The sequence below is a fragment of the Cibotium barometz genome, chromosome 50, assembly GCF_041138505.1.
Source record: "Cibotium barometz isolate CiBa-2024 chromosome 50, ASM4113850v1, whole genome shotgun sequence".
In the NCBI taxonomy this organism is placed as follows: Eukaryota; Viridiplantae; Streptophyta; class Polypodiopsida; order Cyatheales; family Cibotiaceae; genus Cibotium; species Cibotium barometz.
The window spans coordinates 1,776,478-1,920,656 of NC_141095.1; the positions used below are offsets into that span (position 1 = coordinate 1,776,478).

Consider the following 144,179-nt stretch of genomic DNA (forward strand, 5'->3'; position numbering starts at 1 on the left):
CCTCTTTTCTTTCATCATCGCTACGTTTTCCTGATCCCATTTTGAATGATTCTTTAGAGCCATAAATTTTTTTGGGTGGTCCCATTAAGTTATCATTGTAACCAATGACATCATGCACGCTCATTGAAGGTTCTTTGCCTTCGTGCATACAGCATATCATGCAATCTTTCATTTTGTAAACCTCTCATCAGGTTCACACCTATTATAAAGATACTTAGCTCTATTGATATATTCTTGAATAGTCTCTTCTTGTTTTTGTTTAAGAGTATTGAGTTGGTTCACTGAGACCCACTTGGCACTAGTCTTGGTATAAGCAATAAAAAAGGATTGCTTCAAATCTTCATAAGTTACTTTTATCTCTGGTTCCAAATTTTTGAACCATTTGGTAGCCTCATGCTCTAGGGTGAATGCTTTGATCTTTGTGGGATGGTCATTAACATCCAGAGCTTCACATACTTGCTCAAAGGTTTCTAAATGACCATGGTCATCTCCTGTCCCATTGAATTTGTGCATAGCCTTGGATAAACTCTAGAGTTTCGTCTATCACGTTCCCTTTCTCGAGGTCCATGTGGCAAAGCTGTCATAGGAGCTGGAGGTTCTCTGGCCCCAATGGCTCTCGCAATAGCTTCTACCATCCTTATGACATCCTTAGCCGATACCATTCTTGCTAGTGGTGCAGGATTAACATGAGGTTCTACTGGAATTGGTCTATCTAGTGGTGGAGGAACATGAGTCCTCACACCACTCCTAGCTGGCATTGTGTGCACTCATGTGGGTGAGTGTGTGGGAACATGATGACATAATCCTATAGTTAGATCTAGACCTACTATTGCATTATTGGTCCGATTGAGGTAGTAGCCGTAGTTGAAAGCATAGGCATACCTCTTACCCAATGAATGAGCAAACGAGTGTTCACCCAAAGAAACAGGTGGAACCATAGTATTGATATAGTCATAAGGCATAGAGCCAATAGGTTCCACCCCATAAGTTTCTACTAAAAATTTGGAATTACAAAGTCATAGGGTGTCGGAGGAGTAGTGAGCAGGATTCTTTCATCATGGGTGCTATGGAAAGTGAACTTTAGGAATCCACTTGAAGCTCCAATTTCCCAAGCTCCTCTTGAGAGTACTTCATCTTCCCTTATCTTTGCATTTGCCTCATTGAAAGTTGAGTCAACATCTGATGGGTGTGTCTCATGTGAGGAACGAGAGAAGGTTCCCTCTCCCCTTGCCTAAGCTCTTCCAGGAGTAATTCTGCCTCTCTGGCTCATTTTACAAGGAATGTACTTACCCCATATATCCTTATAGAAGTAGAATCCTCAGTTAGGTCTATTATTTTTCAAAATGTATTAGGGTTCTTGGGTCATGGACTAGAACTTGTTCTCTCAATAAGAATGATATTGAAAACTCTATTTTTAGAGTCTATGTATACATACTTTGCCAGAGATCATACAAAGAATCTTCTTAGATTTGAATCTTGATGATATCTTCTCCCAATCTCTAGAAGATGGTTCACTTAGCGTTTTTTTGACATGCTCTTCACCTAAGGATGCTCTAAGAAAAGGATTAGTATGGCTACTTGGACATGGCTCTTTCCTTTTCTCCTTCAAGAGGAATTTCTTGAAACCAAGAGTCTCTGCATGGTCTGACTCACTACTTGATTCCACTAGTAATATTGTTCTCAACCCAATTTCCTTAGATCTAAATGGTTTCAGTTCCACTACCTATTGTGGGCGCGTGAGAGAGAGCTGTTTAAGACTCTATTGCTTCTCAAGTTCATAGGATAGATGCCCAATTAAATCTAGAACTCTAGGAGGCCAATAACAAGATACACTAGCTTTTGGTAAGAGGATATCTAAATATTACTCTTCTCTTACCTCATCTTCAATTCCTCCCTCTATTCGGTTTCTATCGGTTTTGTAAGACAAGAATGGTAACCTATTGATTAATTTTAGGGAGGGTCTAAAGTCCTGGAAAGGCATTGTTCTCAATTCCCCAAAGTAATCTCCAATATACCAATCTCTAGAATATCCCAAAGTGGAGGTAACAAATTCAACTCATTCAAAGCAAACCTCACTATGCAAATTCAAAGCAAATTAAACTCATTCAAAGCAAACCTCACTATGCAAGACAGTTGAATGTACACAAGGTTTTCTTCCCAACCTTGATCCCAAGTAGTTTGCTGATAGCAATCTATAATCAAAGTAGTGCCTCTTAGCTCTATTGCGTATGATACTAAAACATATTTTAATATTATGTCAAGAATACTCTCATGCAAGTTCAAAGCAAATTCAACTCATTCAAAGCAAACCTCACTATGCAAGACAGTTGAATGTACACAAGGTTTTCTTCCCAACCTTGATCCCAAGTAGTTTGCTGATAGCAATCGATAATCAAAGTAGTGCCTCTTAGCTCTATTACGTATGATACTAAAACATATTTTAATATTATGTCAAGAATACTCTCATGCAAGTCACTGATGCATGTAAACAATGGATCTACAATCACATTGTTCATTAGTTATGGCTCTGGGCTTTAAGTTTTTAATGAAACAATCATAGTCTCACTTCTAGGCCAATATGTTTCCTAATTTTCCAATTTCACGTTACTTTAGATTGTGTTGACTAAAAATAGTAAGTTTTTCAAAGTAGTCAGAATAAGCTTAGACCTGGCGGGCGGATACTCCTTAAGGTCAAGAGTTGAACCATATGCTTAGTTCTCAAAATAGATTCCTAAGGAGTTCCCAACAACGAGTTTTAGGAAACTCACCCTCAAGATAGTTATTTTTGCTAGGTCTACACATGCCCTTCTTAAGATGGTGAGTTGACAAGCTCGAACTCCAATGTACAGACTATCACCATCTCAGGTTGTGCCTGAAATAGATCTTTGAGAGAAAAGATATAGCCTTGTCAAAATTGCTTTTCAATTCCCAAATCCGCTTCATAGAGTTAGACAAATTTAGAGATTTTCTCTCTTAAAGAAGCCAAAAATGGGCTCTAACTGGTCCAAAAACTAATCCAAACTGAGCTAAACTCGATAAGATATATATTTAGAGTATAAAGCCCATTGTGGATGCTCCAAAATTGAATTCCTACTCATTTTCACATGAACTGCTAAAAATAGGTAGTAATTTTACCATGTTGAAACATAACAAAATTTAGTGTAAGGGTAGTGCATGACACTGTCTACAAGTGTGTATATTCAGTTTTTGTGAACTCTACCCGAGTAGGAAATTAGAGCCATTCATGGACAAGTAGGAAGAATTCTGCTTTGTTTACACCCATCCCACCGTCTTCACACAAGTAGTCGAAACAGAATTCTATTTGGACAAGGCTATAGACTTAGGCAAGGACCACCTCCGTACACAGACTTGCTTGGAATATATATATATATATATAGATTGCTAATTACAACCATTCACTTAAGGTTTGGGGTCCGTAAAATTGCTAAAAATAGCCTAGCCAGTACACCGCCCGGTTAAGTTTGGTGAAAGTACTAGTAGGGTTCCTCGCACCTACAAAGTTTCAAGTGTTTTGGACTCTCCGTTTAGAATTTAGGGCTAGGCATAGACAACTCATGTAAATCAGCCTAGAAATGCTTATTTGTCAGCCATGTAACCTTGCTTATGTTCATTTTTGGAGTGGTCTGCGGATGGGTCTAATCTTGTTGAAATGAGACAAGATTTGATATGTGGTATGTCCAACTACTAATCTTCAGTCTTAGCACTTTAGGTCTTCTTTTCCAAAGTCCACCTGCTATTTTTAGCTAGGCATAAACAAGGAAAAGAGAAATGTTACCAATTTTAAGCAATCTTCAAATTTAGAAATTTGAGGTTATACCTGACACAGGCGTAGTACAAGGTCTCTATAACATCAAGCAAAAGTCAGAACTCAAAAAGCGTTCCATTGATGCAAACACTTTTCTATTCTAAGTTGTGCATCAAAAGTTATTGCAGTTCAGAGAACTATAACTTTTTAATAATTTTCTACACGTCCTAATTCATACCCTTTTCTTCCCAGTTAAAATCAGACTTCCCAACCGCATTGGAATGTTAAAATATAACATAATAGGCTACTCAAGCATAGAACCAATAGAGTTTAGGACTTACTTGAGGATGTAGCCATAGATTGGCTGGTTGTAAAATAGAGTCTGCAAGCCCATATATAGCAGTCAAGGTCTCCAATCTCTTTGTAAGCTCTAGTTGATCCACTCCCTCATCGATCCTTAGACTTGATTACAATTACCCCCACCAAATACTCACCTCCTTTGTGTTAAAAGTAGGAATGATAGCATGCAACTATACTAGTTGGTCTTCGTACCGTAATCACCGAAGAAGTCCAAGCCACAAGCGAGGTCACCTTTTCTTTGCTTCCCACCTCTTCATTCCTCTTGTTTGTCGTAGCCAAACAATCACCTCCAAAGATGTGCTAAATGGGGCCTAATTGCACCTGTAAGCACCACTAAGATACCAAATGTATTAAACATATAATGTGGATGAAAATTCCATCTTACGTACCACAAAAGATATGCATGCATACATGGAATGGTCAAGAGAGACAAATCTCTCATGGCCAAAGTTGCAAACTTTTGGTGAGATAGGGAAGACAAACCTTTACCCAACAATACCTTTTACCATTGTGTTGTCTCCTCCGGGCCAAATCGGCCTTCACACTCCAATGCAAATGTCAAAAGACTTAAGCCTGTGGATGATTAGCCATAAAACATACAAGCAAAGCATGCATTTTATTGAAGCAATAAGCTGGGACTTCAACACAATACTCAATGAAAACAGTCTCAAGAAAATCACACATAATTTTCCTTTCAAAATGGGCAAAATTAAGCAAATTCAAGCACTTTGTATTTTTTAGTTTCCTCTAATAGTGAAATAAAAATTACTCTACCATGCAAAATCCTAAGCTAAAATGCAAAGTAAATACATTAATATTAAGCCAAAGAAGCCTAGATTATGACGAATTACACCACTAATCTTAATTAGTGTGTTATGGCTCATCCTAACCCTCCTTGAAACACATCCAAAAAGAGATTACTTGGTGAACCGCAACTGTCGTGAGGATCTTTCCAATGGCCGAGCTCGTAACCCTTGAGGTCTCCAAGCTCTACAACTCCTTGAGAAGCAATTCCACTACGTCTCGCGCATTGTCACACCGCCATGTTGCACTACGGGTCCTCGTCCCTCCTCTCACCTCACTTCACTCACACACGCTCACTAGCATGCATTTAGGGAGAGAGATTAGCAAGAGGATTAGCAAGAGCAAGACTAATTGCACAATGGGAGAGTCTGTTGTATTATGAGAGAAATTCACTTATATGCATGGCCATAAGTGTTCACACTCACTTAAACTGTGGCCGATCGGGTACTTTAGGCTCATAAGAGGCCTAATGCTATTACAATGACTACTCTCATAACATATCCATGAAGTACATCACTTAGGACTTCATCCTAACTTGCTACCACACGCTCATAAGAGGCCTAATGCTATTACAATGACTACTCTCATAACATATCCATGAAGTACATCACTTAGGACTTCATCCTAACTTGCTACCACACGCTCTTGAAGTGGGAATTGCCATAAATACTCCGTCACACCATTACGGGCGCCCATCCAAGTTGTACCTTTGGACACTATTACTTCATATCTTGAATGTACGACCCTTTGGTGTATCTACCGTGACTCCTTGATGTAGGATAATGGCGGTAGCTCTTGTTAATCCTAGAATTGGATTAGCATTCCCCCCTTCCTGATGGGGACGATCACATCCACGTGATCTCGTTGAAGACCTTTGTGTGGGGAGAATGAACAAGCTTTGTCGATGGCTTTGATGGTGAATGACGTTCAATGGTCTTTGTTCCTCCGAAAGGAATAAGAAAAGATAGTTAATGAATGAAGAGGTTAGTGGTGTATTGGGAATTCCTAACGGGGTGGGGGGTTTTGCGAATGATTGCATTTTTATATTTGTGTGAGCTTTTTTTTTTTGGGCTCAATTTGTTTTTGGCAATCATCGGCAATATTACATGTGATTTTTGTTAGTGCGGACACTAAGAGATGTTAATAATGGGAGAGAAGAGAGAGAAGGATCCGGAGGAACATAGACTCAATCATTAGAAGGAGATGGTGATTCTCAGTTCCTCATTTGATTCATTGAAGCGACATTCATCATTTGAAGTATTTGGCTTGTGATGATGTCCCTTTGTGTGGTAGGATTCTTGTTAAATTTTGTTGAGTAGGACATGATCCTGTCTTCTTCTGCCCATGTGCTTTTTATGTTTTTAGCATATTTAAGTGCTCTTATGAAGCAGATTTACATGAAGTACAAGAGTTGAGTCATATAGACTCTTATGGAACTGCTATGTGTTGAAGTAGCCACTTGTTGTGGTGAGGATTGAAAGAATTACATCAACTTTTGCGAGGCTAATATAGATATCTTCACTAAGGATTGAAGATTATTGATTTGTGAAGATGGTGGTGTTGTTTGGAGAGGTTTGTAATTTGAAGGAAAATTCTAGGCGTTGGGTTGTACCATTGACCAAGCTTTTGCCCACCATGGCCCCCCATCCAGAGATGTACCTGGAAGTTGTCGATGGGCTTTGGTGTAAATGTTCTCCAGTGCATGAGTATGGATATGTACTCATGGAGCAGCTGCTACATTAATTTAGCCAAAAGAATAGTAAGCAATAAGCTTATAAAATATATAGTGGCTATTGTGTGATATGGCTTAATCCGTGTGATGATGAGGCTTAAATCGTGAAAGTGCGAGGCTTAAATTGTGAAAGTGCAAGTTCTTAAGCCATGAGATGGAACTCCTTGAATTGTAATTCCGTGAGATGGAATTCCGTGAATTTGCAGATTTTGGCCCTCTTTAAAAATAATAATAAAAAATGGGTCATCTAGGTCATGCTTCTTATGCGCTCATTTCTTACTTCTAGAGAGGTGACAAGAGCATTGTTATTTTGTTCTTGATGTGCTCCTGAGTCTCTGTATTTGATCTTGAATTTTTTGCTAAAATGATTTTCTTGCTATTTCTTGGGCCTCCATTCTTGTCGAACTTTAGGTGAAGTTGTTGGGGTTGAAGTCGATGGTGAGGTTTTCTTCACAATGCTCGGTTTTGGCAACCATATGATGGAATTACCATCATAGTACCCTTGTTGATTTACATGCACATGCACCCATCTTGGACGAATACTGTAATTTGGTGGCCGATGTGCTTGGTGTTGAGGCTTTCTTCTTTGTGTAAGCTTAGGGGACTTTTTGATGCACTTGGGGACCCAAGCTTTGGTATTTCTTTAGTAGTACCCTTGTGCTTGCAACAGTGTTTTTGGTACCCACACTTGTTGCATTGGTGGAGTTCTTTGAGAAACTCGCATAGTGTTAAAACCCTAAGATCTCTCTAGATAATTGTTATGCATAAACATGCATAAATCAGGCATAAACTCAACCACCCAACCACCCCTGAGCCCAAGGGATGCACACATGAAATATAATGAAATACATCATACCTTTACCTTGATGTCCCATACCATCAAGAGGTATAACTCCAATCCAATAGCACGTAGCTATAGTGTGAAATGGTAGGTGAGTAGATATGATCCTCTACACAAGAGAGCATAATATAACCTAGCCTCAAGCTAACATCAAGAGACCATAACCTAAGCCTCAAGATAACATAGCCTTCAAGCCCCCAAGCCTCCCTTGTGAGTGTGCCCCATGCCCCTATTATATAGGAGGGTCCTCAAGTGACTCTTGACTCTCCATTTCCTATGTGTGACCCTTGGATGCCTGACCCTAACCTTAACACTTAAGGTTAGTCCTAACCCATGCTCCACTAGAGCTTGTTCCCATGCTCCCATGCTCACAAGCCTAATGTGGGTTAGCCTCCTAGTATATGCACACATAATGTGCATATAACCTACTTCCCCTCTCTCAAAACATTGCACTCTTGCAATGAAAAGAAGGAGAGCTGCACTGAACAATATCAACCGAATCCCAAGTTGAATCCTCTATTTTCCTATCTTTCCACCTAATTTTAACCGCAGGGATTAGTCAACTACAAAGTTTCCTTTCCCTGAATTCAAGTACCTTATCAGGTTCATGTGGAACATATGATAATTCTTCGACTTCAACGAGTTCTTGAGGAGTAACTGTGTTATCCTCACCTCCCAGTTTCCCTTTCAATCTATTGATATGAAAGACTGGATGAGCTCTAACATGTGGAGGTAGTTTAAGTTCATACGCAACCGTGCCAATCCGATATATAAATCGAAATGGACCACAATATCTAGGAGATAAATTCGAGCATTTTCCTTTTGACAAAGTCTGAAAATCTTTAGGAACTTTTAAATAAACCAACGCTCTTGGTTCAATAGACCAAATTGAGCGTCCTCTATCAGCATAGAAACGTGCCCTATCCTGAGCACTCTTGATAGAATCCCGAGCTTCGGTCAGCATTTCTTGCATATCATGCAAGAAATCCCTCGATGCATCAAGCTCGATGTCCTTAAGACTAACATCAATAGGTGCCCTATGTTGATACCCATACATAAGTATGCACGGACTAAAACCAATAGCCGTATGTTTAAAACTGTTATAAGCAAATTCCATCATTAGAAGATATTTTCCTCAATTTGATGCTTTTCCAGAGACATATGCATGAAGCATATCCTCTACAATGTGATTCATACGCTTTGTTTTCCCATTATACACTGCGGATGATTAGAGAAATTCATACTCAAAGTAATTTCCTTGTTGTAAACCATTCGGAATAAAGTAGGAAAACATGGCATTATAACAATAGGAACCAAGGATTCATCGGTGCCCCGATGTACCCACATCTGCACATGGAATAATCGACGTCTCGAGTTACTCATATCAACATAGAGAGTCATTAGTGTCTCGAGGAGTCACATATGTCCATCCGTAAACCATCAGGTTGACTGTATAAATCAACTAAAGTACGGAACTAGAGAAAGAAATGCCAACAAAGGAAAAATCCAAATTTCTTTAATCCGAATACAACAAGATAAACTCGTTGATCTCTAAAGAAAGAGATTTCAACAAGTGAAAATGCCGACGAGATTACACTCATCAATACATGCAGGCTATAGATAAAAGAAGTTTATCTAGAGAATGTCCACACTATAACTTCTAGTGAATTTAAAAAATGAGATTGTCTTTGAATGTTGAGGTCAACATGCTAAGTGATGTAAGCAAAGCAACAATATTGAGCCCAAATTATCCCATAAGATAATATATGTGAGGGATCGCTAGCGTCCCATACCACCATGATACCACCCATACATACCTTACCAATTTGAAACTCCCTACTACTAGTATGCCGTCTACTAGGAAATATGAATAAAATCCTATATAAAAGGAATAAGATGGCCTTATCCTAGACTTTCACATACTAAAACCTGTCTCTATATTCCTGAGACCACATCAAGGAATAACTCTTTCCGAGTACATTATTAGAAAAGAATTTTGAATTATTGGCGCCTTTCTAATGATAACTACCCAAAACACAATAAAGTTAGGGTAGAAAAATAACTCACCTAGATATATAAGTAACTAGGTATCCGAGTTGGAATATGTACAAGAGTACAAGAAATATACTCCCAAATTACGTGCAAAAAATAAAGGCAAATGCTACCTTCAAAGCACATAAAATTATCCAAAAGATCAAAAGATCCTTATAAAACCATGGATAAAAGCATAGAAGCTCCTCAAATCCATGAAAACCATAGTTGATCATAAAAATCAATGCATGCCATCTAATGGTCATTAATCATGCCAAAAGAAGCATTAAAATTGGTGGCCAACTCATCAATCTGGAGTATATGAACGTGGTGTCATTCAAGCAAAACTCCAAAGTAAGCAAGTGAAACACATGTGTGTATCACTCATTAAAAAACCCCTAGACACAAGTGATCTAGGCAGAACCTGATGAGTCCATATAAAACTTGAAAAACATCCAATAAAATCCACCAAAACAAACAGATCAACTAACTCATGATAGAACTTGTCTTAGGCTTAAGAAATTAAGCATAGACCACACTTAAATAAATGCAAAATAAATTATCATGGAAAAGTATCAAAAGTGAGACACACTTTAAACTCAAATTATAGCTATCATTGAAAAACTTAAGGAACATGTCCAAAAAAAATGGCTAAACAATGGTAAAAAATCATGAAAACATCGTTAAAAATTAATCCAAGTAGAAATATCTACTAATATGAGGTATAATCGTATTAAGAATATGCGAATAACTTGCATCTATCTAATGTCAGCACAAGAAAGCGTACAACATTAAATAACCCTCGATAATATTAAATTCTCGAGAAAAAAAATTATCATGATTTTTTTACAATTTTCGCTAACTTTATAGGGCCTCAAAATACAATAATTTTGAATTCCACCAAACCTATCTTATGACATTCCAAACCTGTATTTTTTTAGAAACTTTTTAGCAAATATTTTTGCCAAAATACCTTTGATATTTTAAAAATACCAATTTTTAGGATTTTTAAAAATAATTTCTAGAATATTCCTAATTTCTCCTGAGAACCCATCGTTTATGAAATTTCCAATTTCGCTTGACAATTCTCAAATTCAATTAAAATCTATATTTTTAATGGATTTTCTAATTTTCTAGGTCAAAAAATATATTTTTAAAGGAATTTGAATGGTCACGGGTGCCCGAATGGACACACCACATGCCAAACACCAACCCCACATTTTCCAAAAATTTCAAATAACCTGTCTAATTTTCCACTAATTTTCAAGATTTTTTTTAAAATTTTTAATTAACCCCGAATGCATTTAGAATACGAACGGTCAAAAAATTTTGGAATCCCAACAATTTTCTCGGAATATGAAAAGCCAATAGTTTCAGGAAAATGAAAAGACAAAAAAAATCAGAATGTGAAAGGTCAAAAGTTTCCGGAATCCGAAAGGTCAAAAGTTTCCGGAATCCGAAAGGTCAAAAGATTTTCCGGAATTCGAAAAGCCAAAAGGTTTTGGGAAAGTGAAAAGCCAAAAGGTTTCTTGGAAGATGAAAAGCCAAAAGTTTTTAAGAGGAAAAATTTCAGAAATTTCCTGAGATTTTTTTTTCTCAAATGTCAAATTTTCTCTATTTTAAGGCTTTTTTCCAAGCTTTTTTTTTGAAAAAAGTTTAAAAGATTTTTTGTAAATAAAAAAAATCATTTAAAAAAATTAAAAAATAAACTTTAATAAAGATTAATTAAAAGCTTATGAAATTTTTTTTAAGGGGGGGATTGTTTTTCGCCGACGGTTGCTGTGCAGCCCCCCCGCCCCCCGCCTGCGCGTAGAAAAACCAGAGAGAGGCTTCTCTCTCTCTTCTCTCCTCCTCTCCATCTCCAATTCTCATATTCTTTTTTTCTACCCCATCTTCTCTTCTCTCTGTTAAGAGAAGATTAAGCCATAATTAAGATTACCTTAATCATAATTAAGATTTAATTATGATTAAATTTAATCAATTTTTGCCTAATAAGAGGAGTGCTCACAAGGGAGAGGAGTGCTCACAAGGGAGAGGAAATTAGAAGAGAAAATTCTGATTTGAGAGACGAGGAGGATCCCCTGCACACAGGAGAGCATTCCATGCATCAGCATGTTTCCCCCTAGTGAGTTTCAGCAAAAAATGGGTAAAAATTTGATTGCATACCCACGGAAAAACCCGTAAAAATGTATAAAAAATACATTTAAACCATAAAAATGCTCAAAAAATTTCTAAAAAATTAGGAAAAAATTCCTAAAAATTCTAGAAATTTAGGGAATCCATTCTACCAAAAATATACACAATGAAATATGTGGTATTTTTGTAAAAAATTTCATTAATGCTTATTTTAAAACATAAAAAATAGAAAAAAATAGCATTAAACTCACAAAATTCCCCCGCAACGTCGATTCGTCCATTGAATAGTAGTAACACACGTTCCAATCGCCATATCAATGATCCATGCCATAAATCAATAAATTAACATTTTTATTAGTAAATATTAAAATTTACTTCAAAAAATACCAAAAATTGTAATAAAAAGATAAATCAACAACAATTAACTAGAGATTGCTCTGATACCATTGTTAAAACCCTAAGATCTCTCTAGATAATTGTTATGCATAAACATGCATAAATCAGGCATAAACTCAACCACCCAACCACCCCTGAGCCCAAGGGATGCACACATGAAATATAATGAAATACATCATACCTTTACCTTGATGTCCCATACCATCAAGAGGTATAACTCCAATCCAATAGCATGTAGCTATAGTGTGAAATGGTAGGTGAGTAGATATGATCCTCTACACAAGAGAGCATAACATAACCTAGTCTCAAGCTAACATCAAGAGACCATAACCTAAGCCTCAAGATAACATAGCCTTCAAGCCTCCCTTGAGTGTGCCCCATGCCCCTATTATATAGGAGGGCCCTCAAGTGACTCTTGACTCTCCATTTCCTATGTGTGACCCTTGGATGCTCGACCCTAACCTTAACCCTTAAGGTTAGTCCTAACCCATGCTCCACTAGAGCTTGTTCCCATGCTCCCATGCTCACAAGCCTAATGTGGGTTAGCCTCCTAGTATATGCACACATAATGTGCATATAACACATAGGCTTTTGTGGACGGTGTTGTGGACGGTGTTGTGGAGAACTCTTCTTCTTCCTTGGCCTCTGAGTGCTGCGTTGAGGAAGAGATTTTGACTATCGAGGCACCCAAATTTGATTGGCCTCTGAGTGCTGCGTTGAGGAAGAGATTTTGACTATCGAGGCACCCAAATTTGATTGGCACCTTGATAGTAGCCTTGAGCTACAAGTAGCTGCTTCTCCACCCACATTTTGATATTATTAAGGTATCGTGATTGTGGTAGTCTCAGTGGAGTTTTCTTTAGGGTACAGTCCATTTATGTCCCAAGATCAAATCTGCTTCCAACACATACTCAACCACAAAAAACTTGCAAGTGAGGGGGTTAGTTTCAATATACATCAAGTATGTTCAAAGTACCCCAAACATGGTATGTTCAAGTCTTGTGTGTAAAGGTAATCCTTTCAGGATATGCCGTGAGTGTTGGTTGACCTAACAAATCCCATAGCTCGAGAGTCATGAGATTTTGTTCTCGTGTTGGTGGATAAAGCTGTGCTTGAGCTGTGGTAATTTTATTTGAAATTTCCAATCCAACCAAAATTGTAGGGATTTTTTCAATAAGATATGTTGGAAGTTCTAGCTCCTGCAAGGTTTCTTCCTCCCATAATAGAAATTGTACATTGCCTTCAAGAGTGTTCAAGGTGCTATTTGCATGGATTCATCTAGTGAATACAACGATTCACTTGTCCAAGGTCCACCAAAGATGACATCATACTCAAGGGAATCTAGGGTAACATGAAATGTAAATTCCATATCGCCATCAATTGTTTGAGTAGTGTATCTAAAGTAACCTAGAACTTCAATGTTTTATTCATTGTCTCATTTTGTAAGACTATTGTTTGCAGGAATGAGTTTAGGTTGTCCCAATGACACCCAAGTGTCTATTGTCACGATGATATGACTAGCTCGAGGGCTAATCAATGCGCGTTTGTCCTGAATATCATTGTGCCTGAAGGGAAATCCAACCATACCATGATAGAATCTTTCAAAGGAACCATGGATGTTTCGGTTATTGTTTCAGCTTCAGATCCTATTTTTGTTTCATATTCACTTTCATCCTCTATTTGGGTCTCAACTTTTTTAAGAGTACCCAATGCGTGCACTGGCACACTTGGCCCTCTGACAATTCTTAATGAGGGCTGTTTGGAAACTTGCGAATCCTCACAGTCCTGTTTTATGTAGTTCGTTATGTCCTTATATAACTCTGGTTGACCAGTGTTGATATGATGTTGGCTTTATTATCAGAGAAGAGCATTCCTCCGAATGAGGTTTTGAGAGACTATTTTAATCTTGTAAGGGAATTATCGAATTCCTCACGTGCTTTCTCAAGCCCATAGTTCGTAGTACAGTCTATTTTAAATGACTCTTCTATAGAGAGTATGTCTTTCTCTTGAAAGGGAAAGCGGTACTCCTCTAGGCTTTGTATCTTGGTTGCTCTTTTAGGATTGGCATTATGAGGCTCAATCACAACCGGTGACCCTGTAAGACATTCAACCATCCTAAGCATGCTCTCCTGAGCTTGCTTTTTGTGTTCCATATATGTCATGTGATTATCATTATCCATTTGGGGTGTTCTAGTTTCTTAATTGGTTTATGTGGTGCACTGAGCAAAGAGTAAGAACTTGTTTCATCCTCACTCAGTGATGTACTAGAACTTGTTTCATTCTCTGACTTTCTTTGGTTTGTCAGTTTTTCATTATGTTTACCCATGCGATGAGATCGAATTTTCTTTTGGGTTTTTGTATCCTGTGTGGGTGTTGTGGTCTTTGAGGTGGATGCTTCTGCATCATGTATAGCTTTTGACTCTTTTAGGATTATGTCCCCCTTTTGGTTCTATGTCCTCTACAGACTCCTTTTCCCTGTCTTTTAATTTGACCTGGGTTTCAATAGTTTTTTGTTCATTGACTTTCTTGGGTTTAGAAGGTTTTGTTTTCTCTTTTGCGTTTTGTTTAAAAGCATGTTCTTCTACCCATGTTGAGGTATTGTCTTTTTCATTCCTTTTGACTGTTTGTCGTGCCTTGGCTTGTAAGCGTGTAAGAGCATTCAAGGGCACCGTGGACAATTGCCCATTTTGTACACTTAAGATGTTAAGAGTTGTATTTTGTGAGACAAGTAGCATTGAAGCAACTCGTCTTGGGGCAATCTTGGAACATGTGATCAATGCCACATCGTTCACACATTGGTTCGCAAGGTGTCAGTGACTATGGGCATGAAAGTATTCCAAACTGTGTAGTCTACCACCTTGTGAGGTCCACGACAATAAAAACACTGAAGTGTTCGATTAACTGCCTCTTGAGCAGTTTCTACCCTTTGGACTGTTTCTATTTTGTGCATGGGAGATGGAGGTTTTGAGTCCATTATGGATGAAGCAAGACACTTTTTATAATCATGGTCAAAGGTTTTACAATATATGCAGTATAGAAGAACAGGTGCCTTGTATATGCACAATGAGGATTTGGATGATCGTAGTGATTGCATTGAACACAAGGCATTTTGCTCGTCACTTTTAGAGGCATTAAGGATGTCTAGTTTTGAAGGTTTTCATCCTGTCTTAGGGATGTTTGCTGTAAGGTTTTAAGCAAGGCTGTATAAGATTCAAGGAATGTCAATTCCAAGATCGATCTTTCTTTTGCCATTGCTTAGATGAGGAACATCTCGTAGCATGATCATCTTCTAGCATGTTGTCATCTAAACGTATTGCATCGAATGTTTCTGGATTGGATACAATGATCAAGTTGTGTAAGCTGTTATTCTTTAAGCCCATAACTCATGAAACATCTCCTCAATTGAACATCATTTAATTTTTCCCATGACTCACAATGTGAGTCCAAGAGTTTTATCCGAAGGATAAGGTCTCTAATGGATTCATTTGGTTGTCACTCAGTTGAATAGAGTTCTGTTACTGCACTCCATCGATCACCTTGTCTGGAAAAGCCATGTATAAAGGCTGATTTTAAAGTTTTGAAGTTGGTCTTGATTACCGGCATTAATGCGATGAACCATCGACTAGCTTTTCCCTCCAAGCATAAGTTCAACACATGTACCTTAGTGGGGTAGTTGGGATTTCCAAAGGCTTTACATCTCTGTTCAAACATTTGAATGAATTGAACAGGGTCTGTTGTTTTGTCGTATTTGCTCATAATTTTGGAAATTTGTACGGTTGTATTTCTATATGAATCATTGAGACTATATGTGAGGGCTCTTGTTGGAAGAGACTCAATGAGTCTTTGGGCCACCTCCCTTCCCAGACTAGTCAGTATGTCCAAGGTGTGGGCATCTAGGAAAGGGTTGGTACTTATAGGACTTGTGGGAATGTTAGGCAAGGGACCAAAGCCTAGTGGGATCGAAGTTATAGGGGGTGTAAAACCCGATGACACGTTTGTTATAGGCATGGCCAATGGCATTGGGAGGTGAATTTGTGGCATGGATCTCAATGGCTTGAAGATGTCAGCCATTGGGTTTAGTCCTTGTGTGACCCCTGGCAATCCCTCCATCGTGGTCATGTCGGAGTGCTTAAATGCTCCTTAATGAGCAATAACAGTGTTTTTTTTGCTTTTTATACTTTCCCACAGCCCGTTACAACCTCAAGAGGCTTGGCATACTCTTCGTTGGATTAAACGGGTCTCCGTTTGCCCTAATTAGCTTAGGCGCTATACGCACGTGAACGACTTGAGATATTTTTTTGAAAAAAGCGTATGCTAGGAACTTCCCAGATGGAAGAGGAGGTTCTAAAACCTATTTTCCATCTCTGTCTCAAGATGAAAAAAAATTTCGAGAATTTTTCCCCTGTTTCGTAGCACGTTTTTGAGGGTGTTCCAAAAGGAAATTTGAAAAACTCTGTATGGGGACTTGTAGTAGTTTTGGGGTACTACAACTTTGTTTCCTTGAGTCGTCCGTGATTTTGTCGTTTAGACCCTCAAAAAGTAGCTTGAATATGGCTCGTCGTCATTTTCACGCTGTTTCCTATGATTTTTCGTGGTTTTTGGGTTGTTTTTTGCCTCGATTTTTGGGTCGAATTTTGAGGCTGCTGGTCGGAGGCCAAAATGATCGATTTTAACTTCGGATGACGGTACAAAGCTGCAGAGCTTGATGTCAGCTTTCCGATAGCCCTAGAGCGCCTTCATCGGATATACGGTTTAGGAGATACGGGTCTCCAAACAGGTGGTTTCTAGAGTCCTTTTTTTTCCATGTGAAACGTCACGCCGTGATGGTTTTCACGTCGGACTTCACGAAAAATTAAATCTCAAATTTTTATTTTATTATTTATTTTTTTGCCACGTGAAACTTTGGTGTTTCACGATCAGACTTCATGGAAAATTAAATTTTGATTTTTTTTGGCTGCATGAAACTTGTGGTTCACGCTAGACTTCACGAAAAATTAAATTTCGTTTTTTTTGGCCGCATGAAATTGGTGTTTCACACCGTGAACCGGACTTCACATGGAAAATTAAATTTTGTTTTTTTTTTACTGCGTGAAATTGGTGTTTCACGCCGCTGCCGTGAACTCCGTGGAGTTCACATGAATTTTTTTTTTTGCCACGTGTGAAACTGGTGTTTCCCTCCGTGAAACGGTTTTCACCACAAAGAATCGGACTTCACGTGGATTTTTTTTTTTGAGTCTAGTGGGAAATACAAATTTTCCTTTTTGGGGGGGAATATTTTTTGAATTTAAAATGAAAGGGATATGGGCATTTTTCCAAAAAAGGTAAGTGGAATAAAAAAAGTCAACCTTTTAATGACACCCCTTACACCCTTCATAAATGATGCCCAAAATGGACAAATTGACAACTCATGAGCATCTTCTCAATGAATGCTCATTAGCCTTAATGAGTTATGTAAAAAAGTGATTAAGAATTAATTCAAAATTAATCTTTTCACTAATCTCTCCCTCTTTTACACTAATCAAGGACTTTAATTAACCATTAATCTCTAATTCATTTACACAATTGAGCACATTATTGGATAGAGCAAGGAAAAACTAATCTTTGTGCTTCAACAATTGTGTAAATTAATCTGATCTAGGGGATTAATTAGACTGTTAATTATAGTCTCCTCTTTAAGGCAAAATTAAGCAACGAGAGTCAAAATTAAGCAACGAGAGTCAAATTTCTCCAATTGATTAAAAAATTGATGTGATTAGGTATTTTGATGCATCTAGACGCTCTCAAAACACTCAAAAATCCTAATTTTCACTACTCATATGATCAATTTAAACCCCAATTAAATCCCAATTAACACATTTTCTAAATTTTTGGCCTCTTTAACAATATTAATCACCAATTTAAACCCCAATTAATATATTTTCTAAATTTTTGGTCTCTTGAACAATATTAATCACCCTTAATGACCAAAACTAGTCCATTAAGAGAAATTAGTCAAATTTAAGGGTTTTTTAATGGTTTTAAGAAATTTTTTGAAAGATTAAGCTACTCCTAATGCTTGCTAACACTCTAATCCAAACAATTTCAACAAAAAACACACAATCAAACTAGAATTAATGATCTTAGATCTATGTTTAAACTAAAGGGAGCTAACATTCACTAAGAAATGCATTCTCTTGCATTGTTTAATGCAATGGATGAAAAATAAGCCTAATACAAACTTTGTGTAGGCCTTAAGAATATGAAAAACCACCAAAACAACAAATTAATCTAAAAACTAAGCAAAATTCATTCTTTTCAAAACAAAAAAGAGAGCTATTCTACAAATCTCACACAAATCACCATCAATTCCACATCTTTTTCATGGGAAACCATTAATCAAGATAATGGAAAATGGGCTATATGTAGATTAGAGACAAAACGATGGAAAAAGCCAAGGGATGGCTCCTCGGCAGCGGTGCCAAAAATGTTATGGCTCACCCTAACCCTCCTTGAAACACAACAAGAGATTACCTGGCAGCGGTGCCAAAAATGTTATGGCTCACCCTAACCCTCCTTGAAACACATCCAAAAAGAGATTACCTGATGAACCGCAATAACTGTCATGAGGATCTTTCCAATGGCCGAGCTCATAACCCTTGAGGTCTCCAAGCTCTACAACTCCTTGAGAAGCAATTCCACCACGTCTCTCGTGAGCGTTGTCACACCGCCGCGTTGCACTACGGGTCCTCATCCCTCCTCTCACCTCACTTCACCCACACTCACTCACTAGCATGCATTAGGGAGAGAGATTAGCAAGAGGATTAGCAAGAGCAAGTCTCTATTGCACAATGGGAGAGTCTGTTGTATTATGAGAGAAATTCACTTATATACATGGCCATAAGTGTTCACACTCACTTAAACTGTGGGTTGGCCAGGCACTTTAGGCTCATAAGAGGCCTAATGCTATTACAATGACTACTCTCATAATATATCCATGAAGTACATCACTTAAAACTTCATCCTAAATTGCTACCACACGCTCTTGAAGTGGGAATTGCCATAAATACTCCGTCACACCATTACGGGCGCCCATCCAAGTTGTACCTTTGGACACTGTTGCTTCATATCTTGAATGTATGACCCTTTGGTGTATCTACCGTGACTCCTTGATGTAAGATAATGGTGGTAGCTTTTGTTAATCCTAGAATTGGATTAACATAGTGATCTAAAAATAGAAATTGGTTACAATCCCAATCAACCTAAATTGAACGTATAGGGTTGTAGAGCTCAATCTCCCGATTCCAAGAGTAAATCCAAATCTAATCCACATATTGTCACCTCAGGAACATCAAATCAAATGAAAAACAACAAATCAAACAACAAAAACACAAAATAACCCACTCAAATCCATGAGTGAGCCAACCTTATCCCTTTTTTCCCTTCTCCCATTTATTGTATTTTCACACAGTGTGCTCACAAAATAGAAAAAATACTTGGACAACTATAATAAGCTACCACAAAGGCTAAGATAAGAATCATAAATCCCCGGCAACAGCAAGCACCAATGTTAATCCTATTTTCTAAATGCCAAAGCAATCAAACAGGAGCGCATTGTACCCACACACACTCTTGTAGATCAAGCTTAAGGTTTAGATTTATTGATTAATATGTCATGGGGTTTAAGGTTGTACCCATGTTCAGCTTCCCAAGGGAGGCCTTCCAACCGCTATGTGTAGCAGCTAGCTCGAATGGTAGCTTCCATTTCTTGTCACCAAACAATGTTGATGGCTCAAGTCCCTCTCACAACAAGAAGCTACGGAGGTGGAGAAGAAAGCCCTGAAAGTCACACTCACTCTCTCACTCACACACAAGAGATAGAGAAAAAAAGAAGAAGCAAGAGCTTTCAATTCTCACACAAGGGAAGTGTCCATTCACATTAGATGAGTTATCCTTTATACAAACTTATTAAGTAGCCAGACGCCCACGCATGGGCAGCCCCATTGAGTAAATCTATCATCTAGTGTGTGCTAGACTACTAGTGTACATGTGAACTTGATGCTGGCATTACACTTATCTCAATCATCCCTTGTTTACATCGTGTGTGGCTCATTAGAGTATAAAAATCATAAGTTATGCATTAAGTGCAAAAAATCACTCGGACGGGCAAAATTATAAAGTGACCGAAATTAATAAAACCTTTGATGCCAATCACTCGTAACTTCGAATGTTTTGAAGAAAATCCGGTGGTCCCATCGAAGTCGGCCGCCTACCGCCTAGTTAACCACCATAAATTGGGTTAACAATCACATGTCCATAATACCTTGCTATAAGCTACCTCGCAATACTTAACACTCAATATCTTAAGTTTAACTAATGTACTATTGTGATCACATGTCCATAATTCCTTGTTGGAAACTTGTCCACAATTCCACTCAATGTGCTCACACTTATGCAAGCCAAGGTGAGAGAAAAAACCAAAAAGCCTACAAAAGGGGAGAGTGTCTTAAATTCAAAAACATTAAAAGATTCACAACCTCCTAAACCTAAGAAAGCCAAAGCTACATAATTTGAAGAGGTTAAGTCTATACCTCAAAACAAGGGGAAGATTCCTAAGGAAGAGAGTCTAAGCCCCAAAGGAGGTAAAGGAAATACAATACACAATCATTGACTCCAAGGATCCAGTGTATGCGAGACTTGCTACTACAAGTTCTCATAAGAAGATTTGTTCTTGTGCTAGGGATCCAAGAAATATCAGATGGCCATAAAAGAAAGAATAGCCTCACCGCTACCAACATATGTGCTAAGAAGAAGCAAAGCCACGTCTCGAAAAGTGTGACGGCCAAAGCAACAACAAGCACACCACAAGAATCCTCTTCAAAAATGGAGAAACCACAAGAACTTGCTTGCACTATGAGTAATAAGGGGGTGCAACAAGTCACATCATTAAATGTATTAACATATGATGAGCTATTAGTTTAAGCTCATCATATGTTAATACTCTACCCACATCAAAATTAACAAAAATGCTCAATGGCACAATTCAAACTATTTGCCAACCCACTTTGAGAGTCACTGCCAAAGGTCCTTGGAGCTTAGCACAGTAGCCATAAGAAAGGGCCTTGACACCCGGTGAAAGGTAAGATGTACAGAACACATATGAATGTTCATGCGTGAATTCATAAGATAATCACGTCATGATGAGTATTTTAGGTTTTTCATGCCAAGGAAAGTCACTCAAGAAGGATTAAAAATCATGCTTAGTATTCACAAAAGTCAAGGAAATAATAAAGGCCACTCAAAAGCATGATATTTAAAAAACAATTTGCATAAAAAATTGATGTGGACATATTCACATCACATTGTGAAAAACTCAAGTTTGCGTAAAGTGTGGACATATTCATGTCATGTCGTGAAAAACTCAAGTTTCTCATGCCCACAAAATTGGCTCAAACAATGTCAGATATCATTCCTAGATATTTATAATGATTAGGTGAACCATAAAATCGCCTCACAAGCAAGGAATGCAAAAGTTCATCCGACATGAAAAACCAATGAAAACTCATGACTGTATCTTAAGTTTTTCATGCCAAAAAGGTGATAGAAAAGGTTTTTCATGATAAAATCATACCCAACCTTCACTTGAACCACAAGATAACCTCAAAAAAAACTCAAAAGTTTAATTGACATGAAAAACTAGTCAAAGTTCACAACCGTGAGTATCTAGAGTTCTTTATGTCCAAAAAAGGTGGTTTAAAGGCAGTGTAAATCATATAAAGGTCTTCACAATGATTAGGTACTTCAAAAAATCAGCTCATAGGCATAAAATTCAAAAGTTTTTTTGACATGAAAAACCAATAGATTTTTATAATCATGAATTTCATGCCTAAAAAAGTGAATCAATTTTATCAACTATGATGTTATCTTTCATAAGCTTCCATATGGCTTAAAGAAAACCTACATCTGGTCACAATTACAAAACAACAAGACTTTTTCAATGTGAATATCTCAAAATATTCACGTCATGAATATTTCTTACATGAATATTCACATCGTAAAAAATCAATCTAGTGTTTCACTTCAAAAAAAAATCAAGAATGGCACTTTTCACATTGATCACATCTTCTTTTACAATGATGATATTTTTTAGATGTGAATATCTTCAAAATCATTACACATGCCTGTGGAACCCTTCTCAGTGCACTAAGAAAAAGTGATTGACCCTTATCGACCATGCTTCACAGTAGCCTTGTTGGCACATGCATCTCTAGCCATCCATTTAGATGTTTGCTTTAGCATTTAGGAATAGTGGTTCCGCCATCTAAGTGGTTGGAGGCATCGGCCCAGACTCAATAGGCATGGGCACCATTTCCCATGGCAGTTCTTACGCTGTGGTAGTGGCCTCTTTTTGTGTTGGTTACTATTGTTAGGTCTAATTGTCTATACCACCTTTTTCTTTTGCTTGCCCCTCCCTTTACTTGTCCCTTGTGGCTATGTGGCTATAGAGAGGGTGTTCTCATTTTGAGTCAATATATTAGATTATAAAGTCATTAGCAAGTCAATGCCCTTGAGTTTTAAATTTTTCTTTTTACCTTTGGCTTCACATGACTTTTTAGTGGTTTTCATGGTTTCTTCCACTCTTAGGTTCTATAGTCATTTTGTAGTGGTTTACAAGGTCTCTTCTTCCACTCTTAGCTTCTTTACTGGTGGGGGAGTTGGCCTTGTTGAGTCTTCTTTTTTTATATTATGTTGGTCTTTAAAACTAGCCTCTCCATAGGCTTTGGCAATTGCTAGAGTGCTTTTAGGCATGTGTAGATAATGCTTATGAGTAGCAGTCCTAAGGTGCTGCCTCCCATGAGATTTTTAAACTTCCTAAAAACATATTCTTTATAAAGTGCAGCCTCCTCAACATCTTATTCTCTATAAGCCATATATAGCTTTAAGAGGACCTTAGAGTCAACTTCAGTAAACCTATTCGTTTTGTAGAAAGAAAAATAAGTGTGTATGGCGTTGCTAGGCTTGATAAAGTGCTTGTTAAAACAATAAATGATGTTAGGTAAATGTCTATGACCCTCAAAAATTTGTTTGAGTTGCATAAGTCATAGACTGTGGTTCAAAGTTTCAAAGGGAGTCCAAAGATAGAAGAATATGTGGAATGGCTAGCCCATGTGGAGGCCAAAAGTAGGCCCCTAGAAGAAGTGGGAAAGATGCTAAGTGGGTGCTCTCTTCAAGGGAGAGGATGCTTAAATCTAGGAAAGATTAGGGGGAAATTAGTCAAGCTTATGGGACATGATTACTGGTGGAGATGTACTAAATAGCAAAAGACAGTCTATGTAATGGATCAAGCATATGAGATTTTTAGCTAAACCCCTTGCCTTGTCATTATTCTTCATTTTTATCATTAGTGTTAATCTCTTTCTTACATTTCTAGCATGTTAAGATGTTCATTCTAATCCATTTTTACACACCCTAATACTTTCTAGATACAAATATCAAGTCTGTCATCATCTCTTGGGTAGCTATGTACCCTAGGATAGCCTAAATTAGGAAAATAATTAGTTTTCTTAATTAGCTTTTAAGTTGTTTTCCCCCCTCTTTCTCAAGCTTTTAAGTTGTCTTCTAAATTAGCTTTTAAGTTATCCCCCCCCCCTTTTCTCAAGCTTCAAAATCATCAAGAAGCAAGGTTCTTGGGCACATCTACATCCATGCATCTAAGCAAGGGGAGTATTGATCAAATTAAAGGCTTCAAGATAGTCTAGCATTCGACGGTGAAAATCTAGTAGGAAGGGATAGTTTGTTTTGCATTTCTCATCATACTCTCAAGAATTAGCAAAGCTTGGCTATACTCTTTGCACTTGTTTTGAAGACCACGCAAAACATTGCAAGATTTGTTTCTTCTTCTTTGTCATTCTTGTCCATGATAGCCATGTAGATAGGTAGGATGTATCATTTTTGTTTGCGCTCGCACCCCCTGTCCCCCCAAGCCGCGCCCTCACACACCCCATTCCCCCCGGGCCATGCCTTTGCACCCCCCAATCCCCCTCGGAGCTGTGCCATCACACCCCCCATGTCGTGCCCTCACATCACCCTGCCCTCCTCGTCCATGCACTCACACCTCCCCTGGAGCCGTGCCATCACACACCCCCCCCGTGCCGTGCCCTCACACCCCCCCGGCAGTGACATTCCGTCCTAGCCCCCCTGTGTCATTCCCTCACACCCCCTGGCCCCCTGCTCGAGCCATGACATCACCCCACCGATGCAATGCCCTCACACCCTTGGACGTGCCATCCCCCGGAGTCATGTCGTCTCATTGTGCCATCCCCCGATCCCTTGCCCTCACACCCCCCCTATCCGCTCCGTGATGAAACCAATCCATCACCCCCTGGTGCGGTGCCCTCACACTCCCGCAACCCCCCCACGAAGATGTGCTATCACACCCCCTCCCACCTGTGCAGTGCCCTCACACCCCCCTCCCGAAGCCTTGGCTTCTCGTCGAGCTTGGTTCTTATGCTCCATTTCTTTCCTTCTTGTCTTCTTGGTTAGCTTTGAGTTGCTTGTAAGATTCCTCCCTCCAGCTTTTGAGGTGTGCAGGTGTAAGAACCTCCCCTTCTGACTTATAATTATTCCCCTCTCTGAAATAAAAGAAAGATCCTGTTTTACCCTGTTTTGGCCTAGAGAGAGAAAATATTCTAGAGAGAGGTTATTCAATTTTTAGATATTTTTGGATGGAAAAATATCTCTTCTTATTAAAATAAGTTCCCCCGAAATAGAAGTTCAAAAAGAAGGTGCATTAGAAATCAATTATAATAAGGCCTTATCCGAAAGGGACCAGATTTTTAAAAAATTTTAAGTTAAGGTTCTGAGGCGCAGTCAGATTCATCCAAATGTAGGGAGGAGATAAATTGAAAAAATAAAGAAAATACCCCCAAAAATGAGTAAATACTCACATAAGATGAAGAGTTGACTAAGGACAAGGATATTAGTTAAAAAAGAAGAGATATTTAGAGAAATGATACATTTTGACACCTCAATATGGGGGAATTCCCCTCATGAAGGAGGCGCCTATTTCACGTGTGGGTGAGTTTTAAACTCACAAATAATGAGATATTTTCATCTCTTCTCTCTCTTGCTTCAACTAGATCCAAAAAGTAAGATAAACTGACCTAAAAATGGTCAAAAATTGACCAAACTGATCTGGAAAATTCTAGAATCAGTTTGCTTGGTTAGAGGCGCACTTTTTCCTATAAATGAAGCCTCCCCCTTTGTAAATGGTTAATAGTGTTTTATGCACTGTTACTCTACTCCTTCCCAGAGCCAAAAACGGTGAATTTATTAATAATTCATTAGTTTTTGACCATTCCCTCTTCTAAAGAATTGGTGGCCACTCTTGTTGCAAACAAGAGTAGATCCCTCAAACCATCAAGCCAAAGGAAAGCTCCCAGAAATTCATGTATGTTAGAAATCTTACTCTTTCTCATTCCTTTTAATGGTTTTCTGATTTTTGTTTTGTTTTAAAATGTAAAATGATGCTATGCCTTGCTGGAAAGGCTTTCCCCCTCTCTTCTTCTTAAATTAAGCCTTTCTTTATCCTAGATAAGTAATCTAATTGTTGGAATTAAACTTTTCATATTATTTCTCCTTTGAAAGTGTAATTTGATTAGATAGGTAGGATGTATCATTTTTGTTTACTTTCGCACCCCCTGTCCCCCCAAGCCGCGCCCTCACACACCCCATTCCCCCGGGGCCATGCCTTTGCACCCCCCATCACACCCCCCGTGTCGTGCCCTCATATCACCCGGCCCTCCTCGTCCATGCACTCACTGGAGCCGTGTCATCACACACACCCCCCCTCGTGCCGTGCCCTCACACCCCCCCGGCAGTGACATTCCGTCCTAGCCCCCCTGTGTCATTCCCTCACACCCCCTGGCCCTCTGGAGCCATGCCATCACCCCGCCGATGCAATGCCCTCACACCCTTGGACGTGCCATCCCCCGGAGTCATGTCGTCTCATTGTGCCATCCCCCGATCCCTTGCCCTCACACCCCCCCTGTCCGCTCCGTGATGAAACCAATCCATCACCCCCTGGTGCGGTGCCCTCACACTCCCGCAGGCCCCCCACGAAGACGTGCTATCACACCCCCTCCCACCTGTGCAGTGCCCTCACACCCCCCTCTCGAAGCCTTGGCTTCTCGTCGAGCTTGGTTCTTATGCTCCATTTCTTTCCTTCTTGTCTCCTCGGTTAGTTTTGAGTTACTTGTAAGATTCCTCCCTCTGGCTTTTGAGGTGTGCAGGTGTAAGAACCTCCCCTTCTGATCTTATAATTATTCCCCTCTCTGAAATAAAAGAAAGATCCTGTTTTACCCTGTTTTGGCCTAGAGAAAGAAAATATTCTATAGAGAGGTTATTCAATTTTTAGATATTTTTGGATGAAAAAATATCTCTTCTTATTAAAATAAATTCCCTCGAAACAGAAGTTTAAAAAAAGGTGCATTAGAAATCAATTCTAATATGTTCATAAGGCCTTATCCGAAGGGACCAGATTTTCAAAAAATTTTAAGTTAAGGTTCTGAGGCAGCGTAGTCAGATTCATCCAAATGTAGGGAGGAGATCAATTGAAGAAATAAAGAAAATCCCCCCAAAAATGAGTAAATACTCACATAAGATGAAGAGTTGACTAAGGACAAGGATATTAGTTTAAAAAGAAGAGATATTTAGAGAAATGATGCATTTTGACACCTCAGTATGGGGGAATTTCCCTCATGAAGGAGGCGCCTATTTCACATGTGTGGGTGAGTTTTAAACTCACAAATAATGAGATATTTTCATCTCTCCTCTCTCTTGCTTTAACTAGATCCAAAAAGTAAGCTAAACTGACCTAAAAATGGTCAAAAATTGACCAAACTGATCTGGAAAATTCTAGAATCAGTTTGCTTGGGTAGAGGCGCACTTTTTCCTATAAATGAAGCCTCCCCCTTTGTAAATGGTTAATAGTGTTTTATGCACTATTACTCTACTCCTTCCCAAAGCCAAAAACTGTGAATTTATTAATAATTCATTAGTTTTTGACCATTCCCTCTTCTAAAGAATTGGTGGCCACTCTTGTTGCAAACAAGAGTAGATCCCTCAATCCATCAAGCCAAAGGAAAGCTCCAGAAATTCATTTAAGTTAGAAATCTTACTTATTCTCATTCCTTTTAATGGTTTTCTGATTTTTGTTTTGTTTTAAAATGTAAAATGATGCGATGCCTTGCTGGAAAGGCTTTCCCCCTCTCTTCTTCTTAAATTCAGCCTTTCTTTATCCTAGATAAGTAATCTAATTGTTGGAATTAAACTTTTCATATTATTTCTCCTTTGAAAGTGGAATTTTATTAGTTTAGAATGCTTTAAACCATTTGGGGATAATTTTTAAGTAACTTAAGGGTAGAAAAAATTGAAAAATGGTCAGCCATACAAAGGAGGTTATGGCAAAATTTTCTTAAATTTTATGAAATAAGTTTTATCTTTTATTATTCAAAAAGAGTAATCCCCACCGCTTGTGTATTCTAAAAGTGTTATTTTTATTCTATGCATAGAAAAATGCATATTAGAAATATTTTTATTATAAAAGTGTTATTTTCATTAGAATTAATTTCTATGCATAGAAAGATGCATATTGGAAATATTTTGATTATAAAAGTGTTGCTTTCATCAAAATTAATTTTTATGCATAAATAGATGCATAAAAGATTTTTTAATATTATAAAAGTGTTACTTTCATTAAAATTGAATTTATGTCCATAAATAGATGCATAAAAGAATTGTTTTAATTATAAAAGCGTTACTTTCATCAAATTTTGATTTTATGCATAGAAAGATGCATAAAGAAATTTATTTTTATTTCAAAAGAATTATTCTCATCAATTTTGATTTTATGCAAATAGAAATATGCATAAAGAAATTTATTTTTATTTCAAAAGAGTGATTCTCATCAATTTTGATTTTATGCATAGAAAGATGCATAAAGAAATTTATTTTTATTTCAAAAGAGTTATTCTCATCAATTTTGATTTTATGCATAGAAAGATGCATAAAGAAATTTATTTTTATTTCAAAAGAGTTATTCTCATCAATTTTGTATTTATGCATAGAAAGATGCATAAAAGGTTTATTTTTATTTCGAAAGTGTTATTCTCCTTAAAATTAAATTTATGCATAAATAGATGCATAAATAGATTTTTATAAAAGTGTTATTTCCCACTGAAGTTGTTCTTATGCATAAATAGATGTGTAAAGAATCTTTATATCAATAATGAGAATGAGAGGTAGATAGATGTGATGATATGTGATAGAGAATGGATGTGATGAGAATAGAAGTAATGAGAATGAGAGGTAGATAGATGTGATGATATGTGATATGAATCAGATAGATGAGAATGAATAGAGAATAGTAATGAGAATGAGAGGTAGATAGATGTGATGATATGTGATATGAATCAAATAGATGAGAATGAATAGAGAATGGATGTGATGAGAATAGAAGTAATGAGAATGAGAGGTAGATAGATGTGATGATATGTGATATGAATCAGATAGATGAGAATGAATAGAAAATGGATGTGATGGGAATAGAAGTAATGAGAATGAGAGGTAGATAGATGTGATGATATGTGATATGAATCAGATAGATGAGAATGAATAGAGAATGGATGTAATGGTAGGAATAGAAGTGATGAGAATGAGAGGTAAATATGTGTGATAAGATGGGAGGCGAATTAGATAAATGTGAATGAATGATAAGGGATATGAATGAATGTGATAGCATGTGAATCGGGATGTGAATGAACGATAAGGGACGTGAATGAATGTGTTAGCATGTGAATGAACAATAAGGGACGTGAATGAATGTGTTAGCACGTGAATCAGGATGTGAATGAATGAGATGTGATGTGAAATGAATGTGAATAGATGCGATGTAAACTAGATAGATGTTAATGTATGTGAAGTGATGAGATATATGGGTAGATGCAAGTGGATGAGATCTGATGAGGATATATGGGTAGATGCAAGCGGATGAGATATATGTGAAGTGATGAGATATATGGGTAGATGCAAGTGGATGAGATCTGATGAGGATAAATGAGGAAATAAGTGATGAGATAGAAAAAGATGTGATTAGAAGAGAATGGGAATACTTATGAAATGAATGTGGATTGATGTGTGGATAATGTGGATTGATGTAGATGGATGTATGGATGATGTGGATTGATGTATGTATGATGTGGATTGATGTGTGGATAATGTGGATTGATGTAGATGGATGTATGGATGATGTGGATTGATGTGTGGATAATGTGGATTGATATAGATGGATATATGGATGATGTGGATTAATGTGGATGATGTGGATTAATGTGTGGATGATGTGGATTGATGTGTGGATAATGTGGATTGATGTAGATGGATGTATGGATGATGTGGATTGATGTGTGGATAATGTGGATTGATATAGATGAATGTATGGATGATGTGGATTGTTGTGGATAATGTGGATTGATGTGTAAATAATGTGGATTAGTGTAGATGGATGTATAAATGATGTGGACTGATGTGTGGATAATGTGGATTGGTGTAGATGGATATATGGATGATGTGAATTGATGTGGATTGATGTGGATGATGTGGATGGATGTATGGATGATGTGGATGATGTGGATGATGTGGATGGATGTATAGATGATGTAGACTGATGCGTGGATGATGCGGTTGGATGTGATTTGATGTGGGAATGATGTGATGTGATAGGGATCGATGAAGAAAATAAAATTGTGGGAAGATGAGAAAAGATGGGGACTAATGTGAAAGGATGTGGAGTAATGAGAAAAAATGAAATATTGTTGGAACTGTATTTATATGTGAAATCTGTTTTTAAATGACTGTTTTACGTCAAGAATGCTGGGAAAGCATTTTGACCGTCTTTTGAATGAGGTCATGGAGACCTATCTGTTAAAGTTGCAACTGCTGAGACGGAGAGTCATTGAAGGACGTCTTGTGTAAGGTCGGCCGAGGTCTTGACCACCAGCCTCGGTTTGATTTAAATGGTGAGCTTCTGGTATAATGGATGAGGGACCAAGGAAGTGGCCTATGAGTGAAGCGCTAGGTGACCTACGAAGGATCCTAGGGTGCTCGGGCTCTGGGTCATCGAAGATACCCACAAGTACGTTGGGGAAGATATTGGAACAAGGAGTAAGAGTTTTTTTCTGAATTCGAGCATGGATCTCGTTGATTGACCTTGCTAGTCCTTAACGGATGAGTCCATGGCTCTTTTATATGGATCTGTTGGTTGATCTTACTGATCTTCAACGGAGATTCCATCTGGATATTTTTATGTGATTATATTGCTGGGTACTATGAGCTAGGAACTATTGAAAAGACCCTTGAGTGAACATGTGGTGAGCGTTCTGGTTGCCAAAATGATGCCCTAGGTACACCGATGAAGGAATGAATTGGAAATTAGGATTCAATTGGATAATTAGAGGATTATGATCAGTAACACTATGGTTTCATTAAATGATTGTTTTAAAGATTGTTGAATCTGTGAAAAAGGCAAGTTCATATTGGGTGTGTAAGTGGTGTGACTAGTTTTATGTTTGCATGAATATCCGGCTAGGGGGCCTTGGAACTCTTCTCCCTGGCACCCGAGAAAAACCTAACCAAATTCCTAATTGGATCCCATCTCTACAGTGGTTGGGCGGTTGGCTAACCCATGGGACTGGATGGGGTTAGGCTGGACTGATGGATCCGTAAAACGAGACTCAATTTCTGTATAGTATGATAGACGAGGTAAATCCTGGATAAAAATTGTTCTATGGAAAAGAATCAATGGCTGTGCCTCTCAATGAGGAAAAAAGAGTTGGTCTCTATGATCCAAGTATAATCTTTTCCCTGATCTGACTATGGGACTTACGGGTTCGATCAGATCAGTTCAGTTAGTTCAGGCTTTTGACTACGTTAGAGAAAAGTTATCCTAGAGGAATCGCCCGTTCTTTCCGGGCAAGGGAAGTTTTTCTAAGTTCGGTTTTGGAAGGACCGATGGATTAGTCTCTTGTCTGGATATCCGTGGGGCAAGGCCCTGAGTGTGGAACCCTGCCCCGCGCAAGAAGTGCTACTTCTGCTGCTAGCACCCCCAAATTCATTACGCATTGGGGTCAGGGATCTTACAGCTTGTATCAGAGCAAATTGGCTATAGTGGACCAACCGAGAAGCCAAAAATGTCAAAAATTTATGAAGCAGTAAAAGCTTGTAATTGTGTGATAAAATTCATACAAATTGATATTCAAACTGAAATTCATACAAATTGATATTCAAACTGAAATTCATAAATTGGTAATTGGGTCTTCAGATGGAAGTACAGCAATTGTATGGAATCCCTCACTTGCTTGAGGCCTAGACATGATGGTATTTACCTTATAGTTCCAAGGACCGTGACTACCCGTATATACCGAGGGTATAACTGCAGCTCTTTACTGGCAGTATATACAAGTAAATCTAAGACTTGAAATTATAAGCATTAATACTATCTAGATGATGAATTCGAATGTGGTTGATATGATTTTAAATTCTGATTGAGAATTGATGAGTTGATTTGGATTCTGATTGAAAAATGAAGGTTCCTGAATTTTGGTTGAAATGTAATAAACTAAGCAAAACCACAATGAGGATGAATGGGACGAGTCCCTGTGATAATGTTTATAGCTGGAATGACGTTAATGACTTCAGCAGATCACTATGAGATTAGTGGATTGCATGGCAGATTGCTGCTGCTGTTAACACTTGACCTAGTGGATCAAGTTAAGGGATGTCAAATTAAAAATCTATATAATTGAAAATTTCCACGCGACGGACTGTTCAGATAGAAATTTTGGTCTAATGGACCATTATTGTGATAAGGTTTGAATGTTACGATATGAGTGAATTATTATCTGATGATGAGTTTTATATAAGGGATCTTTCTCCCAGGATCCTGTTGGGTTCACCAGACTATAAGGAACCCCAGAACCAGTTGGATCTTAAGGAAAAGAGTTATCCTCTAATTTTGTGAGATGAGGACATCTCGCGTTTTTTAAGTGGGGTAGGATGTAAGATTCCTCCCTCCGGCTTTTGAGGTGTGCAGGTGTAAGAACCTCCCCTTCCGATCTTAAAATTATTCCCCTCTTTGAAATAAAAGAAAGATCATGTTTTACCCTATTTTGGCCTAGAGAGAGAAAATATTCTAGAGAGAGATTATTCAATTTTAAGATATTTTTGGATGGAAAAATATCTCTTCTTATTAAAAAAATTTCCCCAAAATAGAAGTTCAAAAAGATTTTCAATTTTAAGATATTTTTGGATGGGAAAAATATCTCTTCTTATTAAAAAAATTCCCCCAAAATAGAAGTTCAAAAAGATTTTCAGAAGGTGCATTAGAAATCAATTATAATCTGTTCATAAGGCCTTATCCGAAGGGTCCAGATTTTTAAAAAATTTTAAATTAAGGTTCTGAGGGGCCAATCAGATTCATCTAAATGTAGGGAGGAGATAAATTGAAGAAATAAAGAAAATACCCCCAAAAATGAGTAAATACTCACATAAGATGAAGAGTTGACTAAGGACAAGAATATTAGTTAAAAAAGAAGAGATATTTAGAGAAATGATGCATTTTTGACACCTTAGTATGGGGGAATTCCCCTCATGAAGGAGGCACCTATTTCACATGTGTGGGTGAGTTTTAAACTCACAAATAATGATATATTTTCATCTCTCCCCTCTCCTGCTTCAACTAGATCCAAAAAGTAAGCTAAACTGACCTAAAAATGGTCAAAAATTGACCAAACTGATATGAAAAAATCTAGAATCAGTTTGCTTGGTTAGAGGCGCACTTTTTCCTATAAATGAAGCCTCCCCCTTTGTAAATGGTTAATAGTGTTTTATGCACTATTACTCTACTCCTCCCCAGAGCCAAAAACTGTGAATTTATTATAATTCATTAGTTTTTGACCATTCCCTCTTCTAAAGAATTGGTGGCCACTCTTGTTGCAAACAAGAGTAGATCCCTCAAACCATCAAGCCAAAGGAAAGCTCCTAGAAATTCATGTAAGTTAGAAATCTTACTTTTTCTCATTCCTTTTAATGGTTTTCTGATTTTTGTTTTGTTTTAAAATGTAAAATGATGCTATGCCTTGCTGGAAAGGCTTTCCCCCTCTCTTCTTCTTAAATTCACCCTTTCTTTATCCTGGATAAGTAATCTAATTGTTGGAATTAAACTTTTCATATTATTTCTCCTTTGAAAGTGGAATTTGATTAGTTTAGAATGCTTTAAACCATTTGGGGATAATTTTTAAGTAACTTAAGGGTATAAAAAATTAAAAAATGGTCAGCCATACAAAGGAGGTTATGGTAAAATTTTCTTAAATTTTGTGAAATAAGTTTTATCTTTTATTATTCAAAAAGAGTAATCCCCACCGCTTGTGTATTCTAAAAGTGTTATTTTTATTCTATGCATAGAAAAATGCATATCAGAAATATTTTTATTATAAAAGTGTTATTTTCATTAGAATTAATTTCTATGCATAGAAAGATGCATATTGGAAATATTTTGATTATAAAAGTGTTACTTTCATCAAAATTAAATTTTTATGCATAAAATATTTTTTAATATTATAAAAGTGTTACTTTCATTAAAATTAAATTTATGCATAAATAGATGCATAAAAGAAATTTTTTGATTATGAAAGCGTTACTTTTATCAAATTTTGATTTTGTGCATAGAAAGATGAATAAAGAAATTTATTTTTTATTTAAAAAGAGTTATTCTTCAATTTTGATTGTATGCATAGAAAGATGCATAAAGAAATTTATTTTTATTTCAAAAGAGTTATTCTCATCAATTTTGATTTTATGCATAGAAAGATGCATAAAGAAATTTATTTTTATTTCAAAAGGGTTATTCTCATTAAAGTTGAATTTATGCATAGAAAGATGCATAAAAGGTTTATTTTTATTTCGAAAGTATTATTCTCCTTAAAATTAAATTTATGCATAAATAGATGCATAAACAGATTTTTATAAAAGTGTTATTTCCCACTAAAGTTGTTCTTATGCATAAATAGATGTCTAAAGAATCTTTATATCAATAATGAGAATGAGAGGTAGATAGATGTGATGATATGTGATATGAATCAGATAGATGAGAATGAATAGAGAATGGATGTGATGAGAATAGAAGTAATGAGAATGAGAGGTAGATAGATGTGATGATATGTGATATGAATCAGATAGATGAAAATGAATAGAGAATGGATGTGATGAGAATAGAAGTAATGAGAATGAGAGGTAGATAGATGTGATGATATGTGATATGAATCAGATAGATAAAAATGAATAGAAAATGGATGTGATGGGAATAGAAGTGATGAGAATGAGAGGTAAATAGGTGTGATAAGATGGGAGGCTAATCAGATAAATGTGAATGAATGATAAGGGATGTGAATGAATGTGATAGCATGTAAATCGCGATGTGAATGAACGATAAGGGACGTGAATGAATGTGTTAGCATGTGAATCGAGATGTGAATGAATGAGATGTGATGTGAAATGAATGTGAATAGATGCAATGTAAACTAGATAGATGTTAATGTATGTGAAGTGATGAGATATATGGGTAGATGCAAGTGGATGAGATCTAATGAGGATAAATGAGGAAGTAAGTGATGAGATAGAAAAAGATGTGATTAGAAGAGAATGGGAATACTTATGAAATGAATGTGGATTGATGTGTGCATAATGTGGATTGATGTATGGATGATGTGGATTAATGTAGATGGATGTAGGTATGATGTGGATTGATGTAGATGGATGTATGGATGATGTGGATTGATGTGGATTGATGTGTGGATAATATGATGTGGATTGATGTGTGGATAATGTGGATTGATGTAGATGGATGTATGGATGATGTGGATTGATGTGTGGATAATGTGGATTGATATAGATGGATGTATGGATGATGTGGATTGATGTATGGATAATGTGGATTACTGTAGATGGATGTATGAATGATGTGGATTGATGTGTGGATAATGTGGATTGGTGTAGATGGATGTATGGATGATGTGAATTGATGTGGATTGATTTGGATGATGTGGATGGCTGTATGGATGATGTGGATTGATGTGGATGGATGTATGGATGATGTGGACTGATGCATGGATGATGCGGTTGGATGTGATTTGATGTGGGAATGATGTGATGTGATAGGGATCGATGAACAAAATAAAATTGTGGGAAGATGAGAAAAGATGGGGACTAATGTGAAAGGATGTGGAGTAATCAGAAAAGATGGAAATATTGTTGGAATTGTATTTGTATGTGAAATCTGTTTTTAAATGACTGTTTTATGTCAAGAATGCTGGGGAAGCATTTTGATCGTCTTGTGAATGAGGTCATGGAGACCTATCTGTTAAAGTTGCAACTGTTGACAGAGAGTCATCGGAGGACGTCTCGCGTAGCAAGGTCGGCCGAGGTCTTGACCAGCCTCGGTTTGATTTAAATGGTAAGCTTCCGATACAGTGGATGAGGGACCAAGGAAGCGGCCTATGAGTGAAGCGCTAGGTGACCTGCGAAGGATCCTAGAGGGTGCTGACCATACGGTGCTCGGGCTCTGGGTCGCCGAAGATACCCAAAAGTACGTTGGGGAAGATATTGGAACAAGGAGTAAGAGTTGTTTTCTGAATTCGGGCATGGATCTGGTTGATTGACCTTGCTGGTCCTCAAAACGGATGAGTCCATGGCTCTTTTATATGGATCTATTGGTTGATCTTGCTAATCTTCAACGGAGATTTCATCTGGATATTTTTATGTAATTATATTGCTGCATACTATGAGCTAAGAACTATTGAAAAGGCCCCTGTGGTGAGCATTCTGGTTGCCAATGATGCCCTAGGTACACCGATGAAGGACTGAATTGGAAATTAGGATTCAACTGGATAATTAGAGGATTATGATCAGTAACACTATGGTTTCATTAAATGATTATTTTAAAGATTGTTGAATCTGTGAAAAAGGCAAGTTCATATTGGGTGTGTAAGTGGTATGACTAGTTTTATGTTTGCATGAATATCTGGCTAGGGTGCCTTGGAACTCTTTTCCCTGGTACCCGAGAAAAACCTAACCAAATTCCTAATTGGATCCCATCTCTACAGTGGTTGGGCGGTTGGCTAACCCATGGGACTTGATATAAGGTTGGACTGATGGATCCGTAAAACAAGACTCAATTTCTGTATAGTATGATAGACGAGGTAAATCCTGGATAAAAATTGTTCTATGGAAAAGAATCAACGGCTGTGCCTCTCAATGAGAAAAAAGAATCAACGGATGTGCCTCTCAATGAGGAAAAAAGCGTTGGTCTCTATGATCCAAGTACAATCTTTTCCCTGATCTGACTATGGGACTTACGAGTTTGGTCAGATCAGTTTAGTTAGTTCAGGCTTTTGACTACGTTAGAGAAAAGTTATCCTGGAGGAATTGCTCGTGCTTTCCGGGCAAGGGAAGTTTTTCTGAGTTCGGTTTTGGAAGAACCGATGGATTAGTCTCTTGTCTAGATATCCGTGGGTGAGGCCCCGAGTGTGGGACCCTGCCTCGGGCAAGAAGTGCTACTTCCACTGCTAGCACGCCCAAATTCGTTGCACAGTGGGGTCAGGGATCTTACAGCTGGTATCAGAGCAAATTGGCTATAGTGGACCAACCGAGAAGCCAAAAATGTCAAAAATTTATGAAGAAGCTGTTTAAAAGGTTGTAATTGTGTGATAAAATTCATACAAATTGATATTCAAACTAAAATTCGTAAATTGGTAATTGGGTCTTTAGATAAAAGTACCGCAATTGTATAGAATCCCTGACTTGCTTGAGGCCTAGACATGATGGTATTATAGTTCCAAGGACCGTGACTACCCGTATATATACAAAAGGGTATAACTGCAGCTCTTTACTGGCAGTATATACGAGTAAATCTAAGACTTGAAATTATAAGCATTAATACTATCTAGATGATGAATTCGAATGTGGTTGATATGATTTTAAATTCTGATTGAGAATTGATGAGTTGATTTGGATTCTGATTGAAAAATAAAGATTCTTGAATTTTGGTTGAAATGCAATAAACTAAGAAAAACCATAATGAGGATGAATGGGACGAGTCCCTGTGATAATGTTTGTAGTAGCTAGAATGACGTTAATGACTTCAGTAAATCACTATGAGATTAGTAGATTGCGTGGCAGATTGCTGTTTGCTGTTAACACTTGACCTAGTGGATCAAGTTAAGGGATGTCAAATTAAAAATCTATATAATTGAAAATTTCCATGACGGACTGTTCAGATAGAAATTTCGGTCTAATGGACCATTCTTGTGATAAGGATTGAATGTTACGATCTGAGTATTGAAAATTTCCATGACGGACTGTTCAGATAGAGATTTCGGTCTAATGGACCATTATTGTGATAAGGATTGAATGTTACGATCTGAGTGAATTATTATCTGATGATGAGTTTTATATAAAGGATCTTTATCCCCCCAAAAATGAGTAAATACTCACATAAGATGAAGAGTTGACTAAGGACAAGGATATTAGATAAAAAAGAAGAGATATTTAGAGAAATGATGCATTTTTGACACCTCAGTGTGGGGGAATTCCCCTCATGAAGGAGGCGCCTATTTCACATGTGTGGGTGAGTTTTAAACTCACAAATAATGATATATTTTCATCTCTCCTCTCTCCTGCTTCAACTAGATCCAAAAAGTAAGCCAAACTGACCTAAAAATGGTCAAAAATTGACCAAACTGATTTGGAAAATTCTAGAATCAGTTTGCTTGGTTAGAGGCTCACTTTTTCCTATAAATGAAGCCTCCCCCTTTGTAAATGGTTAATAGTGTTTTATGCACTGTTACTCTACTCCTCCCCAAAGCCAAAAACTGTAAATTTATTAATAATTCATTAGTTTTTGGCCATTCCCTCTTCTAAAGAATTGGTGGCCACTCTTGTTGCAAACAAGAGTAGATCCCTCAAACCATTAAGCCAAAGGAAAGCACCCAAAAATTCATGTAAGTTAGAAATCTTACTTTTTCTCATTTCTTTTAATGGTTTTCTGATTTTTGTTTTGTTTTAAAATGTAAAATGATTGCCTTGCTGGAAAGGCTTTCCCCCTCTTTTCTTCTTAAATTTATCCTTTCTTTATCCTAGATAAGTAATCTAATTGTTGGAATTAAACTTTTCATATTATTTCTCCTTTGAAAGTGGAATTTGATTAGTTTAGAATGCTTTAGACCATTTGGGGATAATTTTTAAATAACTTAAGGGTAGAAAAAATTGAAAAATGGTTAGCCATACAAACGAGGTTATGGCAAAATTTTCTTAAATTTTAAGAAATAAGTTTTATCTTTTATTATTCAAAAAGAGTAATCCCCATCGTTTGTGTATTCTAAAAGTGTTATTTTTATTCTATGCATAGAAAAATGCATATTAGAAATATTTTTATTATAAAAGTGTTATTTTCATTAGAATTAATTTCTATGCATAGAAAGATGCATATTGGAAATATTTTGATTACAAAAGTGTTGCTTTCATCAAAATTGATTTTTATGCATAAATAGATGCATAAAAGATTTTTTAATATTATAAAAGTGTTACTTTCATTAAAATTAAATTTATGCATAAATAGATGCATAAAAGATTTTTTTAAATTATAAAAGCGTTACTTTCATCAAATTTTGATTTTATGCATAGAAAGATGCATAAAAAAATTTATTTTTATTTCAAAAGAGTTATTCTCATTAAAGTTGAATTTATGCATAGAAAGATGCATAAAAGGTTTATTTTTATTTCGAAAGTGTTATTCTCCTTAAAATTGAATTTATGCATAAATAGATGCATAAACAGATTTTTATAAAAGAGTTATTCCCATTGAAGTTGTTCTTATGCATAAATAGATGTGTAGAGAATCTTTATATCAATAATGAGAATGAGAGGTAGATAGATGTGATGATGTGTGATACGAATCAGATAGCTGAGAATGAATAGAGAATGGATGTGATGAAAATAGAAGTAATGAGAATGAGAGGTATATAGATGTGATGATATGTGATATGAATCAGATAGATGAGAATGAATAGAGAATGGATGTGATGAGAATAGAAGTAATGAGAATGAGAGGTAGATAGATGTGATGATATGTGATATGAATCAGATAGATGAGAATGAATAGAAAATGGATGTGATGAGAATAGAAGTAATGAGAATGAGAGGTAGATAGATGTGATGATATGTGATATGAATCAGACAGATGAGAATGAATAGAGAATGGATGTGATTAATAATCAGACAGATGTGAATGAATAGAGAATGGATGTGATAGGAATAGAAGTGATGAGAATGAGAGGTAAATAGGTGTGATAAGATGGGAGGCGAATCAGATAAATGTGACTGAATGATAAGGGTTGTGAATGAATGTGTGATAGCATGTGAATCAGGATGTGAATGAACGATAAGGGACGTGAATGAATGTGTTAGCATGTGAATCGGGATGTGAATGAATGAGATGTGATGTGAAATGAATGTGAATAGATGCGATGTAAACTGGATAGATGTTAATGTATGTGAAGTGATGAGATATATGGGTAGATGCAAGTGGATGAGATCTGATGAGGATAAATAAGGAAATAAGTGATGAGAAAGAAAAAGATGTGATAAGAAGAGAATGAGAACACTTATGAAATGAATGTGGATTGATGTGTGGATAATGTGGATTGATTTAGATGGATGTATGGATGATGTGGATGGATGTGGATGGATGTATGTATGATGTGGATTGATGTGTGGATAATGTGGATTGATGTAGATGGATGTATGGATGATGTGGATTGATGTGGATTGATGTGTGGATAATGTGGATTGATATAGATGGATGTATGGATGATGTGGATTGATGTGGATGATGTGGATTGATGTGGATGATGTGGATGATGTGGATTAATGTGGATGGATGTATGGATGATGTGGATTGATGTGTGGATAATGTGGATTGATGTAGATGGATGTATGGATGATTTGGATTGATGTGGATTGATGTGTGGATAATGTGGATTAGTGTAGATGGATGTATGAATGATGTGGATTGATGTGTGGATAATGTGGATTGGTGTAGATGGCTGATGTGAATTGATGTGGATGATGTGGATGGATGTATGGATGATGTGGATTGATGTGGATGGATGTATGGATGATGTGGACTGATGTGTGGATGATGCGGTTGGATGTGATTTGATGTGGGAATGATGTGATGTGATAGGGATCGATGAAGAAAATAAAATTATGGGAAGATGAGAAAAGATGGTGACTAATGTGAAAGAATGTGGAGTAATGAGAAAAGATGGACATATTATTGGAACTGTATTTGTATGTGAAATCTGTTTTTCGATGATTGTTTTATGTCAAGAATGCTGGGGAAGCATTTTGACCATCTTGTGAATGAGGTCGTGGAGACCTATCTGTTAAAGTTGCAACTGCTGAGGACGGAGAGTCATCGGAGGACGTCTCGCGTAGTAAGGTCGGCCAAGGTCTTGACCAGCCTCGGTTTGATTTAAATGGTACAGTGGATGAGGGACCAAGAAAACCACCTATGAGCTTCCGGTATAGTGGATGAGGGACCAAGAAAGCGGTCTATGAGTGAAGCGCTAGGTGACCTGCGAAAGGATCCTAGAGGGTGCTGACCATATGGTGCTCGGGTCGCCCGAAGATACAAGTACGTCGGGGAAGATATTGGAACAAGGAATAAGAGTTGTTTTCTGAATTTGGGCATGGATCTGGTTGATTGACCTTGCTGGTCCTCAACGGATGAGTCCATGGCTCTTTTATATGGATCTGTTGGTTGATTTTGTTGATCTTCAACGGAGATTCCATATGGATATTTTTATGTAATTATATTGCTGGGTACTATGAGCTAGGAACTATTGAAAAGGCCCCTGAGTGAATAGGTGGTGGTTGCCAAATGATACCCTAGGTACACCGATGAAGGAATGAATTGGAAATTAGGATTCAACTGGATAATTAAAGGATTATGATCAGTAACACTATGGTTTCATTAAATGATTGTCTTAAAGATTGTTGAATCTGTGAAAAAGGCAAGTTCATATTGGGTGTGTAAGTGGTGTGACTAGTTTTATGTTTGCATGAATATCTGGCTAGGGGGCCTTAGAACTCTTTTCCCTGGTACCCGGGAAAAACCTAACCAAATTTCTAATTGGATCCCATCTCTACAGTGGTTGGGCGGTTGGCTAGCCTAACCCATGGGGTTAGGCTAACCCATCTCTACAGTGGTTGGGTGGTTGGCTAACCCATGGGGTTAGGCTGGACTGATGGATCCGTAAAACGAGACTCAATTTCTGTATAGTACGATAGACAAGGTAAATCTTGGATAAAAATTATTCTATGGAAAAGAATCAACGGCTGTACCTCTTAATGAGGAAAAAAGCGTTGGTCTCTATGATCCAAGTACAATCTTTTCCTTGATCAGACTATGGGACTTATGGGTTTGATCAGATCAGTTCAGTTAGTTCAGGCTTTTGACTACGTTAGAGAAAAGTTATCCTGGAGGAATCGCCCGTGCTTTCTAGGCAAGGGAAGTTTTTCTGAGTTCAGTTTTGGAAGAACTGATGGATTAGTCTCTTGTCTGGATATCCGTGGGCGAGGCCCTGAGTGTGGGACCCTACCCCGCACAAGAAGTGCTACTTCTGCTGCTAGCATCCTTAAATTCGTTGCGCAGTGGGGTCAAGGATCTTACAGCTCGTATCAGAGCAAATTGGCTATAGTGGACCAACCGAGAAGCCAAAAATGTCAAAAATTTATAAAAGGTTGTAATTGTGTGATAAAATTCATACAAATTGATATTCAAACTGAAATTCGTAAATTGGTAATTGGGTCTTCAGATGGAAGTACCGCAACTGTATGGAATCTTTGACTTGCTTGAGGCCTAGACATGATGGTATTTACCTTATAGTTCCAAGGATCGTGACTACCCGTATATACCGAGGGTATAACTGCAACTCTTTACTGGCAGTATATACAAGTAAATCTAAGACTTGAAATTATAAGCATTAATACTATCTAGATGATGAATTCGAATGTGGTTGATATGATTTTAAATTCTGATTGAGAACTGATGAGCTGATTTGGATTCTGATTGAAAAATGAAGATTCCTGAATTTTGGTTGAAATGTAATAAACTAAGCAAAACCACAATGAGGATGAATGGGACGAGTCCCTGTGATAATGTTCGTAGCTGGAATGACGTTAATGACTTCAGCAAATCACTATGAGATTAGTGGTTTGCGTGGCAGATTGCTACTACTGTTAACACTTGACCTAGTGGATCAAGTTAAGGGATGTCAAATTAAAAATCTATATAATTGAAAATTTCCATGACGGACTGTTCAGATAGAAATTTTGGTCTAATGGACCATTATTGTGATAAGGATTGAATGTTACGATATGAGTGAATTATTATCTGATGATGAGTTTTATATAAGGGATCTTTATCCTAAGATTCTATTGGGTTCACCAAAATTCTAATTTCCAATCATTCCTTCATTGGTGTACCTATGGCATCATTGGCAAACCAGAACGCTCACCACCTGTTCACTCAGGGGCCTTTTCAATAGTTCCTAGCTCATAGTACCCGGAAATATATTCACTTATAAAGATCCAGATCGACTCTTCATTGAAGATCGGCAAGATCAACCAACAGATCCATATAAAAGAGCCATGAACTCATCCGTTGTGAGGACCAGCAAGGAAAATAAACCAGATCCATGCCCAAGTTCAGAAAACAACTCTAACTCCTTGTTCCATTTTCTTCCTCGACGCACGTGTGGGTATCTTCGGCGACCTAGAGCCCGAGCATCGTATGGTCAGCACCCTCTAGCTCCTTCGCAGGTCACCTTGCGCTTCACCCATAGGCCGCTTCCTTGGTCCCTCATCCATCGTATCGGAAGCTCACCATTTACATGGAACCGAGGCTGGTCATTTAAAACAGGTCATAAATACAATTTCTAACTAACTCTCTCTTTCCACATTGTTCCACATCATTTCTCATTATTCCACATTCTTCTACATCAATTCACATTGCTTAATCCACATCCAATCATATGTATTCCTATCGTCCTTCATCCATTCTCATCTAGTCACATCATATTACATTCTCATCTCATCTATCCTCATCTAGTCACATCATATTACATTCTCATCTCATCCATTCTCATCTAGTCACATCATATTACATTCTCATCTCATCTATCCTCATCACATCTCATCCATTCACATCTACCCATATCTATATCACATCACATCACATCCATTCACATCTATCCAGATTCACGTTGCATCTCGTCCATTCACGTTGCAACTCATCCATTCACATCACATTACATCACATCACATCTCATCCATTCACATCTATCCTGATTCACATCACATCACATCACATCTCATTCATTCACATCTATCCCGATTCACATCACATCCATTTCACATCACATCACATAGATTCACATCACATCACATCACATCTCATCCATTCACATCTATCTTGATTCACATCACATCACATCACATCTCATTCATTCACATCTATCCCGATTCACATCACATCCATTTCACATCACATCACATAGATTCACATCACATCTCATCCATTCACTTCTATTTACATCACATCACATCACATCACATAGATTCACATCACATCTCATCCATTCACTTCTATTTACATCACATCACATTCACATCCATTCACATCTATTTACATCACATCACATGTCATCCATTCACATTTAATCGCATCCATTCACATCCATCTCATTCATTACATCCACATCACATCACATACATCCTATCCACATTACATCACGTCCACATATCTTCTCATCCATTTACATCACATCACATCCTTTCGCATATCATCATATCTCAATCTCATCTCATCACATTCACATCCACATCCACATCCATTTACATCACATCACATCCTATCCACATCTCTTCACATCCACATCCACATCCACATCCATTTACATCACATCACATCCCATCCACATCTCATCACATCCACATCCACATCCATTTACATCACATCACATCCCATCCACATCTCATCACATCCACATCCACATCCATTTACATCACATCACATCCCATCCACATCTCTTCATATCCACATCCACATCCATTTACATCACATCACATCACATCCCATCACATCCATTCACATCTTATCACATACACTCACATCTTATCACATCCATTCACATCTTAACACATCCACTCACATCCACTCACATCGCATTCACATCTTATTCACATCGTAATCACATTTAGTAGCTTTTTCTACTTCGATACCGATGATGGGACTTTTTCTAAATTTCTACCAATTGCTTAGCCTGGTTAAAGGCACTTTTTCTCGACGGATATTTTCATATTCTTTCTTAAAGTTCTCAAGTTAATATATTCAATATTCGTCTTTTGAGTAAAAGATTCATGGGATTTACAAAATCCAATTCTACCCATATTTTTCAATAAAATTAATAATGCTCAAAATTTCACTTTTGATAAATACTCATAATTTGAATTATGCTAAAACTTCCTCTTTTTTCATTTAATTTCTTGGATCTTAAATATCATGGGAATTCCTCTTTTTGCATTTAATTGATTGAATTTCAAATATCATGGGAATTCCTCTTTCATAAAATAAATTTATCTAAAATTCCTCTTTTCTTTAATAAAAATATCCATGATTTCAAATATGCCAAGAATTCTACTTTTACCATTTAAATAATTTAATTCCAAGTGTCATGGAAATTCCTCTTTTATCATTTAAATTTTCTCATACATAAAATAAATTTATCTAAAATTCTTCTTTAAATTCAAATAAAAACATCCATTAATTCAAATACGCCAAGAATTCCACTTTTACCATTTAAATGATTGAATTCCAAATGTCATGGGAATTTCTCTTTTATCATTTAAATTTTCTCATACATAAAATAAATTTATCTAAAATTTCTCTTTAAATTCAAATAAAAATATCCATTAATTCAAATATGCCAAGAATTCCACTTTACCATTTAAATGATTGAATTCCAAATGTCATGGGAATTACTCTTTTATCATTTAAATTTTCTCATACATAAAATAAATTTATCTAAAATTTCTCTTTTCTTTAATTAATTATTTATGCATAAACACTAAAAATTAGTTTCCCATGAATTTGATGAAAATCATTCTTTTAGCATAGGATGTCCAATCCTAGAATATGGTAGGAAGTCCTCTTTTAGCATTATGCATAAAAATGAGTTATGTATTAATTTCTAAAATTTTTGCCATGGCTTCGCTGCTATTATTGATAATTTTCAATATTTCTAGAAAGAATAAGACTTTGTAATACAATTATGATAGAATAACTATCCTTAGACTTAAATCCAATTTATGGAATTAAATCATAAGTTTACCATAATTTTATTAGCATAAAAGCATAAAAAGCCATTTTCTTAACCTCTAGCTTAACAAGCTTAGAGATTGATTTTGAATTAAGAATTTATCAATGAGAAGCATTCATTTGCTAAAGAATTAGTCATAGTAATGACTATTCTTTTGGGAGAGAGAGATATACATAAAAAGCATCCTAATTAAGCATAAAGATTAACTTTTTTGTGATCAATCATTAGAATTCTTATAGAAAGCTTGATTTACATTGAAAACAATTAATTTTAAACTTCTCAAGCTTGAGAGGGGTTGAGAAGTGAAATCTTTTGAGAATATTAATGAAAACCATGAAATTACTTCTTACCTCTAGATTTGGCTTGCTTCTTTATCTTAGAAGGAAGCCCCCAACCAATCAATTGGTTTAGTATGTTGAAAAGAAAGCTCCAAGGATTGTTGAAGAGAGAGAGAAGCTCCAATCTCTCCAAAAGTAGAGGATTTTTAAGGGATAATAGAAAATATCATTATTTTAATGTAATACTGGCATGGTATAGTTCATAGATTTTTTTTACAAAAGACTAAGGATCTATTTATAGGTGAGAGAGGCCACTAACCAAGTCCAACTGGGTTCTAGAATTTTCCAGGTTCAATTTGACTCAATTTGGACAAGATTTGGATCAGTTTGGCTCCCTTTTTGATTTGGTTTGATCCAGGAGAGAGGAGAGATAAAAATATCACAATTTTTTTGAAATAAAAACTCATCCACATGTGTGAATTAGGCGCCTAGCTCAAGAGTCCTCCTCTCCTTACCAAGGTGTCAAAAATGCATCATTATTTTAAAATATCTCATTTTTTTAGTAATATCTCATAGTTTTTAACTAATAAACCTTGTACTCAGTCAACTCTTCATCTTATGTGAGCATTTACTCATTTTTGGATATTTTCTTTTATTCTTTGGATTTATCTCATCCCAACACTTGGATTAATTCTATTGGCCCATAGGAACCTTAATTGGACCATAATCCAAATTTTTTTAAAAATGTAGACCCTTGGGCTAAGGTCCCTTATACCATTTTCAATTAATTCCTAATGCACATTGGTGGAAAGTTCTTTTTGAATTTCTATTTCAGGGGAATCCATTTTAGACACTAGAAGGATTTTTATATCCAAAGATATCTTAATTTAGGATTATCTCTCTCTAGACTTTTTCTCTCTCTAGGCCAAAATAGGGAAAAACAAGATCTTTCTTCTATTTCAGAGAGGGGAATAATTACAAGAACAGAAGGGGAGGTTTTACACCTTTACACCTCAAAATCTGGAGGGAGGAATCTTACATCCTACCCCACTTAAAAAACGCGAGATGTCCTCATCTCGCAGGTGGAGAATAATCTCTTTCATCTTCTTCTTCTTCAATCACTTCCAGCGTTACTACCTTGGAAGTGGACGGCCGATTTGGGAGATCTCTCTCTGACCCCCCCTATTCTGAGGTGGAGGTCTTGCATTACTTTGGATTGAAACTGAGGGTTGGTTAGAGGGTCTACCTCTGGGATTTCCCTGATTTTGACGAAAAGAAACCTGATTACTCTGGAAGGAAGGAGCTAGAGTCTGGAATCCTGGTCCCTGATTTCCCCACTCCGAAAACCTTGATCCAAAAGGAGTTGGGCAATCCATACTGCGATGTCCAAATCCTTGATAGTTATAGCATTTACTTCCTTAATTAAGGGTGAAACTTCTGAAATTGAATTCCAGGGGATTGAGTTCCGGGAAAAAGACCTTTTTTCCATTCTGGAACTTCCCATATCCTGAGCTTGACCCTGTTGTCTCTTAGGTGGTGGAAGGTTGGAATCACCTTCTGGAGCTAGAAATCTTTTGAAAGATGATGGTGCTGGCTTCGGTGGGACCTTGACATCAAAGGCCTTGACGAAATCCTTTGCCATCCGCATTGCTTCGGCCATGGAAACTGGCTTGGCATTCTTCACTAGGATATTCAAAGGTTCGTTCAATCCCCAAATGAACCTGGCCATCACAGCTATTCTTCATCCAAGGGTGGCAAGTATTTAAGGAGGAGAGCGGACGCTTGGTGATACACTTCAATAGTTCTGCTTCCTTGGGTTAACTCTAAGAATTTGTTCATCTTTGTTTCCAAAAAGCCGAGAGGACAGAATCTCTTCCTTAGGTAAATCTTGAGATCACTCCATGTGTGGGTGTTCCGATCTAGACGGTTTGTCTCGTAGTGGTTTCTCCATGCCACTCTAGCTGTTTCTACTATCTTCAGTCTTGCAAGAGCCATTTTACTCTTCTCATTGTACCTAGTGACATCGAAGTATTCTTCCATTGCTTTGATCCACTTCTTCACAGCCTTGTCCAAGTTTTTTCCTTCACCCCCCTTGAAAGGTCCAGGCTGCGATCTGAAGAGTTTTACGAACATCCAAGTCGAGCTCTTCCTCATCGAGTTGGGGGTTATCATTCCTACCACAATGACCTCGATCCATGATCCTATCAATACGAAAATTCTTGTTAAGTCCCTTTATTTATAATTCAAATCTGACTTTAGATCCAACTGATTTTGGGGTTCTTTAGATTGGTCAGCCTCCCATAGAATCATGGGATAAAGATCCCTTCTAACAGAAGAACATACAGAACTCATTATCAGAGAATAATTCATTCATATTCTTAACACAGTAATGGTCCATCAGATCGAAAATTCCATATGATCATTCCTGCACGGGAATTTCAGTTATGCAGGTTTTCAATTTGTCGTCCCTTAATTAGATCCACTGGGTCAAGGGTTAACAGCAGCAATCTGTCAGCACAATCCACTAATCTCATAGTGATTTGTTGAAGTCATAATCGTCATTCCAGTTACCAATATCATCATTGGGATTTGTCCCATTCATCCTCATTGTGGCTTTGTTCAACTTATCTTCTTTCAACCAGAATTCAGGAATCATTATCTTTCAATTAGAATCCAAATCAACTCATCAATTCTCAACCAGAATTCTAAAATCATATCAACTAGCATTCGAATTCAACATCTGGATAGCATTTTTGCTTATAATTTCAAGGTCTTAGATTTACTCGTATATATCGTCAGTAAAAAGAGTTGCAGTCATACCCATGGTATATATGGGTAGTCATAGTCCTTGAAATTATAAGGTAAATACCATCATATCTAGGCCTCAAGCAAGTCAGGGATTCCATACAATTGCGGTACTTCCATCTAAAGACCCAATTACAAATTTATGAATTTTTATTTTGAATATCAATTTGTATGAATTTCATCACACAATTACAATCTTTTACTGGTACTTCATAAATTTTTGACATTTCTTGCTTCTTGGTTGATCTACTTTAGCCAGTTTGCTATGATACCAGCTGAAAGATCCCTGCCCCCTCCGTGCAACGAGTTCGGGGTTGCTAGTAATGGAAGTAGCACTTCTTGCGCAGGGCAGAGCCTCCCATTCGGGGCCTTGCCCACAGATATCCGGATAAAAGACTAATCCCTTGGTTCTTCTGAAATTGAACCCGAAAAAACTTCCCTCGCCCAGAAAGCATGGGCGATTCCTCCAGGATATTTTTATTCTAACATAGTCAAGAGCCTTAACTAACCAAACTGATCCGACCAAACGAGTAAGTCACATGGTCAGATCTAGGAAAAGACTTGCACTTGGATCATAGAGACCAACGCTTTTTTCCTCATCGAGAGGCACAACCGTTGATTCTTTTCCATAGAACAAATACTATCTGAGATTTAATTCATCTATCGTACCATAACAGAATTGAGTCTCATTTTAGGGATCCATCAGTCCAACCCCATCCAATCCCATGGGTTAGCCAACTGCCCAACCACTGTAGTGATAGGATCCATTTAGGAATTTGGTTATGTTTTTCCTCGGGTACCAGGGAAAAGAGTTCCTAGGCCCTCTAGCCCGCACATCTATCCTTATCACATTCCATCCATTCACATCTACCCATATCCATATCACATCACATCACATCCATTCACATTACATCTCATCCATTCACATCTATCTCGATTCACATCACATCACATCTCATCCATTCACATCTATCCCGATTCACATCACATCTCATCACATCTCATTCATTCACATCTTTCTCGATTCACATCACATCACATCACATCTATTTCACATCACATCACATCAATTCACATCGCATCTCATCCATTCACATCTATTTACATCACATCACATTCACATTTATTCACATCTATTTACATCACATCACATGTCATCCATTCACATTTCATCACATCCATTCATATCCATCTCATTCATTACATTCACATCACATCACATACATCCCATCCACATTACATCACATCCACATCTCGTTCTCATCACATCTCAATCTCATCTCATCACATTCACATCCACATCCATTTACATCCATTTACATCCACATCCATTTACATCACATCACATCCCATCCACATCTCTTCACATCCACATCCACATCCATTTACATCACATCACATCCCATCCACATCTCATCACATCCACATCCATTTACATCCCATCCACATCTCTTCACATCCACATCCATTTACATCCCATCACATCCATTCACATCTTATCACATCCACTCACATCTTATCACATCCATTTACATCTTAACACATCCCACTCACATCCTATCACATCGCATTCACATCTTATTCACATCGTAATCACATTTAGTAGCTTTTTCTACTTTGATACCGATGATGGGACTTTTTCTAAATTTCCACCAATTGCTTGGCCTAGTTAAAGGCACTTTTTCTCGACGGATATTTTCATATTCTTTCTCGAATTTCTCACGTGAAATATATTCAATATTCTTCTTTTGAGTAAAAGATTCATGGGATTTACAAAAATCAATTCTACCCATATTTTCCAATAAAATTAATAATGCTCAAAATTCCACTTTTGATAAATACTCATAATTTGAATTATGCTAAAAATTCCTCTTTTTTCATTTAATTTCTTGGATCTCAAATATCATGGGAATTCCTCTTTTTGCATTTAGATGATTGAATTCCAAATGTCATGGGAATTCCTCTTTTATCATAAAATAAATTTATCTAAAATTTCTCTTTTCTTTAATAAAAATATCAATTATTTCAAATATGCCAAGAATTTCACTTTTACCATTTAAACAATTGAATTCCAAATGTCATGGGAATTCCTCTTTTATCATTTAAATTCTCATACATAAAATAAACTTATCTAAAATTTATCTTTAAATTCAAATAAAAATATCCATTAATTCAAATATGCGAAGAATTCCACTTTTACCATTTAAATGATTGAATTCCAAATGTCATGGGAATTCCTCTTTTATCATTTAAATTTTCTCATACATAAAATAAATTTATCTAAAATTTCTCTTTAAATTCAAATAAAAATATCCATTAATTCAAATATGCCAAGAATTCCACTTTTACCATTTAAATGATTGAATTTGAAATGTCACGGGAATTCCTCTTTTATCATTTAAATTTTCTCATACATAAAATAAATTTATTTAAAATTTCTCTTTTCTTTAATTAATTATTTATGCATAAACACTAAAAATTAGTTTTCCATGAATTTGATGAAAATCATTCTTTTAGCATAGGATGTCCAATCCTAGAATATGGTAGGAAGTCCTCTTTTAGCATTATGCATAAAAATGAGTTATGTATTAATTTCTAAAAATTTTACCATAGCTTCGTTGCTATTACTGATAATTTTTAATATTTCTAGAAAGAATAAGACTTTGTAATACAATTATGATAGAATAACTATCCTTACACTTAAATCCAATTTATGGAATTAAATCATAAGTATACCATAATTTTATTAGCATAAAAGCATAAAAAGATATTTTCTTAACCTCTAGCTTAACAAGCTTAGAGATTGATTTTGAATTAAGAATTTATCAATGAGAAGCATTCATTTGCTAAAGAATTAGTCCTAGGAATGACTATTCTTTTGGGAGAGAGAGAGATATACATAAAAAGCATCCTAAAGATTAACTTTTTTGTGATCAATCATTAGAATTCTTATAGAAAGCTTGATTTGCATTGAAAACAATTAATTTGAAACTTCTCAAGCTTGAGAGGGGTTGAGAAGTGAAATCTTTTGAGAATATAATGAAAACCATGAAATTACTTCTTACCTCTAGATTTGGCTTGCTTCTTTATCTTAGAAGGAAGCCCCCAACCAATCAATTGGTTTAGTATGTTGAAAAGAAAGCTCCAAGGATTGTTGAAGAGAGAGAGAAGCTCCAATCTCTCCAAAAGTAGAGGATTTTTAAGGGATAATAGAAAATATCATTATTTTAATGTAATACTGGCATGGTATAGTTCACGGATTTTTTTACAAAAGACTAAGGATCTATTTATAGGTGAGGGAGGTCACTAACCAAGTCCAACTGGGTTCTAGAATTTTCTAGTTTCAGTTTGACTCAATTTGGACAAGATTTGGATCAGTTTGGCTCCCTTTTTGATTTGGTTTGATCCAGGAGAGAGGAGAGATAAAAATATCACAATTTTTTTGAAATAAAAACTCATCCACATGTGTGAATTAGGTGCCTACCTCAAGAGTCCTCCTCTCCTTACCAAGGTGTCAAAAGTGCATCATTATTCCAAAATATCTCATTTTTTTTAGTAATATCTCATAGTTGTTAAACCTTGTACTCAATCAACTCTTCATCTTATGTGAGCATTTACTCATTTTTGGGTATTTTCTTTTATTCTTTGGATTTATCTCATCCCAACACTTGGATTAATCCTATTGGCCCATAGGAACCTTAATTAGACCATAATCTAAAAATTTCTGAAAATGTAGACCCTTAGGCTAAGGTCCCTTATACCATTTTCAATTAATTTCGAATGCACATTGGAAAGTTCTTTTTGAATTTCTATTTCAGGGGAATCCATTTTAGATACTAGGAGGATTTTTATATCCAAAGATATCTTAATTTAGGATTATCTCTCTCTAGGTCAAAACAGGGTAAAACAAGATCTTTCTTCTATTTCAGAGAGGGGAATAATTACAAGAATAGAAGGGGAGGTTTTTACACCTTTACACCTCAAAAGCTAGAGGGAGGAATCTTACACTAGTGTGGCATATGCTTGTCCATTCTAAATAATATAGCCTTCTCTGTTAGCTCATTTATCCTTTTGAATTACCATTCTCTAGACCAACAAGGGAAAATTAAATGAATGCCTGATACCACTTCATGTGTGAGCTTCACTATGTGTCATTCATTGCTATGTGATCCTAGTGGCTGTATGACATTCTACCTTGTTGTCTAATGAGTGGATGGCTTGGCAGAATTTGGCCAGGTCCATCCCCCAAGGTGGCAACTCAAATAAAGGGTAGTAGCTTAATATTTTGCAAAAGTTACCTTGTTGGCACATCCTCTAATGCCAGTCTCTGTGGCATGCTGGTGTTGACAGCCCGTTGATGAATAGCACATGAAGGTCAACAGATCCTAGAATTGGAACTTTAATATCATGCCACCACCCATGGCTATAAGCCTCCAAGTAGCTCTTCCTAGCTTCATAGAGCTCTAGACACATTAGGGCTCGAGAAGCAAGAGACCTCAGCTCTCTTTTGCCATATTCTTGCCTTTCCCTTTCATAGGGGTGCCTATAGTCATTTTTCCAAGTAGTACTACCCACACTGTACCAAGCTCTACGGAGGTCTATTGATATAAAAATGTAAGGCATACATATGCACAACTTACTGTGGAAATCCCAATGGGCATGCATCCTTGAGATTATAATTGACTTTTTATTTTCTAGGATTGTTTGATCAAATATGTGCAACCCTACACTCTAGATGATTCTTCTAATAAGTAGGCGATCCATGACTTGGATCGATTCTATATCCTATGATCTTGTTCTCCATTAATTCATGAATTGGTGGGGTGATTCAATAGCAGTCATAGTTTTGTATGGCCATAAGGGGAATCAATCTTATTGTTCTTCCTGGCTAGTTGCTAGGGATATCATTGATTTATGATTGCATTCACCTCTTTTTCTAATAACAAAGTGCTTCACTATCTGCACACCAAACTTGCCAGAATCTGTGAGTTTCCACACCCACTATGCAAGTGTCTATGCCTTTGTACAAACTTGCTACTCAACGATACGCACCTAAATCAACATGCAAAGCAGTGATATGGTGCCTACCTTGGAAATAAAAGTGTGGGAGGCACGGTTAAGTTAACCAGCTCTACAAACAACATCCCAACATGCCCTCCCTGGATGTGATACCAAATGATAGGATCATGGAGGCTCAAATTATACAAGGAAGCTCATAGTTTAGGTGCTAATGCCATGCTATGATGAGAGATTAGGTTAATGATAAAAGTTTAACATAAACAAGCCTGGCATAATGAGTAGAATGAGAGAGATGATTTCCATTAGATGTGTGTCTCTTATATAGGTTAAGATGATTTCCATTAGATGTGTGTCTCTTATATAGGTTAATTATAAGATGATTAGGTCAATGCTAATCAAGATTAAGTACTAATAAAGTTCCATGATTCCCTCCCAAATTCATTCCATAATTCTCTCCCTAGAATATCTCCATGATTGTAGCCTCCACATGCCCTAGATTCTAGCTTCCAAAGTCAACAAAGGAGGCTGCTTTTAATGCTCCTCGCTCTCCTAGTACACCTCATGGATTCTTTCACCTTTACTAGCACACTTTACAACTATTAAGAGATTTTACCCTTTGAAAAATGACCTAAGGCTTATGCTCTACATCCATAAATCCCAAGTACATCAATTTGTCTAATAATGTTTATAAAAGTGGACACTATTTTAAGCCCCACAAGTTATTTTAAGCAATGTGATTTAAATACACCAAGAGGAAGTGTAGGCTCACCAACAAGAGATGTACACATTTATATGGTTTAAGGTTTACACCTATTTTTGAGTAGTTTAGCTTGCACGTCCATTAAAGCAAGCTATTTTTGTTGAAGTCAACATATTTATAAAAGTGGATACTATTTTGAGCCCCACAAGTTATTTCAAACAATATGATTTAAAAACACCAAGAGGAAGCTCACTCTTGTGTGAGGGTAAATTGGACCCAATCTTGTGTTATATGCAAGTTTCATTCTATGCTTTGTTAATTATTGCTTTGCAATTTATTATTAGGCCATTTTCCTTCATCAGTGCACGTTCTCAGGAGTTAATTCATGGAATTTTATATTTCCATGTTTCTTATTATTTATAAATTCTCCTAGATAGGTTTAGATTGGAAACACCTTTCTGAATACGAGATCATAGCTTACTTTATGTGTATGTGGGTGATTCTATACATGCGTGAGAGTATGGGTTGCATCGTCTTGGTTTTTTTAATTTTGTGTGGTTATTTATATTTTTAATCAAATAATTTATTAATTGATTGGCATAGTTGATGTAAGTATAGATCCTTGGCTTGGATAATGAAGGTGAGCTAATGGTATGGTCAAGAAGATTTTGAGACACTCAATTTTAGGTATCGGTTTGAATACTATTTGATTTTGTGACAACACGCACCATTTATTCCATTTTGGGTGGCATCCGTATTTATTTTATCGATGGGATAATTGTGACATGTGAAAGCTCCTTTATGCATATTTGATTTTAAGAGATGTACATATTTATATAATTGAAGATTCACACCTATTTTGAGTGTTTTGGCTTGCACATCTAATAAAGCAAGCTATTTTTGTTGAAGGCATATTTGTAAAAGTGGACACTATTTTAAGCCCCACAAGTTATTTTAAGTAATATGATTTAAATACACCAAGAGGAAGCATGGGCTCACTCTTGTGTGGGGGAAAATTGCACCCAATCTTGTGTTATGTTCAAACTTCATTCTATGCTTTATTGATTATTGCTTTGCAATTTATTATTGGGCTGTTTTCCTCCAACATGAACTTTTAAACTCTTATGCCATTGACTTGACTTAGAGTCATACTTGATAGCATTGCTATGCTTTAAGTGATGGCATACTTAGCTTTATTATCCAAGTTAAGGGTGTTTATATAATCTTAACGAGCATAGCTTATGCCCAAGTTGTTAGGAATGTAGGATTTTGATGGTCCTTTGTCTTTGGACCTTCTTATGCTAGAGCAATCCTTGCACTACTATGCTCAACAAAGGTTTTGACAGGTTAGGGATGCTAGAATTTTTTGTAGAACTAAAGAAGAGGGTAGATCTTGGATTTGTTTACAAAGTTATTCCTAGTCCATGTGTACTCTATCTTAGCTTTCCCCTTATCTTGCCTTTTGGACATCCATACTTGCTATGTTGATGTAATGTTGATGTAGGATAGATCTTGGATTTTCTTTTGAAGTTGTTCGTGATCTTCCCTAGTCCATGTGTGCTCTATCTTAGATTTCCCCTTACCTTGCCTTTTGGGCATCCATACCTGCTTTGGTGTAACTTGTTGATGCATGGTCCTTGAGAATGATAATAATTTTATTAACCTTTCTTTATTACTCTAGGAGGGTTGTATCTTCCTATGGATTTCATCCTTGATACCCATATTTGGCTTCTTCCTTGGTATTATCCTTGGGCTATTAGTGACCTTTGTGTGGTCACCCATCCCTATGTAGTTAGATCACTACTTGACTTTTAGCTTCTTCTTAGCTTAGAGAGCTGTCATCAACTTTGATTGGCATTTTAGGGATACTTTCCTCTGGAATCCACACATGTTTAGGCTTTTTGTTCTTGGGATTTGGATATTTGGTGGGCACATAAGTTGGCTCCCTTTATGCATTAGGTACCCATAAGTTTGCTATCTTGTTCCTTGAGACTTTTGAGAGACTAAGGTAACAGGATAGGAAGAATTGGTTGCTAGCCTTTGGTTTCTCTTATGGTGTCTCCTGAGATTTTTATAAAGCTTTTCCTCTTTTGGTTGGACTTTTGCCTTCTTGGACTTTGGTTTTATGGGACATGGAGAGAGTTGGTTGGAGGAGGTCTTGATTTTATGGATAATTACACTTACTAGCTCGATGGGACCTACTTTTAACAGCATTAAAAACTTCTAGATTTTAGTAAAGATCTACCACAACTCTCCTTCAAAGCAAAAAGAACATTTATCAACCATTGTGCAAGATTTGATTATGGTTGTCGCACCTGTCTTGCCTTTTCTGCTTTAACACTTCCTTCATCAATTAGCTTCTTAGCTTCTTTTTCATCACAACGAGCGCTAACTTTTTGTTGCGTGACTTATGGGTGGAGCGACAAAGCTTTTCCGGGGCTGGGTTGAATGGGTTCAACTGGCTATGGGACAGTAGTGCAGACCAGAAGAGAGCTGTTTGTAAAACCTTTTTGCCACGTTTCATTAAAATGTTCATGTGCTTCCACAACACCCACATATTTCAACCAATGGGTTTCTTAGTTGTCTGGGAAGGCATACCTTTCCGGCCCACCAGGGAATCCCTCTGGCCTATGAGTTCTATGGGAGTGTGTACTCCCTGATGGCTTTGCTCTAACAGCCTGTTCAAGCTCTTGGGTGGCTACATTGGGACGATATGATGAACTAATTTTAAATGATGAAAGAGGAATTTCCACTATATTGGAATCCAAATATTTAAATGAGGAAAGTGTAATTCCTAGTGTAAAGGAATTAATGAAGATTTTTATTTAAATTTTAAGAGAAAATTTAGTTAAATTTATCTTTTTGGTATAGATAAGATTAAATGATGAAAGAGGAATTCCCACCATATTGGAATTCAAATGTTTAAATGAGAAAAATAGAATTTTTAGCTTAATGGAATTAATGGATATTTTTATGTAATTTTTAAGAAGAATTTTAAGTAGATTTAATTTATGGTAAAAGAGGAATTCCCATGATAGTTGGATTGCACTCATTGAAATGAGAAAAAGAAGGATTTCAAGTTTATTCAAAAAAATAGGTATTGATATTTTAGTTAAAAGAAGAATTTTTATGATATTTAAGAAAATATGGATTTGAATTAAATTTTAGTGTCAAAAGATGAATTTTCACCATAATTCTCCCTAATGAATTAAGGCTGAGAAATTACGTGGCATAAAGAATAGCTGTGGATATTTTAATTGGTAAAATCACTAAATTGATATTTACCCAAAATCTAGATGTTTAGTTGAAGGGAATCCTTGTAGAACTAAACCGAATGAATTTGGTTAGACTACGTGAGGGACGGACAGTAAACCTAATTGTCCTTCTCTCGATATGAATCAGATAAAAACTTCGTGGTTGACCAATTCCAGTTACTAAATCCAAAGAATAAACTACCAAAACTAATCTAGTTTTTCCTTGACCAAACTCACCAAGAATCTAGTTGGACAAATGGACAAAATGATGGGTAGATTACCCTTATGAGAGATCAAGGATCTGGGAATTATGGAAAAAGGGTTGTCCAGAACCGATCTCAAACTGGAATTTTACTTGCATTGGAACCTCTGTTTTTTCATTCAAAGGACTGTTTTACGCCAGAATGCTGGAGGAAGCATTCGGCTTATGTTTTTCTAAGAGGAGGTTTGTTGGAACAGCTGGGCAGGGAGTCGTCAAGGGACGTTGCTCGCGGCAAAGCCTGCCAAGGTCTTGTGACGAGCCTCGATATGGTTAAAACGGTGCGCTTCCAGTACAATGGGCAAGGATCGACGAAGCGGTCCCTGAGTGAAGTGCTAGGACACCTAAGGAGGATCCTAGAGGGTTCTGACCAGGTGATGCACGGGCTCGCGGTTGCTAGGACACCCATGCGTACGTCAAGGAAGATTTTGGATGGACAAAAAGGAAAGATTTTTGAGAAACCAAATTTTGATACTGGATCTCGTTGGTTGGCCAGCTGGTCTTCAACGGAGAGTTCAAAGGATACATTTTTGTAATACAATGGACTCGGAATTTTGGAAAATGATGATCAGAAATATTATGATTTTTGTTGAAGGATTGTTTTTAAAGCCAGTCAAATCTGTTATAAATGGCAATTTCATATTGGGTGTGTACGTGGTATGCCTACCTTTATTTTTTGCGCATGAATCACTGGCTAGGGGGCCTAGGAACTCTTTTCCTCGGTACCCGAGCAAAAACCCAACCAAATCGTTATAAAGGAATCCCACCAATTCAGTTGGCTAACCCATGGGCCGGATGGGGTAGGCTGGATCGGAGGATTCTTGAGAAAAAACTAGATACGATTAGTTACGTTATTTAGTTTTAAATCCTGAGAAGACCTTGTTCTGTGGGAGGGGATCATCGGCTGTGCCTCATAAATGAGAAAAAAAGTGGTGATTCCATGGACCAAGTGCAAGTCTCTTCTTGATCTGACCATGTGACTTCAGGTTTGGTCAGATCAGTTTATCTAGTTAAGACGACTCGTTAGAGTAATCTCCCCGCCGTTAGAAGATTTTTCCCAATTGGTGGAATCGCATGTGCCTTTCGGGCGAGGGGAGTCTTCTGGGCCCGGTATTGGAGGGAGCGCCCAGGCGAGGCTTCGAGTGTGTGGACCCCGCCCCTAGCGGGAGGCCGATGTCGCTTTTGCCGTGCCAGCAGGAGCCCCGGGGGAGCTCACTGCTGGTATCAGAGCTTTGTTGAAAGCTAATAAGGATAAACAAATTCTTACAGAAATTGATAAAAACTCAGAAAAAAGCATTTTCATAATGTATTTTCATTCCGTAAGCTTCTTTAATGAATATTTTTTAATCAAAGAAATTATTTTTATAGATGGAAGTTCCGTACTTATCTCGTATTCCCGACCTCACCTAGTCACAAGACATGACTGCGTTCGTCTTTGAGCATCTTATCTCTTCCACTACTGCAACTCGAATAAGCCGAGTCAGACTCGCATGCCATGTCGAGGATTTATATTTTCCTGACCCAACAGAGAGACGACAGCATAAGTGGTTTTGCAGGGCAGTATGTCCACGCCTCTTACGACTGGCGTGCAACGCTGAGGCAAAACCTCTCATTGGCCATGATTCTGATAAAGTTGAAAGTGGTACATGGTGTCATTCTATATCATTCAATGCCTCGGAATTTTAGACTCTCGTGCCAAATCTATAGACTCCTTAGTCGCTTTATTCCTAAGGAGAAGATAATAGCTCCCTTGGCAGTAAGTGAACGTTTGTATCAGGGCATGCCAGTACCGCCGTCTTATGCGTCTCTCTCGAGGAGATTTTGATTTCTGGAAACCGAGCTGCTCTATGTACATATTGAAACTTTTATATAAATAAAGAAATGTTTTTTAGAGAAAAATTCCCTGCTGTATAAGTGATTATTTATGGACGAACTGATAAGAAAAATCTGTTATCGGACATATGTCATAGATCTCCAATAAGATCATTGTCTTGTTTAAGAAATTGTTTTCCGAACCTCTTAGGTCTTAGGATCTCGTGGACAATATCAAAAATAGAAATTTAATAATATATCATTTTTGGCAGAATCATGAGACGAGGAAACTGTGGCCGTCAGCCAGACCCTCTCTTTGAAGATGATGAGCTTGACCCCTGAGGTTCGCAAGGCTTTTCATAGAACTCAGCCAGGACCCTTCAAAGGAGAAGGGGAGAACCTGGGCGAGGCTGTGGAGAAATGGGTGGAAGCCATGGAAGAATATTTTGACGTCACCGGCTACAATGAGCAAAGCAAAATGGATCTTGCCAGGTTGAAGATAGTGGAAACAGCCAGGGTGGCATGGAGGAACCATTGTGAGACCAACCGTCTGGATAGAAATACTCAGTCTTGGAACGACCTTAAAACCTATTTAAGGAAGAGATTTTGTCCCCCTAGATTTTTGGAAACCAAAATGAACGAATTCTTAGAGCTGAAGCAAGGGAGCAAAACCATCGAGGAATATCATCAGGCCTTCGCTCTTTTACTCAAATATTCACCACCTCCAGATGAAGAGAAACTCATGGCCAGATTCATTCGGGGAATGAATCAACCCTTGGACACACTGGTCAAAGATGCCAAGCTAGTGTCCATAGCTAAAGCTGTTAGAATGGCAAAGGACTTTGCCAAAGCCTTCATCGTAAAAGTCTCGCCAAAGCCAGCTCCCTCATCCTTTAAAAGATTTCAAACACTGGGAAGTTCTTCCAACTTTCCGCCTCCAAAGAGACACCAAGGTCCCAACCAACCAGAATGTGGAGACGAGAAGCTTCAGAAATGAAGGCCTTTCCCCCGAAGTACATTCTCAGGAACTCCGGCTCTCTCCAGAATGCAAAGGGAAGAACTTCGAAGCAAGAACAAATGCTTCGGATGTCAGGGATTTGGGCACCAGCTTAAGGATTGCCCATCTCCTTTGGTGGGCCAAGGAAGCCACATTCCCAGAGTTCAGAGACCGACTCCTTCATTTCAGTCCACCAACCAAGGTCCCCCGCGCCAGAATCAAGGTAACCCAAGAAGAGTGCTAGCTCAACGTGCAACCTCCATGCAAAGCAGTTTCCGAACTCCCTCCCAAAATTGGAATAACCAAAGAGAGAGAGTTCCACCTTAGACTGCAGTAGCCAGAGCAGTCACCATAGCTGAGGAAGTGGAGGAAGAGAAAGGATAGATCTATGTAGCAATTAAGCATCAGGGGAATAACCATCAATTCTCAGTCCTCCAGACTCCAACAGAGTGCCAAGGTAAGAAATTCAAGATTTTGATTGATTCAAGCAGTACTCATTCTTTTATTTCCCCAGGATGTTTGCGTAAATTAGTCCTAAATCAAAAATTAGGGGAACCTATGCAAGTGGAATTAGCCGGTGGGAAGATTCACTCCCGACCTTATTCAGTTTAGCCTAGATGGGAACGTAACAGAGTGCCAGTTCAGAGTCCTACCCCTCGGAATATATGATGGAATCCTTGGAATGGATTGGCTCCAAAAGAATCAGGCTGACATTCATTGTCACAAAGGAACCATCTCTTTCCTTGACCTTCATGGGAGTAAAGTTAAAGGAATTGGAATTTCCGGATCCCCAGTGCTACATTTAGTCAAGGCTTCCAAATTATTAAAAGGGCTCAGAAAGAAGCAAGCTGTGTATGTTGCTAAAATGAATCTAGTAGACATAAAATGCAAGGCTAAAGAACCAGAGTGGTTAAGTGAGTATGCAGATGTGTTTCCTGAAGAGCTCACTGAGATGCATCCATCTCGTGAAGTAGATCATGAGATCGAATTAACCCTCGGAGCTTAGCCAGTAGCCCAGCGTGCATACAAAATGCCAGTCTTGAAGCCATAGAACTTAAGGAACAGTTAAGACAACTATTAGAGCAGGGATTCGTCAGACCCAGTGTCTCACCTTGGGGTGCGCCCGTTCTCTTTCAAAAGAAGAAAGATGGAACGTTAAGACTCTGTATTGACTATAGAGGATTGAATCAATTAACAATTAAGAATAAGTATCCTATTCCTAGGATTGATGAACTTTTGGATTCGTTAAGTGGGATACAAATGTTCACAAAGATAGATCTCAAATCCGGTTACTACCAGATCAGAATCAAGGCCCAAAGACAGTATTCAATACTTGCTATGGGCATTATGAGTTCACAGCAGTCATTCTGTTTAGATTGACTAATGCCCCGGTGACATCTTATGCAAGATATTCTCAGAGAATACTTGGATGATTTTGTTCTTGTCTTCTTTGATGATATCTTAGTATACTCAAAGAATGTTGCAGACCATGAAGATCATGTGCGCAAAGTCCTGGAACTCCTAAGGACACCAACTCTTTGCAAAGAAGTGCAAGTGTTCCTTCTCTGTTGACTAGGTTGAATACTTGGGATTCATAGTGTCAAAGGATGGGATTTTTCCTGAACCCGCAAAGATCCAAGCAGTAGTTGAATGGCTAGAACCCAAGTCAGTAAAAGAAGTTAGAGGATTCCTAGGGTTAACCAGATGCTATAGGATCTTTATACCTAGGTATGCTCAAATAGCGTCCCCTTTGACTAACCTTCTCAAGAAAAGTACACTTTTTCAGTGGACTGCAATGTGTCAAAGTGCCTTTGACAAGCTAAAGATAGACTTAGTAACCAACCCTGTTCTTAAATTACCAGATTTTACCAAGCCCTTTGAGGTAGTTACTGATGCCAGTGGATTTGCCTTAGGCGGTGCTTTAATACAGGAAGATCATGCAGTGGCCTATGAATCCAGAAAACTCAAAACACATGAGAGGAATTATGCTGTCCATGACTTGGAGTTACTCTCAGTAGTGTATGCTCTGAAGTTGTGGAGACATTATCTTTTGGGACAAAGGTTCACCTTGATGTGACAGATCATCAAAGTTTGAAGTGGATCTTCACCCAAAGGGATCTCAACATGCGTCAAAGGAGATGGATGAAGACCCTGCAGGAATTTGATTTTGAGATAAAGTATCGGCCGGGGAAAGAAAATGTGGTTGCAGATGCGCTCAACAGAAAAGCCTCCTTGCTTGTAATTACAGTGGTGTCAAATCCATTGATGATCAATGAAGGAAAGGAGAAAATCGTGCAGGACAAATTCTTTGCCCCTATTTCTACCCTTCTGTTGCACGAAAGCAAGACTCCTTAGGAAATGAGTTGATGATCAATGAAGGAAAGGAGAAAATCGTGCAGGACAAATTCTTTGCCCCTATTTCTACCCTTCTGTTGTACGAAAGCAAGACTCCTTAGGAAATGAGTTGAGTTCTTGGGTACAAATTGGATGAAGGATGCATGTATTATAATAATTGGCTATGTATCTCCAATGATGAGGAAATAAAGGGAAGAATTCTGAGAGAAGCCCATGATAGCCTGATAGCTGGACATCCAGGGTTTATAAAAACCTATATGTCTGTGAAGAAAAGCTTCTTCTTCTGGCCAAGACTCAAAAAGGATGTACTTGATCATGTGCGAAAATGCTTGCTGTGCCAAAGAGTCAAGGCAGAGAGAGTCAAGATGCCAGGGAAACTACAGCCTCTAGACATTCCGTAGATGAAGTGGGAATGCATCAGTATGGACTTTGTCACTGGATTACCTTTAGTGCAATCAGGTTACAACTCCATTTTTGTGGTAGTTGACAGGCTAACCAAAGTTACCCATCTAATTCCAATGAAAGAAACATACTCTGCAGTGGATGTTGCCAGAGTTTTTCTTAAGGAGATCTTCAGATTGCATGGTTTACCGAGGAGGATAGTAAGTGACCGAGATCCCAAATTCACATCGAAATTTTGGACTGCGTTCTTTGAAGCAGTAGGAACTTTCTTGGATCTCAGCATAGCCTATCACCCTGAAACCGATGGTGGCCAGACGGAAAGGGTGAATCAAGTAATTGAAGATATCCTTTGGTCATGCTGCAGCAGTAGGGAACCTAAGAAGTGGTTAAGTCATCTGCATTTGGTCGAATTCGCTTACAATGCTTCTTATCATCAAAGCATTGAGATGAGTCCTTTCAAAGCTTTGTATATGGACAAGATTGCCTTACACCGTTGACTTGGTCTAACCCATTGATCAGAGTCAAAATGTCCAGACAAATGCTTGACGACATGGACCGGCACATGCAATCAATCCATAAAGATATAAAGGCAGCACAAGATAGGCAAAAGCAGTATGCAGATAAAAAGAGATCTAAGAGAGAGTTCTAAGAATCAGATATGGTCTTCATTCGAGTACGACCAAAAAGAAGGAACTATAAGAAGCTCTCTCCCAGATACTGTGGGCCGTATGCTATCATAAAGAAAGTGGGCGATCTAGCCTACAGACTTCTTCTGCCTCCCCATCTCAAGGTACATGCTGTATTCCATGTCAGTTTGCTTAAGAAATATGTACCTAGCCCGAGTCACGTGCTCGATGATGAACAATTGATCTCTTAGACTCAAGGCCACATGGTACTCCAACATGAGGAAATCCTTGACGTTCGGGAGAAGATTCTCAGGAGAGCAGAGTCCTCAGAGAATTCTTAGTAAAGTGGAAGTTCTTCCCTCTAGAAGACGCCACCTGGGAGAATGAAGAAGAGTTGGTTAAGGATTACCCCCACTTTGCAAGATAAGGACATCTCGCATTTTTCAAGTGGGAGAGGATGTAAGATTCCTCCTCGGGCTGAATATTGATTAAGCCTCTACTTCAATCCCTTGTAATCATTCTATGTTTCTGAATACAAGAAAATATTATTTTTTCTTGTTTTGCCTAGTGAGATAAAAATTTCTAGAGAGTGGTAAATCAATATTGGGATATTTTTGGATAAATAAATTCTACAGATATCAAAAAAATATTTCCCTCAAAAAATCAAAATAGATTTTCCAAGGTACAATTGGAATTAATAAAAATTGATTTAGAAGACCTCAGCCTAAGGGTCAAGATTTTCGAATTTTTTTTTATTATGGTCCAATTAAGGTTCCTATGGACCAATAAGATTAATCCAAGTGTTGGGACAAGATAAACCCAAAGAATAAAAGAAAATACCCAAAAATGAGTAAATGTCCACATAAGATGAAGAGTTGACTAAGTACTAGGTTTATTAGTTAAAAATTATGAAGTATTAATAAAAAATGAGATATTTTGAAGTAATCATTCATTTTTGACACATGGGTAAGGAAAAGGGGGCCCTTCAAGGAGGTGCCTATTTCACATGTGTGGATGAGCTTTAAACTAAAAAATAATAGGATATTTTTATCTCTCCTCTCTCCTAGATCAAACCAAATAAAAAAAGGAGCCAAACTGGTCCAAAACTTATCCAAATTCAGCCAAACTGAAGCTGAAAAATTCTAGAACTCAGCTGGACTCAGTTAGTGGCCTCCCTCACCTATAGATAGACCCTCATTCCTTTGTATTCTCATATGTGAACTAAACTATGCCGGTATTACTCTAAGTTAAGCTTATTTTCTATTATCCTCTAAAAGCCCTCTACAAATTGAAGAGATTGGAGCTTCTCTCTCTCTTCAATCTTCCTTGGAAACTCCAACAACATACCAAACCAATTGATTGGTTGGGGGCCTCTACTGTGATCAAAGAATCAAGTAATTTAGGAGGTAAAGTGTGGATTATTGTCTTCTTTTTCTTAAATCTCCAAATGTTTCTCTTCTCAACCTCTCTCAAGCTTGAGAAGCATTAATTTGAATGGCTTTTGAATATTATTGAAGTTCTTTAATGTATTGTAATGAAGAAATACATAAATTTCCATTTATGCATTAGGAATTTTTTGGACCCAAAGAGGGCCTCTTGGATTAACTTTTGATTAGGAATGGACCAATAGGAAGAGGGCTGGGTGCACATTTTTGACTTTTGACCCTAGGGGGCCTAGGCTTTGGTTTGCTAATGGGGCCTAATTACTACTCTTGTCCCCCTACCTCGGGCCCAAACTTAGAGGTCCCCCCACCTAGAATCGTGTAGATGAAAAACCCTAAAAATTGAAAATTTTCAAATTTTTCCCAACATACTCTAGGTTTGGAAAGCTCATTTTGAACCTCTTTCTTCCTCTTCTAAGCTCTCCATTGCTGCAGAAACTCCATACCTCTTAAGCTCTCCCTCCTTGTCAAGCTCCCTCAATCTCAAGCTCCCTCTCCCTCTTTCTTCCTTTTCTAAGCTCTCCATTGCTGCAGAAACTCCATCCCTCTCAAGCTCTCCCTCCCTCTCAAGCTCCCTCCCTCTCAATCTCCCTCCTTCTCAAGCTCTCCCTCCCTCTCAAGCTCTCCCTCTCTCTCTCTCTCTCCCTCCCTCTCAATCTCCCTCCACTCAAGCTCCCTCTCTCTCTCTCTCTCTCTCTCTCTCTCTCTCTCTCTCTCTCTCTCAAGCTCCCTCGCTCTCCATTGCTGTAGAAACTCTATCCCTCTTTAGTCTACTCTAGGTTCAGGAAGCCTATTCTCAAACTCTAACCCTCTTTTAAAAGCTTTCCATTGCTGCACTAAAAACCCTAAACTTTATCTCCTCTCCACTCTTCTGTTGTAAAACAAGCTTTTCTTTTCCCTTCTTCTCTTTTCTTACCACCATGGCCTCTTCCAGTAATGTGAGAAGACCTAGGGAGAAGGTGGAAGAGCTTGTGCTACATAACACAAGAGATGAGAATGGAGTTTGGGCTCCAACAAGATTCAGGGTTGGGGCTTGGGTCTACATGCAGCCAAGCTCTAAGGGACCACATCGTCAACTAGGGAATATGCTACATCATTGGAAGGGGTGGCTACAAGGCTTCAAGCATACTAAGAAGGAAGGACTGGTTGCCATAGTGAAACATGTGTATACCCTTGGAGACTTGTACATTCAAGGCCAACGACCAAGGTTTCCTTCAAATTGTCAGTGTAACATAAACATAGCTTTAACAACATGCTAATATTGGATTTTTTGTTTCAAATTTTCTTATGATTCTCCATTTTCTTATGTCTCTCTGCAGATATTTTTCCCTCTAATTATGTTGAGGAACAACCACTCCAAAGCCTCACTGGAGTTTTCTATGCTATGCATGCATCCATTGGAGAGGCAATGTTTGTATCTCAAAGCCCAAGTGATCTTGTACAGAACAATATCTTTTTCTTTTCTCACTCATATTTTGTAGATAAAAAACTAGGTTTATTTGGCAAGCTAGAAGAGATCCCCAACCCCCCTCTTAACAATCCCCGAATGGCCCAAACCTGATGCTTGGACCATCTTATGCTTAAAGTTTAAGATGGTAACTGATATCAAGACATCACTTAAGTTTTCAAAGGCATCTAGGTCAGTAGGGCTAAATTGGTTTTGTCCTTTACATGTTTTTATGCACATGTTCAATTCCATGCCAATGCACCAAACAAAAATAATGTATATTTGTAAGGAGGTACGGTCTGATCTCATTCAAGGATTACTAGGAGAGGGTTGGGAGGTTAATGAGGGGTCACATCAAGGTGATGTGTACAAGTGCAATGTAGTAGATTCTACAGTGTCTTTCAGGTTCTTGAAGGCATGCTCTATTTTGTACATGTGTCTGCACTACCAAAGATAGATGCAAAAGCACGGGACATGGATCCCACTTCAAGCCTCAGAAGAAGAAATTATGCCTATTGAGGTAGCTGTGCAAAATGGATGGATTGAGCGAGTGGCAGCAAGCAAGCATTGGATCCTAAGAGACCTGCGTCAACACTTTAGCATCATGGGCTTTAACAATGTGGAAGAGTCAAGTTTCAAGTTGATGAGAAGAAAGGTATATCTGATTCCACTGCATGTCTAGAGTTAACCCTTACACTTTCTGGTTATTGTGCCACTTTCTATATTTTTACAGATTGGGAAGCATAAGGAGGGGACAACCATGGTCTCAGAATCATGGCAAATGGGGGACCTTGAATTTTCAGTAGCAAGGTGCATAGCCCTACCAACACATAGTAGGCATGTGGAAGAGCTTGAAGATGAACTGAGTATATGGGAAAATAGCCTCTATTTTGATGCACGTGAGGGGAAAGAGTTTCAGGATCGAGGTGAAGGCAATGACAAGCTTTCAAGTCAACAAGGAGATAGAGATCAACATGAAGTAAATGTCACAAGAGGGGCAAAAAATGAAGACATTATAACAATTTTAGATTAGATGACATGCTTGTAATTTTGTAGCAGGCTCTTTTTTAACCAATCTTTATTTAATTGAAATCTTAATATTTTTGCAAACTGTAATTTTTTTGTCTAGCGGTCTAGTGTGAAAAGGCCAAACTTTAAATTTTAACTATAAATAGCAAAAGGTGGCCATGAAGTAAATGTCACAAGAGGGGCAAAAAATGAAGACATTATAACAATTTTAGATTAGATGACATGCTTGTAATTTTGTAGCAGGCTCTTTTTTAACCAATCTTTATTTAATTGAAATCTTAATATTTTTACAAACTGTAATTTTTTTGTCTAGCGGTCTAGTGTGAAAAGGCCAAACTTTAAATTTTAACTATAAATAGCAAAAGGTGGCCTTCTTTCTCATTTTCACGCGATAGAAACCAAGCACGAGCTCACACTATCTCTTTGCATTCACATGGCTACCCACTTTGACAACTTCTGTGAGTTCCTCTCTCCACCTCCCCGTGGGCGGGCAAGAGCGAGCTCTTTGTCATGTTCTCTCGTGAAGTCGACTTTGAAAAGTTGCTCGCCCTTGCGTCCCAACATTATGAGAGGCAGATTGCATACATGGAGCAATACTTGGCTCCCCACTCCATCTTTTTTCCCATTGCCCCAATGATTGATGGGTGCCTGTTGAGCTGCTTAAGTACATTCAACAATATGTCTGCCCCTACATCTAGCGCCTTGAACGCTTCATCGACATCTGCATCCTCGTAGGAGCTTACTGTACCTTCAATAAGCAGGAGGTGAAGAGGTTGGGGAAGGGCAATTTAGGAACTAGGTTCCTCTCGTAGCTCACCACTTTTGCGTTCCTCATCAGCAGCGATGAGGATTCGGATGAGGAGGTAGAGATGCCTGCATTGCAGTTGGCAGGATATTTGAGGGATGACAAGGAAGTGAAGGCAGTAGGAACGAGTGCTAGTGTAGAAGAGCAGCTTGCATCAGAGCACTTTCCAAAGGGTGCACAATCTGCAAAACTGAATAGCCCATTGAATAGCCCACTGCCCACAGCTGAACAACCCACTGCAGCTGAACAGCCCACTGTAGTAGAAGATGCGGGGCCATCTTCCCCACACGAGGAGAGCAAGGTGCTGCCAGAGCTTGAGATCAATCTCTTGAGCACCATTGGAAGGTGAAGAATACTTATTTCTTCATGACCTTGAAAAGACAGCTGGCTTGAGAATGGATGAATGCTTGGGCATTATATGCAGGCGATGTGAGGTGGACCTTGATACGTCCAACCTCGGTCCTCACCTAGATAGTGCTATATTACCCCTATCATTGCAGAGAGTTGCTTTGGTCAAGGAAACTGTGGTTGAGACCGCGGAGCAAGCCCTAGTTCCAGAGGAGGAATTCACAACCTTACAAGACAAGCTAGAGGCTGAAAAGGATACCCTTGCTGTGCTGGAGTAATGGAGGAGACCAAAGCACCAAAAAAAGGATGAGGCTAAGTCCTCGATTGACCTCTCCGCCCCCACGAGCACTTTGGCAAAAGAATACATTGAGCAAGAGGTAATAATCGACCTTTTACAACCTAGAAACTTTTGTAATTATGTATAGGAAAATATTTTGATTTTTCCTTTGATTTCAGAGGGGTGGTTGAAATTGATGCATTTGCTGGGAGAGGCGGCGACAGTAGAGACCAAGCCAAGGTCCATGGACATGATGCTGCGTTGATGCACTATCCTGGTCGACTTCCTATGGATGGAATCACCATTATCCACAGGGACTACACCCCTCAATCTGCCTTCACTCTCTTCTTTTTGAAAGCCCTCTCTAAGGTGCTCTGTGTAGCCTCTATGGCGGCACAGAGCACCAAATGTATAGTTCTGATTAAAAAATCCCTTGCCTTCGATGTTTTTGGTCCTGGATTTAGGGGTAGGCTTCTTACTCGTATAGGTATAGCCAAAAGCATAGGCATAGAGGATCCTTAAGAAATAGCCCAATCACTCCTTGAGCACACTCTGCCCAATAACAAGAGAAGGAAGCTCAATATTGTAAGAAAGCTTTTGTAAAGATGATGTATCATTTCTTATTATGAATACAATACAGTTTTTGCAAACTTATTTTCATCAAGTATATCATTGTTTTTTCTAGTTTGTACCATTAATGTTTTTGTGAATGCATCCGAAATGACCCTGGGAGCTTGAGGGAGTAGTGCCTCAACAGTGCGAATTTTGAGCCTACACCGCTGCTGTAGAGCCCAAATTCGCACTGTTTTGGCACAACTTTCCCAGTCCTTCAGGAGCAATTCTGATGCATTGGATGATAGATAATGTATTTTTACACATGATTAAAGGTATTTTTATCTTGTAAATTACTGTTTCTCTCATAATCAATGTACTCAAATTGATTATAAATGCATCAAAAATGATTCTGAGTGGCTGGGGGAGCAGTGCCAGAACAATGCAAATTTTGAGCCTGCACCGCTGCTCTGCAGAGTCCAAATTTGCACTGTTCTGGCATAGCTTCCCCAGTCCTCCAGGAGCAATTCTGATGCATTGGATGACAAATAATGTATTTTTATACATGATTAAAGGTATTTTTATTTTATAAATTATTATTTTTATAATTAATATACTCAACTTTATTATAAATGCATCAAAAATGATCCTGAGTGGCTGGGGAAGCAGTGCCAAAACAGTGTGAATTTTGAGCCTGCACCACCATTGCAGAGCCTAAATTTGCACTATTCTGGCATAGCTTCTCTAGACCTCCAAGAGCAATTCTGATGCATTGGGTGACAAACAATGTAATTTTACACATGATTAAAGCTGTTTTTATCTTATAAACTATTATTTCTCACAATTAGTGTACTCAACTTCATTATAAAGCATCAGAAATGATCCTGAGTGATTGGGGGAGCAGTGCCAGAAAGTGCGAATTTTGAGCCTGCACCGTCGCCGCTGCAGAGCCTAAATTCGCACTATTTTGGCGGCATAGCTTCCCTAGTCCTCTAGGAGCAATTCTGATGCATTGAATGATAAACACTATATTTTTGCACATGATTAAAGGTGTTTTTATCTTATAAACTAATATTTCTCACAATTTTTAGTATGCTTAGCTTCATTATAAATGCATCAAAAATGATCATGAGTGGATGGGGGAGCAGTGGATGGGAGAGCAGTGCCAGAATAGTGCAAATTTTGAGCCTTCACCGCCGCTGCAGAGCCTAAATTCATACTGTTCTGGCATAGCTTTCCCAGTCCTCTAGGAGCAATTCTTATGCAGTGGATGACAAACAATGTAATTTTACACATGATTAAAGCTGTTTTTATCTTACAAACTATTGTTTCTCACAATTAGTGTACTCAACTTCATTATAAATGCATCAAAAATGATCCTGAGTGGCTGGGGGAGCAGTGCCAAAACAGTGTGAATTTTGAGCCTGCACCGCCGCTGCAGAGCCTAAATTTGCACTATTTTGGCATAGCTTCCCCAGTTCTCCAGGAGCAATTCTGATGCATTAGATGATAAACACTATATTTTTACACATGATTAAAGGTGTTTTTATCTTATAAACTACTATTTCTCATAATTAGTGTGCTCAACCTCATTATAAATGTATCAGAAATGATCCTGAGTGGCTAGGGGAGCATTGCTAGAACAGTGCAAATTTTGAGCCTGCACCCCGCTGCAGAGCCTAAATTCGCACTGTTCTGGCATAGCTTCCCCAGTCCTCCAGGAGCAATTCTGATGCATTGGATGATAAACACTATATTTTTACACATGATTAAAGGTGTTTTTATCTTATAAACTACTGTTTCTCACGATTAGTGTGCTCAACTTCATTATAAATGCATCAAAAATGATCTGAGTGTCTAGGGGAGAAGTGCCAGAATAGTGTGAATTTTGAGCCTACATTGCCGTTGTTGCAGAGGCCAAATTCGCACTGTTCTGGCACAACTTCCTCAATCCTCTAGGAGTATTTCTGATGCCTTGGGTGACAAACTGGCACATGATAGACACTCCATGTTAAACAAACATGATGACATCGAGACATTGTAAGAGAAACTTAAAATTTTAACTATCAAAAGGTTACAAATGAAAGCCAGATAGGCTTGTTAAAGGGGTTTTGAAACAAAAGACTTGCTTCAAAAAAAAGGTTAACATCTAAGATCTCTAGATCATCTCGCTTGCGCCGAGCTAGTTGCATGTCCTTAGCAGATATGGTAATCCTCTTTGCATGTATTGCAAGGAGGTTGGTGTCTTCAAAAAGCCCAACAAGGTAAGCCTCGGAGGCTTCTTGCAATGCTTCAAGGGCAATCCCCTGCACACGGAACTTTGTTTTGTAATATTGTTGGAGAATCTCCTTCACTGTGCGAGCAAAAGAGGCTCTTCTTATCAGCAACTCAGTGTTCCTCTGATAAAACTTGATTTCTTGTAGAGCCCTATGTCCTTGGCACATCCTTCTCCTTGGAGCTCTCTGTGTTGTGTTAGTGCGTTGGCGAGGTTGGGACTTCCTTGGCTTGAAGAGCTTGACCTTTCTAACTGTGAGATCCCGGTCTCCACCGCGCAACAGATTCGAGGTACTAGCAACGGAAGTAGCACTTCATGCGTGGGGCAGGGACCCACACTCGGGGCCTCGCCCACGGATATCCGGACAAGAGACTAATCCGTCGGTTTGTCCAAAACCGAAACCGGAAAAACTTCCTTTACCCGGAAAGCATGGGCGATTCCACCAGGATAACTCTTAACTCTAACGTAGTCAAGATCATTACGGATCAACTGATCTGACTGCACCTTTAACGGTACTTGGTCAAATCAAGGAAGAAACTTGCACTTGGATCATTGGGATCAACGCTTTTTTCCCCATCAAGAGAGGCACAGCCGTTGATTCCTATCCATAGAACAATTTCTATCCGGGATTTACTTCATCTATCGTAATAATAGAAATTAAATCTCGATTTACGGATCCATCAGTCCAGCCTAACCCCATCCGATCCCATGGGTTAGCCAACCGCCCAACCACTGTAGTGATGGGAACCAATTTGGAATTTGGTTAGGTTTTGTCCCGGGTACCAAGGAAAAGAGTTCCAAGGCCCCCTAGCCGGAAGTTCATGCAAACATAAAACTAGCCACACCACTTACACACCCAATATGAAATTGCCTTTTTCTTAGCATCAACTAACTTTAAAACAATCCTTTAATGAAACCATAGTACCACTGATCACAATCTTCCAATTTATCCGGTTGATTCATAATTTCCCAGCATTCCTTCATCAGAGTATCTATGGCATCATTGGCAACTAGAACGCTCACCACCTGTCCACACAGGGGCCTTTTCAATAGTTCCTAGCCCATAATACTCGGCAAAATAATCACTTATAAAAATTCAAGATGGACTCTCGTTGAAGATCAGCAAGATCAACCAACAGATCCATATAAAGAGCCATGGACTCATCCATTGAAGACCAGCAAGGTCAATCAACCAGATCCATGCCCGGTTTCACAAAACAACTCTTACTCCTTGTTCCAATATCTTCCTCGACGCACGCGTGGGTATCCTGGGCGACCCAGAGCCCGAGCACCGTATGGTCAGCACCCTCTAGGATCCTTCGCAGGTGACCTAGCGCTTCACTCATAGGCCGCTTCCTTGGTCCCTCATCCACCGTACCGGAAGCTCACCATTTAAATCGAACCGAGGCTGGTCAAGACCTCGGTCGACCTTGCTACGCGAGACGTCCTCCATTGACTCTCCGTCAGCAGTTGCAACTTTAACAGTTAGGTCTTCATGACCTTAATCCACAAGATGGTCAAAATGCTTCCCCAGCATTCTTGACATAAAACAGTCATTTACAAACAGTCACAAAATACAGTTTCTAAATCAAACTCTTGTCTTTCCACATTATCCCTCCTTAGTCCACATTACTTATTCCACATTCCATTCAATGTGTACTCATTCTCATCCATTTCCTCATATCGACTACACATTAATTCACATTCACATTCACATTCATACATCCACATTTACATGGATACATCCATTTTCACATCCTCATTTATACATCCACATCCCATATCCACATTCATACATACACATCCATATCCACATCCATACATCCACATTCACATTCACATCCACATTCACATCCTCATTTATACATCCACATCCACATCCATATTCACATCCATACATCCACATCTACATGCATACCTCCATTTTCACATCCTCATTTATACATCCACATCCCTTATCTACATTCATACATACACATCCATATCCACATCCATACATCCACATCCACATCCACATCCACATTCATATTCACATCCATATATCCACATCTACATGCATACATCCATTATCACGTCCTCATTCATACATCCACATCCACATACATACATACATCCACATCCACATACATACAAACATCCACATCCACATTCCCATTCACATCTATACATCCACATCTACATCCACATACATACATACATCCACATCCACATTCCCATTCACATCTATACATCCACATCTACATCCACATTCATATACATCCACATCCACATTCCCATTCACATCTATACATTCACATCTACATCCACATACATACATACATCCACATCCACATTTCCATTCACATCTATACATCCACATCTACATCCACATTCATATACATCCACATCCACATTCCCATTCACATCTACATCCACATACATACATACATCCACATCCACATTCCCATTCACATCTATACATCCACATCTACATCCACATTCACATCTATGCATATACATCTTCATGCATACATCCATTTTCACATTCATACATCCACTTTCACATTCATACATCCATACTCCCATCTCCACATCCACACATCCACATACATACATCCATTTCCACATTCCCATTCATGTAACCCCATATGTCTTCACATCTAATCTTTTACATCACATCCATTCTAGCCCTATCACAACCCATATACATCCTATTCTATCACATACACTTCTTACCTCATCCCATACACATCTTATCACATCTTAATTCATCTTATCACCTCTTATCACCTCTTATACACCTCTTATCACATCCTATCACATCTCATATCTTATTTATAGAATACAAGAGAATTCTTATATTTGATATAAGATTTCTTTACACATTTACTTATGCATAAATTCCATTTAAGGAGATTAATACTTCCGAAGAAAAAGCAATCTTTTATGCATCTTCCTATGCATAAATTCATGAAAATGACACTTTTGAATTAAAATTCAATCTTTTATGCATCTTCCTATGCATAAATTCAATTTAGATGAGAATGACACTTTTGAATTAAAAATCAATTTTTTTTAAATGCATCTTCTTATGCATAAAGTCAATTTGGTAGGAATTACACTTTTAGAATAAAAGAATTTCTCTTATGCATCTAAGTTATGCATAAAATCCATTTATGATGAAAATCACACTTTTAGTATAAAAAGAATATCTTTTATGCATACCTCCATGCATGAAATCCAATTATGATAAAAGTAACACTTTTATAATAAAATAATCAACTTTTATGCATACCTCTATGCATGAAATTCAATTATGATAAAAGTCACACTTTTATATAAAAATTTTCCTTTATGCATACTTCTATGCATGAAAATTAAAAATGATAAAAGTAACACTTTTGATATAAAAATTTTCCTTTATGCATACTTCTATGCATGAAAATTAAAAATGATAAAAGTAACACTTTTGATATAAAAATTTTTCTTTTATGCATACTTCTATGCATGAAAATTAAAAATGATAAAAGTAACACTTTTGATATAAAAATTTTTCTTTTATTCATACTTCTATGCATGAAATAAAAATGGTAAAAATAACACTTTTGATATAAAAACTTATCCTTTATGCATGATATTAAATTTTAATTTCTCCATGATTATAATGAAATTCTTTCAATTAATCTAGGATGATAATTCCTAGAATATGGTAGGAAGTCCTCTTTTTATACTTTGAATGAAATTATTTTATGCATAATTTTTATAAAAATTTTGCCATAGCTCCGCTGCTATGACTGATAAATCTCAATTTTTCTAAGGGATAAAGCTTATCATTAAGAAAATAATTAAAATAATCTCTAATTGGATCCTTAATCCATAATGGATTGAATCATCAATATACATAAACTAAAAGCATAGAAAAAAGCCATTAATTTGGCCTCAAGCATAGCTTAATCTTGGGTTAAGGAAAAGCTTTATGAAAAGCTTGATTTGGATTGAGAATGGGTCATGAGTATGACCATTTCTTGAGTGAGAGAGAGAATTTACATAAAAATCATTAGAATTTAAACATAAATGAAAATTAACCTCAATAGCATTTATTAAATTATGTAACTCTTCACTACTATTCACCAATAAACTTCAATAGCATTTAAAAACAACATACCAATTAAGCTTCTCAAGCTTGAGAGGGGTTGAGAAGAGAGAAACATTAAGAAATTATAGAAAGATCAATATTCACTAATTACCTTACAACTTGCTTGATTCTTTGTTCACGGTAGAGGCCCCCAACCAATCAATTGGTTAAGTATGTTGATGGAGCCACTAATGGGGATTGAAGAAAGAGGGAAACTCCAAAAACTAGTGAATTATTAAATGAATTCACAGTTCTTGGCTTAGGTGGAGTAGAGTAACGATGCATAAACACTATCTATTTTTCAACAAGGGGGAGGCTTCTATTTATAGGAAAAATTGAGCTCCTAACCAAACAAACTGATTCTAGAATTTTCTAAATCAGTTTGGTCAATATTTGACTATTTTTAGGTCAGTTAAGCTAACTTTTTGGAACTAGACTTGAATGAGGAGAGAGGAGAGATGAAATATCTCAATTTTTATGAGTTAAACTCATTCAAGCATGTGAAATATGCACCTCCTTTAAAGAACTCCCCTTCCTTACATATGTGTCATAATGGAATCATTTTAATATTGCTCATAGTTTTTTTTACTAATAAACCTTGTACATTTTCAACTCTTCATCTTATGTGAAATATGCACCTCCTTTAAAGAATTCCCCTTCCTTACATATGTGTCATAATGGAATCATTTTAATATTGCTCATAGTTTTTTACTAATAAACCTTGTACATTTTCAACTCTTCATCTTATGTGAAATATGCACCTCCTTTAAAGAATTCCCCTTCCTTACATATGTGTCATAATGGCATCATTTTAATATTGCTCATAGTTTTTTACTAATAAACCTTGTACATTTTCAACTCTTCACCTTATGTGAGCATTTACTCATTTTTGGGTATCTTCTTTTTACAAATTTGGATTTATCTCTTCCCTACACATGGATTGATGCTATTGGCCCATAGGAACCTTAATTGGACCATAGTCTAAAGATTTCTGAAAATCTAGACCCTTAGACTAAGGTTCTTTATACCTATTTCCAATTAATTCCAATTGCACATTGGAAAATTCTTTTTGAATTTCTGTTTCAGGGGAACTCATCTGAATTATAAGAGATATTTTTCTATCCAAAAATATTCAAAATCTGAATATTCTCTCTCTAGAATATTTTCTCTCTCTAGGCTAAAATAGTTAGAAACAAGGTCTTTATATTTCTGAAGAGGGATTGATTACAGGGGAAGATACTAGACATCAAAAAGGGGTTGGGAGAGGAATCTTACATTCTACCCCACTTAAAAAACGCGAGATGCCCTCATCTCGCAAATTAGGGGTAATTTCGCAAGATTCACGAATATGAGACTTAGAGAAAAATTTTAATCAAGATTAACCACCAAGATAAGTCTTAAAGAGAGCAAGATTCAAAATACGAACAAGATTTAAACTTTATTCATTCTCGGAACTTATACAGTAAAGATAGAGGAACTCTTTACACTTCCATAAGCCCGTCCATCATATGGTCACAAAAGCAGTCCTCACAAGCTGCACAAGTATAAGGTAACTCATCTATGGGAATGATTCTGTGGGTTATTGCTGCGCCTATCTCAGTGGTATGAGGTGTTCTAACAAAAGGACCTCTGAGAGGCAAGCCAAAAACGGGGTAAAGGCATATCTTCTCATGAGGAAGAAAACACGCCAGTAAGAAGACCCGCTCAGAAAACCCAAGATGTCTTGATCTCATGACGCAGTAGTATCGAGGACCCAAACCCAAGGCTTCGATAACCATGGCCAAGCGGACATTGTTACGAAAGTGCTGCTGACCCCAGGGTGTTACCCTAGTTATGTCTTGATAGGTCCGCCATTTGGTCTGCGCTACAGAAGTTCCTAGGTGAGGAAAAAGTGAGCGCTCATACTGTTCTATAAAATCCTTCTTCACAGACTCACTTGCGTCTTGAAGGTGAGGAATCATTATGGATAAAACTAATTCTTGTTGCCAAGCCATGAAGGAGATTAAGAAAGAAAGGAGATCGATGGGAGTAAGATTACTGTGAACGACAAGTAAAAGTTACGACTTATATAAAGGAAGGAGCTAGCGTAACTTAGAAGCCAACGGTAACTTGCCACTGAAGTTTTACCGTCTTTCCATGATTTGGGTTTGGCACATATTTCTATGAAATACATTAAGAACTTTGAGATGAGGAGGTAAAAGAAGCTTGTAGGCTAAGTCACCTACTTTCATTGAATTCAGATATAAGGCTCACAATATTTGGGGGATAAGTTCTTATACTCCCCAAGAGATAAAGAACTTCTTTTGGGCCGTACTCGAATGAAAACCAAAACCTTGGTATCCAAAACATCGATTTTCACTTCTGAACTCATTGTTCTGAATCCTTAAAATAGCGTGACTCCTGAGAAGTATTCTAGGAAAAGGGTCTTCCTTTTTTTTTAAACAGAATCTTTCTTTTATTTTAGAGAGGGAATAATTATAAGATCAAAAAGGGAGATTCTTACTCCTGTATACCTCAAAGGCAGGGGAGGAATCTTACATTCTACCCCACTTAAAAAAGTGCGAGATGTCCTCATCTCGCCAAGTAGAGGACAACTCTTTTTCTTAAGATCCAATTTATTCTAGGGTTCCTTATATTCTGGTCAACCCAACAGAATACGGGGATAAATATCCCTTATATAGAACTCATCATTAAATAACAATTCATTTCAGGTCATATCATTCATATCTTTAACACGATAATAGTCCATCAGATCGAAAATTTTTCTTTCTGAACATTCCTCCACGGGAATTTCAGTCAAGCAAGTTTTCAATTTGTCATCCCTTAACTTGATATACCAAGTCAAGTGTTAACAGTAGCACTTTAACAGCACAATCCACTAATCTCATAGTGATTTGCTGAAATCACTATCATCATTCCAGTTATGAATATCATCACAGGGACTCGTCCCATTCATCCTCATTGAGGTTTCGCTCAGCTTATTACACTTCAACCAATTTTGAGGGATCATCATTTTTCAATCAGAATCCAAATCAATTCATCAATTCTCAAACAGAATTAAAAATCATATCAACCACATTCGAATTCATCATCTGGATAGCATTAACGCTTATAATTTCAAGTCTTAGATTTACTCGTATATACTGTCAGTAAAGAGCTGCAGTTATACTCTTGGTATATACGGATAGTCACGGCCCTTGGAATTATAAGGTAAATACCATCATGTCTAGGCCTCAAGCAAGTCAAGGATTCTATATAATTGCGGTACTTCCATCTAAAGACCCAATTACCAAATTATGAATTTCAGTTTGAATATCAAATTGTATGAATTATATCACACAATTACAACCTTTTTTATGCTTCTTGATAAATTTTTGACATAATTGGTTTCTCAGTTGATCTTTATTAACCAAATGCTCTGATACCAACTGTGAGATCCCGGTCTCCACCGCGCAACAGATTCGAGGTACTAGCAACGGAAGTAGCACTTCATGCGCGGGGCAGGGACCCACACTCGGGGCCTCGCCCACGGATATCCGGACAAGAGACTAATCCGTCGGTTTGTCCAAAACCCAAACCGGAAAAACTTCCTTTACCCGGAAAGCATGGGCGATTCCACCAGGATAACTCTTAACTCTAACGTAGTCAAGATCATTACGGATCAACTGATCTGACTGCACCTTTAACGGTACTTGGTCAAATCAAGGAAGAAACTTGCACTTGGATCATTGGGATCAACGCTTTTTTCCCCATCAAGAGAGGCACAGCCGTTGATTCCTATCCATAGAACAATTTCTATCCGGGATTTACTTCATCTATCGTAATAATAGAAATTAAATCTCGATTTACGGATCCATCAGTCCAGCCTAACCCCATCCGATCCCATGGGTTAGCCAACCGCCCAACCACTGTAGTGATGGGAACCAATTTGGAATTTGGTTAGGTTTTGTCCCGGGTACCAAGGAAAAGAGTTCCAAGGCCCCCTAGCCGGAAGTTCATGCAAACATAAAACTAGCCACACCACTTACACACCCAATATGAAATTGCCTTTTTCTTAGCATCAACTAACTTTAAAATAATCCTTTAATGAAACCATAGTACCACTGATCACAATCTTCCAATTTATCCGGTTGATTCATAATTTCCCAACATTCCTTCATCAGAGTATCTATGGCATCATTGGCAACTAGAACGCTCACCACCTGTCCACACAGGGGCCTTTTCAATAGTTCCTAGCCCATAATACTCGGCAAAATAATCACTTATAAAAATTCAAGATGGACTCTCGTTGAAGATCAGCAAGATTAACCAACAGATCCATATAAAGAGCCATGGACTCATCCATTGAAGACCAGCAAGGTCAATCAACCAGATCCATGCCCGGTTTCACAAAACAACTCTTACTCCTTGTTCCAATATCTTCCTCGACGCACGCGTGGGTATCCTGGGCGACCCAGAGCCCGAGCACCGTATGGTCAGCACCCTCTAGGATCCTTCGCAGGTGACCTAGCGCTTCACTCATAGGCCGCTTCCTTGGTCCCTCATCCACCGTACCGGAAGCTCACCATTTAAATCGAACCGAGGCTGGTCAAGACCTCGGTCGACCTTGCTACGCGAGACGTCCTCCATTGACTCTCCGTCAGCAGTTGCAACTTTAACAGTTAGGTCTTCATGACCTTAATCCACAAGATGGTCAAAATGCTTCCCCAGCATTCTTGACATAAAACAGTCATTTACAAACAGTCACAAAATACAGTTTCTAAATCAAACTCTTGTCTTTCCACATTATCCCTCCTTAGTCCACATTACTTATTCCACATTCCATTCAATGTGTACTCATTCTCATCCATTTCCTCATATCGACTACACATTAATTCACATTCACATTCACATTCATACATCCACATTTACATGGATACATCCATTTTCACATCCTCATTTATACATCCACATCCCATATCCACATTCATACATACACATCCATATCCACATCCATACATCCACATTCACATTCACATCCACATTCACATCCTCATTTATACATCCACATCCACATCCATATTCACATCCATACATCCACATCTACATGCATACCTCCATTTTCACATCCTCATTTATACATCCACATCCCTTATCTACATTCATACATACACATCCATATCCACATCCATACATCCACATCCACATCCACATTCATATTCACATCCATATATCCACATCTACATGCATACATCCATTATCACGTCCTCATTCATACATCCACATCCACATACATACATACATCCACATCCACATACATACAAACATCCACATCCACATTCCCATTCACATCTATACATCCACATCTACATCCACATACATACATACATCCACATCCACATTCCCATTCACATCTATACATCCACATCTACATCCACATTCATATACATCCACATCCACATTCCCATTCACATCTATACATTCACATCTACATCCACATACATACATACATCCACATCCACATTCCCATTCACATCTATACATCCACATCTACATCCACATTCATATACATCCACATCCACATTCCCATTCACATCTACATCCACATACATACATACATCCACATCCACATTCCCATTCACATCTATACATCCACATCTACATCCACATTCACATCTATGCATATACATCTTCATGCATACATCCATTTTCACATTCATACATCCACTTTCACATTCATACATCCATACTCCCATCTCCACATCCACACATCCACATACATACATCCATTTCCACATTCCCATTCATGTAACCCCATATGTCTTCACATCTAATCTTTTACATCACATCCATTCTAGCCCTATCACAACCCATATACATCCTATTCTATCACATACACTTCTTACCTCATCCCATACACATCTTATCACATCTTAGTTCATCTTATCACCTCTTATCACCTCTTATACACCTCTTATCACATCCTATCACATCTCATATCTTATTTATAGAATACAAGAGAATTCTTATATTTGATATAAGATTTCTTTACACATTTACTTATGCATAAATTCCATTTAAGGAGATTAATACTTCCGAAGAAAAATCAATCTTTTATGCATCTTCCTATGCATAAATTCATGAAAATGACACTTTTGAATTAAAATTCAATCTTTTATGCATCTTCCTATGCATAAATTCAATTTAGATGAGAATGACACTTTTGAATTAAAAATCAATTTTTTTTAATGCATCTTCTTATGCATAAAGTCAATTTGGTAGGAATTACACTTTTAGAATAAAAGAATTTCTCTTATGCATCTAAGTTATGCATAAAATCCATTTATGATGAAAATCACACTTTTAGTATAAAAAGAATATCTTTTATGCATACCTCCATGCATGAAATCCAATTATGATAAAAGTAACACTTTTATAATAAAATAATCAACTTTTATGCATACCTCTATGCATGAAATTCAATTATGATAAAAGTCACACTTTTATATAAAAATTTTCCTTTATGCATACTTCTATGCATGAAAATTAAAAATGATAAAAGTAACACTTTTGATATAAAAATTTTCCTTTATGCATACTTCTATGCATGAAAATTAAAAATGATAAAAGTAACACTTTTGATATAAAAATTTTTCTTTTATGCATACTTCTATGCATGAAAATTAAAAATGATAAAAGTAACACTTTTGATATAAAAATTTTTCTTTTATTCATACTTCTATGCATGAAATAAAAATGGTAAAAATAACACTTTTGATATAAAAACTTATCCTTTATGCATGATATTAAATTTTAATTTCTCCATGATTATAATGAAATTCTTTCAATTAATCTAGGATGATAATTCCTAGAATATGGTAGGAAGTCCTCTTTTTATACTTTGAATGAAATTATTTTATGCATAATTTTTATAAAAATTTTGCCATAGCTCCGCTGCTATGACTGATAAATCTCAATTTTTCTAAGGGATAAAGCTTATCATTAAGGAAATAATTAAAATAATCTCTAATTGGATCCTTAATCCATAATGGATTGAATCATCAATATACATAAACTAAAAGCATAGAAAAAAGCCATTAATTTGGCCTCAAGCATAGCTTAATCTTGGGTTAAGGAAAAGCTTTATGAAAAGCTTGATTTGGATTGAGAATGGGTCATGAGTATGACCATTTCTTGAGTGAGAGAGAGAATTTACATAAAAATCATTAGAATTTAAACATAAATGAAAATTAACCTCAATAGCATTTATTAAATTATGTAACTCTTCACTACTATTCACCAATAAACTTCAATAGCATTTAAAAACAACATACCAATTAAGCTTCTCAAGCTTGAGAGGGGTTGAGAAGAGAGAAACATTAAGAAATTATAGAAAGATCAATATTCACTAATTACCTTACAACTTGCTTGATTCTTTGTTCACGGTAGAGGCCCCCAACCAATCAATTGGTTAAGTATGTTGATGGAGCCACTAATGGGGATTGAAGAAAGAGGGAAACTCCAAAAACTAGTGAATTATTAAATGAATTCACAGTTCTTGGCTTAGGTGGAGTAGAGTAACGATGCATAAACACTATCTATTTTTCAACAAGGGGGAGGCTTCTATTTATAGGAAAAATTGAGCTCCTAACCAAACAAACTGATTCTAGAATTTTCTAAATCAGTTTGGTCAATATTTGACCATTTTTAGGTCAGTTAAGCTAACTTTTTGGAACTAGACTTGAATGAGGAGAGAGGAGAGATGAAATATCTCAATTTTTATGAGTTTAAAACTCATTCAAGCATGTGAAATATGCACCTCCTTTAAAGAACTCCCCTTCCTTACATATGTGTCATAATGGAATCATTTTAATATTGCTCATAGTTTTTTTTACTAATAAACCTTGTACATTTTCAACTCTTCATCTTATGTGAAATATGCACCTCCTTTAAAGAATTCCCCTTCCTTACATATGTGTCATAATGGAATCATTTTAATATTGCTCATAGTTTTTTACTAATAAACCTTGTACATTTTCAACTCTTCATCTTATGTGAAATATGCACCTCCTTTAAAGAATTCCCCTTCCTTACATATGTGTCATAATGGCATCATTTTAATATTGCTCATAGTTTTTTACTAATAAACCTTGTACATTTTCAACTCTTCACCTTATGTGAGCATTTACTCATTTTTGGGTATCTTCTTTTTACAAATTTGGATTTATCTCTTCCCTACACATGGATTGATGCTATTGGCCCATAGGAACCTTAATTGGACCATAGTCTAAAGATTTCTGAAAATCTAGACCCTTAGACTAAGGTTCTTTATACCTATTTCCAATTAATTCCAATTGCACATTGGAAAATTCTTTTTGAATTTCTGTTTCAGGGGAACTCATCTGAATTATAAGAGATATTTTTCTATCCAAAAATATTCAAAATCTGAATATTCTCTCTCTAGAATATTTTCTCTCTCTAGGCTAAAATAGTTAGAAACAAGGTCTTTATATTTCTGAAGAGGGATTGATTACAGGGGAAGATACTAGACATCAAAAAGGGGTTGGGAGAGGAATCTTACATTTCTACGCTTGCGCGCACTTGCAGGAACCTCCTCTTGGTCTCTCTCATAGTCTAAATCCTCCTCCTCCTGTTGTTGTGGTACCTGTGTATCAAGTTCCTCCCAGGTAGGTAGGGTAACCTGTCCTGGTAGTAGGGTCTTGCCACCTATGGTGCTGCTGCGCAATGTAGGAATGTTTTCACCAACCTAGTCGAACTTCTCATCATTGGCCTCTCTGTCTTGATCTCTGGGGGGTGGCTGCATTGAGGGGTCTTCTTCACACCCTTGCTCCCACTAGAAGGGCCTGCATGTGTGTGCGCTGGTGTTGTTGTGGGAGGAGGGTTGGACTCTGATGATCCCATTGGGCGTGTCCTAGAATCCAAGGGGTCACTCTCTTCCGTGGTGTCGCTAGTATGTGGTCGTTGGGTGCCTTGCACTGTGTTTTGTGAAGACATGGTAACCCGTGTGTGGTGTTCTTGGTGCGTGCCATATCCATGTACGACTATGCTAACGTGGTGATGTGCTGGTGTCCTTACGTGGGTGTTTACGTAGATCTTGAGCTCAAGCTTTCTAAAAAAGTGAAATGAAAATAAAGGGAGAGAAGGAACTATTAATAGTTTTTTTTAAGGGAGAAAAAAAACCTAACTAAACTTATTTTCTTAGCCTTATTACATCTAGATTTATGCTGGTGCGTGCACAACCCAATGCCTCCCTTGTCTCCTCATTTGTGCACGCCAAGCACCATGCCTATGGGGAGCATTGGTCTGCAACCATTCAAGCCGAGCATGACTTTTTGCAGCCTTGCATGCCTCTTGTGCAAGCTTAGACTGTTGGGCCTGCTCCCTAACCAATACCCTTCCAAAGGTTGTGCGATAAAACCAATTGAACATCTCTTGTAGATAGTTTGTACGTGTTCCTCTTACAGAAGCTCCACCTCCATGTCTTGTATTTTTGAAATAAATCCCTCTTGCTTTATAATGTGATTTCTCCATCCTTTGGGTACTCCACATGTCGAGTGATCCATACTTGTTCATGAAATACGCACCATGCGCATAAACTATGTGCTGTACACATGACAATAGAATTTAATTAGAAAAAGTCAAGGTTAAAATACCAATTTATTTTTTTACTGTATAACTTACCATATAGTGTGTTACTTTACTCTCTCCCCAAGCACCTAGCACACTTTTGGTGAATTCTATGATATGTTGTTGGAATGATGCTCGTTCTTGGGCAGTTGTGCTACTTTGATTCATAATGCAAACCATGTTATTGAAATTTATCCAAAGCTATTTGCGCATATTTACAAGAGCTGGCATTGGACAATCTACATTTGTGGTGATTGCACACAGGTCTCTCCAGAGTCCCCAAGTCTTCTTTGAATTCTCTATGTTTGCTGGCTTCTCCAAAAATCTCCTTGCCTTTGATCCAGTCATGGAGACCTTTTGAGCAACCTCGTATGACATACTTGTTGAGATATCGAGCTCATCTAGTGAGGCAGTGGACACTGATGACCCGCCTGGGGGATAAGCCCCACACTTACACCACTGGCATGGTTGGTGAGATCATGGGTGATATGCGGCCAGTGGGATGACAGGCTGTGTGACAGCCATTCTAGTTATAGCATAGTGGCATAGTTATAGCACCAGCTCATTTAGTTGGGTTCACACTATAGAAAACCCTAGTATGTATTTGGTTGAGTACCTTTTCATGTGTGTACTCTTATCTTTGTATATGGTGTGTTGAGTGTTGAGTGAAGAAGAAGAAGATTTTCAGCCTCTCACCTTGTGTGTTCTCTCTTAGGGTTTTGTGAGTGTGTGTGTGTGCTTGCAAGAGCTCAAGCTCTCTTCTCCCCTGCATCTTTTCATGGTATCAGAGCCTGGTTCATGCTAAGAGCTGAGCTGCAAGCAAGAGAAGCACAGGAAGCGGTACAAGGGTAAGAGCTTCAACTATTCTTTCCTATTTGTGTTGGTGACTACACCCTTGTTGGGAGCTCTACGAGAGGCATCGGCAAACGATCTTTGATTGTGAGGAGCTTTCTTCGCGGGAGTAAAGCTATAGGGCAACTATAATGTCCTATCGGACGAAATTTATAGGGCCGAAAACGCGTTTCGGGCGCATCACGCGACCTCCGTTTTTCGGAAAGCAGGCGATTCGAGCACTGCGGGTAAGTCATCGATTCGAGCACTGCGGGTAAGTCATCGATTCTCTGCAGAACCCTGTTTTAAGAACTGCAGGAAGACATATTGGCTGTGCAGACACTGTGTGTACTGCAAGGAGGTCAACAGTTGCCATTGGGTGTATGTATGCACATTGAGGTCACTAGTTGTGACATTTGAGTGTACAGTACTGCTGCAAAAAATACAGCAGTTTGTGCTGGACAAACCAGAGTGCTATTTCTGGTAAATTTGTGTGTCTGGCAAGATGTCAAATGATGGCATAAACCAGATTGCTCAGAAGCTTGATAAGAACAACTTCCATGCTTGGAGGTTCAGGCTGACAAATTTCCTGATGGGAAAGGTCTACTGGGACTATATAGAAGGTGAGCATGAAGAGGCACCGGAGATACCGGACATCAGATGTGAAAGAGTTCAAGGATTGGAACCAAGGAGCCAAAAAAGTTATGTATTGGCTCTCTATCAGTATACAGGACACCATGATTGGGCACATATAGGATGCCAAGTCCCCCAAGGAGGCGTGGGACACCTTGGTAAAACTCTATGAAACAAATACCAAGGCACGAAAGATACAGTTGAAGAATGAACTTCATACTGTGGAGAAAAAGAGTATGTCTGTGTATGCATTGAAGATAAAGGGTATTGTGGAATCCCTTGCATCTATTGGTGTTTCAGTAGATGATAATAAGGTGGAAGTCTGTCTACATGGTCTCGGGCCACAATACAAGGCATTCAAGACGTCTATTCAGACTCGGAAAAACATTCCCAATTTTACAGACTTGGTGTCTATGTTGATTATAGAAGAGAAGAGCTTGGGTGAAGACCAACAGTCTTCACAAAACAAAAACAATTTAGAGCAATAGGCCTTCTACACAAGTTCAAGAAGAGGACGAGGTAGAGGAGGCCGTGGACGCGGTCAAGGAGGTGGCCAAACAGGTAATCAAAATTATGGCCAGTAGCAGCAACAACAATAATCCCAGAATTCACAACAACAACAACAACACGTAGGTGGAAGAGGCCAATTCAGAGGTAGGGGGAGTCAAAGAGGTCGTGGAAATTGGCAAAGGTAGTATAATGATACACGTGGATGCTTTTATTGTGGTAAGCCTGGGCATGTGCAGGCAGATTGTTATAAGAAGTAGGCTGACATGCAAAATGGGAAATTGCAGCAAAACAACTACGCATCCTCGAGCAGAAACAATGAGGATAATGAAAGGTTGTTTGTTATGCAGCATGTCGTTAATGCCATGTCTGAAAATGTAGAAGCAGCACATAAAGATGATGTATGGTACGTTGATTCAGGTGCTTCGAACCACATGACAAGTCATGGGGAGTGGTTCAAGGAGATGAAAAACCTTGAAAGACCAAGTTTTGTGGAAACAAGGGATGACACTGCTCATCCAATTGCCCATGTTGGAGATGTGCCATTGTCTATGCAGGATGGCAAAGTGAAGTACCTTGCAGATGTATTTCATCTTCCAAACATAACAAAGAATCTGGTTTCAGTTGGCCAGATGATTGAGCAGGGTTTGTAGTTGAGTGCAGATTCAGGAGAGATTTTGGAGGATCCTACTATGTATAGGCGCATAGTAGGAAGCTTGATCTATATGACGATCACCAGACCAGATTTGAGCTATGCTGTTGGGTTGGTGAGTCAGTTTATGCAGGTTCCTCGTCGCGGAAGCCGCATTTGGATGCATTGAGACGCATACTGAGATATGTGAGGTCTGTTAAAATTACAGCAATGTGATGAGCTATGGTGGATCAAATGCTAGAATCAACATCATTAACAAAGTGATTAGATGATAATTAAGACGTTAGTGAGCAATTAACTAATAGTTTAATGTAGGCATGGATAATAAAAAACTAGCAAGTTCTCATTAGGCCAATGCCTCAATTAATAGAGTTTACATCCAAGCATCTAATCCCACTAATTTCTCCTTGATTCACTCCACCTCTTTTGCTTGATTCTCTCCACCTCTTCACTTTTCCTAGAATATCTCCACACTTCCTAAATCTTCTCATGCTACCCTTTATTCTCTCCCAGTAGATTCTTCTCACCTTTTCACAGGTTCTCTCACATTTACAGATTCTCTTTTACAGCCTCTAGCCAAGGGCTTGTTCCCGCACACACCCTATTCACTTGTATATTTCAACATCTCCCCTCAAGTGAATACTCCTAACACACCTGGACCCTATACCAAGTTTCCCTCTTACTTGATAGTCCGCGACCAGTGCCTCAAGTCCCTAAAATCATAGTCCTTGTCACTCTCTCTCTCTATGTGTCCAAGGCTACTACAAGTGCCCGTGACCTTGACTAAATTGCTCACACATACATCTACCACATGGCCTACATCATCGGCGGTGGCTCAGAGGTGGTTTTACTCTGTTGGGACAGGTTACATTGGGTTGTGGGGTTTCTCTCTCTCTCTCTCTCTCTCTCTCTCTCTCTCTCTCTCTCAGAAAAGATGATCCGACTCCTCTTCCTTAGGAGCCTCCATGAAGTTTGCCGATGTCGTTCCTTCTCCACTGGGTTTGCTGTAGTAGTCTCTTGCCATGTGTCGTGGCTTTCCATAGTTGTGGCAAGTGAAGGTCCTTCTTCCTACTCTGCCTCTTCCTCGTCCTCGTCCTCGAGAGAATCCTCCTCGGGTGAAGAATGCTTTTTCTTCTTCAGCTGTTTGAGGCCAGCCATTTCTTCTCTTTGACCTTGGTCTCTTGCTCTAGAAGAGCTCCTTCTATCTCGTGTAGCTTCAATTCAGGTACATTCTTTAGTGTTGCTACAATGTTTTCATATTCACCTTTGTCCACACTCTTCAGAAGCACTGCTAGGGCCTCATCATCTTCTACCTTTTTGCCAATAGTAGCTGTTGTTGCTTAATGCTTTTATATTTGTTCAAGTGTGTGATTAAAGGTTCACTTTCCTTCATATCCAATTTGTAGAATTGCATTAACAGATTTATCTTTGAATTTTTAGCTTGTGTGTCAAATAATTTATTGAGTTCATCCCATGCATCTTTTGCCCATTGTATCCCTGTGATGTGATGAATGATTTCATCATTTAAACTGAGTGCAATAAGTCCCAATGCTTTTTCATTCCTACTCTTCCACTCATTTTTCCCTCTCACCTCTGGGCATTCATCTCTTCCCTCAACTAGCCCCCACAGATTTTTCCTCAAATGAGTAGATACATGGTTTTTGTCTGCCATGTGTAAAATTGCTCCCCATTAAATTTGGCTATTTCTTGTGCTGTACTGATGATGTGAAGGGGGTCTTACCTCTTGATCCAATTTCAAGATTCAAGGGTAGTGTCTACCCTTTTACAACTCAATCTGGTGTTTAGGAGATGATTACAACAGATTTATCAGCATAAAATCACCAAAAATTACATTAAATCAAGGGTAACCAATTTGTACGGAATGGTTGGAGTCTCAAACCATATCCGAATTACAATATGAAGTTATAGGGATCTGTATCAAATACCTAATGGTTAATTTGAACCCTCAATTGCACCAAAATATAGTGATTAATCACTAATTAGCAAATTAATCCTCTATTTTGTGTGCAAAAAACAGAGTATGCGGGGAGCCCAGATCTGAGGCCTTAGAGTTCAAATGAGCTCAAATCCTTTCAAGGCCATCAATAGCAATTAGTCTAGTAGAGGATTAAGCCAAAAAACACAAGATTTGACCAAACATTGAATGCTTAATCTCTGTTTTACCAAAGTCACCTGCAGATTTGATGAAGAGCTTGGATCTCACTGTAGACTTGATCAAATCAAATTCTGACTTCACCAGCTTGTAGAGCATGCTTGAAAACCCCCGGGGCTAAGAGGCATTAGACCCACTGCAAAAACTGGAGAAGACAAGATGCCAATTTTTCTCAAAAAAAACGGTGCCTGCAAATCTGCGAAAATCGGATGTTATTTTGAGTCTCTCTAAGAAAATGCCAAAAAGTTCAAAAAGATTATTATATGTCCAACACATATGCGACCTCCTTGAAGAAAGAAAAAGGGACATACGCCTTGACCCTAAGAGTAAGGAGACTCTCTTGAAAGATTTACAACTCCTAATAGAGAAATCTACTGTGGTCGGTGGTTTGCTGCACTGATTCACTTGGCTGGAGCACCACTGAGTTAGCTATGTTGGGCTAGAAGCATTTGAGCTAATGTTGAGCCTACAAGGAGAGAGAGCTCCTCCACTGGCTAGGGGTGCAGAGGTTAGTTGAAAAAGAGGTGAAAATATTAATTTTCTACTAATCCTAATTAACCAGGTGATTAGCAAGATAATAGGCTCACAAATTGATGGATCCTAGGCTAGGCTCTGATACCATGTTGAAATTACAGCAATGTGATGAGCTATGGTGGATCAAATGCTAGAATCAACATCATTAACAAAGTGATTAGATGATAATTAAGATGTGATTAGTGAGCAATTAACTAATAGTTTAATGTAGGCATGGATAATCAAAAACCAGCAAGTTCTCATTAGGCCAATGCCTCAATTTATAGAGTTTACATCCAAGTATCTAATCCCACTGATTTCTCCTTGATTCACTCCACCTCTTTTGCTTGATTCTCTCCACCTCTTTACTTTTCTGAGAATATCTCCACACTTCTCATTAGGCCAATGCCTCAATTTATAGAGTTTACATCCAAGCATCTAATCCCACTGATTTCTCCTTGATTCACTCCACCTCTTTTGCTTGATTCTCTCCACCTCTTCACTTTTCCCAGAATATCTCCACACTTCCTAAATCTTCTCATGCTACCCTTTATTCTCTCCCAGTAGATTCTTCTCACCTTTTCACAGGTTCTCTCACATTTACAGATTCTCTTTTAAAGCCTCTAGCCAAGGGCTTGTTCCCACACACACCCTATTCACTTGTATATTTCAACAAGGTCTACTTTGCATTATGGACTATTTTATGAAACTGGGACAAAGATATGTGTACATGTGTACACAGATGCTGATTGGGTTGGTAGTATCTCAGATAGAAGATCTACTAGTAGCTTCATGTTTTCTTTGGGGAGTGCTGCTGTGACTTGGAGCAGCAAGAAGCAGCCTACGGTTGCTCTATGGCAGCATGTGAGGTAGCTTGGTTGAGAAAGCTACTATTGCAGATTTGGGTTTATCAGTGGATAAACAAGTTGTCATTTTTTGTGACAACATTAGCAGTATACAGTTGGCCGCCAGGAACCCAGTTTTTCATGCTCGCACGAAGCATATAGAGGTCCACTACCATTTCGTCAGAGAGAAGGTCTTGGCAGGAGACGTTGACCTTGTTTATGTCAGCACACAGGATCAGGTCGCTGACATCTTCACCAAAGCATTGGGTACAGAGAAGCTCCGCAGATTCAGGGCTTCTCTTGGTGTACATGAGTTGGAGTTGAGCTCGAGGGGGAGTGTTGAGATATCGAGCTCATCTAGTGAGGCGGTGGACACTGATGACCCGCCTGGGGGATAGGCCCCACACTTACACCACTGGCATGGTTGGTGAGATCATGGGTGATATGCAGCCAGTGGGATGACAGGCTATGTGACAGCCATTCTAGAGACTGGCATAGTTATAGCGCCAGGTCATTTAGTTGGGTTCACAGTATAGAGAACCCTAGTATGTATTTGGTTGAGTACCTTTTCATACGTGTGTACTCTTATCTTTGTATATGGTGTGTTGAGTGTTGAGTGAAGAAGAAGAAGATTTTCAGTCTCTCACCTTGTGTGTTCTCTCTTAGGGTTTTGTGAGTGTGTGTGTGTGTGCTTGCAAGAGCTCAAGCTCTCTTCTCCCCTGCATCTTTTCAATACCAGAGGCCTGCTTATTCACTCCAATTTTCACATTTCCACCATGGCAGCCCAGAGAATTCAAAAGATGCTCTAATTTACCAAGGGCTACAACTTTCCTCTCTTGTGTAGGCATTGTGAATGCATAATCGATATGGCACTTAAGCAATCGATCAAAGATTATCATGAATGCATGAAGTGTGCAAAAGTGAATATTCTTTAGTGGAAAATTAATGATGGGGCTCCAATTTGAATTCTTGTTTTGTTCTCCTAGCATATCACGAGACATGACACCTTCCACCCATCTTGCATTTGGTTGTTCCTCATCTTCATCATCAGTTGACTCGGTTGGATCTACTGCATCTTCTTGTTGCTTCTTCCCTTTCTTGGGACCTTTCAAGGCATCCTTCCCAATAGAACCAACCTTCTATATACCTTTTCCATTTGTCTTTTTCTGCCTAGGAATATCAATCTGAGCATTGCAGTATGGACAAGGCCATCTTGATGTCGCGCCTTGAGCACAACCAACCCATCATGCATTTAATTGTCTTCAAATCTTCCCCAAGATGCCAATCCACCTTGAACTTTCCTATGTTTTTTACGTCTAAAAGTTGACCATCAATTTTCTTTTTGATTACATCTGTTATCCAGGGAGTCCTTTCAAACATCCATGTGTCAATACCTCATGTGTCTCCTTCGGTACCTCGAATGCACCAAGCCACCAGACCTCTTTCTCAGATTGCACACTAAAACTTGGTTTGGTAGTCTTTTCCCATGCACAAATCATGGCCTCATTCATGAGCGTAATGCTTATACGTTCTAGCTTCTGACCTTTCACAATTTGGCACTCATCTAGCTTGAGCACAAATGAAAGTGTGCTCCCCAAAACTGTAAATAAACGGTAATTTACAATATTCAAAAAATAATAATCGTCTTCATTTTCTACTGAAAAACATGAATAGTAGCAATTGCAAGTTCTCACCTTCTGGTGAAAGACCATAGAACTTCACCATAGCTTGTTGTAGTCTCTCAATATGAACAAAGATGTTATTGTAAACATCATAGTGAAATTCTATACTTGTTGTCTTGATTTTCTTTCTGCTCGACCTTGTGTCTAATGTTAGTATGCCCTCAACGTGATAAAACTATCCTATAGCTCGCTGCACATCATCATTATTGATACGCTTGACATTGTAATCACCTTGAGTGTAGGAAATAAAGTGCCAGTGATTCCTTGTCTTAGAAATGCATCTTTTACAACTTGATGGATTGCTTGGTACCCTTTCATGCTGATTCCAGCCACGTCACAAGCATGTTGAATTAATGAAGAATCGATGGAGGTGGTAATCTAGCTCACTACATTGCTGACAACAGCTTGGCGTATTTTAGGATGATGAGGGTCAGTAATAATTGAGAGAATATCCTTGTTGGTATTCAAAATGGCTTTGACCAAATCCTTCCATCCCTCTTCATTAGAACCACACACCTCTTGCCAGAAAATTCTTGGCAGAACACAAATCATGACTATTTTGTTTAAATCACTGAGAGCATAATGAAAGTTTATGTTACTTACTTTGTTGTACGAATCCTTTTCTTCCATGCTCCACCTTTAAACGCAAGAGATTCTATACCAGCCAATATCTTTTTGCGTTCACGAGCACCATTTAGCATTGCTTTGAGTCGTTTGATAAGTTCCTCTAGCCTTTGAATCTTTGCATCCTTCTCCACATTCTCTGCTGCGAGGATCTCTTTCATTTTATCTGATGATGTTTTAAGTCCTTCTTGACATTGTAAAAGGCTGAATTGTGATGCTTGCAATTGAGATGAGAGAGAGTATGAGAATATTCCCTTTAAAAAGTGAAACTAGGGGGGTATGGCTGATGTGGTAAGGTAAAAAATAGGGGTCATCATAGCCTTTGTTTCCCTTAAGCCCAACTTTTTAAGCTCTAATCCCTTAAAATTAGGAATCCTTAGGAGGCTCTTTTTGGGTCCAAAAATTTCGTAATAGCTTAATTTATAATGGTTTTTAAGCATTTCTCTCCCCCCCCCAAAGAATGGTCATTCCTATGACCTATTCTCATTTCAAATGAAGCTTCTCATGAAGCATTTCTCTAATCTAAAAGTAATTTCTATGCTTGTCTAATTGGAGGCCAAAATAATAGCTTTTTAATACTTTTATGCTATTAAATTTATGGTAAAATTAAGAATCAATCCATAATTGGATAATGATCCAATTAGTGGTTATTCTAATCACATGAATAATACTAAACTTTATTCTTTCAAATTTATTGAGAATTACCAGTAATAGCAGTAGAGCTATGGTAAATTTTTATAAAATTAATACATAAATCATTTTCATTCATGATATGAAAAGAGAACTTTCTACCATATTCTAGGATTAATCATCCTAGATTAATTGAATGATTCTCATTATAATCATGGAAATTTGATTTTTATGTTTATGCATAAATAGTTAATTACGAAAAAGAGAAATTTCTAGTAATCCATTTTTTATGTTAAAAGAGTAATCCCCCCATGACAATGGAAATCCATGTACTCCAATGAAGTAAGAGAAAAATTGTGATGCTAAAATAATGCATATTTTATTTAAAAATTAAAAAAGGATTTTAGTTAAATTTATCTTTTTGCATAGATAAATTTTAAATGATGAAAGAGGAATTCCCACTATATTGAAATCCAAATATTTAAATGAGGAAAGTGTAATTCCTAGTGTAAAGGAATTAATAAAGATTTTTATTTAAATTTTAAGAGAAAATTTAGTTAAATTTATCTTTTTGTATAGATAAGATTAAATGATGAAAGAGGAATTCCCACCATATTGGAATTCAAATGTTTAAACGAAAAAAGTGAAATTTTTAGCTTAATGGAATTAATGGATATTTTTATGTAATTTTTAAGAAGAATTTTAAGTAGATTTAATTTATGGTAAAAAAGGAATTCCCATGATAATTGGATTGCACTCATTAAAATGAGAAAAAGAAGGATTTCAAGTTTATTCAAAAAAATAGGTATTGATATTTTAGCTAAAAGAAGAATTTTTATGATATTTAAGAAAAGATGGATTTGAATTAAATTTTAGTGTCAAAAGATGAATTTCCACCATAATTCTACCTAATGAATTAAGGTTGAGAAATTATGTGGCATAAAGAATATCTTTGGATATTTTAATTGGTAAAATCACTAAATTGATATTTACCCAAAATCTAGATGTTTAGTTGAAGGGAATCCTTGTAGAACTAAACCGAATGAATTAAAAGAGAGCTATTCTACACCAAATCTCACACAAATCACCATCAAATCTACATCTTTTTCATGGGAAACCATTAATCAAGATAATGGGTTATGCGTAGATTAGAGGAAAAACGATGGAAAAAGCCAAAGGATAGCTCCCCGGTGTAGGGTGGCGCCAAAAATGTTATTGCTCACCCTAACCCTCCTTTGAAACACATCCAAAAAGAGATTACTTGGTGAACCGCAACTGTCGTGAGGATCTTTCCAATGGCCGAGCTCGTAACCCTTGAGGTCTCCAAGCTCTACAACTCCTTGAGAAGCAATTCCATTGCATCTCCTGCGAGCATTGTCACACCGCCGTGTTGCACTACAGGTACTCGTCCCTCCTCTCACCTCACTTCACTCACACACACTCACTAGCATGCATTAGGGAGAGAGATTAGAGGTTTAGCAAGAGCAAGACTCAATTGCACAATGGGAGAGTATGTTGTATTGTAAGAGAAATTCACTTATATACATGGCCATAAGTGTTCACACTCACTTGAACTATGGCGGGCCGAGCACTTTAGGCTTATAAGAGGCCTAATGCTATTACAATGACTACTCTCATAATATATCCATGAAGTACATCACTTATTAGGACTTCATCCTAACTTGTTACCACGCTCTTGAAGTGGGAATCGCCATAAATACTCCGTCACACCATTACGGGCGCTCGTCCAAATTGTAGCTTTGGACACTATTGCTTTATATCTTGAATGTATAACCCTTTGGTGTATACCATGACTCCTTGATGTAAGATAATGGTGGTATCTCTTGTTAATCCTAGAATTGGATTAATATCTTCACAAAAATTGTCAAGTTCTACTAGAAAGAAAAGGAATAAGCTTCTCAAGGAAGCCGAAAAAGAAACAAAATGAAAGGTTCAAGAAGACAAACAGTTGGAAGAAGATGCTTCCAAAATTCCTGATTATTTTAGGAATTACAAATTGGATGAATGCTTCATACAATGTGAAGAAGCTAGGGGAACAAAGGGTGAGGGTTCAGAATCCTCGTTTGAAGGCCCCATCAAAGTTAAGAAAGTGGACGTCGCAAACCTTGGTGAGGATTCCAAACCAGTCTACATCACCACACTGACTTGACTAAGTAAGAAGAGAAAGATCTCAATGATCTTCTTAAGGAATTCAATGATGTTTTTGCTTGAAAAAACTCAGACATGAATGGGGTTCCCAGTAAATTCTACAAGCATACTATTTCAATCATGGATGATGCACGACCAGTGTAACAAAGATCTCGTTTTGAATCCTAATTATGCCAAATTGGTTAGAGAGGAGATTGATAAATTGATCAATGAGGATTTTATTTATGAGATAGAACACACTGATGAGTGGGTTTCTCCTATTGTGGTTGTACCTAAAAAGAGTGAAAAACTTTGAGAGTGTGTGTGTGTTGACGTGAAAAAAGTCAATGCTACAACGATTAACTATCATTATCCTTTTACCATTTACTAAACAAGTCTTAGAATGAGTGGTGGGAAAAGAAGTCTATAGCTTCTTGGATGGTTTTCGGCTATAATTAGGTGCAAATAGATCTTGCCGATTAGCATAAGGTAACATTTATCACCTAATGGGGAACTTATGCATATAAAGTCATGCCTTTTAGTTTGACCAATGCTCCAGCAACTTTCCAAAGACTTGTGTATGGCTTTTAAGGACTACCTAGAGGCATTTCTTGAAATCTTCATGGATGACCTTGGGGTGCACTCATCTTGGAAGGAGCATTTCAATTATTTACGTAAAGTTTTTCTCAGGTGTATACTTTATAGAATCTCTCTCAACCTTAAAAAGTGTTAGTTTATGGTAAAACATGGAGTAATCCTTGGACATATTGTGTCCAAGAGAGGGATCTCCACTAACCTTAGTAAGGTCAAAGTAATTCTAAAATTACCTCCTCCTACAAATGTTAAAGGAGTACAAAGGTTTATGGGTCATGTTGGCTATTACCAACGATTTATATACATGTATGCTAATATAGCCCAACCATTGTACAAACTATTGATAATTCTTGTCTGGACTGAAGAATGCTAAGAATTCTACAAGAAATTGAAAAAGGAGCTAGCTTCAGCCCCAATTCTTTGCACTCCTTGTTGGGATGTGATCTTTCATGTCCACATTGGTGCCTCCGCCTATGCAATAGCATGTATACTTGCCCAACCAGGTGAACACAAAATGGATTTCCCTATAAGCTTTGTAAGTAGACAATTAAACGAGGCTGAACAGAACTATATGACCACAGAAAGGCCCTTAAGTCTTAGGCATGGTTTATGCTATCAAGAAGTTTGGACGCTATTTGTTGGCAAACAAATTTTTGTTCTTTGTAGACCATCAAGCCCTTCTCTATTCGGTTAAAAAACCTTATCCCATAGGAAGGATCACTAGGTGGCTATTGATCCTCATGGAATTTGACTTCTCTATCACTGTGAGGAAAGGATCATCACATGTGCTTCCAGATCATCTATCCAGAGTAACCAATTGTGAACCTCCGCCGGTAGGCATTGACGATGACTTGCCCAATGCTTGTCTATTTCAAATAGATATAGTTCTTGAATGGAGCTTTGACAATGTGCACTTCTTAATGATGCGAATTGAGTAGGACCTAATCTTGTCTTCTTCTGCCCATGTTCTTTTTATGTTTTTATGTATATTTAAGTGCTCTTAGAAGTAGAATTTCATGAAGTACAAGAATTGAGTCATATAGACTCTTATTGAACTGCTCTGTGTTGAAGTAGCCACTTGTTGGTGAGGATTAAAAGAATTACGTCAGCTTGCAAGGCTAATATAGAGATCTTCACTAGGGATTGAAAATCATTGAGTTGTGAAGATTGTGACGTCATTTGGAGAGGTTTGTAATTTTAAGGAAAATTCCAGGCGATGGGTTGTACCATTGACCAGGCTTTCGCCCACCATGCCCCCCCCATCCAGAGATGTACCTGGAAGTTGTTGATGGTGAGACTTTGGTGCAAATGTTCTCCAGTGCATGAGTATGGATATGTACTCATGGAGAAACTGCTACATTAATTTAGCCAAAAGAATAGTAAGCAATAAGCTTAACAAATATATAGTGGCTATTGCGTGATATGGCTTAATCCGTGATGATGGGGCTTAAGTCGTGAAAGTGGTGGTTCTTAAGCCATGAGATGGAACTCCTTGAATTGTAATTTCATGAAGTTGTAGGTTTTGACCTCGAGTTTTTATTTAATTATTTTTCTTCTTATTCTTCTCTTTTTTTTGGGTCATCTAGGTCAGGATTTGCAAGCAACAACTTCTTGTGCACTCATTTCTCATTTCCAAAGGGGTGACAAGAGCATTGTTATTCTGTTCTTGATGTGCTCCTAAGTCTCCGTATTGCTTCTTGAATTTGTTGCTGAAATGATGTGGAGGCAGTAGGGAAGACTGCTGATTGTTTACTTGAACAAACAAGCTCTTGTGTTGGGTGCTGAATGCACGAGAGTGGTTGAGTGATTTGCTTGCTGTTGCTTGGGCCTCCATTCTTATCGAACTTTAGGTGAAGTTGTTGGGGTTGAAGTCAGTGGTGAGATTTTCTTCACAATGTTCAAATTTGCAACCATATGATGGAATTACCATCATAGTATCCTTGTTGTTGAAGTACATGCACAGGCACCCATCTTTGACAAACACTATAATTTGGTGGCCGATGTGCTTGGTGTTGAGGCTTTCTTCTTTGTGCAAGCTTAGGGGACTTTGTGATGTGCTTGGGGACCCAAGCTTTGGTATTTCTTTGGTAGTTTCGTTGTGCTTATAAGCAGTGTTTTTGGTACCCACACTTGTTGCATCGGTGGAGTTCTTTGAGGAACTTGAATAGGCTTTTGTGGATGGTGTTGTGGAGTACTCTTCTTCTTCCTTGGCTTTCAAGTGCTTCGTTGAGGAAGAGGTTTTGATTGTCGAGGCACCCAAATTTTATTGGCACCTTCATAGTAGCCTTGAGCTACAAGTAGCTGCTTCTCCACCCACATTTTGATACTATTAAGATATCGTGACTATGGGAGTCTTAGTGGAGTTTTCTTTAGGGTTGATGTGGAAGGTTTGGGGCCTTCCTTGACTTTGGTTGGTGCTGAGGTTGTGGGTTTGAGACTCATGGGCATTGTTGATGATGAGGTTAGAGTCTCTTGTGGAGTGGCTGTTGATGACGAGGCCTTTGAGCATGTGGTTGTCTGCTTTGTTGAGATTTGCCGATGAAAATGCATAGTCTCTGGGGTCTTTCCTTAGAGTTCCCTGTTAGAGATAGATGTTTGGGCTCTGGGAACTTCTTCAAAAATAGCTGCTCTGCTGATTACGAGGTTTTGGCATCAAACTTTGTAGGTGAGGATGACGTTGAAGGAGTTGATGCTTTATCGGAGTCGGTTGTTGATGCAGATGGTAGGTCCTTGTATAGAGGGGCTTTTGTGGAAGAGGCTTGTATCTGTTTGCGTTCAGCATCATAGAAATCCATTAAAGTTGGATTCCTCTTTTCACATTAGCTATGCACAATTAGTAGTTGAATGGAATACCTCTAAACTAATAAGCTCTATTTTCTACATTTTAAAAGAACTATATAAATATGGTAATATGTGTATAGAATGAGTTAAAATGACCCAAGATGTCAATGGCCAAATCCCGTTCTAGAATCTAAAAACAAGGTCTGTGCAATAAACTAGAAAAAATAGGAAAACTAGGTCTGTGTAGTAAACTAGGACTGTGAGTACACTACGACGGTCAAAGGGATATATAAATAGCATTATATTTAGATTTTTTTTCCCTTTTGAAAACATAATAACTTTCTAAATATGTCCATGTGTGTCTAGGATGAGCTTGTGGATTGAAGATGGCCCAAGTGATGTCAATGAGATTGAAGAATCCTTGGTGCCTGATACAAGTGACCAAGAATCTAGTGAGGATCAAGATGAGCATGGTTTCTTTGCACAAAGAGTTGAAAGCAAAGAAATGGAAGAAAGTGTCAAAGAGTCACTCAATCCATTGCTTTATCTATCTCCTATATATTTCTCCTTTGATAGGAGAAGTTATGATGTGATGATAAGTGTTCTTCAAGGGAATGTGTCGATGATGACCCTTGAGAGTCTTAAGACTTTGGATTCTAGAGGAATTCTTGATCTAAAGAAATGGAGGCAAATGAAGGAAAACCTTTGCTTGGATCAAAATCAAGATGGATCCCTTGTGCTTTGCTTAAAGTCATTTCCAAATTAAAAAATATCATGCATAGAGGAAAGGGAAAATATTGTCATAACATGTCATAATATATTGGAGTGTGGAGATCATAGAGGGATAAATGAAACCCTTGAAACCATTAAAGAAACATGGTGTGTTGACATTCGCCAACATGGAATCCCTATTTCTTATGTAAAGAACTTCATCAATTCTTGTGCTTGTAGAAACATGGTAAAAGGAGTTAATAGAGATATTCTATTCCACATTGGATTCACAAGAACCCAAAAAGGGAACCCACGACCATTTTGAATATTGATAGCTCTAATGTGGAGAGGCGTTTGATAGAGATAATGATAGAGCACAAAGTGAGGCTTGTGAAAATTCGCTCAACAAAAAACCAAGGGCCATCAAAGAGGGTTGTTGATTACATTTGCCATAGAGGTGGAGAACCTAGTCAAAAGGGTACACTAAGGAGATTGAGGACCTCAAAAAAGTGTCATTGTCCATTTAAAGTACAAGTGGAGTATTTGAATGCAAAAGAAAAAGTAATTATTTCTTTATATGCTTCTCATAAAGGGACATGTTCTTGGCACTCAAAAAGATCTACATCATTTGCCGGTCCATCCTATTGTCATTGAGCGTTGTATAGAGGATTTGTTTGACATTGGTAGCTCTTGCCATGTAGCAAGATTGCATATGGAGCAATCTTCAGCCCTAGATCGCACAATCTTTAGGTTTTTCATGATTCCAAAAGAGGTCTCCATGTTGTCATACCAAGTACGCAATCAAGGTAACATTCTAATAGTCATTGACATTCTTGGTTTATTTTCTATGCGAATAGATATTCTTGACATTCATGCTATTGTAGACAAAGCTACATGAGATGATTGGGCATTGATGTACATGGAATGCTTGAAACTAAAGACATAAAACAAGGAAAGTTTGGTTGTTTTTGCTTGACATCATTGGAGTTCCTTTATTTCTTACCATACATTCTTAATTGCATGTTTTGTGGATATAGGTGCTATATTGCTAGCCCTACAATCCTCAAGCAAATGAGGACAAGGACAAACCATTCATTCTTATTATTCGAGATACATGGATGTTACAAATGGCACTTCAATTCTCCTTACATAACTCTGGGCTATTGATAGTACTTTCAAGACAAATAAATTTGGCCTACCATTATATGCAGTTGTATTACCAAACCAACTTGGAGTTGGCATTCCAGTGTGATGTATGATGTGCACTAATGACCAAGGCTCTCATCAAGAGAGCATTACCTTGGAGATTACTATGAAAATGGTTTTTTCAAGAATGGGAGATATTCGTGCTACAGGTCTAGTCATTGGCAAGTGTCCACAAGAACTAGAGCCATTGCTTAAGGTGGTTGACAAAGATCCCCATTGTTGGGTTCAACAAGAGCAAGGAACTCGCCAACTTGCATGCCATGTCATCCTGTGTTGGTTCCATGCTAAGAAAACTAGGGTTGAGAATTTGCTACCACAAGTAAGAGATTGCAATATTTCATGGCATGGTCCATATGTATTAAACTTTCATAAGGGGTACACTACAACAAGGCCTTAGGAAAACAATAAGATGTCTTAGACTATGAGGTAAGCTAGGTTCTTGAAGTGTAAATGGTTCATTGCCTAGGACTATGTAATAGACTATGGGTATGAAGTAAAGTAGGACTGGATAGTAAACTAGGACTGTGTAGTAAACTAGCACTATGTAGTAAAGTAGGATTGGATAGTAAACTAGGACCTATGTAGTAAACTAGGACTAGATAGTAAACTAGGACTCTGTTTGTGTATGCAACTAACCAAGACTTTGTGGTGTTATCTAGGGTTAACTAGGGTTATGTGACTAACTTTGTGTATGCAATTAACAAGGCATGTGCAATAAACTAGGGTTATATGTCATTAACTAGAAATTTGTATTAAACTAGGACTGTGTAGTAAACTAGGACTACGTAATTGGGAGTAGCTTAGGATATTTGATTTAATATGAGTTTTTGTTATAATTTAGCCTCTAACAAAAATGTGAAAAATGTAGTTTCCCAAAGAAATACAAGATCTACACATCAATGTCAAATCTCATGCACTCGATTACAGAAAAGGAATTTGAACAGAAATATCAACATTTGTTACAATGTTACAATGCATATGACAATATCATTTGATATGTAAAAAATGATTGGTGTGGGTCTACTTGTGTGTGGCAAAGGCGATGGCCAAAATTTGGCCGATTATTTAATTATGGGAATGTTGATACTACTAACTTGGTGGAGCGCCTATGGTAGTATATAAAATACACTCTCTTGGATGCACAAATCATTAGGTCCATGCTTGAACTTATACATGCTCTTGTGGGCGATTCCAAGTTTGGCAGGCACATGGGTGGAACTATGCTTAAGTTCTTCAAGCAAAAGCAAGAAATAGGTAATATCACTAGTTCTTTTAACATTTTTGTTGTATTCATTTAAAGTATTCACTAGTTCTTTTAACATTTTTGTTATATTCATTTAAAGTATCTTAAATCCTCTTGTTGATATTTGTACTTCTTGATCTAGCCGATTCCAAGCGCTTTAGTATTTGTGGATCGTCAAAGATGCACACTTCAAGGTTGCATGTAGGGGAGAGAATATTACAACGCTTTGATCGTTGATAGTTATCAATGAAATGACCTTGTTGTTCAAGATTCAAAGCACCTCTTCTTCAAGCCAATGCTATCATGTGAGTATGCAATCTAATTATTGTGATTGCCTCCATTGGACAAGTGACTGCAAGCACTTGCATGGAATAAGATTGATAATGAGGCATCACTTTCCTAAGTTATACAACTTTCTTCCCATTATTGACAATGCACGCACCTTGGGAATGGTTTCTATGGATCACGAGATTTGTGAGACTTCTTCTAGCCATTGCAATCAAATGGACATGAAAGAGGCCAACACAAGTGAAGACATTCATCTCTGCATTGAAGAATTTAGAAGAATTTTAAGTCAGATAGAGGAAGATTTGGACACAAAGGACTCTACAAAAAAAGAATTATGCTTGACATAGCTACAAATTTCAAAGGAGTACCTTACAAATCTTATTGAGCTAAAGGAGATTGACATACCTACTACAGGAGGGAGTGTTCGTCAAATTCAAGCACATGTGATGACAACTAGGCTTGGCCCCATGGAAGGCCAAGAGAGCCTTCCAATACCATTCCAACTTCATTTGAGGAAGCTCAATTGTGTCCCCCCAACAAGCAAGCTCATGTAACCGGTGTATTGAGAGAAGAAAACATCAACGTGGTAGACATCGTGTTCGCTTTGACAAAAGACCACGTATTTGGTGCCCACATTGTTGCACAAAAATATTGATGGTAGACCCCATTTCTACCTAATTGGAAGTACAAATAGAAGTCTCAAGTATTATTTATAGCATAAGCGACAATGGACTTTGCCTTTGAATTTTCCAATGGATGAAATTGAAGACTCATAAAGTCAATGAGGTTTCCAAGTAGACTCGCATCGATAAAAAAACGTAGTTTTGCATAAAGTAATAACCAAGGAGTAAACAAAAAATAACTACTGCATTGACACGTGTGTTGAACTCTTCCAATACAAAATCTTTACAAGCAAAAGTCTTGGCATTCCATGGAAGTGTAGCATTTCAAGAAGTGTAAAAATTATCTCGAAATGTAAAATCATTCTAAGTGCTTCTCACTCCGTTAGTAGAATAATTCTTTTCATCTCTGGACAACATCCAACTAGCATAATAAACTGGTCAGAACCATCCATCCTCAGATTATTGCATGAGTACACTTACAATTGCTACATCACAGGCATCACCAAAGGCATGGAATGGTCTAGAGCAATTTGGTGGTTGAATAATCGGTGCAACTGCCAACATCAATTGTAAATACCGAAAAGCTTGCTAACAGGCCTCTGACCATACATACGAAAAATATTTCTTCGTGTGAGAAGATACATCGAATAAGCCATATCTGCCAAATACCGCAAGAGTCTATTATGCCATTTAATCTGACCTAGAAATCTTTGTGATTCCTTGATATTGTGGGGTTCCAATAAAGCTTTAATTACTTCCACCTTCTTGGAATCTACTGCAATTCCGGCTGCCTGCTGCTCTGCTGCTCTGCTGCTCTGCTGACACTACATGCCCTAACAGGATTCCATTGGTGACTACACGAATGCACATTTAGTCGGATTGAGACTCAAATGGGCTATCCGACACCTCTCCAAACAGAGTGCCAAAAACAAAAGATGCTCTGTCATTTTGCTGAAGACACTAAAATCATCCAAGAATACTTTCATAAATGTGACCAAGTAATCATAGAAAATTCTTGAACCATTCATTGAAATGTAAGTTGGAGCATTCTTCAGACCCAATGTCATCACATTGGAAGCAAATTCTCCCCATTTTGTAACAAAAGTTATCTTTTCTCGATCATCTGGAGCCATTAGAACTTGATTATATCCACTAAAACCATCCAAGAAAGAATCATTTCATGTGGCGAACGGACATCATCTAACACTGAATCTATGAACGGAAGCGGAAAAGGATCTGTTTGTGTTACAGCTTGAGCTTCCAATAATCCACACATATGCAAAGCTTTTTGTTATTTTTTGGTACAATCATTATCACGGCACGATAGCCAGGTCACCTTATCCACTCGATATATGAACCCTACTTTCAAGAGTTTATCAATCTCCTCCTTAACTTTCGTTTAATTCAGGCTCATCTGCTCATCTGGTACCGTTGTTGCTTGAAGGGGATGACATCCTCCTTAAGATTGATATGATGTTAATAAAACTAAGGATCAACTCCCTTCATATCTTTATAACTCCAAGCAAATACATCCACATATGGTGTTAATAATTTCTAGAGTTTGTGTTTAAATTTTGCATCAAGCTTACTACTGACTCAAACCATCTTTGAATCCTCCACATCACTCAAATTTGTGTCTTCTAGCTCATCTACTATGACCCTTTGGTGGTGCATCATCGTTTTCTCATGATTTTCTTCTGCTTGGATGAGAACTTGAACTTCCTTCGAAGCACCCGCATCCTCCAAGATAGTGCTTTGGGACACTAGAGACTGGGGACCATAGCGAGAGTCGGAGTATAATAGGAAACAATTTTATCCACATCCACTTCAAATAGTGATCCTAAATCTAGATTCTGGTTAAGGATTTATTCCTCTTCATTCATAGCCAGTTCAATGCTTCAGCACATATTGGACGCATAGATTGTTGTTTATCTCACAGGATGCCACTTGTACACGAACTTTCTTCTTCCGGTTCCATATTGTAATCTGATCAGTTTCCCAATTGTGTTTAATCGTTTCTTACCTTAGCCTTCCCAATAGCATGGGGTAAGATTTGGAAAATCCTTCCATCTTCAACACAATGAAAGCTACTGGTGGGAAGTCACATCCTGCTATCTAGATTTCGAAGTTTCAGATTAACCCAAGCGGCTTCACTCTTCGTTGATCCATTCGGATGAGAAATGGAGCTGGTTCTAATTCTTGCTAGGATGGCCAGTTCCTGGTGGGTTTTATCCGTGATAATATTTACCCTACACCCACCATCAAGAACCACACCTTGATGGTCTTTCCCTGTATCTGAACTGTCACTTCTGGAACTGCCTCGTCCCAATCTAAACTGTCTAGACTTTGAAAGCAGACTGATCCTCTTCGTCTTACAGAGTACGGACCACTGTGGTTGGAACCTCAACAAGACAATCTTCTCCCATAAGCTTCCGGATTAACATGTCCGATAATTGGGTAGTACCAGAGAGACAACAATTGATCCAGCTTCATATTCTTCAGATCTTCCCAGAGATCATACTCTAAAGCTGCCATCTTTCCACATGTGCTTTCCAAATTGTCGGATAGTATCATTTTGCTTTGACTGACTTATTGTCTCATTAAGGTTTGCTCCCCCATCTGGGTGAATCTTTCCACTTCTTTTGACTTGTATTCATGCCTCTTCGGTGGAGTATCGTCGAACTGGACAACTTTCCCACATCCTATGCGAACTTGCACTTTCCGCCATCCTTCATCCAGTTGGACTTTTTCACACATCCGGTGCATACTGCCGGTGCATACTGGTACTTTCCGACCTTCTTCATCCTTTGTCAGTTCCTCTCGGAGGTTGGATTCTTCCCATGCCATCCACGATTGCTTCTTAATTTGGACTTCGTCAGGCTTTTTAGAAGAAGGAATGACAAGTGTACTTGCCTTACTATGCTTCATTGGACTGAAAAGCCAGACTTGCCACTGGAATCTGGGAAGGAACCTTCTGATCGTTTTGGACCGTTGCTTATGCTTCTTACACTAACTTGGCAACTTGGTCCTGTGGACACACTTTTGGTCCACCCAATCTGTGGGTTTTTCCTGTGCCCTTGATAAAGCATTCTTTTCTTTCATCTCACTGACTCTTATGAACTTGTCACTACCAGTACAACCACCATTGGTGGATTGTCTTCCACCAAGAATAGGCTCAATCTGGACCATATTAATTACCAGAGCTTGAGAAGTAGACCCCATTTGCCTGGTTTTGTTGTAACTCCCCTTGATGATGCTTCTAGACTGGATATTAAGACTTACGGTGACCTGGGGCTTTACAATAGTAATAGTGAAAATTGCCTCTGAGTACTCCTTCAAATCTGCCACGCCCATAGGGATGATACGATGGTGCATTATTATTTACTGAATTGACGGGCGCCACTTGTTGGTGGATGGAAACACTGGGTTTCCCTAGCCCTATGGCTCGTGGTGGATGATAAACACAACTGTTGTATTGGTAGGCTTTTGTGCTATGTGTGTTGGTCGCGCATATTGAAGAATATGGAGTCACCTTACACTCCTCGTTGGTATGACCTTCATTGGAGCACTTGGCACACCAAAATCCAGGATAAAATTTGGTTCCAGCCCCTCCTGCACTTCCTCTAATGAACTTTTTCAATACTGCCAATAGTCGTTCTCATTGACTTCCTAATTCGGCTTTTGGCTCCACTGCTTCCGATTCTGGTGCTTGGAATCTACATCTAAATCTAAATCTTAGTCCATCCAAATTTTCCTCCAATTCATGGTCATCACCCAAATCATCTGAGTTGTGCTTATGCTTTCCCTTCTTAGAAGTGCAACTTGTCAAACTAAACTCAGCACGTCGGGCAATTTCCACCAATGCATCAAAGCCCCCAACCGTAAGATTTACCAAAGTGACAGCTGGCTTCAGCTTCTTACACAATCCATGAACAAACCATTCCCTCATCAAAGCTTTAGTAGGCCAATCTGTAAGATCCACCCAAATCCGAAGAGTACGAAAACGAGCCGCATAATCCTCCATGGACAACCGCTTTTGTTCCAACCGATGGAGCTTATCCAGTACATGAGAAGAGGTCTTGTATTTTCGAAAATGATGAAGGAAAGCATCCCAAAGGGCCTCAAAGGTAAGAAAATGATTAGGACCATATTGAGCATGCCAATTGGTGGATTCACCATCAAAAGTGTTGCTGAAAGCATTCGTAATTGTGGGAACACTGGGTGGCATACCATTACCACACTAAATATTCTCAAATTGGCGACATGGGTATCGGATCTTCTTTTTTCTTGCCATTGAACTTCAGATACTTTAAGGAACCCGATGAGCCATTCTAACAAATGGCAAAGTGACAGTACCAAGGCCCAATAGACCCGATAAGCCATTTTGACAAGTGGCAAAGCGGCAGTACTAAGGCCTAATAGAACCGAAGCCATTCTGGCAGGTGGAAAAGCGGTAGTACCAATGCCCAATGGAACCAAAGCAGGAGCGGCAATGCCAAGACCTGTGAGGAGGAGACCAAAGACTAATAAGTTCCGTGCATGAACAAGGCCATCCGGTCATTCAAGCTCACTTCCAAATTCTTTGTCAGTGGAGTTCTCCTCCCATGCATCTCTGGGATCCAAATTATATTGATTGGTGTCATCTAGGGGATTGTCGTCACAGCCAGTCGGTGAGGCAAAGTCTCTCCTGGTGGCAAGTAGCGTAACGTTACTCATGGTCGGTCATGTGGTGATCAGGAATCATACCACTACTTGTCCAAGAGAGTTTCCAGATCATCCAGTTCCTACTTAGTATCCGGATCAAAGAGCACAGGCATGCCACTTAGTAAAGGAAAAAACTGACAAAAATCATCAAACCACATGGCACAAGAAATGTAGTGTAAAAATTGATGGCAATAATAACCCTACCCATTGGAAAAATGAATGGTTTTGAATTCAATGCGATCAACAATACCCCAATGACTAGCTAATTGGATTGCATTGAATTCAGCGGGACATTGAACAACGTATGATAGTGCGTAGTGCGTAGGCGTCGACAACCATAATCCAGACATAAACGGGGATAGAACTCAACGACACCACATTGCGATGGATGATTTCAACATTTTCGGTCTCTAAAAGGCTAGAAACGATCATGCACTTTGCTGGGAGAGCTAATCCCTCAACCAGTGCTAGATCCATGCATAGAAAGTAGCATGCTAACGAACAATCAAAACCAAGAGAATCAAAAGGAAATCAAACACAACACGATCACTAAAGCATTGGCGGAAAGCCAACGTACACAATTACTCATACAGAACATCAAAAGATAACAATACAAACAAATAAATAAAAGATAGGTAATCAGTAAACCATCAGTGAGACTGCGTATATATTGTTGCTTCTGTGAATGAATGAATGAGTGAATACGTAAGCGGTGCACTTTGTGCAATAAGATGCTAACAGGTGTGATACAAAGCGTCATATACATTCAGTATGTCGGTTAGATCCTCATAGCTATTCGACGGATAAGTATTGAATGACTAAGGATAAAACTACGGGTTAACATTTTTTTTCTTTTTTTTATCTCCCTCATTTTGTACTCTTTTGTCTATCTCCCCCATTTTTTCTCTGTTGTCTATTTGCCCTAGCCCTTTGCTCCTCTTAACACATGGGCTTCTACGATAATGAGATTCTACATCAACATGGGTATCATCAACTCTAGTTGTTTTCACAAAATTCTTCTACACAAAGAGGCATCAAGGAAAAATGTTAAAATTGTGGTGATAGTCCTTGTCTTTGGTTGCACAAGTATGAAAGGCCAAAATGGGTTTGGTTAAAGCTTTTCTTGTTAAAGTTACATGGGTGAGAAAAGGTAAAGAGGTGTAAAGATTCCATAGGTGTCATGGATGATCCCATGGTGAGTATACACTTGCTATATACTAGTGTCAGTGAGAAAAGGCAAAGAGGTTTAAAGATCCCATGACTGATAGTAGACACCTATTATATGCTAGTGTGAGTGTTCATCTCATGAACCTTCTTACTCTCTAGCAAGGAACCATAGTTTTAGTGGTTAGACCACTTGTCTTGGATCATGGAAGTCCTTATTGGAGAGGCTAAAGAGGCCAAGAGGTGTGTTGATCCCTCTTGTTTAAGCCTTTTCTCTACACTCAATCTACTAAGTAAACCTTCTAAAAGAAAATGGTCAAGCCAGAAAGCTTGAACTACCCTCTTCTATACTCTTGCTCAATCACACTCTCACTCAAGCTAGCAAGCATGCACACTCAACACATTCATCCACATACATAAGCATGCACAAACAAGAAGATAAGATCTCAAGAGAAGAAGAAAATTTTTCACTTGAGAAATTATTGAATTCCTTAATTCACATTAACAATAGTTATATATATATAAATGGGCTTTGCCCGGCTACCCAACTCATCTCTACCAATATATATACGGCTTATGGTAGGATTTTGATACATCATTGGGTCCACGACCATACATAACATAAACTAATCCTAGGCTAGAGGTGGGGATTTTAGATGTATGAAAAGAATTAACAACCCCCCACCTAGACCTACTTCTATCCTTGAAAGTTATGAGTGATGGGATTTATCAATGAAAGGTCTTTAGTTAAGCTCCCATCCAGAAAGTTTCCAAAAACTAGATGCATGCAAACAACCCATAAATTTACCAAAGTGGGCCTAAGGTTGATGTCAAAGGCAAGGTTTGCACATGTGATTCATCGTATTTGTGCCATTGCATGGAGCCCTTCTCTTCCTTGAAGTCCTATATTTGGGCCACAATACGATGGTAAAAAATTATCATGCCGATTGGGTTGTATGTTATAGACAATGGAATTGCTTGAAGTGCTTTGTATGTTTCTTGCATGTCAACAAGGCCTTCCTCATGTATCCAATTTTCTACATGATCCTTTGTATGTTGCTTGCATGTCAACAAGGCCTTCCTCATGTATCCAATTTTCTACATGATCCATTACTTCACATACCATGGAAAACCGGCTCTGCAAAATGATTTGCATTGAGTATAATATGCTCACCATCGGCCTCTACACAAGGGTTTTTCAATATGGAACACAAGGCATGGTAGGTGGATACAATCAGATACACTCTCTAATTATATATATATGTTGGTTATTCCAGGCAGATGCCTCTCTTTTCTTTAAGTCATTACACCAAACCCCCAGTTCTCATCTGTCTTTGTATTAAGTATACTATCAAATTGATATTACTAGATGATCTTGGGTGCACGTGATTGTTGTGAAGTGATATAAAAAATGGTTGCTCTCATACAATAATTCCATGCATGGTGTTGAGAATTATGCATAGGTCACCTTCTTTGGTCACTTAGCCACCTTGTGGTTTTCTCCACAACAATAACATACTAGGTAGTTGCAAACACAAGGATGGAATCACTTCTTTCATCTTCTATCATTGTTGCTAGCTTGATTGTGCCCTTCATACTTGCCCTTATCATCCTCTCCTTGGACCTTAACTAATGGTGCTATATTCTTTCGAGAAGGAAAAATAGGAAAAAGAATCTCAACTCTTAGAGGATTTGGATACATATCTCATGGAAATTTCTCATTGGCTTGAAGTGAAGAATGTTAGATTTATACCATTGGCTAATGTTGGTCCTTTGGTTTGGAACTACCATTTGTCTCCTCGGTGTTTTATATATACATTGTAGATGTTATTATGTGTATCATGGTTCCCTACCCTATTGTTGATCTAGAAATAGTATTCATTATCCTTCGGGGGGAAACTAATTGGTAGTGTGGTTATAACATTGCAATGGAACATAACACATAAACATTTTGTGATTATGATCTTGATGAATTGGACCTTTGTTCTTGATCATCACTTATGTTTATCCACTTTTGCGCATTAATGTTACAAGCTTCTTTGCAACCTTTTCCACTACATCTTATGTGCTTTTATCCCTCTATTGGGTGTGGTTCTTGCCACTAGTAGACTTGGATGATAAGAAGGCATACTAATAACGTGTATCCTTGTCATAGTAGCACAAGATGCCTTCTACGTTCATGACCATTTTGAAGCACTCATCCAAGGTGGTAGTTGCTTCCACTTCTTTCATTCTTGTACTTCCTTTGTGACCTTCCCTTTTAGTCTAACAAGAAATAACTTTTTTAGACCACTATCTCATGGCTTCTCAATGGTGTCATGGCACTAAGCAATGATACTAGAAACATTGGCAATGGAATCCTTGACCTTTCAAGATGCTTGATAATGATGAGAGAATTTCTCATCATTTCTTTGTCATCTTATTCTCCTTCCTTTTATTTTTGACTTTAAGCATTATGCCCCGCTTGGAAGTAATGGGACAGGCCTCGAAAGTCATGGACGGGAGTTTCCCCATCCATCTTGTTGCCCCCGCGGGTGAGAAAAATTGGGTTTTGCAAAATCAGATTTGTGAAAACCCTTGTCAGCGAGTTGGAGTTTATTGCCTCCTCTACCCTTGTCTCATCGAGTAGAGCCAAACTTAGTTAAAGAGTTTGTTTTACAATCGTGAATCTTATAAACATACGCCTCACTTGTCCACAAGCACTGTCTAATTGTGTTTCTATCTGCTACATAATTTATTTCTTTTTTCTGATAGAACACTTCATGCCAAAGAGAAGCAACATACTTTTCCAAACAATCCATTAAACGTAGACGTGCCAAAGCATGTGCGTCGGGACTCGTGCCGGTCATATAGAAACTACGGCATAATATTTAAAGTTTTAAGTCTGGGTCCACAATGACAGCAACTGGTTTCGTGGTGTAGTTGGTGTAGAAGGTCTCCGGTTCGAACCTGGGCGAAGCCAACAATTTTTTGGTATTTTCGGTAAATTTATATTTATCACTACATAAATACTGAGGCTAGAGCGAAGACATCTTGGTTATTACACCAAGAAGAAAATGAAACTTTAGAAAGCTATTTTACTTATATAACAATGTGAATGATAAAATGCCATAGAAAAATGTATTAAACTCTACATGATGCAAATCAACCTAAGAGACTTCAGAGGCCTCATACTAAAGATTTAAGACTCAAATGTTCAATGAAACCACATTTTGGCATCATTTTTTTTTTAATGCGATGATTTTTCACTCACGTACCCTTTTTACCCACCCAATGGGGCAGGAAGGGTGAATTTTGAACTCATGATCTCAACATTTGGAGCTCACACTAGGTTGTTTTTCCCAATGCTTGCTTACTTGCATGTAGTAACACATGTAACTTTTAGAGTTAAGCTAGAGAATATGCTTATTCACATACTCCCATTCTTTACTCGAGCTTCAGAGACAGGGAAGGAGGAGAGGGGGAACAAAATGTCATTTTGCTTTTATCATGGTGTGTTTTGAAATCAAGTGACCAAAGTAAAAAGCCCCAACTTTGTGCTTTTATCGTGGAGTATTTTGAAATCAAGTGACCAAAGTAGAAACCCCCAACTTTGTGCTTTTATCGTGGAGTATTTTGAAATCAAGTGACCAAAGTAGAAACCCCCAACTTTGTGTCATAATGCTAGGCAACTTTGGCCCAAAATCATTTGTCTTGAGCTCAAGTTCATGTTATCAAGTGATCAAAGTAGAAACCCCCCAACTTTGTGTCACAACATCACACACATTTGGCCCAAAACTATTTTGTGTTAAGATTAAGGTCATGTTGCACATTAAAGCAAGGAATGTTGATTAGGTATTAGCCCTTCTACACATGCTTTGGTGCAAGTTGTAGTATAATGTTTAACGTAGTTCAATGAGCATGCCAAGCATCACTTTTAGAAACCTATGCGAAAAAGGCATATGCTTAAGATATGAGAATAAGATCTCCCTCCTCCTATACTTAGCCCCTTATAGTTATCACACACATACACACACCCACACGTTCACGTGCACATGTGTACATACACATGAGAGTCAACCATGTCCTCCTCTTACTCATGGTCATCATGTGTATCAATAAACACATTATTATCCTTTTCATGCATCATCTTAGGAAAGGTCCATCGTCTTCTTCTCTAAATTCTATGCATTATAGCCAAGATCTCCATTATCTTGACATTACTATTACACTATCCAAAGCTACTTATAGATCTATGTACACTACTATTACAATGCTACTTTACACATCTATGCATTATAGCCAAGATCTCCATTATCTCGGCATTAAGCACTGGATGTAGAGAATTATAAAAATTACCTGCTATTACACCTACAAAAATATGGCATAACACCAAATGGAATGCAAAAGTTTTGGTTATGGTAACCATAGTGGTTAACATGCTCCCCTTCCTGATTTGAATTTCGTCCTTGAAATTGACTAGTAACCCCTTGTTTAAATAGTTGTACTAGAGAATACAATGGCATAGCAAGTTTTATCCCCCTTCTTGATTTGAATTCCATCCTTGAAATTGACTAGTATCCCCTTGTTTAAATAGTTGTACTAGAGAATACAATGGCATAGCAAGTTTTACCCCCCTTCTTGATTTGAATTACATCCTTGAAATCGACTAGTAACCCCTTGTTGAAGTAGTTATAGTAGAGAGAACATTGGCATAGAAAGATGTAAGGCTATAAGGCTCTCTCGCTTGAAGTAGTGGTGGATGGGTGGTCAAAAATGCACCTTAAACATATCTTAGAATGTGATGTGGCAAGAAAAAAATAGAGCTTGTATTCCTACACCTGTGTCATGTTTGGGCCCTTGTTCAGGTCAAAGACCATGCAATTATTTGGTGGATTCTTAGAGAAGTTGTTTGGTACATACCTCAGAAAGATGCATGTATGCTTGAAGAAGCATACACTTGCTTGTACCATTGGATGTGGTACAAGTATGTATTGATGAATGAATCATTTTTCCTTCCTCTGTCTCTTGTGGGTTAAGCAAATATGGCTAATTGAAGACCACAGTTGGCTCTTTCTCCCTTAGCTCCTCAAACTATCTCTAACTCTAACATGTGATGATAGGCATGAAAGTAAGATTAAATAGCAAGGTGTATTACAATAGGTAGCCCAATTCTTGTGGGCCGTGGCTATAGAGGTATGGCTTCCTTTAGCAAGGTTGTATACCAATATGTCTTCCTCTAGTAGGTTGTAGACCCAATATGTCTTCCTCTATTGGGTTATAGGCCCATATGTCTTCCTCTATTGGTATATCCATGAGCTTGTTCAAATTCTCATATTCTCCTCCTATTTCTAATGGATGCCAGTGGGTGGGGCCATTTGAAGAAGAACTTGATGATTTCTTTTCAGGCCATCCGTAATTCTAAGATCTCTAAGCCCATGTTCTACTCATATTCTCATGTTCTCCTCCTATTTCTTCTAGATGCCCATGGCGATGCCATTTAGAGAGAATAATCTCCTCTTGTTTCTTCTAGATTCTAGCAAGAGTGCCGTTTGAGAAGAACCCGATGATTGCTTTTCGGTCCATCCATAATTCTAAGATCTTTGAGCCCATATTCTAGTCAATTTTTATTCTATCTCTAAATTCACATGCCCTTTTTCCCAAAGAATCGTACCACTCCAAGTCTATGCCCTTCCGAGGGTCAATTTTTTCTTCATCACAAGAGGTGTGTAGTCTTCTTGCCTTGGCATCTCCACATGTATTGCTCCTTGAGGGTTTAGCCTTCCCACCTGGTTTATAAGAGTTGTAATTCTGGTGAGGGGTTGTTGCAAGATTAGGGTGTCTAGCTTTGTCTAGTTTATGTTGCACTAGGACAATGCTTGGAGAGCAAATTTGGGAGGGCAAGATACTTCAAATGAGATCAAGAAACTAATAGAAAATACACATGCACTCAAATTAACCCAATATAACTTAAATTAATAAAAATTAGTCCAATTAATCAAAGTTAATAAAAAATATGATGAAATGATTTAAAAAATATTCTTTTCATACTTAAAGTGATCAGTTTACTTTTCCATAGATGCACCATTACAAGTACACTAGTCCCTATAGGTTTTAGATAATTTACATCAAAAATGTAATTTTACTAATTGACTTTGTACCTAAGAAAATGAGGACTTTTGACTATCTAATGCTGAATCAGATTATGTAACTATATTCCTAACTTTGCATGTGATATTCCAACAAAAGAACTTGAAAGGAAATTCCTTCGTTAGCTAGGAGAGATTGGCCACTAAATGTAAACAAATGTCTATCCACCCACCAAACCTCGACAACATATGGCAGTTCTATGGACAAAGAAGTGATGAAGACTTTTTTAGGGAAAGAAGCTAAGTGGTAGTTCTAGGGGCATAGAAGTGTTGGGAGACTTCTATGGGTGAAGAAGTGTTGTGGCACTTTCATGGGCATAGAAGTATAACTTATTTATAATATTGTGAATTTTTTCCCGTGTTTGGTGATTTTAATATTTTATGGACTATACCACATATTTTGGAGTTAATCTTCTCTTTTACTTTTGCTTTCTTTGGCATTTGAATTTCTCTAACACTTTTCCACTTTATTTGACATTTTTCTCCAACTTAACTACTTCCTTTAACATTTCCCTTGCTCAGTCTAGTTTCCTTGACAGTTTTCCTTAGTTGGATAAGACTTACTCAAACAATCTACTTTCTTTAATATTTTGCTGACTTCCTCTACTTAATTTGAAATTTTTAGCATAATGTGATGCCTTACATGGTTAATATAACACTTACAAGAAGATTGTGATATCTTCTCCGTAACCATGTTGCCAGCTTCTGTGTTACTGTTGCCACCTCTAGGTTCTAATAGCTGTGTCTTGGATCCAATTCCCAAGGCGGCTGGCTCACTAGAGATGATCAAACTTTGGTGCCTCTTGTGCCCTTGATAACATTTCATATATTTTTCTTCATTTGGGGTGGAGTGGTTATCCTTTTAAAATAAGCTTAAAGTAGACTTTTCCACATGTTGTTGCCTTGGGATTGAAGTTGTTCCTTCTAGTTACGTTGGTTTCTTTATCTTGTAGTCACCTCCTCTTTTCATTGTGCCATTTCTTAGGTCCCCAATGTGGTTGTAATCCTTAGTGGATCTAAGAAGGTTGGGTTACATTTTGTATGTTCCAAGAGAACTCATGATCATTGGGTTCATCTTCTTGTTATTTTGGTGCAACCTATTATAATGTCAATATGCTTTGTAGGTTGCCTTAGGTATCCAAATATTTATATTTCCTTTATAGAAACCTTGGGAAACTAGCAATTATTTTGGTACCCATATTGCCATATTATGAGCTCTCGTGTTGTGTCTTTGTTAATCACTCCGTTGGTTAATATAATTTTGCCTGCCTAACCTACTGTAAGGCGCTTTTCCATCTTATGCATGCGAACGGGTACTTAGACAATGCTAGAACATATAAAGTAGCCTTACCCACCATGAGCTTAATGTTAAATAGGGAAAGTCTACAGACTTATTGTACATGTTTTCTTAAGACTAGTAGTAATAGAGGCCAGACCATTTTTAAGTTTGGCTTACCTAGTGTCAAAACCACCATATAAGTCATTTTTTACAATAAGCAATACACAATCTTTCCCTTGTTGCAAAAGTTTTCTTGTGAGCACTCTTTCTTCGCTCTTCTTGCTTGCATGATATTGTGTTCTTACTTGCTTACATGCTATTGAGCTCTCCTTCTTCTTGCTTGCGTGCATGCTATTGTGTTCTTACTTGCTTGATCGATGCTTGTTTTGATAGGTGTGATTGTAGCTTTCCCTCTTACATTAGCTTCTTCTAAATTTCTTACCTTTTTATCAGAGAGAACCATCTCAAAGGACCATCTCTTCTTGCCCCTATCTAGGCATTGAGAGCTCTCCCTTCACCACCTTGGTAAAGGAGCATTCTAATACGACAACGAAGTGAGGATGTGAACGGACGATCTAGTGTACCCACAATGGAAAGTTGCATTTGTGGCTCGAAGGCAAGACCCAACGACAAATGCTTCAGCAAGGCTAAGGTAAGTTCTTGACTTGAACATATTTAGTACTAGCGTAGGGCTTATCTCCATTTTTCTATCCCCATTCCAAGCTATCGGGGGATCACTCAATATTGCTTGGTGTTGATTAGGAGGTCAAACTCTAAAAAACCTACGATTTTGGAGCATTGGATATGGTTTTTTATTGCTTTTGAATTCCAATTAAAGTTTATTTTACATTAGGGCATCTATTGATAGAATAAAAGTTTTTTGTGACCTGCATGAAATGAGAGTGCAAGAGGCCTAGACTCCACTGCATTGATTCAAGAATTAGCTTAGCAATTGTAATTAAGCATGGAATCTGCTAAAAACATGAGCATTGAGATCCCTTAGGTTGAATTATATTTAAATTATCAATTTGTGTTCATAATTTTCATAATTTATTCATGCATTATTGGAATTGGTAGAGTAGAAGCATGTTAAACCTTCAAAAAACACTTAATTAGTTGCATTAAAACCAATTAGGATTAAGAACATTAAACACACCCCATCAAGTCCAAAAAAAATCAAAAACCACAAAAACAAGGCCAAATGAGCTCTTGCATAGGGGGGACAGAGCCCACACTCCCACGTAAAAAGACGTAAATCTAGACACGTGAGCCTGACATGATCCATGAGCCAAGTCACATGAGCCGTGAGTCTGGACATGTGAGGTGAACCTATAAACGTGAGCCTACAAACATGAGGCTAGAGGTAGGTATATCTAATATAGTACATAGTAATTATTATAGCCATAAAGACCCATACACACACCTACCCATGTTCTTGGAAGATTTTGTCATACAGTATGTACCAACTACAAATTCATACAAAAAATCTTATCCTTCATAATTATTAGAATTAAAGTATAATTAATACCCAATAAGTGCACACCAACCTTGTCATAGGCCTAGTTCCTAGATTTTCTTACCCCAGATAGGCTTATTCATACCAGGGAAGTACATAAGCTGAGTTCATACAAAAAAGGAGGAGTGTGCATACATGAGTCTAGAGATGTGAACCTATAGGTGTGAGCCTAGACACGTAAACTTGTAGACGTGAACCTACATATGTGAGCCTAGAGACGTAAACCTAGATGTGAGCGCAAACACGTGAATTTATAGACATGACTCTAGAGGTACAAACTTGGACACATGAGCCTAGCAACAACCAAAAAAATCCTTTTAAAAAAATCAATTAAAAAAGCACTTATTAAAACCCATTCTCAGGCCTCATCTAGAGAAGACACGAAGGACCTTTGTTAATCTAGATTAATTGTTAGAAATGATAATACAATCAATGGTAACACATCAACCCACCAAGTCTTCAATACCAGCAAAATGACCAAAACCCAGCAAAGTGCTCCCCTAATAAGACGGCTATACTCCTTTGGATACACCTCAACAAGGAGATTTGGGAGGAAATGAGCCAACAAAATACATACATGAGTAGAGAAATAATGGAGCACCTGAAAACATGAGCTACCAGGATCCTTTGAACTCCGGATTCACCGAAGTGAATCTATAAACAATACTTTAAATTTTATGAAGAAGGTATTTGACCACCCTATGTTTGGGCATAACTCTAGTGAAGGATCAAGAGAAGCACCTCGAACCTCAAGGTTTGCTCCCACAGGAAGCGGTCAAACCATGTCAAATACAACAATGTTTTAAAAATTTGGTGTCAATCCTAAGCTAGGTTATCCCAAGTTGACCATGACTAGCAAATAGCCCAACAATCATAGTTACGAGACATATCTTTTGTCAAAAGAGACATATCTTTTGTCATACCACAAGGGACAAGTGTTCCATAATATACCTAGCAATAAGCGCACACAGAGCAAGCAGGAGTCCCGCTCTCTAAAAAAGCCCATTATAGTAGTGCCTTTACCAAAGAACCAAGTTCCAATTCTTCTCCATTTGGACGAGGAACACATAACACGTGAAAGGGTAAAGATATAATTCTTAATATTACATCAAACCAAAGAGATCCATGAGGGCATTCACAGAACGTGTCCTCAACCCACAACAAGCTTACAGCCTCAAGGCTAGATTATAGAGGACAAGTGCCATTAGAAACCATGTAGCCTAATCCTATAGGGCAAGAGATCCCGTACCCTAAAAACGAGAGGGTCTCACGCAACCACATCCTTACATTTCACTGCCATGTGAATACACATAAGACATGTTGAAGATGATGTTTGAAATGGAAAGGGGGTTTATGACGACCAACATAGCACCTAGAGGATCATAGTTGGGCAAAACCAAGCCAATCCACATCTCAAGGATGATGACCAAATTTGATGGAACTAGAGATTCAGTATCTAAAGAAGTTCAATCAAATTTATGAGGCCATGAAGAGGATTGATAATCCTGCCAAGATCTACGCATTTAAACTTTACCTTGAAGGTAAAGCATGCTAGTCATTTAGGTTACTAAACCCACTTGAAAAGGTCAACTATGAGAACTTGAGACACATTCACTGTGGGATTTTCGTCTAATGGAGCCAGATGGGAATACCATCATTCAAATATACAACCTCAATTAGGAGGAGGGTGAAACAATGTAGGACTATATTGCTAGAACTAAGTATCTCCATGTGAGATGCAATACCCATGAAAGACTAGATGCCTTATCTTTCTCATGATCGATTTATGATTAGTCCATGACCATCTTTATCCACCTAGACCAAGAGATAGGGGATGCTTCATCCAAATCCTCAATAGCCAAGGGTGGCTAACCAATACCAGCTAGAGTCCTAGTAGTCAAGGACATGAGCATGGACGAGTCGGTAGAAAATCTACTCAACCTTTAGGCCACCATCAGTGTGGCAAGGCTAGCCTAAGGGAAACCTAAAGGCTAGCCTAAAGGGAAACCTCAAGGCCAACCATTGCCAGCACCTCAAGTAGGGCACCCACACTTATTCACACGAAGTGATATGGTTTGGTATGAAACTTGCCACCGAAATCATACAAGTCCGGAGTGTTTGATGTTCAGGCCTAGATAACAATAATATTATGCTCATTGCTAGCACCACAAGAATCATGATGACATAGCTCATTATTAGTACTAGGGAAACCCGACACCATAAACTATGCTCTCAGTGCCAAAGCGAGCAACATGAAGGTACATGCTAAACTAGAGCTTGTACTTGAGGAAGTGGTTGAGTACGAGCCACTGACTCTACCTGGGTTGATCCTTGACTCCCTCATTGACCCTACCTGTAAAGAGAATGTGAGGGAGAGGAAGTGGTTGAGTACGAGCCACTGACTCTACCTGGGTTGATCCTTGACTCCCTCATTGACCCTACCTGTAAAGAGAATGTGAGGGAGAGGGAGAGCTTTTCAAACCCTAGCAAGCAAACACACACAGACACAAGAGAGAGCAAGACACACGAGAGAGATGGATAGCTGAATTTTCTTCTATCTTCTTCTTCTCTACTCAACCAACATAACATAAAGATAAGAGTATACACTATATGGGTTAGGTCTCAACTACTACAACATACAAGATTTGTTCCATAATGTGAACCCGACTAAATGAGCTAGCGCTATAACTATGCCAGTCTCTAGTAATCCAAAATGGCTGTCACACAGCCTGTCATCCCACTGGCTGCATATTACCCATAATCTCACCAACCATGCCAGTGGTGTAGATGCGGAAGCTATCACCCAGGCGGGTCATCAATGTCCACCGTAGCACTAGTTGATCTTGATATCTCAACACTTCCCCTCGAGCTCAACTCCCACACTGCACTCTAAGTAAGCTCCTAAACCTGTGGAGCTTCTCTGTGCCCAATGCCTTCGTAAAGATGTCAGCTACCTGATCCTCTATGCTAACATATACCAAAACTACATCTCCTGCTATAGAACCTTCTCCCTCACAAAATGATAATGTACCTCAATGTGCTTCGTTCTAGCATGATATCCTAGGTTACTGGCCAACTATATGTTGCTCATGTTGTCACAATATATGACAACTGCCCTATCCGAGCTTTCCCGTGTCACCAAGTAGCTTCTAGAAAACCAAGCTACCTCACAAGCTGCCATAGCAGCACCCCTGTACTTTGCCTGTGTACTCGATAAGGCAACTGTTGGTTCCTTCTTACTGCTCCAATTCATAGCAGCACTCCCAAATGAGAACATAAAACCACTAGTAGATCTTCTGTCTGCAATACTACCAGCCCAATCAGCATCTGTGTACCCATGCAACTGTATCTCTGTACCAGCCTCATAGAAAAGTCCATAATCAACTGTGGACTTTATGTACCTGAGGATCCATCTAACCACATCCAAGTGTGGCTTCCTAGGGGCCTGCATAAACTGACTCACAAGTCCAATAGCATAGCTCAAGTCTGCTGGCCTTGTAATGGTCATGTAGATATAACTACCCACTATGCGCCTATATGTAGTGGGGTCCTCCAAAAGCTCACCTATATCTACGGAAAGCTTTGTGTTATGCTCCAATGCCACTGAAATAGGCTTACAGCCTATCATACCATACTTGGACAATATGTCCAAGCCATACTGCATCAATAGCAAAATGCCATGAGATGATCTCACCACCTTTATGCCCAAGAAATACCGCAGCTCACCCAAATCCTTCATCTCAAACTTCTGCTTCAAAAGCATCTTGACATCATGTATGTCTGCATGACTATAATCAGTGATAATCAAGTCATCCACAGAGATGACTAATCGCATGATCCCTCTATCTGTCTTTTTCACATATAGTGAAAAATCTGCATTGGATATCTGAAATCCAATCGTAACAAAATACTCCCCGATCTTGTTTGACCATGCTCTGGGTGCCTGCTTCAAGCCATACAAGGCTTTGCATAACCTACACACAAAATCTAGATGTGCATCACTCTCATAACCTAGTGGCTGCATCATGTACACTTATTCTTGCAAATCACCATGCAAGAAAGCATTCTTTACATCCATTTGATGTAAAGACCAACCCTTCATTGCTGCAGTCATAGCAATGATAGCTCTCACAGTTGCCATTCTTGCAATTGGGTTGAATGTCTCCTCATAGTCTATGCCATAAGTCTGCGCATAGCCCTTGGTAACCAATCTTGCCTTGCACCTGCTCACTGAACCATCAGTATTGTGCTTGACTTTATACACCCACTTACATCCAATTGCCTTCTTTTCCTTAGGCAAAGGCACTAACTCCCATGTTGCATTTACATCCAATGCTGCCATCTCCTCATCCATGGCATCTTCCCATTTCTTATTTCCAATTGCTTGCTTGCTTTTACCATGTAAGCATAATGATGGGCTGTATATCCATCATATCTCAACCTGTCAATGGGGTATCTAACCCTCATAGACCTGCGTACACCTGGATCACTACCAACAACCCTGGTTCTCCTTACATCAGGAGTAACCATAGATGGAATGCCAAGCTCCTCATCAAGGCTCTGCTCATCAGAGCCACTAGAGTCACCATCCACATATGAGTGACCTGCTGACAAATCAGGCACAAAAGGTTGATCTACCTTTTCCTTCCCTTTCTGTGACACATGTGTACCCGCATCATTCCTCAACGTGCCTGACCATGGACTAGCATTAGATCCACTGCTTGAGGACTCCCCAGGTCCACTCAGCACCTATGATTGTTGCTCTACATGTGGTGCAACATCAGCACTTCTTACATCTGCATCTTCTATTGCCTTCACTACTGGTGCATACCAGCTACTCATCTCATCGAAGACAATATCTCTACTTACTCGCATCTCACGAGTGGTAGGGTTATAACATCTATAACCTTTTTGCTCCATAGCATAACCAATGAAGATGCATTTCTCTGCCTTTGGATCCAACTTTGTTCTCACTTCATCAGGAACATGTACATATGCAATACACCCAAACACTTTCAAGTGAGACACATCCGGTCTTATGCCTATAAACTTATGTTCAGGAGTCATACCATGAACAGTTGCAGTGAGTGTCCTGTTCATAATGTACACAGTAGTTGCTACTGCTTTTGCCCAAAAGTAATGTGGCATATTCTTTTTAGCCATCAAGGCATGTGCCACTTTTGCAATGTGCCTATTTTTCCTTTTTGCAACACCATTCTGTTGCGGAGTGTACTTGCACGTAAACTGCCTCTTGATTCCTTACTTTCTCAGGAAATCACTGAACTCATTGTAGAAATATTCTCCCCCACCATATGATCTTAGGCATTTTATTTGCATGCCTTTTTTCTTCTCGACCAAGGCTTTAAATCTCTGAAAGTGAGCAAACACCTCACTTTTCTCCTTCATGAAATAAACCCACACTTTCCTAGTGTGGTCACCAATGAATGTAACATAGTACCTGCAACATGCAATTGTTGCAGTCTTGGTTGGTCTCCATACATCTGAATGTATGACATCCAATGGCCCTGCACTGACATGCTTTTCATGTGGGAAAGCATGTTTGGCTTGCTTACCAAGTTGCCATGCGTCACATACCTTATGCATACTGTCAACCTTAAACTTTGGCAAACCTGCAACAATATTTTGGGCTTGCATAGACTTCAGCCGTTGTACATTCACATGACCAATGCACTTGTGCCATATGTCAATATCTGCAATGACACATGTTCCATGCGCAAACATGGATGCCTTTATCTCATGCATGTTCCCATCCAAAGTAAACATCCTGCCATTTCTATTACGCTTTGCAACCAAGCGACACTTATTTTTGAAGTCTTGATTAAACCTCACTTGCAGACCATGCTCAACCATCTGTCTAACAGAAACTAGGTTCTTTGTAATATTCGAAACATGAAGTACATCAGCCAAGTACTTCATTTGGCCATCCTGCATAGACAATGGCACTTTACCAACATGCGTAATGGGATGCACAGTATCATCACCTCTTTGTACATAACTTGGTTTTTCCATTTTCTGCATATCTCTAAACCACTCAGCATGACTGGTCATGTGGTTAGAGGCGCCATAATCCACATACCATATATCTTGAGATCCTAACACATCCCCTGTTATGGAACTAGGCATGTGCTGCATCACAAACAGCTGCTCACTTCGTCATCACCTCCATGTTTGCTAGATGATACATAGTTGCCTTGCTGCCCACTTTTAATGTCATTCTGCTTTTTGTAGCAGTCCTTTGCCATGTGTCCTGGTTTGCCACAGTAATAGCACTTTATGCTATTTGCATTTTGATTTCTTTACCAACCACCTCAGCCTCTTTGGCTCCCCCTGTCTCTAGACTAGCCTCTTCCACCTGTGTATGATTGCTGTTGTGAATCATTGGACTGTTGTTGTCCAAAATTCTGATTTCCTTGTCGGCCACCACCTTGGCCTTGACCACGTCCTCTACCTCTGCCTCTACTTGAATTAGAGTAGAAGGCCTGTTCCAATGTGTTCTTGCTTTGTGAAGAAGAATCCTTACCTAAAGCCTTTTCTTCTATGATCAGCATAGATATCAAGTCCCAAAAGTTGGGAGTATTCTCCCTAACTGCAATGGAGGTCTTGAATGGCTTGTACTCTTTGCCAAACCCATTCAGACAGACACTCACCAAATCATCATCCTCCACTGATACGTTGATAGACCCAAGGGATTCAACAATGCCCTTGATCTTTAAGGCATATTCATTGATGGACATGCTTTTCTTTTCCACAGTATGCAACTCTTGCTTTAATTGCAACTTCTTTGCCTTTGTGTTAATCTAGAACATCTGAACCGATTTTTCTGCCATGCAACTGATGGAGTGTTTGCATCATGTATGTGTCCTATCATAGTGTCTGTGACACTAATTGAAAGCCAGTACATGACTTTTCTTGCACCTTGATTCCAATCCTTGAATGCCTTTATATCTGCGCAGGAGTGACATTCTCCTCAGATAACTCTGGAGGCTCCTCATTATATCCTTCTACATAATCCCAAAATCCTTTACCAATTAGGAAATTGGTCATTCTGAACTTCCAGGCATGGAAGTTATTCTTATCCATATTATCAATAAAAATCTGATTAATTCCGTCAGACATGTTTTCCTCTAGCAATCAAATAACCTACAAACAAAAAACTTCTGTATATGCAACCTGTAATATAGTAGTATCTCCTGTTAACTGCTGCACATGCTTGTCTTTTCCACAGTATGCAACTCTTGCTTTAATTGCAACTTCTTTGCCTTTGTGTTAGTCTAGAACATCTGAACCGATCATGCAACTGCTAGAGTGTTTGCATCCTGTATGTGTCCTATCATAGTGTCTGCGACACTAATTGAAAGCCAGTACATGACTTTTCTTGCACCCTGATTCCAATCCTTGAATGCCTTTATATCTACAGGAGTGGCATTCTCCTCAAATAACTCTAGAGGCTCCTCATTATATCCTTCTACATAATCCGAAAATCCTTTACCAATTAGGAAATTGGTAAAGGAGTGGCATTCTCCTCAGATAACTCTAGAGGCTCCTCATTATATCCTTCTACATAATCCGAAAATCCTTTACCAATTAGGAAATTGGTCATTCTGAACTTCCAAGCATGGAAGTTATTCTTATCCATATTATCAATAACAATCTGATTAATTCCGTCAGACATGTTTTCCTGTAGCAATCAAATAACCTGCAAACAAACGTATCTCATGTTAACTGATGCACAGCGGTACTTCAGCACAATCTGTGTCACCAAATGTGACCAGAGTACATGTACATAAACCCAGTATCAACAATACATGTGCAAACCCTGTCTGCACTTCCAAAATGCACTGCTGCACTACAATAACCAAATTTTTAGCAGAAACAGTTCTCTACCAAAACTTCCAAAAAACTGTCGAAAATACCCTGCAGTTACAAAATGGGACCCGTAACGCGCCCGAAACGCAAATCTGATTGAAAAAATGTCATCCATTTTAGGACAAAGTATACGTGCCCTGTATCTTCGCTCCCACGAAGACAACTCCTCAATCGGAGATGTGTAGCTCCCAGAGCTACTCCTAGAGCTACTAAGGGGGTGTTGTACCTAAACAAAGAAGGGGAAAGAGATGATGGTGCTCTTACCCGTGTAGTACCACTTCCTTCCTTGCTTGTTCTTGCCTCTTGCTTGCCTCCTTAGCTCTCATATGAACCAGGCTCTGATACCATAAAGAGAATGTGGGGGAGAGGGAGAGCTTCAAACCTTAGCAAGCAAACACACACATACAAGAGAGAGCAAGACACAAGAGAGAGATGGATAGCTGAATTTTCTTCTATCTTCTTCTTCTCTACTCAACCAACATAACATAAAGATAAGAGTACACACTATATGGGTTAGTACTTAACTACTACAATATACAAGGGTCGGTCCACAATGTGAACCCGACTAAATGAGCTGACGCTATAACTATGCCAGTCTCTAGTAATCCAAAATGGCTGTCACATAGCCTGTCATCTCACTGGTCGCATATCACCCATAATCTCACCAACCATGCCAGTGGTGTAGATACAGAAGCTATCACCCAGGCGGGTCATCAATGTCCGCCGTAGCACTAGTTGACCTCGATATCTCAACAACATGGGTTGATCCTGATTAGTTCTCTTTTGTAAGAATATTCTCAACTTTGGAGAGACTTATCTGACTAGATGAATGTGAATTTGAGAGTCTACACAGCTTAAACGGACTAGATGAATGTGAATTTGAGAGTCTACACAGCTTAAATGGACTGGAACCTAAAGAGGAGAAGAATGAGCCCTACCACAATGTGCGCTCTCCTTCTATAACCAAGATGACAACCAAAACCGCCCATGAACAAGCTGGGACACTACTTCGAAAGTGATGAAATGAACGCCATGTTACCTATTGTTTATAAAAGATTAAAGGTCTCTGCCACAATCTTGGATGATCATGTTGGTGTCAGCATAATCACCAAGGATTGCTGGGAGGCCAAGGAAGCCCACCACTTTAGGCACGAGCCTTAGCTTGTGGATGAAAACATAGACAAACCCTTAGGCATCCTTCACAATACAAAGATTAAGACCTTCAAGCTAAGCTTCTACCATACATGATCCTCAGAAGGCCTTACATGAGAGACGTAAGACTGGTTCACCATTGGGAAACCAATCACATTTATACACACAAGGGTAACCAATCCTTAAAAATAAACATGAAAATAAGGAAGACTCATCCTGTGGGTCGAGGCATTCTCACCAATGAGTCAGATACAATTGCTTGGACTGCTTGAGGATATTTGTAGGGCATCCAACACAAAAGCTCACACCACATCGATTTAACATTTATAGAACTTCCTAACAAGATATTAGTTGGTGAAGATGTGGACAAGAATATGAACCTCTCCTAGAGCTTGCCGGCTCCGAGGACTGGATTCACGTTCTTATAGCCATGGACACTCTTCCACAGAAGCATGAGACAAGGTTTGTACTATTGCTGACTCCGAGGACTGGATTCACGTTCTTACAACCATGGACACTCCTCCATAGAAGCATGGGACAAGGTTTGTACTATTGGACAATGCCAAAATCCCATCCCTATTCATTCTTGATGCATGTGAAACAAAACCAGAAGTGGAACTGGCTCAACTTGAGTTAGAGTTCTCCTGAAAAAAGACCATCTAGCTACGTGGCCTACCTTGGTTGACACTGGACCAGTGCTAGCCACAATGTGTTGACTTGGGAGACATGGATCTCATCAAGCCACCCACCCCTTGCACCACGTGCAGTAATCATCATCAGGGTAAATAATTCCCAACCTATGACCGTCGGTTATTTTGAAGCGGAGCTTCTACATCGTGCAAGTTTTATCTGACCCCCACAGGTACGTTGAAAGAGAGGATCATCCTCGGGATCACGACCATAGATTGCATCGTTAGTTGGTGAAAGAGGACCGCAACGCTCGAGCTCCCCTTCGAAATGGTCACCATACCCTTGGTGGATAAGGGCACTGCGAATTTATCAACATCCCAAGACTCTTCCTCCACTTACAAACTACCACCTTGCGTAACCTCTAACACTACACAACTCTCTCGCCTCACCATGTCGACCACTCCCTCAAGCCATTATGGAGATCCAATACCTTATCGTGGCAAAGACGAAGACTACCCTCCAAACGTCAACTTTAGCAACCCTTTTGGGGGATCACCAAGAAAGAATGGGTACTTGCCGTGGCTAGCCAGGGCAAGTACAACACCCATTCAAGGACCTAATGGCAGCCACCATTTGGTACAAAGCCCCACTGTGAGTGGATATTTGCCGAGCAGGCACCCCATGCAATAGTGTTCTATCCAAACCTCGAGCCCCATTGGATCCCTGTCAAGATGCTAGAAGCCCAAGGCTTTTATAAAGGAAACTTGTCTGTTTGGGTCCCAAAAATTCCATCGTTGCACAACCCTAAAAGCCTAAAAGATCCAAGCAAAAGCATCGTTACCCAATACCACCCCGAAAGTCTATGCTTCATTGAATCTCAACAAAATTTATAGATGCACAAGGATTCTATGAAGGAACCCCCATAGCTGGGTGCTGATATCAAAGAAAATTGTGCCTCAGACACCTGCAAATGCACCCTCGAATGTTAAATCCATGTGGGTGTGGAGACCCAAAGCCATGCCCTCAGTTGAAAACTTCGAGGCTCAAGTAGGAATGGAGAGTAGTTGTTTTTCGACCTCAACTCATGTGCCAACACTGCCTTCCGAGCAACAAGCAGCACAACAACAACACATTGCCGCCCTACCCCACCCTCGAAGGAGCGCCACCACCCATGTTGCCAAACCCTAAACAAAACCATGCACGCACTTATGTGGCACCCGCCGACGACGAGCAACCCTAGGGCTCAAAAAGATCACCTTGACCCCACAACACCTATGTGTGCCACCATGACCCACACAACACCTATGTGCCCCACACCACAAACACCAACTCACACACCCCCATTCGCACTTCCCACGTGCACATTGCACATGTACATCATTATGCATGTACCACACCACCATAGGCTTGCATGCGTACGCACATGCACCACACACTCATTTGCACCCACACATGCATCTACCTTTGCACATGTGTGCGCCCACATTGGCATTCACACGTACACCATACGTGCGCACGCGTAAACAAGTTTGTTTGTTTTTTTTAATTAAAAATAATAAAAATGAAACTTTAAAAATAAGGGAATAAAGAAAAAAATATAAGGAAAAAAAGAGAATTAAGGAAGGGGCTTTTTTGGAAGGATAAAAAAGAAGAAAATTAAAATAAAGGAGAAAAAAGAAAAAAAGAAGAGATTAAAAATAAAAAGAAGAATAAAAAAGGAAAAAAAGAGGAAGAAGAAAGGGTTTGTTTTTGTTTGGGAGGAGGAGGGGTTTTGATTTTTTTGAAAAGAGGGGGGTGCGTACATGCGAATGTATGTGCATGTACGACGTGGCAAGCGGTGTGCCTGTGTAGATGGATGGGGTCCACACAAGTGTGCCCACATGATGGCGTGAAAATGCAGGTGCATGCGGGGATTGGCGGGCACACACGATATACGTGTATGGGGTGCATATGCGGGTGAACGGGGATGCACAAGCAGCTTGTTTCTCCTTTTATTTATTACAAAAAAGTCTCCCTCTTTTTATTTTATTTTCTAAAAAAAATCCTTCCTCTTTTGTTTTTTTATTTTCCCCTCTTTCTTATTTTATTTAACAATTTAAGAAAACCTAAAAAACCCCTAAGTCTCATTTCTCCTCTTTTTCATTTTGTTTATCTATTTTATTTGATTTGCTTCTCCTTTTTTATTCTTAAAACCAAAAAAAAAAGAGCACCCCTATCTTTTGAGTTAATTTTCCTCCTTTTTTACTTTTTTATTATTATTAAATTTAAAAAACAACCCCTCCCTTATTTTTTTTATTATAATCTGTCTATTTATTATTTTTTTTTAAAGAGAAAAAGAGTAAAATAAAACATACATACAGAGTGTGTGAGAGCATATCTTGATACAGTGTTCTACACCCACTCTATTGGGCACTGATGACGTTAGTGGGGTATCGTAGTATCTAGTCCATACTATGCATAATGAAGTTGATAGTTATATAGTCTTGTGGGTTGACTACCATGAGTATATAACATGCCCGTTCCTAAAATATGAATTTGGACAGATTCTTGGATTCATCCAGGTATATATATATATATATATATATATATATACATACCCCTCTCTTTTTTAATGTTTTATTTTTCATTTAATTAAAAAAACCGAAAACAATAAGCTAGGCGCCCTGTCCTGTTCCGTAGCGCCGCCTCCGCTCCCCTCCCCTCCCCTCCCCTCCAAACTCCGCCAAGACCCCCACGACTCGTCCTCCGTCTTCCTCCGCCTACCTATGCCAACCACAGTTCCTCCCTCGTCTTGCCGCCTTCACAGCGTCCCCTTGCCCGCCTACTCCTGCTATCCGCCACAGTCGCCTGCTCCCCCCGCCTTCACAGTGGGAGAGAGAGCCTCTATGTATGCTCCTTAATAAAGCTCTCTTTTAAGCACATGCACAATTGTTTACTGAGAAAAGTGTTACCCGAAAGAGACCGGCCTTCCCATTTCTTCACCAACATACACCCTAGCCTCTCTGCCAACCACACCACACCACCCCTAGCTTATCCAATAACCCGTCAGCACATCCGTGCACTGCTTGCAACCTCACAAAGACCTCGGTGAGATGAACTAGAGGATAATCTAGATTCCCGCTTAATACAATGTGTGTGCATGCCACCTACATTCTATCTATGGGCTTTATATGTATGAGACACATAGGTACTGTTCTTCGTGAACCTGCCTGCATTGATCCTCACCCTATCCATGTACATTTTTGGATGGAGGGACAATAGCCAACAAGAACCTTCTGTCTTCAATCACACCACCCCTTAATTCACACTACCTATATCCCATAGGCTTGACAACATCACATCCCTCAAGCCACAGAGGTCGTCCAACTCCATTGCACAGAGAAGGAGATGGAGAAGAGGAGAGTAAACAACAAAAAGTAAACAATCCACTCACCCACACAATCCACTAGCAAACCAACAATAGAAACCAAACATGCAAGCAAGCCTTACCACAAGCGGACAAGATTAGACCCAATTATGATAATGGGATTATGTATATTCTCATTAGTAAAAATGACACATATACGTGTCTTATATTTACAATGCCCAACCATCCAAGGAATGTGTGTGGGCCCAAAGACTAAAACAAGCTATTTTTCTAGGCTATGAATATGCAACACATATCCTAAGCTAATAATTACATATCAATTGACATTAGACAAGTCACAAGCTCCTACTTGGCAAGGTACCAAATCTACATAAGTCGTCTCCTAACCATCTGTCCACATTTGGCCACCATCTACACACTAGTGTATGGGGAACTACCAAGTGCCCAAATGCTCACCGATGACTACTCCTCGTATAGGGGGCTAACAAGATGGAGCATATCTATCACCCATAGTGACAACACAAGGATGAAGCACTGCATATTTTGCTTTTTCCACTAACTCAATTGATGATGGTGCATGTGCATATACAAGAGTAAATGGAGGCCATGGTCACACCCATTAGAAAGATGTAATGGAACTTGCACTATCAACAAAATGTAAATTTAAATGACACATCCCATGGAAACATCCCCAACAACAAGGCAACCAGAAAGTCTACGGGTGCTGCAGAGGACACCATGAAAAAAGCATTTTCTCAATGCTCCACCCCACCCCTTTCCTTGGAAACATCCCCAACAACAAGGCAACCACAATGTCTATGGGTGCTACAGAGAAATGCTTTTCCTTGCTTCTTCATGAGTGTCCTCTGTAGCACCCATAGACATTGTGGTTGCCTTGTTGTTGGGAATGTTTCCATGGGATGTATCATTTCAAGAGGAGTGGAGCATTGAGAAAATGCTTTTCCTTGCTTCTTCATGAGTGTCCTTTGTAGCACCTGTAGACATTCTGGTTTCCTTCTTGTTGGGGAAGTTTCCATGGGATGTCATTTAAATCTACATTTTGTTGATCATGACAAAGCTAGATTTCAACTCAAGAGGATCCATGCCTTCATGAGAGAAATTCAACAATATATTATATGATTAGTTAATATCAACCGTTATCGTGGATTTCACTACAAAGCATGATTATCATTGTGTGGTTAATGAGCTTACAACAATGTCAAGACGTATCGCAAGTCAAGAAAAGTTTCAATCAATCAACAAAAGAATAAATAAAGATTCGCACTTTTTCATCCTCCAGAATGAGGAAAAACAAGATGCCAAAAAAAAAAACATAAGGGAATGGAAATGAAGAATACAATTATGCAAAAGCAACCTTCTAAGCAATAGTAGCAATAGCCAACCACTGATGAAAATGGGAAAAACACACATTAAAAGACAAAAAAGTACCACAGTATTTGCCCATACTTAATCGATTAACTTTTAGCAATACCTTCATTACCACATCAAATTGCAAGGGAGATGAAAGAACATGGTCCTCCTCAGGTGTTCAAGGGGGGTTCCAAGAAGCTCCCTTCATTACCATAACAAATTGCAAGGGAGATGATGGTCCTCCTCAGGTTGTTCAAAGGGGAGTTCTCGTTGCTCCGATAAGTATGCAGCTTAAGCAACTGTGGAACGTGTTGCATACGCTACCAAAGGACACTCACACTCGCCCACACGGATGACACAAGGATAGTGAGAAGCGGATTCATCAAATCAACCAAGTGAGGCCTAAATCTTCAATGTCCCCCTCTTCCCCACACACACAAGCACATGGGGACTCGGGAGAGAGAAGCCTTTTCAAACTTAAGCTCCTTGCCATTTGAACTTTGTATAGAGATTGAACATTTGCCCAAATCAAACGAACGAACAAACCACACCCTAAAATACACCAATTTTTTGTTGGATAATAATGCTCATTTGCTATAACTCGTGAGTGCAATGCTCAAAACGTAGGGATACTTTGGATTTACTGTGTTGACCCATTTTTCTAACAATGCTGATAATTATTAATTGTCAGTTGGTTAATTTTAGGCACTTTTTAATCTCTTGTTAGTTAGAATGGCCTGGCTCCTAAAGGCCATCATGACCAGCCATGTTACTTTGGAGGTCTTTTCTTTGATCATTAACATTAGGGCAGCACTCAAAACAGTTTTTAGTATTTGAGCTTGTAAACCTTTATAGAATCCAAATGCTCCTTCTCTATGCCAGATTATGTTGATGGCATCAATCATCCTCTTTGGTGGCCTTCTTGAGAGTCTTTCAATGCTTTTCTGCTCATCCATGTCTTCTTTCCCCTCAGCAACTTGTAGTAGAACCTTGCACCTGTGAGAATCGAAGCAATTAAGCACTTAAATGGCTCAGTAACTCATCCTTTGTGTGGGTGGGAAGGGGGAGAGGGGAAGCAGCCAGATAAAGAATTCTTGACTGACCTTTCTTACCTTATAGCAGGATATGTTACAATTGTGGCTATGGCTTTGGACAAAGCTCCCAAGAGAAAAGCAGCAAAGGCTGATAGCACAACTGGTGAGGCACCCTCTGGATTTCCCATAGCTGCTGCTTGTGCTCTGTGTGTCCTGACCAGTCGATTCTTCAACTGTTCAAAGACTGTATACTACAAAAAGCACCATTCTAGATGTAAGGACACCTCCCCTCAGCAATGCAGAATAATTGAGTAGTTTAATGCCAATTATTACCTGTACAGCAGGATTTGATGTCAACATTAGAGATGCTCCAAGCCCATCGAATGCTTGTCTCCAATCACTGGCGGTCAGCGTTTCCCATAAACCTCTCGACTTACCAAACGAGCTTGTCTGCATTCGAGCTGAAGCTGTGTCCAAGGGCTGCAAACATATTAATGCTCAGAACACTTATATCACTTGGACACACGACACGTACATCCATGCGCAAGTAGCATTGTACCAGACCATCTTAGCTCTTCTAACACACTCATTTCTAACTCCTCCCATGAAATTATTTAGACAACATCCACATATGAACGTACACAGAGCTTGTTGACGCAAGAAATTGTTACTATAAACAATGCCAAGCAATTCTATTTCTATTGAGGTAAATTATCCCTAAATGGATTGAAGAGATCACTAACAAGTCATGGGAGTGAGGTAGGAACATGAAATGCCAAAATCAGTCTCAGATGTTCTGGGTGCATTTCGCCTTGCAATGCTTGAAGCCTCCTGTCAACCATCTTGTCCCAACTCTCCAATTAACAAGGGATGGTGCTGTTAGCCGGAGTACCTAATTTTTTATTAAGGCGTGCTGAATTTACTGACATTACGAGGAGATAGAAAGAGGGGATGGCACACAATATAGGGTACCAGTCACCCACTCAAGGGCCTCCACTGTTGCTGTTCCTGGTATATTCACCCTTCGATGCTTAGTATCTTCCAGATCTTCACGGTGTTACATGAGTGCTTGGGCATACTGAGGTTGTTGCTCCATGAGTGTGTGGGTTTGCTAGATTGTTGCACAAGGGTTTGCAAAATCATCATGGGGGTATCCATGGTAGGATTGCAAGGGTAGAGGCACTTACAACAAGACCTTGTGGAATTTGGGGCTTGCCCTCCATGCTGGATTGCTCTTCCAGGGTATTCATAGTGGGAGGCTCAAGGAATCTACCAGAGCGCAATAAGGCCATCCACTATGCTCAAGTGGGGTGCTCTTACAGGTTTTTGGCTAGAGCACAATAAACCATCTACAAGAAAAAAAGTTAAGCTCAAAGCCTAAGCTCTGAAGACTGATACCAATGTTACATGCAGCATAGCGGAAGCACTTAATTATGGATTGTTGCACATTAAGAGTGTGATATGGAGAAAGTAGAGAAAACAAATATCCTGGGATGCAACACTACCATTGCTTGTTTTACATTTGACATTACCACTGCTTGTTCAAAAAGTGAAAGACATTCTAATCTACCAGCCTACAGGAAACTTACACAAAAGAGCCTATAGAGAATTGGATGCTTAGCTCCCAAATACAAGGCCAAGGGATCGCGAGGTCGGATGTGTCATCCATGATCTACCTGCTCCCTGGTAGAATCCTATCGAGGCTAGAGATGGTCGTTGTAGCCATCAATGAACGCCAACGATGTCTGTAATGGAGGTCCGAGTGGTGTCATTGATGACCCCAGCTCTCTGGGTGTAGCCTCATCAAGGACTCTCAGTGGTGCTGGAGCTTGAGCAAGTACAGGCCCAAACATCTCTAAAGTCTGAAATGCATCACCTATGAGAGAGGACCAAAGCCATTCTCAAAAAGACAATGGAATCTCCCCCATATCCCATATTATACTAGACACCTAAACAAGTAATTTTCCTCTGTCTCTGTCTCCCGGTTGTGCATAGTGTGTATATCTCCCATGGAATGCCCTCAGCTCTCCCTGACTCCATCCAAAGGTGGTGGGGTGACACCCTCAGCTGACCAATGGCAATACGAGAGAGAGAGAGAGATGCATGTGGCGCACATGCAATGACCTTGTGATGCATTTTTATTTTAAACCATCAACTATCAAAAGCAACAAGACATGGTGGGCCACTCGTGAGATAGGGGCCTACGCAGGTTCAACATATTGCCACTAAGTCTTGCCGCTTTCTTCTCTTAGCAACCTACGCACAAAGGAAGGTGAATAATGGTCGACTCAAACCAGGTCGTGCAATGTCAGAAACCCAGAGGAGTTCTTATAGAATTGTGGTTTAAGCACAAACAAGTTTGACTCCTCTATTCACTACCCATGCAAATCAAGCCAAACTCCTCGAAAACATAAAAACCTATATAACATAGAGAAGAAAAACAAGCACAACTCTTCTTTTAAGGCAGATGGGTACCTGAGTAATGACAGCCGTGCATGCTCCAGCAGTCGCTGCAACAATAAGATTTGCACCTGTTCCCATTCTTTCTTTCCTACTTCTTTTCAGGTAGCTATTCTTTATATAGCTGTAACTGTAGAAATATATGAATTGTGACACGAATGACTGCAGATTCTTGGTTCCGAGTCCTTGGTAGAGTGAGAATAGTTGACGTGATTGGAGCGCCTCTTTGAAAACATCGGCAGGAGACCTGGCTACAAGCACACATACAATCTCATGACTCATTCTCCATGATCTCATGACTCATTCTCCATAGAGGGCATGTACCTTCATGTAATGGAATAATATCATGCTCTAATCCATCTTTCATGTGATGAAATCAAGTGCCGGGGCAAGCATATGCAGCCATGTCTCCATCAAACATAATCCATCTCATGGTGTTTATGGCATGACATATTCTGCAAGATTGTGGAAGTCCCCTGCTACAAGAAAACATGCTTGGCACCCACCCCCTTATTTCTTTGTTTTTTTTGCACACTTTTTCATTTTTTCCCCTTAAAAATACACTGTAATTTTTTTTTTTAAAGCAGACAGAGGGTCAAGCATGAAATCGAGTGAATGAAAACATGCCTGTATTTGCGATGCTTGCCGGCACGGGCTTCGGCTTGGTACTTGGTCTTGCAAGTGTCGAGGGGGTAAAGGATGGAAGTGCTTAGAAGCCCGCCCACAGCGCCGGAAGTGGCCTCCGTCAGAGCCTCAAAGTCCAGCCCCATCCTCTCTCTCTCTCTCTCTCTCTCTCACACACACACACACAACCCTACCTCTCTCTAATGTCTCTCTAACCTCTCCTGGCTTTCCCGATCTTAGCTCTGGCAAACTAACCACTCCATCATGCACATTGCAACTGCGCCGATCTGCTTTCGCTTCTGTGTGCAGTGGCTGCAACAGAGAGAATCGAAAGAATTTAAATGATTCTGCCGTTGTTGTTGAACAGTTTTGCACGTTTTGAGTCATCACTGACGAGATCGGCCATTCTATGGCACGGTGCCTTTAAGAGAGGACAGTTCAAGTGGGATCTACTGCCGCCGGACGGAAAGGCAAATCGGAAGGATCTAGTTGTCGAAAATACTAAACTAGGGATAAAAAGTAAACTAGGGACGACGACAGCTGAGAAAAGGATGCGGATCGCATTTCAAGTGGGATGCTGAGAAAATGATGCGGATCGCCCTCGTGTCACAATGGCACAGTGCCTTTAAGAGGCAATTCAAGTGGGATCTACGGCGGACGTGGGCGGAAAGGCCATAGCCATTAGATTAAGATTTAAAAAAAGTAAACTAGGGTGCCGCCTTGCATGTGGGATCGACGATGGAGGTGGGCGGGAAGCGCACAGCCGTCAGATTAAGATTTCAAAAAAAGTAAACTAGGGAGCCGCCCTGCATGTGGGATCGATGGTGGAGGTGAGCGGGAAGCGCACAACCGTCGAATCCAAGTTCAAAAAAAGTAAACTTGGGAAGCCACGGGATGATGGAGGTGGAAGCTTCTTGGGCATAGCCGTCGCTCAAACCTAGGGAGCAAGTAAACTAGGGTGCCGCTTGTGTTCGACTGCCGAGGACAAGCAACCCACAGGAGCGTTTGAGGGGAATTTCCCAGCCCACGTTCAGCATCGTATACGCCTCCCGTTTGCACAAGTACCCTCTTACCACAAGTACCCCTTCTTCCTCTTCTTCTTTGCAGCCCCTTCTTGTGATTTTACAAATAAATCTCTTGTGATTTTACAAAGAAATCTCTGGTTTTTAGAGTTAGCATTCACTTAATGCTATGTATAAAAGGTTTTGAATGTGTGTGTGTGTGAGAGAGAGAGAGAGAGGGAAAGAGAGAGAGATGTTTGCATGTTTGTTTTTCTTCCTTGGAAACCCTTTGCCTATTGCATGCATACCTTATTGCCATGCTGGGGTTCACTTATTGCCATGCTTAATGCCTTATTGCCATCTTGCAATAAGGTATGCATGCAATACCTTATTGCCATGTGATTGTGTATGCATGCAATACCTTATTGCCATGCTTAATGCCTTATTGCCATGTGATTGTGTATGCACGACACACTTAAAGGTTCAGCCTAGTTTATTGCACGGACCTAGTTTATCCCTAGTTTACTACATAGACCTAGTTTGAAAAAGGTTTTGAATGTGTGTAAAAGGTTTTGCATGCCTTATTGCCATGCTTAATGCCTTATTGCCATGCAGGTACTTAAGTGATATGTGATCGTGTATGCATGACACACTTATAGCTTCAACCTAGTTTACTGCATAGACCTAGTATATCCTTAGTTTACTACATAGACCTAGTTTGAAAAAGGTTTTGAATGTGTGTAAAAGGTTTTGCATGCCTTATTGCCATCACTTATTGCCATGCTTAATGCCTTATTGCCATGCAGGTATTTTAGTAATATGTGATCGTGTATGCATGATACAATTATAGCGTCAGCCTAGTTTACTGCACAGACCTAGTTTATTCCTAGTTTACTACACAGACCTAGTTTGAAAAAGGTTTTAATTTACTATATTTTCCTAGCTAGGTCCTAGTATAACCCTTGTGCACTAGATATGCATAGTTTATCCAAATCCTAGCTTACACATTGCTTACTAATGTATCCTTGGTTCATTTTACTTCAATGAAAGCAAGTCACGATATAGTAGTCCTTGTAATCTTTCTTTTTGCTAAAAGTATGCAACACCAATTTGTGTATGTTACTTCTTTATATTGATGGTTCTTTAGTACTCATTGCTTTTAGATGGCACCTATAAACCCTCCTTATGAGGAGATTATTCTTCCTTCTGGGAAACTTGCTTGGCAATGTCGAGTCTCGGGGATACGTGTCCTAGATGGAACACAAACTATTGTAAGAGAGTTCACATGATTCGCCACTTGAAAGCCGACCATGGCTTAGAGGTGGATATCCCACTTCAAAAGACAAGACGCCCCTTGGGTGGTGGAATCCAAGGAGCTTCAAAGAGTGTTGCAAAGCAATCACAGACAAGGTTTCTAGATGCACAACGTAAATTTCAAATCAACATGAAAAACAATGAAAGGAAACAAAGACTTTTGACCGAAGATACTTGGGAAAAGAAAGCTCCATCCAACTTGTCCAAGAGAGCCTATAACGTGCAAAAGGAAGCATTTATCGAGGGGTTTGTTGCCAAGGGCATGGAACAATACATGGCGAACAAGGAGAAATGCATTCAAGGGATTGAACGGTGCATTAAAGAGGGATATTCCACACATGTGAGATTTTCTCTTGTCCTATTAACCTTAATCGTGAAATATATATATATATATATGATGAATATTCTTAAGCTCTCATTTTGTATCGTGTAGCGACGCAAAAAAGAAATAAAAGAAAGTGATGATTGTGACAATGATGATGGTGGAGCGGCTTCTTAACGGATGGAAAATCTTGATGAGGACACATTGACAAGCGACAAGGATGAAATGGAAAAGAGTCTCTTCGTCCGGTATGCAAGAAATGAATTTTTGATATTTTCAGCTTGTTTGTTGTTTTTTTCTTTACTTTCATAACATGCACCCAATCCATTTTCCTCCCTCTAGAAGGAAATCATTAATGAGGCGAACCATGAGCATGTGGCTCCATCTCAAGTAAAGAAGAGGCAAAAGTGTGTTGTTTTTTCTCCTTTGAAGGTAAGAGATGGATGGGCTAGTTGGTGAGAGGGCTTGTTGGTGAGAGGGCTTCTTTGTAAACATGGTACTAACCTTAAATTGTATTTGCCATTAAACTTTGTAATCTTCCAATTCAAAAGACTCGATCAAAGAAAAATGTTCAAATCCATGACAGTGAAGGCTCCTCATATGGAAACAAAAATATTGATGAGGAAGCGTTGATGAGAAATGTGGATTTCAAGGGAAAATGCTCCCTTACAATGGTATGAAAATACTATTCTTCATCCTTTTTTTGTACTATTTTATTTCTTGTTTTCCTTACACTAATATACATAAATATGCATTGTTTCTTGTTTCCTCTCTTTAGGAGAAAATTGTCAACGAGGAGGCTCATGTGGTGCTCTCTAAAAAAAGTAAGAAACGGAAGAAGGTAAGAGATGGAAGATGTCTCTTTGTACACAATTTAAGAGTAGGCTTTATTTTACATACCTTGGCTCCTTATGTCAATTATTGTTTGTTTGAACTCGAAGGGGATGGCTTGTAATGTAAATGCATCTCATGTTGATATTAGCTCTCCGAGTGAGAGTAAACCTTCAAATGTAATAATGACAATATCCACTAGTAGGATTAAGATGCACAATGTCGGGCATGGTAAAAGATCTAAGTGCAGTCTACGAAAGGTATATTTTCTTTAACTCTATGGCTTGAATCTTGAATTGTCTTAACATATGCATGGTTTCAATCTTGATATGTTTGTTTATTACATTTGATTTTTGGTTATGTAGACTTCAACACGGAGAAACTATTCACTTACACTCTACACAATGGGGGTTCATTGGCTGAGGTGGATGCGCAACTAGCCAAGTCGATCATGCATGTGGAAGTGTCTACTCGCGTGCTTAACCTATTTGCCATGTCGGTAAAATTTTTAATTATGAAATAGAGCTTTTGGATTTGCGGTTCAAAGATGCTTAAAGCATGTTGTTGCTGTAGGTGGATGGAAAAAACCCTACCTCTAGATGCTCTTGAGAAGGTTTCATTCGTGGATAGTTTGTGGTATGAATATGTGGCTTCAAGGCGTCCAAATAGCAATACTTCATTGCAAAATTTCTTTGGACATATTGATATGAGCAAGCATGTGTTCTTGTTTCTGCCTCTAGTACATAGGTAAAGTCAATAGTTTACTCACATTTAAGCATGTGTTCTTGTTTTTGTCATTAGTAGACAAAGCACTTACAACTTCATGGTTTTCAGGCACCATTGGACTCTTTTTGTGGTCTATAAGTGCCACATGATGAAGGTGAGAGGCTTGTCATCGAGAAAAAATATTCTCCTGCACCTAGACTCAATGCATGTAGGCAATTCGGGCGAGTATGTTTCCATTGTGCAATAGTAAGACAGGAGGTTTATTTTGAAGTTCATGAATCCATAATGTTTGGGTAAATGCTAACTAACATTTTACATCCATATATTGCGGTTGCACACATGGACCATTATAAGAGTTTCTTGCATGCCCATCTAGTGGGTTTGAGTTGAAGTGTATAGAGGTATGTGAAAAGTAATTTTGGCTTTCAATATTGTGTCCTTTATATAGCATGATGTATGGCATTTTTTGGATTAGATCAATTGAGACATATGTCAATAAACATTGTAAGTGTCAAAACAACCAAATGCAACTAATTGCGGATTTTATGTAATGGCATTTATCAAGCAACTAATTGATGGGAGACTTATAGATACACCTCCAAAGCATTGGGTATACACATGTTTAATTAAAAAGCTTCCATATGCAATCTCTTACTATGTATGTGCTCAATGTGATTTTGGTGTTCTAAACTCTAACATTGTTTTTTTTCTTGTGTAGCTATCAAAGAAGTGGTTCAACCATGGATATGTCATGAAGTTGAAGGATGAATTCAATTCTTGGCTCAACCATGTATTCCAGGAGCATCTACCCTTAGCATCATGACCTTCTTAGTTTGCTATGTTAGTTTTTTGGGCACTAGATTTGCAGACTTAGTCGATGGAAGGCTTATGCCATTTTATGATATATGACATTGTATGTCTCCACAACAATAGTGAAGATAAGTCTTATTTTGGGATTTCATAGTTGGTACAAAACTACATTTCGAGATAAGTTGTACACTTCTTTAAACGCTACACTTCCATGGAATGCCAAGACTTTTGCTTGTAAAGATTTTGTATTGAAAGAGTTCAACACACGTGTCAATGCAGTAGTTATTATTTGTTTACTCCTTGGCTATTACTTTATGCAAAACTACGTTTTTTTATCGATGCGAGTCTACTTGGAAGCCTCATTGACTTTATGAGTCTTCAATTTCATCCATTGGAAAATTCAAAGGCAAAGTCCATTGTCGCTTATGCTATAAATAATACTTGAGACTTCTATTTGTACTTCCAATTATCCTAGTTTTTGCACAGTCCTAGTTTATGTGGAAACACTTACCAATGAGATAGATCATACATACATCCAATGCTACGCAAATAATGAAAAACAAGACACTACTTGCCACCATTTCACAACATTAGTTTCCTCATATAGCTTTCACCAAAACATTTCAACTATTCCATTCCACATGATATATATCAAGTGTACAATAGCATAAGCCTAACGCGCGATGCGTATACCTTTTCGAGGGCTTGTCCATTTGGAAGAGTCAAAGAAAAGTGTCTCTCCTCATCCTTACAATCACCATATAAACAAGACATGATCTTACATTGCAAGCTCTTTACTCCATCACATAATAGCACATCCTTGTTTATGAGGATGCCTTCAACACCAATGGGAGCATGTCTTTTAGTTAAAGGCAATAAACCATGGCAATTGTGACAAGAGAGTGTAGAAATGGGGTCTACCATCAATATTTTTGTGCAACAATGTGGGCACCAAATACGCGGTCTTTTATCAAAGCGAACACGATGTCTACCACGTTGATGTTTTCTTCTCTCAATACACCGGTTACATGAGCTTGCTTGTTGGGGGGACACAATTGAGTCCTCAAATGAAGTTGGAATGGTATTGGAAGGCTCTCTTGGCCTTCCATGGGGCCAAGCCTAGTTGTCATCACATGTGCTTGAATTTGACGAACAC

At 38.6% G+C, this 144,179-nt stretch overlaps 1 protein-coding gene across 1 annotated transcript; it reads right to left on the minus strand.

Moving 5' to 3' along the window:
- Nucleotides 1-134,514: 134,514 nt before the first annotated feature.
- Nucleotides 134,515-138,399, minus strand: LOC147609711 (peroxisomal adenine nucleotide carrier 1-like). The gene is made up of 5 exons (XM_086787148.1): nt 138,023-138,399; nt 137,411-137,642; nt 135,269-135,415; nt 135,014-135,186; nt 134,515-134,897 (listed from the first exon to the last, which is right to left on the minus strand). The coding sequence occupies exons 1-5, from the start codon at nt 138,163-138,165 to the stop codon at nt 134,603-134,605; spliced, it is 990 nt and encodes a 329-aa protein (XP_086643274.1). The 5' UTR covers nt 138,166-138,399; the 3' UTR covers nt 134,515-134,602.
- Nucleotides 138,400-144,179: the final 5,780 nt, after the last annotated feature.

Bases quoted from the DNA above. Each gene is read 5' to 3' on its own strand.
- LOC147609711 (XM_086787148.1), bottom strand. From the start codon at position 138,165: ATGGGGCTGGACTTTGAGGCTCTGACGGAGGCCACTTCCGGCGCTGTG. The intron at 135,187-135,268 runs GTAATAATTGGC...TGCTTTTTGTAG, and splicing joins CATCAAATCCTGCTGTACAG to TATACAGTCTTTGAACAGTT. The intron at 134,898-135,013 runs GTAAGAAAGGTC...CGATTCTCACAG, and splicing joins GTAACATATCCTGCTATAAG to GTGCAAGGTTCTACTACAAG.